The sequence below is a fragment of the Rattus rattus genome, chromosome 6 (genome assembly GCF_011064425.1).
Source record: "Rattus rattus isolate New Zealand chromosome 6, Rrattus_CSIRO_v1, whole genome shotgun sequence".
In the NCBI taxonomy this organism is placed as follows: Eukaryota; Metazoa; Chordata; class Mammalia; order Rodentia; family Muridae; genus Rattus; species Rattus rattus.
Window position 1 is genome coordinate 154,473 of NC_046159.1, and position 119,101 is coordinate 273,573.

The 119,101-nt window shown below is 44.5% G+C and overlaps 3 protein-coding genes across 3 annotated transcripts; 1 reads left to right on the top strand and 2 right to left on the bottom strand.

The window, feature by feature from the left end:
* The first annotated feature begins 8,897 nt into the window (after window positions 1–8,897).
* Spx (spexin hormone) lies at window positions 8,898–14,898 on the top strand. Its single transcript, XM_032905366.1, has 6 exons — window positions 8,898–8,907; window positions 9,258–9,338; window positions 9,456–9,513; window positions 10,181–10,243; window positions 11,504–11,587; window positions 13,646–14,898. Exons 1-6 carry the CDS (start codon window positions 8,902–8,904, stop codon window positions 13,702–13,704), a joined length of 351 nt encoding a protein of 116 aa, XP_032761257.1. The 5' UTR covers window positions 8,898–8,901; the 3' UTR covers window positions 13,705–14,898.
* A 2,979-nt stretch (window positions 14,899–17,877) lies between these two features.
* On the bottom strand, window positions 17,878–60,514 carry Gys2 (glycogen synthase 2). The gene is made up of 17 exons (XM_032907295.1): window positions 60,225–60,514; window positions 51,179–51,360; window positions 49,005–49,196; window positions 46,830–47,012; window positions 43,704–43,848; window positions 42,697–42,814; window positions 42,042–42,162; window positions 39,949–40,055; window positions 38,899–38,958; window positions 38,264–38,342; window positions 36,979–37,092; window positions 35,651–35,777; window positions 25,918–26,013; window positions 24,494–24,657; window positions 22,607–22,687; window positions 18,623–18,858; window positions 17,878–18,097 (listed from the first exon to the last, which is right to left on the bottom strand). Exons 1-16 carry the CDS (start codon window positions 60,343–60,345, stop codon window positions 18,634–18,636), a joined length of 2,115 nt encoding a protein of 704 aa, XP_032763186.1. The 5' UTR covers window positions 60,346–60,514; the 3' UTR covers window positions 17,878–18,097; window positions 18,623–18,633.
* An 18,921-nt stretch (window positions 60,515–79,435) lies between these two features.
* Ldhb (lactate dehydrogenase B) lies at window positions 79,436–97,566 on the bottom strand. The gene is made up of 8 exons (XM_032905367.1): window positions 97,443–97,566; window positions 95,122–95,256; window positions 90,540–90,657; window positions 88,027–88,200; window positions 85,280–85,453; window positions 83,399–83,516; window positions 81,740–81,863; window positions 79,436–79,791 (listed from the first exon to the last, which is right to left on the bottom strand). Exons 2-8 carry the CDS (start codon window positions 95,248–95,250, stop codon window positions 79,624–79,626), a joined length of 1,005 nt encoding a protein of 334 aa, XP_032761258.1. The 5' UTR covers window positions 95,251–95,256; window positions 97,443–97,566; the 3' UTR covers window positions 79,436–79,623.
* Window positions 97,567–119,101: the final 21,535 nt, after the last annotated feature.

Sequence of the window (119,101 nt, forward strand, 5' to 3'; positions counted from 1 at the left end):
CCTCTGGCACCAGGCATATATGCAGTGCGCACACACATGTAGGCAAAACACTCATAAATGTTAACGAATATTCCTTGCCTTGAGCTATATGCTGTTTTTAAAAATAATCAAACTCCTTCTGGCATGTTGGTGCATACAGGACCTTTGAGTTCTGGACAGCAGGGCCAAGTAAGTGCTTTGAAAAGCAAACAAGCGAACGGGTTGGACTCAAAGGTCCGCTGAGCATTGGGTTATTCAGCAGACTTGAGCACTTAAAGCCCATGACACAGGCCAGCCATATCATAAGCCCTATCCATAAGGAATTCTTTTTTTTTTTTTTTGGTTCTTTTTTTTTCCGGAGCTGGGGACCGAACCCAGGGCCTTGCGCTTCCTAGGCAAGCGCTTTACCACTGAGCTAAATCCCCAACCCCCATAAGGAATTCTTAACTAACACCTCCAAACATACTGAGTTGCCCCAAAACAGGTGCTGGCAAAAGAATGTGCAGACATCTGAGACTTTGAAGCCTTTTATTTTCTTCCACTCAAGCCTTCAGGAGTGTTGAGCCTCCTTTCCGATATGTGTCATACATTCAGGTTCTGTAGACCCTAGGACCCACAGAATGAGCCAAGGCCTTGAAAGCGACTTAGCTTGTAGGGAACAGCCTAACCATCCCTGTCTGTACTGGGAAGAATCCTGGAGCTCCTCTGTCCATCAGTCTAGATGCCTGAGATCCAGTCTGGTGGGGGAGGCTTGGATTCCTGGAGAGCTGCAGTCCATGTTGAAAAACCAGAGAAGCTGAGATCGAGAGCAGCGAAGGGCTGCAGCACGGATAGACGATACACTCGTCTACGGTCCGTCGGGGTCACTGCTGGATGGTTCAGCCCACTCTCAAAGGGTGTTCCACAGTTCAGTCAAAAGCAGTCCAGGAAATTACCCTCCGCCTGCCCACAGCTGTCTCCTTTGCTGGTCCCAGTGTTCCCTCTCTCTTTGGAGGGCAAAAAAGTTGTCGGCATTTATTCAGGAGTTTTTTGTTTTGTTTTTTTTCTTTTGCTATAATAAGGTGTTTATTGTAGTGTGTGTGTTTTCTGGTTTTTGTTTCATGTAAACCTCAAGGTTCAGAACTGTCACTGCTCCTTATGTAACAAGCTCACTTGATTTTTTTTTTTTTTTTAAATCACTACAGGTAGTCAGGGCTTTTCAGGGAAAGCTGTTCTCATGCTGCCATTAATTACAGAATGTAAAAGATGGGCACTGAATTTTTAAAAGGAGTGGAGATTAACTTCTGAGTTCAAAGGACTTAAAATATTTGCTTGGGTTCTTTTGAAAATGTGGCCTGGAAGAAGCGAGTTGTCAGCTATAGTGTTTCCACCATGAGATCTGTGACAAGCACACACACACACACACACACACACACACACACAAAACCCACAAACAAAAACACAGCCACAGCCTGTGCATCACTAACCTGGATACACTGTGTCCTGTGTTAAAACTTGACTCCAGTCAGTTCTCAGTAGGAACTGTTAAGTATCCATCTCATCTCTCGGGAGGCTGAAGCAGGAGGATTGCCAAGAGCTCAGGACCAACTTGAGTTAAAGAATGAAATGTTACCTTGTCGGATGATTCATTGGTGATAGATGATAGATACATGATGGATGGGTGGGTGGGTGGGTGTACGGGTGGACAGACAGACAGACTTTTGATCTAGTGCCTCTCCCAAACCTTGTCCAGGGACCAGATGCTCCTGAGGTAGGATGTGGAAAGTCACTGGCTGGTTGCAGTTCTTTGCTGTGACAGTTCTCAGTTGTGAGGTCCTCAGTGCCACCAGCACATTTCCTGTTACCTCCTTACCCGCTTAGCCAAGACAGCTGGATCTTCTGGGTCCTTGCCACCGAACTTTCTACTTTTTTTACACTGATTCAGTAGCAAATGATTCTTAAGGCTCCTGTTTCTTAAGATGTATATCCACCGCTGCATTTCATAGCTGCAAATAAATATTAAACCAATGTAAGTGGAGTTATCCAGCTCTTCTCTTGCTGTCCCCTCACCCGCTAGTGTGTTGAAGTCAGTTTTGTGGGAGCAGAGGTCTCTGTCAGCCACAATATGAATGAGGTAAACAGTGAACCCTGCAGAAATCTACTTCACACCCTACTTTTACACAAGGCTGCTTGTTACTGGAGAGGAGGAATGACCAAGGGCAGCCTTTCCTCTCGAGGAAAGTCAGATGCCACCTAGGACAATAAAGGTCTCTCTTCACATCTACAAGATGGTGTGAATCATTGATTCTCAGGTCACCCTCTTTTCCATTGTGAAATAAAGGGACCAGTGCCTTATCTGGCCCCTTTCAGTGATATATGTAATTACAATAATTATATAGTAATTAGAGTTGATAATATAAAGATTCTTCTAAAGGGAAAGTAATCAAGGATTACAATTTGCTCCCTAAATGAATATATCTGAAAATATCAGTGTGTTTCAATCTCTGGCATGTGAAACTGCTTATAATGAGAGCAGTCAAAGCCTCGAGCCTTCTGTTGTGATCCTGTGACTAGATTCTTAATGCAAAAGCCCAGCTGTGGCAACCCCAGCAAACTCGACTGACAACACCCAACTGAAAAGATAATTGTAAAAAGCAGAGGAAGACGTTCTCCATGTGCACTGGAAAGGGTACTACAGGGCCCAGTGATCCCCAGCTAATCTCTGGGTAGGATGACAGGAGTTGTACGTTTCAACAGAGGTAGTGCAGGAAATATGCAGCCCTGAGTACAGCGTGGCCTGGTAATGCTCTGCTCAGCCTTAGTTCTTATTCTTCCGGCTCCAGAGAGTCATTAGCTGGCATGCATCGGTAAATCCCAGAATTTAGGCAGTTTCCTGGAAACGCCTAAGTGCCCTTCTCACGTACATGACTGTGAAGCAGCCTCAAGTTCAGTGATATTGTAAGCACTGGTTCAGAAACAACCGCACCTTGACTGAGCATCCGACCAACTCAAATATATACAATTTAAGGGGATGTCACTTTACACAGTGGAACCTGGGCATCTTTGACGGTTTGTATATGCTTGGCCCAGGGAGTAGCACTATTAGGAGGTGTGGTCCCGTTGGAGTAGGTGTGTCACAGTGGGTGTGTGTTTTCAGACCTTCGTCCTAGCTGCCTGGAAACGAGTATTCTGCTAGCAACCTTCAGATGAAGATGTAGAACTCTCAGCTCCTCCTGCACCATGCCTGCCTGGATGCTGCCATGCTCCTGCCTTGATGATAATGGACTGAACCTCTGATCCTGTAAGCCAACTCCATATTAAATGTACTTTTAAGATTTGCCTTGGTCATGGTGTCTGCTCACAGCAGCACAACCCTAACTAAGACAGCATCCTAGAACCAAGTTTCAAAATCCTAGTTATCTTAGTGATGAAGGCTAAATGGTCACTAATGAACACACCTTAAAGAAAGGCATAGGCGCCTATCTGATTGACAACGTGTTTGTTCATACTGTCAGCAGAAGAAAATTCAATACGCTTTGACCTATCATATTTTCAACCAAACAGCTGGGCTCCCTCTCATGGTTCAGAATCGCACCTGTCGTTAATGCCTGGTGATTTAACAGAAGCCTCTTCCTGGGGGCGGTGCGCTCCTCCAGGCCTTTCAGAGCAGCGTCTGGCATGCTGCCTGGGGTGACAGAGATATTGATAAGATGTCATCGCCCTTCCCTTCATCTCTTCCGCAAAGTGGAAAATGGCAGTTTTGACGTAAAACACCCACTTATGGATTCACCAGATAACTAACAGGGCGTCATTCTTATTCCTCCCAAAGATCAAAAGTTTCTCTTGGTGATTCATTTTCCTGTTCCTCTTCCTAAAACTTCTATAGTTTTTTTTTTATCTTTTGTTATTTTGTCACGTGTGTGTGTGCGTGCATGTGTGTGTGCATGTATATGTGTGTGCATATGTGTATCCATGTATGTGTGTGTGCAGGTGTGTATGTGCATGTGTGCACATGTGTATGTGTGTGCATGTGTCTGAGAGTGTGCCTGTGAGAGCAGGTTCCACAACACACATGTGGAGGTCACTCTATGGGACCTGGGCCTCAAACTCCAGCCTGCAGGCTTGAAGCAGGGCTTTACCCATGAGGCCAGCTCTCAGCCCCATGTGCTTGGTTTTAATCAGTCTCCTGAAACAGTGGGAGCAAGCCATGGCATCAACAGCTCTGGCTGCTTTGCTGGCTATAGGGAAAAGTCTGCAAATCTCTAAAGATGAATTCCTATGAATCCTATGAATGATTCTCTATTGTCATTCACTAGCTGTGATGGATGATCAACTGTCAACTTGAGGAATCTAGAGGATCCTTTGGGCACACCTGTGTGGGAGGTTACCTTTCTGTTATTCCTGTATTAAAAAAAAAAAAAAAAACCCATGGCCATTTTCAACTGAAATAGAATTATGTCCCTTCCCCCACTCCTTCCTTTCCAACCCTTCCAAGTTGCCTCTCATGTCTTCAACTCTCAAATTGTTAGCCTTTTTATATTATATTTTTATATACATATGTGTGTATATTTACACACACACACACACACACACACACACACACACACCACTGAATCTATTTTTCTTGTTTCATGTAAATGGTTTCCAGGCTGACCACTCAGAATTAGACAACCAATAAAGAGGCTCATCCCTGGGGTTGGGGATTTGGCTCAGTGGTAGAGCGCTTGCCTAGCAACCGCAAGGCCCTGGGTTCGGTCCCCAGCTCCCGAAAAAAAGAAAAAAAAAAAAAAAAAAGAGGCTTATCCCTGGGAGAGTCCACGTCTTCTCCCTGCAGTCACTGGTTACCTATGGTTCTGTCTAGAGGTGGGACCTTGTAAATCTTCCCCTTGTCCATGAACAGGTCCACTGGTGTTACTATTGTCCCATTACTGGAGAGACTTTCCCAGCAGACTCTTTGCTATTCTGGCTCTTACAGTCTTTCTTATCCCTCTTCACAAATGTTCCCGGCATAGACGCAGGAGCTGTGATGTAGATTTATCCATTGGGGCCAGGCTGGGGTAACTATCTTGACAAGGTTAATTGAGTAAGGAAGTCCTATCCCCTGTGGGTGGCACTATTCCTTGTGCTAAGATCCCCGGACTGTGTGTAAAGGAAAAAGTGAGCTAAGCAGAAACATTGCTCTCTGTTTCTCTGTGGATACAGTGTAACCCGCTGCTGCTTCCAGCTCTGTGGATACAGTGTAACCGCTGCTTTCAGCTCCTGCTACCCTGACATCCCCACAAGGATGGACTCAGGTTTGAAACTGTAAGTCAAAATAAACACTTTCTCTTTTTAATTGCTTTCTTGGGGTATCCCAGTGTGATGGTTTACATATGCAATGTGATGGTTTGCATATGCTTGGCCCAGGGAGTGGCACTATTAGAAGGTGTGGCCTTGTTGGAGGAAGCGTGTCACTATCGGGTGGGCTTGGAGATCTTCCTCCTAGCTGCCTGGGGATGATCAGTCTGTTCTTGGCTTCCTTCCCGTGAAGATGTAGATCTCAGCTACTCCTGCACCATGCCTGCCTGGATGCTGTGATGTTGCCATGTTCCCGCCTTGATGATAATCCTCTAAACCTGTAAGCCAGTCCCAATTAAATGTTGTCCTTTATAAAACTTGCATTGATCATGGTGTCTGTTTACAGCAATAAAACCCTAAGACACCCAGCAGCAGGAAAATTAACTATGACCCTCCCCAAACCTCAGTTGTCCTATCCTTAAACGATGATCAAACTGAACATCTAGCATCTGAATCTCAGTCTCATTTCCCAGAATTACCAAATAACATTTACCCTTTAAAAACCTCCAAATTCATATATGCAGGCAAAACACACATATACATATATACATACTGTATACATACAAACTATATACATACATTCATACATACATTCAATATACAGACAGAGATTTAGATATACAAAATGGGCTCATACTGGGCAAATTTCCTTAAGATCAAGATGAAGATGAACTTTCATGAACTAATGCTATTTAGATGAATTAACGACTTTATTGAATCCTTGATTTGATTCAAATATTTTTAGGAAGAAAATTTAAGAAGATGGTTTTAGTCGTTTTGCCAGAAATATGTAATAAACTTAGAATTGAGAATAAAATGTGCCCACTCCTCATATAAGAGTAGATAAAGACTGGATAGAAAGGAATACAATGAGCTTTCATAAATTACACTAAGAAGAGAAATAGGCTTGGGACAGATTTGTGATCAAGGAAAAGCATTCATTCTAGGTCAGGTACAAGGATAAAGCCATAGGTGTGCTCTATGATAAAGCAAGGCCATGTGAAACTGTTGCTTTGAACTTATAATGAGCTTATAGAATGAAGCACTGCTTTGAACTTACCATCAACATTCTTCTGTAACTCCCCTTTCATGTAACATTTTATCTATGAGGTAATTTATAAAGAACTTTTGTCTAAGGAGGTATAAAAAGGCTGAGAGAAAAAAAATAAAGTCTGACCTTTTGGGCTCTGCTCCATCCATGAAATGTATATATGTATATGTGTATATACATCTGCCTATATATACGTGTGTAGGGGTGTGTGTGTGTGTGTGTGTGTGTGTGTGTGTGTAGATATAGATATATGCATGTGCAATTGTGAAATGGATAAAACAGGTGGGTCAGGGCCAACCAGAGTGTGTATGTGTATGTGTATGTGTATGTGTATGTGTATGTGTATGTGTATGTGTATGTGTATGTGTATGTGTATGTGTATGTGTATGTGTATGTGTATGTGTATGTGTGTGGGCATGGGGGTGTGTGACTGACTTCCTTCCTTCCTTTTCTTTTTACTCTCTGCCTCTCAAAGACTTAAACTCTGAGCCTCTTGTCCGGTGAGGGAGGGGCCCTTGAGCTAGAGAGAAATGAGCCCAATTAACTAAGCTTTTTTTTTCTTAATCTCCTGCTGTCATCAGGAGTTAAATTACCAGAAGCCAGTGACTTTTGGCTCCAGAATAGCAAAGAGTTAAAGAAAGGGCGAAATTGCCAAAGTAAGCAGCTTTTGGCCCTGATTGCCTTTGCCAATGCCACATTCCCTTTTGCTGCCTCCTTCAGGGAACTTGATCGTTGGCTAACCTCCCCCAGTTATCACCAGACAATGGCAAACCTAACTGATCTCTCTCATATTTGATTTGAAATTTAACCCACTCAAATTTTGTCTCTGCCTTCAGACAGCAGCATAGCTGTTGCCTCACATCTTTCATGGGCACACAAGTATGCACGTGTACACGAGTGCAGCACCATGTATAAAGCCAGATGTACACACTCGTGTTGCACACATGCACGCACGCACACACATAACACCATGTGTGAAGTCGGAAGACAATTTTCAGGAGTCAGTTTTCCCCTTCCACCATGTGAGTCCCAGGTATGAAATTCACGTTATTAGATAGGTTCAGCAGCAAGCACCTTTTACCTGCTGGGCCATGTCACCCGCCCCGTGGGCTCTCAGTGTCACTGACTTGTTTGTTTCTGATGGCTCTGCCCTCACCTCTCTGCCTGGACTTTTACCTGTGCTGCTTCTGAGTGCTGCCTAGTCCACAGATCTGCCCGGTCCTCCTGCGATATCGTCATTCATGTCCAATCTCTCTCCCACCTTTAAGCTCTTAGAATTCTTTCAGTTTGTACGGTGGATCACTCCGTTGTTTAGAAAGGGAGAGGCTTATCGAATGGCCTCTTTGCTGGGCTCCTAAGTCAGGCATTTCCAGTCACCTGGCTTATGTTTCTATTTGCTTGTCTGATACACATTTTTATTTCTGCGTGTTCATAATTTGCTTTCTTAGGAAGTCTCCGTGGTTCTTCTAAGGTGTTTCCTTTACCCATGCTGGAGCCAAACTCTAAGCAACATCCTTAGCTTTCATGGCTGCTTTATCTGCTGGTCCTGTATAGTCCACATCCAAAGTCATTTCTATCTCTCCATTCCTTCCCACTCCCGTTCTAGCCTTCAGTCACAGCCCTTTGCTTGGGGCCATTTTCATATGTACTAATCAGGTCCAAGTACCCTTCCTTCTTATGCCCCCCACTGCACAGTGTGGCTGCCTTCCTCTGCTTCAAATAAACCAAGCTCTTTGCTCTCGCTCTCCTCTCTCTGTGTTTCTCTCTCTGTCTCTGTCTCTCTGTCTCTCTCTCGTTCTCTCTCTCTCTCTCTCTCTCTCTCTCTCTCTCTCTCTCTCTCTGTGTGTGTGTGTGTCTGTCTGTCTGTCTGTCTGTAATGGGTAACTGGAATACTAACTCCAAATTCCCTGGAATCTTCATTTCCTTGACTTTTACTCCCTCTAAGATAACCCAGCACTGCCCTGTCATGTCATCTTTGCTGCCTTTACTTTACTAAGCATGGTGCCAGCACTTTAGAGAGAGTTCCCCTAATGAGAAGAGTAGCCTGAGACCAAGGGGTAAGAGGTAGTCATTCAACACATATTTGTTAAATCACTGACTAAATGGACACTTGAATGCATGCATGAATGAATGAATGAATGAATGAATGAATGAATGAATGCTGTCAAGTTCCTCTGAGGCACCCTAACCTTTTCGTGTTCACAGGGGTGATTCATCTTCACCCATGGTTTGTTTCATTCATGATGGTAAAATGCGCTGGGCAGCTAACAGGAAAAGCGAAGGCGTTGATACGGTCAGAAATGTCTCCTGGCCGCTGTGGTCAGTTCCTGAACAAATGATATCCGCTCATCAATCATTGTCCTATTTCTGTCAATTAGACCTCCCCGGAGGAGTCATCAGATCAGCTCAATCCTAAAGATTGACAAGCTAACCCGTGGTCTTCTTCCCCATGTGCAGACTCAAACACAAGGCGTTTTTAAAGCCCGGGGTTGTAACAGGATCAGAAGACTGGAAGGTAGGGCGACATATTACGCGGCTCTGGACGGGGTGGGAACATGAAGGTAAGCAGCAGACGTGTGCCTGACATCTTTCCAGCTGTTCTACAAATCGCCCATTTTTCTATCTGGGTTATATGTACTGAACATTGTAGTGACTGGACATTTGAAGAATGGTGCAGTCGTCTGATTTTCCTGAATAGAAGAACTCATTCCCCAATTCTTTATTTGGGTGAAGTTATGAAAGTCATATCTTTCTAGTTTTTAAAGTCATTATTTGTGGATTAACTAGAAGGTGGGATCATATAGTGAAAGTAAGGGGCCTGCTGTCCTGTCTGAAAAGAAAGCAAAAAATAAAAATTAAAAAAAAAATGCAGCAACACTTGGATGAACCTGTATTTGGTTGTGTCTTCTAGGGGCCGAACATCCTGGCCGTGGCAGCCTTGGCCCTTCTCCTGGTGCTGTCTGTTCTGGAAAACTCCAGCGGTGCTCCGCAGGTAATCTGCATGTAGAGAATACAAACCCGGGGTTCAGCCTCTGCTTTTGTTTTTGTTTTTTTTTTTTCCCACCGGCTGCCCTGTGATAACTACTCTTCTCTCCTCCCTGCCCTACAGAGACTGTCTGAGAAGAGGAACTGGACTCCCCAAGCCATGCTCTATCTGAAGGGCGCACGTGAGTTCCAAACTCTTTATTGCCTTCACCGAGGTTGATGGGACACTTCCGGGGACTCCGAAGCCCCAGAGCCAAGAGCCTGGGGAGACAGTGTCACAGCTAGCTGCAGTAAAAAGTTAGAATCTCAGACAATCCAGAGATGGTAGGCGAGGACAGGTGGAACAAAGATAGGTTCTGATGGCCGGGAAACCTCCATTGGAGAGGTGTTTGGGGTAACCTGGCACCCTCGAAGCTGAGCCAAGAGAACTGCTGTGAGTGGAAGGCTAGTTTGGTCTACATAGTAGGTTCCAGGTCAAACTAAGATCCTGTCTAGGAAAGAGGGTAGAAGGAGGGAAGAAGAAAGAGTGGGAGAAGGATTCAAGAAAGGAGAAAGGAAAGGGGGGGTAGTGGGGAATAAGAAGGAAGGAAGAGGAAAAAGAGAGGGAGAGATTGAAGGGGAAAGCTGGTTGGTTGAATTTAGGGAACTACTGTTTTTGTGTGCTAACAAGGTGTCTGGGGCTGGAGAAGCCTCTAATGATCTTGACAAAAGTTAGGAAGGGAGGGAGGAAGGGCGGGGGCGGGGAAGGAAAGGGAGAGGCCTGGCTGGCGGGAACCTGTGGTCTCCCCGCTCCTGGGGTCTAGCTGTCCTGGGGTCTAGCTATCCGCTCAGTCCGCGTCTCCCCCGCAGAGGGCCACCGCTTCATCTCAGACCAGAGTCGCAGGAAGGAGCTTGCAGACCGGCCGCCTCCAGGTCAGTGAGCGCTGCGCCTGCGTTGGGGTTCCACCTGCCCTATCCCCTAGCAGGCAGTTGGTGAGCCTGGGTCCCCAGACTGGCAGGGTCTGCTGTGCAGACGTAGGGCAGAGAGACTATGTTGGTTCAGGAAGCCTGGGTATTTCTGGAAAAAGTCTTACTCCTAAATACCAATTACTATTAAAGAACAAAGACGTTTCAAGTGTATCTCCCTCCTAACTTACTAGAAACAGCTACCAAAGGTTTTAAAACAAATTCAATAAAGCAAAAGCTATTAAAAATAGGGCCAGGGATGCATGACTGGGGAGAGGATCGCTTTTCTTCAGGGGACAACTTCTGGAAAAGCTATCCGGCTCATCAGCTCTATAGGAGGGAGGGGAGGGAGGGAGGGAAGAGGAGAGGAGAGAGGACGGGAGAAAGGAGACGGGAGAAGGGGAGGGGAGAGAGGAGAGGGGGAGAGGGAGAGGAGAGGGAGAGAGGGAGGAAGAGAGGGAGGGAGGGAGGGAGGGAGGGAGGGAGGGAGGGGGAGAGAGAGAGAGAGAGAGAGAGAGAGAGAGAGAGAGAGAGAGAGAGAGAGAGAGATGAATTACAGAGGATGCTCAAGAAGAGTTGGGGGACAGAGAGGGCGGAAACCATGCAAACAGTACTCATCAAGTATGAAATTCTCAAAAACAAAATTAAATTAAGAAATAGGCCGAGGAACATTTTTTTTTCCTTGATGAATTTCATGTCATTGCTGTTTAAAAAGAAGAAAAAGTGTTCTTGGTAGAATTTTGTATACAGATTCCAAGAATAAAAGCTATACTTACTTGGAGAGATATTCACCACAGCTCAGCATCCCCATAGCAGATCCTTCGCGAGCTTCCGGTTCCGTTTCTGGGTTTGCAGAGTGGATGGTCTTATTTTTTAGGGTAGAATATGTTTCTTCTCTTCCTGCTACTTCCGATTAAAACTCATGGTCTGTGCTAGATCAGGGCCGTGTCATCTGTCAACTTAAATTTGAAATAGAGTGCACGTGAATGCACTAAATAAAATGCAAGGTAAATGTTTAATTAACTTTTTTTTTATATCAGTGCACAGTGTACTCTGTTTCACAGAGTTTTTCTAGTCTCCCACAGCAGAGTAAGATTCATGTACAGGAATACTTACCTGACACAAATACTTAAATGCTAATTTATTTACAGAGCTAATTGGCAGGAATATATAAATACTTCTTTGTTTATATGAATATTAAGGGTGAGCACGTTTCTGTTTCTCCAGAAAGACGAAACCCAAATCTTCAACTGCTGACTCTCCCAGAGGCTGCAGCCCTGTTCCTGGCTTCGTTGGAAAAACCACAAAAAGGTGCGGGCGTGGTGGCTTCTCTGTCTCCTGGACTTAGGACCTTTGCATACTGATGCCTCTCTCTCCAAACCCACAGAAATGCTTGTTCAGTAAAGGCCAGTGTACTTCCTAAGTACAATGAGTCCCGAGAATACAAAACACTACCTTGATGAGAGTGTTGTATATGAATTTCATGAACCATAGCCCACCGTTAGTAACCTTTTTGTTTGTTTGTTTGTTTGTTTTGAATATAATGGCTATGTATTCCCTGGCTGGCTTTGAATTCCCTATGTAGCAAAGGCTGGCCCTGAACATGTTATCCTCCTGCCTCTACTAAATAGAACTTTTAAAACTAAAAGAGCTCCAGTCGGTTTCACTGTTTTATAATAAAGAGCACTGAAGCCAAAAAATATGGAATAATCGAAATCCAACTGCTCACCGTTCAGAATTAAGCCGAAAGAAAGTTCTGATGCCCGCCCCCTTCCCTGTGGCACAGAGCAGCAGGCACGGCTCACCCTAATAGACAGAGGCCGCTTTGTCTGCAATCCTGGGTTGTTTTCACCCTCTGTCCAGCCTCTTTAGGCCAGGAGTAGATATAATCCTCAAACAGCTTTCCATCCCTGCAGTCTAGGAGAACGGGTAGACTTGAGGCATCTTGGCATGGATCAGCTGGGTCTTTGGAACTTCTCGGACCTCAGTGTAAATCCATGCCACACTGAGTGAGGTTGTCTGGGGACAACTTTGGAGTCCGTTCTCTCCTTCCACCATGATGGTTCCAGGACCCGAAATCAGTTTGTCGTTGGGCTTGAGAGCAGGCGCCCTTCCCTGCTAGGCCATCTCATTGGCTCTAATGACTGACATGCTCTGAGTGCTTGCCTCTGGAGATGAGCTAAAGAAGCAACGTTTTATTAACCGAAATGAATGGAGGAGTTTTGGGTTCCCGCATCATGCGTCAATCATTATCTCCAATATTTTTTCACTGCAGAATCTCTAGGTATCATCTAAATGTCTCTTCCCTCATAAACTTAGGTTCCAGTGGAGTTTGTACTGGGATGCTTTTCTGTTTCTCAGCTACCCGTGGTCGTGTATGCGCCTGTATATCCATCCATGTGCCCGCATTTTGTTTCCCTCCAGGAAAGAACCACATTATTTATTATTTTTCCAAAGATGTGAGCAATTGGGGTAGGCCAGGATTCAAATGATATTGTGAGTAGCTGAGGGAACGTTGCATTATCTAGAAGGCAATCTTTGGGAAATTAAAATCTAGGGCACGTGTGCTGCATTGGCCCCTCCTCTGTACCCCCACCTCAGGTTTCACCCCTTGTACTTTGTATATAGGGCCCTGAGACCTTGTTACTATCCAATCTTTATGAGACGCTCTAGGCCTGACATGTTTGCACCCGCGTCTGACCAACGAGTGTGTTTGCCTTCGTCTCAGTCCTTACCCAGAAGAAATCACGTGACGAGGGAATATCTTCAAGTGTGTTCCCATGTCATCTTTCTCATGCCTGAGATCTACCAGCAGGAAGCACAGGGCATGCCATTTTGATGCAAGTAAATGGGTATGATGTCGAGTATTTAGACTGGAGGCATGTTAATCAGAGTAAGACATACAGCCTCATTATACCAAAGAGGTATACTTTATACTCGCCATATCACACTCAATTTACCATAGAGATTTGGATATTGGGGGGCTGGAATGTACCTTAGTTGGTAGAGTGTTTGCCCAGCAAGCACAAGGCCTTGGGGCTCAATCCCTAGTGCGATATAAAGAAGCGTGGGATTGAATGTCTGTGATTTGGGACCTGGGGAGTGGAAGCAGGAGGATCAGAAGTTCAAATACACCCTCGGCTACCTACACGCTGGATAAAAAAATGTGAATAGCCAGCCGCGTGCCAGTGTGTGGGGGCAAATTTTAAGGCCAAACAAATCAAACCGGTATTTGTAAAACAGTCGTCGTTAGCATTGACCACGATTGGTTTAACTTGGGGAGTAAAAGTCTATTTCCTGAAGTTCTGTTCTTCTCTCTAAAGCCAAGACTGTGTGTTCACTTTAAATTGTTTTCTTTCTTTCTTACAGATGAAGGAGGGGATTTTGATAAAAGCAAACTCCTGGAAGACAGACCCTTTTACTGGTGAAAAGGCACTAGGCCGTCGTCAAGTGTGCTTCTAGTCATGATGATAACCGGAACCATGTGAAAGGGGCCCCTGCACCCTCCCTTCCCCCTTAGACAGCTGCTCCTTTAGGTTTAGTCACATGGACCTCTTGGCTGGAACACCACCATGTTCTGCTGCGTTGGCTTGGCATCACCCATGTCTTACGTAGGCTTGGATCTCATAGGGCCTTTCACGTGTCGAGGCTGAGAACTCAGAAATGTTCTCTCTTTTCCCACAGTCAGGCCCTGTCTTGATCTTGGCTGTTTGTTTTCTGATCCCATTTCTCTCTTGCCTTTGGTGCCACTCAGCAGTAAATCTCGTTCCTCCTTTTCCCCATCCCCCGGAAGAGAAAGGGTAGGTACGTCAGGAAGGGAGTGGATAGTATGTCTCTTTGTAACTCATCTTGGAGAGGTCAATTAAGGAGGGGAGCGAGGAGAAGATGCCCTGATAAAGCTCCCACAAAAACACATCTCTGTCACTGCTCAGATGGGGACCCTCAGTGATGCTCAAACCCTTAGAAGGTCTGTGAAGACCCAGGACCGGGAGTCTCTTTGTGTTCCTAAGAAATCTAACTGAATTCCACATAGAAACTTGGACCTTAAGATACCGGCATATAAGCAGATGGTGATGGAAGAGTTTGCTGGAGCATATGGCACCAAAAGGGACAAACCAGTTGTTCGGGTTCAGAGGTAGTTCGTTTTCTATAGCTGAAAGGTACTCCATCATGACTTTACATTAAGGTATTCCTATGACACATGTGCATGCCATATGTACTTTTCCATGCACACACGCATGCATGCATGCACACATACACACACACACACACACACACACACACACATTCACATGAACATGCACATAATGTAGGAATTTGGGAGTGAGATCCCTATAGCAAGGAGACTGACTTATTTGGACTTATTTTGGAATTATATCATGCTCACCATGGGTGGCTTTTTTTACCTACTCAGTTCAGAGTCGTTAACAATAAGTGCACAAGTGACAAGTAGTGATATTTACTGTCCTCAGCTTACAGCTATTACCTTGTAACTACACAGTATCTTTATGTAAATACCTCTGTAATCTGATGTTTTAACCCAACTGTGTGAAGTAATCAAAACCATGTGTATATGTTTTGTCTGCTTCTCAGTTCATAATTAAATAATAAAACTATACTCAAGTTAATGCACTGTTGGCTTCCTTCAAAAAATATCCAAGCTCTAAGTGTGAGTGGCATCATCACAGGCACCTGTCACTAGTCATGACTTCACACTGAAGTGGCTTAACTAGAGACTCCCATACCCAGCTTATGGAGTTACTGATGGGGGACAGACTGGCACACAGTGCTCATTTAAATAGTTTCTTTGTTCCAAAGCTGCTTTTAACATCTAGCTCACAAAGTAGCTTTTCTCATAGCTGCCCCATATGGTCTCCGATGTTTCAAGCTGTAATGTAGCTTTTAAAAGGCTATCTAAGTAACAGTAGCTATTCAAGTAACACCCTCCTCCTCCTCACATTCCTTAAATGCTCTGCAGTACAGATGTGATGGTTCATTCTAGGGCTCCCTTTCTCCGGTTTGATAAAACGTCTCAACCCTCCTAGCATGTGTCTTTGTTGGGTTTTCCTTGATATAAAAGATGATCCGAGATTTGGTAATTTGTCATGAAAAACAAAAGGTCTATTTTGACTCAGGGTTTGAAAGTCTGTGAGGTCCAAGAACATATTTCTGGCATCTCTCTAGTGTTTTGAAGAACCCAGTGCATAGCTGGGGAGAAAAGTGGAAGACAAGAGAATCCAGAGACAGAGGCAGGACAGGAGGAACTCATGTGTTTCCTAACAGCACATTCAGGTGTGATGGCCCAGGCCCCAAGACCTCAAAGAACTGCATTAATCACTTTTAAAGACCTAATAGGTTTTTGAATTTTTGTTTACCGTAGGAATTTAACCCAGGCGTTGTTCATGCTCACTGTACTTTCTGGGCTTCACACCCAGAGCTTTTAATAACATCTTAGAAGCCCCACCCTCTAACGATAGTAAGCAAACTCCAACACGAACAGAAGGAAAGACTACTTTCTGGCTAGAACAGCATGTGCTGCCAATTCTTTCTGTTTCTACAAAGAAATGAATGAAGTCGTGGATCGGAAATTGCTTATGTTTAAGACCTGTATTTTCACGTGGGAATTGCTGACATCGACACATGCACACGGACTGGCCTATCTCTGCAGGATGTCCAACCACTTTGTGCACAATGCAGGTGCCTTCCCTCTCATTGTGTCGCCCCTTACTTTAGCCTTGGCTCCTGATTGTCTGTCTCTCCAAACCCCAACACCATTGCAGTCCTGAAAGAGGAGACACGAGGTCTTTCCAGGGGCCTGGATTCTTCTAGGAAGAGCTCAATTCTGACTTTATTTAATTCTTAAAAACCACTGTGTGGAGATACAGCCAAGTCATCAAGTTACTCCATAGAGACTTGGGCCCCTCCCATGAGGCCTCTTGGGATTTCCTCCAGGAAAGTCCTCCTGGTGCTTTGAAAAGCCCTCAGTGTAACATTTGTAAGGCCTAAGATGCATAGCTGCGTGGGTAAAACCAGCTCTATTCACAGTGACTTTACCATAGATGGAGAGTGGTGGACTCAGGTAGCTGGGACTGCTAAAGCAAAATGCCTGCAGGTTAACAAAAACAGATTTGCCGCTTAGAGTTCTGGAAGTATAAGGTCACCATGGTGACAGAATGGATGTCTGCTATGGGCATCTTTTCCCATAGGTGGCTCTGCTGTGACTACACTTCTAAGTGATAGAAGCAAGGGGACTTCCTGGGGCCTCCTCCTCCTCCTCCTCCTCCTCCTCCTCCTCCTCCTCCTCCTCCTCCTCCTCCTCCTTCCTCCCTACTCCCCCCTCCCTCCCCCTCCCTTTTCTTCTCTTCCTTCTCCTTCCTCCTCTTCTTCTTCCTCTTCCTCCTCCTCCTCTCCTCCTCTTCTTCCTCCTCCTCTTCTTCCTCTTCTCCTCCTCCTCTTCTTCCTCTTCTCCTCCTCCTCCTCTTCCTCCTCCTCCTCTTCCTCCTCTTCCTCCTCTTCCTCCTCCTCCTCCTCCTCCTCCCCCCCCTCCCCCTCCTCCTCCTTCTCTTCCTCCCTCTCCTCCTCTCTCTCCTCCTCCTCCCCCTCTTTCCCCCCCTCCTCCTCTTCCTCCTCACATTCTTCTTCCTCCTCTTCTTCCTCCACCTCCTTCTCTTCCTTCTCTGCCTTCTCTTTCAATTTATTCCCCTCATCTTTTTCCTTCTCCTCTCCCTCTCCCTCCTTTCCTTCCTATCTGCCTCCCACCCTCCCTTGCTCTCTCCCTTCCTCCTTTCTTCTTTGTCCTTCTTCACTTCTTATTTTGGTACTGGAAATTCAACCTGGAGTCTCATGCGACTGAACAAGCACTCTATCTCTGAGCTGCAACCCCAGCTCGACATACACTTTTTTAAGGTCACTAACACCATTCCTAAAGATTATACCCTCATGACCTAAACACCTTACAAAGGCCATACTTCCAGTTTTATCATATTTGGAGATTTTTAGCAGGATTTAGCCTTATGTAATTCATGTCCCTTCTTCTGTGTTGGCTTGTTTGATTGTTTGTGTCCATGTTTCTACTTTATGAGGAAACAGGTGCTGGATGGCAGCCTGCCCTTGGTCTTCAACCATGTGACATCGTGCCTTTCCCACTGTTACCTTCAACATCTCAGTTCTAGGAAGGTCGACTCTTCCACAGATCATGTTCAGAGCAAGGTTAATGGATACAGCAATAGAATTGATCACTATGCAGTGCGGCCAACACACTGAAAGGCCACTCAGTTATGAAAGACAGAAATGGGTGAATCTGGGGTCTGTTGTTAGTGCTGTGTCAATTTAGATTGTACTAGATTTGACACACATTGGCCTATGGTCATAATCATTCAACCATCCCCTTACATGACCACAAGACATGTTGGAGAAGTAGGTCCTACATTTGAGCGGACTTCTTCATTTTCTACTTTTTTTGTTTTGTTTTGTTTTTAAGATCACTTTCAGTGATGCCAGGCACTATTCACAAGTACTCCTCCTCACCTGTTATTCTGATTTCTGAAACATTTCAAGCAGGACATTATCAAAGAAAATAAGATCTACAAACAGCGACTCGATTCATTTGGATTTGGTAATTTATTATCAATAACAGATTGAAATTTCCAATTAGACAACCTAATCACCATTACAGTATGATGACACATGTCGGTGGTTACAAGTTACTATCAATGATCTGGACACAGATTCTAGATTTCCGACGTCATGCTGTAAATATCTGTCGGTATGCATCAGGGATGGACTTGGGCTCAGCTCATTTTCTTGTGGATTTGGAATCATCTGCAGAGCAAAGTAGAAATTCATGGTTTCAGTGCACATGACAAGAGAATACCAAAGCCTTGGTTGTCTAAAATATGTGAGTCATGTAATCATAGTCATGATTCTATCTCTGTTGGGAGAGACTTGTTTGGCGTAGAGAAGCCTCATAAACATTAATCAAAGGATTATGACAATGATGCTGTAAAAATCAGTAGCTAAATTTTTCTGATCATTTACATTAACTATTATTTTTTTTAATGTAGGGTCCTTCTCTATAGCCCAGTCTGGTCTTCCAACTATGGCAATCCTCTTGTCCTAGCCTTCTGAGTGCTAGGATTACAGGTGTGAGTTACCATGTCCAGATAAATTAGCCATCTTTAAAACGCCTCCAGTCCTGCCCCTTTAAAAATCCTCCTCACTTCTAAATTTACAGGGAAAACAGGACTAGAAGACCAAATTACAAAATGGTCATTCACTAAGAATGGGCACAGAAGAGATTCCATTGTGATTCTTAGAGGAATTTCATGCTCAGAGAAACATCCTTACTTCATTTGAGTTCAGTTCTTATATTCTCCATGAAGCTTTTTCTTCCCCTTTGGGATGTGGTTCAGGGAAAATGGTGACTTGATGTTTAGCCGGTCCCTCTCAGCCTCCTCTTCCTCATCATATCTCTCATCCTCATCCCCTTCATTTTCCACATCGCTGCTCTGAGGACTTGAGGTCTGGGATCCTGATGGGGAAGGTGGTACTGAGGAGGGCCTGGGATACTTAAAGCCATCCGTCTGCCAAAGACAAATGAGGTGCAAATGTTACAAAAGACTTCTTGGTTTTCTCTTGTTTGCATGTTTGTTTGTTTGTTTGTTTGTTGTTATTGTTGTTGAAGCAGGGCCTCTCTCTATAGCCCTGGCTGTCCTGGAACGCACAATACTCACAGAGCTCCACTTGCCTTTGCCTACACCCCTGGCTGGTTTTATCTTTCTTAATGTAATGGTCTTTAATTTTTTTTCTTTTTTCTTTTTTTTCGGAGCTGGGGACCGAACCCAGGGTCTTGTGCTTGCTAAGCAAATGCTCTACCACTGAGCTAAATCCCCAACCCCGGTCTTTAATTTTTTAAATTACATTGTGTAACACACACACACACACACACACACACACAAAGAGAGAGAGACAGAGAGACAGAGACAGAGACAGAGAGGGACAGAGAGAGACAGACAGAGAGAGACAGAGACAGAGAGAGACAGAGACAGAGAGACAGAGACAGAGAGACAGAGACAGAGACAGAGAGACAGAGACAGAGAGACAGAGAGACAGAGACAGAGACAGAGAGAGACAGAGAGAGACAGAGAGAGACAGAGACAGAGAGAGAGAGAGAGAGACAGAGAGAGAGACAGAGAGAGAGAGACAGAGACAGAGAAAGAATAGGTGATTACAGATACTGGATGAGAGTCCCCAGGGCAGAAGTAACAGGGATTACCCCTCTTGAGGAATGCTGGCAACTGAACTCAGGTTCTCTGAAAGAGCAGCAAGCACTGTTAACTGATGCACCACCTCTGACCTCTTGGTTTTCAATGATGCAGACAGTACCAATGCTGGTTTATTTGTCTCTAGGTAGTTAGTTGTGATCCTTCAGGTGCCTTGTGAACTTTGATGCTGGTACTGTCACCACTAAGACTGATTCTTTAAACATGCAGGTATCTTTGATGAAGCAGTAAAGTGGACCGAGTGCTATATTGTCTACAGTAATTGTATATAATTGTAAACTGTATAATCTAATATTTTAGCAATATTCTTGCAAATTTGTCCTTCCTGTTTCCCCTCTGAGACAGAGAGACAGATGGAGAGACAGACAGAGAGACAGATGGAGAGACAGATGGAGAGACAGACAGAGAGACAGATGGAGAGACAGACAGAGAGACAGAGAGACAGACTGACAGAGAAAAAACAAATGACTTGCTGGAGGCCACAGCATGTACGTGGTACACAGAAATCAGTTCCAGATCTGTGATAACCCCAGGGTCTTTCTTTAGTTTCACTTGTATTGCTCTGTCATCTTTCAAATATTTTGAGAAAGTTTCAGGACATAGGCCACCACCAGAGAGAATCTGGGTGGCTGGGTGTCCTAATGGATTCCTGAGATTGTACCAGCTGCATCATTTTATTCCATGACAAAACACCACACGGTCGCGTGACACTGCCCAGCTAGCTCAGAGTCACTGAGAAAGCTCACTTGACACAGCCATGATGGACATCAACTGTGTGTCATGAATCTGGTCAACTTCTGTCTCAGTCATTCGTGTACATTATTATTATGTCACACACACACACACACACACACACACACACACACACACACACACACACAGTCTTCACACTCCCAGTACTTTGCCTGAAAGCAGAAAAAGAAGTAGAGCATGAATAACCCACCAAAAGCCAAAGGAGACTGTCACTCCCTCAGTGACCGGAATCAGCTCATGACAGTTTCCTCAGAGAGGGGTGGGCTGAATGACTCCCATCCTTCTATGGTAAAATACTAATTAATTCCCTATGCCCCTGTGTATACAAGTGGCGCCAATTGGTCTCCCTGGGTCAGAGGAAGGGGAAGGGAGGAAAAGGACAAAGAGGAAGAGGAGGGGAAACGGTGAAGTTGGTGTGTGTGGGGAAGGCAGGGGCGATGATCTAATCCATTGTAGTCATGTGAAAGCATAGAGGAATCTTTAAAAAAGAGCTGAACCTGCACTTAGGAGTAAGAGCTAAATACTAATTGAATAAAATATAAACGGGTGGACAGAGACAGGTACGGAAGTGGAGGTGCATCTTTAGATGAATGAGGCACCCAACCCTCCCAGTGTTCACATGGTAACCGCAGAGGTTGGAATGTGCAGAGGAAGAAGAGGGATTCTCTTGCCTCCTCTGGGACTAGTCCTTCTCTATCTCTTCCAGAAATCAAAGCTAGGTGGGCTAGGTGTTGGGTTATTCAGTAAAATTGTTGTAGAACAAATGACTCTTGCCTGAGAGCCCTGATCAGAGCGCAGCTGGACTCGAGCTGAGCCTGTGATGTGGATGGATGGTTTCGGGGAGGTGGTGATGAAACTGATGACCCTTGACTCTGAGCATAGTAGGTGTGAAATTATTAAAAACCCATTTGTGGATATATGCTCAGAAGAGGCTCCTTCAGGACATAGAGGCCCTGAACAAAGTGGGTCTTTTCTGTTTGTTTGTTTGTCGGTTGGTTGTTGGTGTGTTTGTATGTTGGCATGTTTGTATGTTGGCATGTTTGTATGTTGGCATGTTTGTATGTTTGCATGTTGGTATGTTGGTATGTTGGTATGTTTGTATGCTGGTATGTTTATATGTTGGCCTGTTTGTATGATGGCATGTTTGTATGTTTGTATGTTGGCATGTTTGTATGTTTGTATGTTGGCATGTTTGTATGTTGGCATGTTTATATGTTTGTATATTGATATGTTTGTATGTTGGTGTGTTTGTATGTTGGCATGTTTGTATGTTTGTATGTTGATAAGTTTGTATGTTGGCATGTTTGTACCCTTGTTTCTTTAAGGCAGACTTATTCCTTGCTGCTCATATTTGCCTTAAACTAACAAATCTAAATAACCCTCATGACCTAGCCGTCTGAATAACTGAGACTATATGTGTGTGTGCCTACGGCGATCTTATATACAATAGACCCAGGTGTTCAACCTGCCATCCATGCTCCACCTGTGGCTATGAAGCCAAGCATGGCTGTGCATGTGGCTCAATACAACACTGCAAACTTCTCTTTAACATAAGATCTCCTTTTTGATTCTTTTTTAAATGTCAATTTGATTGCACAGTTCGCAAGTGTACATGAGAATGCAGTATTGCAATATCAAAAGGGTGCACACCCTTAGGATATCTCATCTTCTCACTCTGAAGTGTCCCCCAATGGGTGCAAGGCTGAAAGGCACAGTCCTCGGGCCAGTGTGTGGATACCAGCAGAGACTAATCATGCTCAAGAGAAAAGCCTGGACACGGCTTCAGGGCGTGTGCCATCTCCTGTCTTCAGAAGAGCTCGTGTGTGGGCTAGGCTAGTGTCACTGATAGAGATGTCTAACTGGACATTAGAAGATGACTCCTGTGCGCTGTGCTGAACGGGACATAAACACTCAGAGGCTCCAATTCCTCCTCTGAGCTTCAATTTTCTCTATTTTCCTCTTGCCAAGTGGCCATTCTAAATTAAAACACTTCCCTAGATAGAGAGCTACCTCCTGTTAGATCAACCCGCTTTGTTGTCGAATAGCTCTCAGGAGAATGGGAGAGTAACACAGCCTCCAAACACCAAGGCAGAGAAAGGTGTAATAAAGACATACTTCTCTTATAGTATGAGTTAACCATCTACATATATGTACCTCAGTTCTTTGCTTTGACTCAACACTTAAAAAGGCATACTATTGGCCTATTTTGCTACTTTCCAGATTCAAACTTATTGTTAGAACTGCCAAATAAGAATTGTCATTTTTGTAAAAGGCAAACAACACAGTCAGTATTTACCGTTGGTGGGGATGTGGGTTCCAGGTGGAATTTGTCTGGAAAAGCCCTGCTCAGTGTCAGGTGTCTGGCATGCTGGTAATACTGTCGAGAGAAAGCCACTTTGCACATCAAAATCACATTAGTTCTGTCAATAACCAAGTTATGATTAAAAGTTCTATGTTTCTAAGTCTGAAATGCCTATCTCAATATCAACCGATATGTAAAACTTATTGTGGGTTATCGTGTAATATTTTACCCTATCACACATTGCATTGACCAGTAGCTAGCTATATATATGAAGTTGGGGCATCTATGGGTACCAATTTGAGAACAAATGAAGAAATGACCATCTATAATATTATTAGCTGTCGATATACATGCCCAGAAATACTGTAAAACATTGAGGGAGATCCGCTGTGCTGGCCAAGCTGAGCTGTGGATTGAGTACAAACGTGACTGAAAATGGCTTTCATTTTTAAGTATCTAGATACTGTACACTAACCCTGCCCAGACCTAGGTAAGGAACAGAACCTCTGAGGCCCTGACCCTCCTGATCTCTGTTCAAACGAGGTGGTGACATTAACTACTTAGGTCACAGCGAGCAGCATCTTTCTTGGGTGTAGACACTCAGCAGGTGGCTGCATCCATTTCTTGGCCAGGAGAAACCAATACTATGTGAAAAGCACACTAGAAGAAAGCTAAGGTACTTTGCTTGGTATCAAATCACTCAGTTTTAAGATAGGTGGACACCTGGGGGTTGGCACACCCACTGCACAGGTGTAAAGGGTCATTGTCTCTACTTGGATTCACAAATAGTGTCCTTTCCACCCTGCATTGTTGAAATCATAATTGCATTATCTGGGAAAACCAAGCAAAGTATTTTCTCTTGACCTTTCTTTTTAACTCCATAAGGCATTTCTTTTTATTATTATTATTATTATTATTATTATTATTATTATTATTATTATTATTGGATATTTTCTTTATTTACTTTTCAAATTTATCCCTCTTCCTGGTTTGCCCTCCAGAAACCCCCTATCCCATCCCCACCCCTTACCTCCATGAGGGTGTTCCCCCACCCACCCCACCCACTCCCTCCTGCCTCCCACCTCCCCGCCCTGGCATTCCCCTACGTAGGGGCATCAGCCTTTACAGGGCCAAGGGGCTCTCCTCCCATTGATGATCATCCTCTGCTACATATGCAGCTGGAGCCATGTGTACTGCTGGGTTGGTGGTTTAGTCCCTGGGAACTCTGGGTTATCTGGTTGATTGGTATCATTGCTCTTCCTAGGAGGCTGTGAACCCCCTCAGCTACCTTAGCTGACTCCTCCACTGGGGACCCAGTTCTCAGCTCAGTGATTGACTGTGAGCATCTGCCTCTGTGTTTGTGAGGCTCTGGCAGAGCCTCTCAGGAGACAGCTATATCAGGCTCCTGTCAGCATGCAACTCTTGGAATCCCCAATAGTGACTGGGTTTGGGGACTGCATGTGGGATGGATCCCCATGTGTGACAGTTTCTGGATGGCCTTTCCTTTAGTCAGTCTCTCTCTCACTCTCTCTCTCTCTCTCTCTCTCTCTCTCTCTCTTTCCACACTTTGTCTCTGTATTTCCTCCTGTGAGTATTTTATTCCCCCTTCTAAGAAGCAATACCTGTTATGAATCAAGCTAAGCACTGGCCAGGTTTGTGCTACATCCTGATGGATTTGATACCACGGATATCTAAACCCACGAGGACTTGGGCTTATAAGTTTGAGAAATCACATTCAGTTAAAAAAAAGTACAGGAACAGAGCCCTGCAATTTCAGTTTATGGTACCGAGCTGATTTTATATATTGTGACTAGAGGCAAGATTTCCATCCTGCAGGATGACCTCGGTATGCTCCTCCACACTGCTGAGGAACTTGCTTACTCTGCCCAGGTATCTCCAGTCCAGAAGATCTGAGAGCCTTTCAGTGCGGTTCCTCTGGATGATTCTTTGGCGGCGGGACTGTTTACAGAACCCGTAGAGAAACTGAGTCAGCTGGTTGCAAGAATCATCTGGAGAGCGGTAGCGTCTGTCAACGATATAAATACCTGAAGAACACACACACCACACACACATCAGAACACAACTTCCAACCTGGAGCCAAGGAACACTGCTCCTCTCTTCTTTCTCTCCTCAGGTTCCATCAAAGACCATGACCAGCCCGCCATCAATCAATCCCCTGCCTTAGCTACAAACGACCTTCACTCTATCTTTTCCTCTCCTAATGTTATGTTTTCTATAATCTTTATTAAATTATTATTTATTTTTCTTCCATGTGTATTGGTGCTTTGCCAGTCTTTATATCTGTATAAAGGTGTTGCTTCAATCACAGACAGTTGTGAGCCGCCTTGAGGGTGCTGGAAACTGAAATCAGGTCCTCTGGAAGAACAGCCAGTGCTCTTAACCATTGAGCCATCTCTCCAGTCTGTTTTCTATGATCTTCTAATCATTAAAACCCACCAGCAACCCTCTGCCAGCACAGCAGACCCAAAGATCTTGAAGGCAAGATCTGCTGTGTTGGCAAAATATCAAGCTCTTTGGGTCAGTAATTCTCTAATTAATTGATACTAACAAGAACCACCAGATGGAATCTAACACAAGGTCCCCTCTCCCCAACTCTGTGTTCCCACTTACAACCTCTAAACCTAACAGCGAGAGCTGCCTTCTTCAGACATGACAGCCAAGGCACAGACAGAGCAAATCCTGGTCTAGTTTTCTTGTTGCTAGGCAACATGAACAAAAACAAGAATTCTCCTACAGTCTTAAATAAGTGATTTTTTTTCTATCTCAATACACGGATCTTTAAGAGAATAAAAGTGTTTTATATACAGTGGTTCCCAACCCTTCTAATGCTGTAACCCTTTGATACAGTTCTTCATGCTGTGGTGATCTCCAAACATAAAATTATTCTGTAATCTTGCTACAGTTATGAATCATAATATGTATGAAACATAATCCGGATATCCAATATGAGACCCCTGTGGAAGGGTTCTTGGATACACAGGTTGAGACCTGCTGCTACCGATGAACCAATATGTATACTCCAATACTGTGTTACTGCTCCTAGGACTTAAAAGACCCTATCACCACCATCAAGAAATAAGTTAAAGGTAAAGTTTGCTCAGGTTCTGCCCTTTGGCAATTCTTCTTAGGGGAAGTATATTCAATATTAAGAGCATTCTTTTCTGTGGATTTCTATTTAAATCCATTTTTAATTAGACAAGAATATACTCTTGTTTCATTTCAGGACAGCTTTAGAGGTATGCACTGTGAAGACCCAGAAGTCACAATGGGAAGGAAAATCTCACCGTACGCGGTAGGATCAGCCACATGCTCCTGCATGAAACACCCGAAACCAGAGAGGTTCGTAGTCACACTGGGGATGCCCATCACTGTGCATTCGGCTGCCGGAGAATGGACAAAGAGTGAGCTTCAGACCCGCTCCCAATCCTCACATGTACGTGGAGGAGAAAGGTCCTGCATGCCTGGCTGTAGCGATCTTTACTCTCATCTACACCCATGGCACAAAAAAATCTTCGAAACACCCTGTGGAGTGTGGCTGACGTCATCCCACACCGACAGGTGAGAATTTAAAGCATGGGGAGTGGTTGTGGCTTGGCCCCTTCCCAGAACCGGGGCACTTGGCAAAGCTGGGACTAGAAGCAGGACATCCAGTCCTAGAGCTCTTGCTGGTACCCGCTGCTCTCTGTTGTCTGAGCCCAGCCAGCTAGTTCCAGTTTGGTTTTGCTCTGTTCCGCGCTTGGGACTCTGCTTTGCGACATTAGTGGGTAGAGTTTGTGTTCGGATACAGCCAGGTTCTCTGCTCCTGTAATCTCAACATACACACCTGCTACTCTCTTGAGCTTGCAGGGAATTCATGGTCTAAGTCTTCCCTTCCCTTTTGAACAAAACCTGTTTTCTGCACAGCTACGTCTAAAAGTATCCTTCTTTTAAAGATAGCCACATTTTCTTTGTTCATTTGGGTGTGAATGTGCACATTCCCGTAGTGCCTGATAACAAGGAAATTTCCTTGAGTGTTTTTCAACCTCATCCATTTATGCACGGTCCCTCCATCAAAGCCAGAGCTTGCTGGTATGGCTAACGTAGCTGGCCAGCTTGCTCTTAGGATCGTCCTATAAATAAAGGCTTATGGCCACTCTCTTGGGGCCTTTGGAGGGTGCTGGGGATCTGAATGCTGGTCCTCAGGCATGCATGGCAAACGTTTTGACTCCTGAGTCATCTCCCTATCCAACATCTGCATTTTAAACAAATAATCTATATCTCTTTGATTACAGAAATGGTTTTGGTTCTTGAGAGGAGATGGGTGTAAAAGTTGAGCCTGTTACACGTGGTGTGGTGCAGTATGATGCACCTTAGATCACAGCTTTTTCTCCTCTGTTTGAAGTTTTTCCTCCTGGCCCAGCTCTGCAGTTACACAGCGATGTTTTTAACCTTTGGGGGGTGGTGGAAGGAGAGTGCATGGGGATTAACAGCTTCTTTGAAATCTACTGAAAAATTTGGAACTCTTCCTGGGAATAATTCATAGATCTATACATTCATCTTTGCCTAAAATGCCACAAGAGTTTAAAAAAAAACCTATTTTTTCTCATTAAATAATTTACTAATACTAATACATTTTGTAGTAACAACCAGGGAACCATGAAAGCTCAATGTATGTCCCTTGAATGAATTTAATAAAGTGTTTCTCAAGCTTTCTCAAAGCACAGTGCTGGTGTCTTAGCTTGCATATATATATATATATATATATATATATATATATATATATATATATATATATGGCTGTACTAAGCACCATGACCACAAGCAACTTGGAGAGGAAAGGATATATATCATCTTATATCTCACAGTCCATCCTGAAGGGAATAAGGGTAGACACTCAGTAGGCACCTGAAGGCAGGAACTGAAACAGAGGCCATGGAGGAATACTGCTTACTGGTTAGTACCCATGGCTGCTTTCATATACAACCCAGGCTCAGCTGCTTAGGCCTGGCACCGCCCACAATGGGCTGGATCCTCCCATATCAATCATTAATCAAGAAAATTTCCCACAGACTTGGCTTACAGTCCAATCTGATAGAGGTATTCTCTCAAGGAAGGTTCCCTTTCCCCAAATAACTAGCTTGTGTCAAGTTGCTAAAAAACAAAAACAAAAACAAAAACAAAAAAAACAAAAAAAAACTTAGCCAGCACAGTTGACTTTAATGAATGCTTTTTACAGTTAGAGCATCACTATTTAATACTATTATAAAAATAAATAGAGAGATGATGTAATATGAGGAGGCTAAATTATACACAGGAAAGATTTTCTTTCTTCAATTATCAGTTTAGAAGTTAGAAGATGACTAACCCTCTCTGTTGTTTCTATCAGAACCAGTATTCCCACCCCATCCCCAATCATTGCTATGCCCTGGGCCCCAATTCCAGCAGATACCCCCTGCCCAAACAAAGGTCATGCCAGAAGACCAGGGCCCAACTTCAGCAGAGACTCCCTGCTGGAGTAGAGCCCACACTAGCCATGGCAACTCCAGCTTGTAATTAAGGTGGAGACTTCCTACTGAATCAAAGGCCATGCAGGTCTCTACAACCCTAGTCCTCAACTCAGCCAGACACTCCTTGCTTGACAAGAGACCACAGTGGCTACCAGAAGTCCAGCCCCCAACTTGGGTGGAGACCCCTGCTCAACCACAGGCCTGACAGGCCAGAAGAAAAGAGAGGAAACAGAGATAAAGGAACAAAATACCCCTGCCACCAAGACAAACCCAGAAATTGACAGCTAGACCTATAATCCTCCTAAATTCAGATGTACACAATCAAAAATAGTGCAATATGTTACCAACAGAGCGTGGCTGTACTACTACAGAAAACCCTGACTATTCCAACACAGATGAAACAAAGAGAAAAAATCTTTAAAACCAACATTATGAAGATTCTAGAAGAGGTCCTAAAAGAAGAAATGAATAAAGCCCTTAAAGAAATCAAGGAAAAGACAAATGAAAAATTGAAGAAAATGAATAAATTCCTTCCTTATAGAACGCCAAGAAAAAACACAGTTGAAGAAAATGAATACACTATTTAAGACAAGAAAACAGAAGTTGAAGCAATAAAGAAAACAAAACTGGGGTGACTCTGGAAATGAAAAACTCTAAGGACGTGAACAGGAACTGCAAATGTCATCACTGCCAACACAGTAGAAGAGATGGAAGAGAAAATCTCAGATGTTGAAGCTACAAGAAATAGATACATCATTCAAAAAAAAATGTTACATCTAAAAATGTCCTGACATAAAACAGCCAGGAAATCCTGGATACTACAAAAAGACCAAACATACAAATAACAGGAAAAGAAAAAGGATTCCCAGCTAAAAGCCCAGAAAATGTTTTCAACAAAATAATAGCAGAAAATTTTCTTAACCTAAAGAAGGAGTTGCCTATGAAAGTATTAGAAGCTTACAGAACACCAAATAGATTGAACCAGAGAAGAAAGTCATTTAGACACATAATAATCAAAACATAAAACATATAGAACAAAGGAAGACTATTAAAAGATGCAAAGGAAATGGGCCAAGTAACATAGACCTATTTGAAGTACATATGACTTCTCAATGAAGATTCTAAAAGCCAAAAGGGCTTGGGCAGATGTGCTACAGACTCTAAGACTATAGTTATGAGCCCAGACTATTATACCCAGCAAAAAGTTCAATAACTATAGATGGAGAAAACAATATATTCCACGATATAGTCAAATGTAAACAGCGTCTATCTACAAATCCAGCTCTACAGAAGACACTACAGAGAAAAAACTCCAACCCAAGAAGGTTAAATGCACCCATAAAAAAATCAAGAAATAATCTCACATTGACAAAAACAAAAGGAGGGAAACACACACACACACACACACACACACACACACACACACACACGGAGAGAGAGAGAGAAAGAGAGAGAGAGAGAGAGAGAGAGAGAGAGAGAGAGAGACTCACACACACATACATACATACCACCACCACCAAAATAACAGGAATTAACAACCATTCGTCACTGATATCTCTTAATATCAGTGGATACAATTCTCCAATAAAAAAGAAGCAGACTTACAAAATGGATGTGAAGGTAGGATCCATCCTTCTGTTACATAATAGAAACACACCTCAACAGCAAAGATAGACCTCAGAGTAAAGGGTTGGAAAGAGAACTTCCAAGCAAATGGACCTAAGAAGAAGCTGGTGTAGCGATTCTAATATCAAACAAAATAGACTTCAAGCCAAAATTAATCAAAAGAGATGTAAAACAACAGACACTCCATACTCACCAAAGGGAAGATCCACAAAGATGACATTTCAATTCTTAACATCTATGCCCTGAATGCAAGGCCACCTATGTTTGTAAAAGAAACGTTTCTACAACATAAAACACACAATGACCCTCACATATTGATAGTGGGAGACTTCAATATCCAACTCGAACCAATGTACAGTTCATCCATGCAAAAAATAAACGGAGAAATACTTGTGCTAAAGATATAAGCCAAATGGATATAATAGATGTCTACAGAACATTTCACCCAAACACAAAAGAATATACCTTCTCAACACCTCACAGAACTTTTTCAAAAATCGACTATGTACTTGGTCACAAAGCAAGTCTCAACAGATAAAAGAAAATTGTGTAATAGCCCCGTGAATCCTATTAGACCAGCACGGATTAAACAATAACAGAAAGCCCGCAGACTCGTGGAGATTGAGCAACTCTCTACTGAACAACTTCTAGGTCAGGACGAAAGTAAGAAAGACATTAAGACTCCCTATACTTCAATGAAAATGGATGAACAACATGCCCAAACTTAGAGGACACAATAAAAATGGTGTTAAGGGAAAGTTCATAGCACAGACATGAAAACATTGGAGAGATCTCTTACTAACTCTTACTAACAACTTAAGAGCACACCTGAACACTCTAGAACAAGAAGAAACAAGAGAAGTAGATGGTGAGAAATAATCAAACAGTGGCTAAAATCAATTAAGTAGAAACAAAGAGAACTTAATACCACGAACTATCAAAACAAAGAGTTGATTCTTTGAGAAAATCAACAGGATAGACAAACGGTCATCCAAACTGACTAAAAGATGGAGAGAGAATATCCAAATTAACAAAACCAAGGATGAAATCAATGGAATCGAATTGAAGTTCCAGATGTAAATCCAATCATCTATGGACACCTGAGTTTTGATAAAGAAGCCTGAAATACACAATGATAAAAAAAAAAAAAAACTTTAACAAATGGTGCTGGTCTAACTGGATATCTGGATGTAGAAGAACTCAAATGGACTGATACTTACTACTCTTCGTAAAACTCAATCCCAAGTGGGTCAAAGACTTCAACATAAAACCAGACACAGTGAACCTGATAGGAAAGAAACTGTGAATAGACTCAAACATCTGACAGATGGTTAATATCCATAAAATACAAAGGACTTAAGAAAGTACACATCAACAAACCAAATAACCCAATTAAAATGGGGTACAGATTTAAAGGGAAAATCCTCAACAGAGGAATCTCAAATGCCTGAGAAACACTTGAAGAAACGTTCAACATCCTTAGTCATCGGGAAAGTGCAAGTCAAAACTGCTTTGAGATGCCACCTTACATCTGTCAGAATAGCCAAGATCAAAATCACAAGTGACACCCCCTGCTGGCAAGGATGGGGAGCCAGAAGGACACTCCTCTGTTTCAGATAGGAGTGAAAACTTGTACAGCCACTATAGAAACCATTATGGCTGTTCCTCAGAAACATGGGACCCAGCTATACCACCCTCATGCATATACCCAAAAGATGCTTTATCCTACCACAAGGACACTTGCTCAATATAGCAGCCTTATTCATAATAGCCAGAGATTGAAAATAACCTAGATGCCCCTCAACCAAAGAATGGATGAAGAGAATGTAGGACGTTCACACAATGGACTACTCTTATATTTTTGGTTGTGAGCCTAGCCTTTAACGGCTGAGCCATCTCTCCAGCCCACACACAATGGACTACTATTCAGCTCTTTTGGGGGAAAAATGACATCATAAAATTTGCAGGCAAATAGATGGAACTAGAAAAAAATCATCTTAGGTGAGGCAACCCATACCCAGAAAGACAGACAAATGTCCTCACTTATAAGTGGATATTAGCTGTTAACTAAAGGATAACCGTGCCGAAATCCTCAGACTCAGAGAGGCTAAGTAATGTGGAGGCTCTGGCAGACAGGCATGGATCTTTTTGGGCAGAGGAAATGTAAAAGATTATGTGGGTGGACTGGGGACATCTGGGGATAGGAACATGAAGAATCAGGCTGGGGAAGGAAATGAAGGAGTAAAGGGAGAGATGATTGGGATTCAGGGGCATTTGGGAACAATGTGGAAACTTCCTGGAACCTATGAGGGTGACTCTAGAGAGGACTTTTAGTAATGGGGGATGTGGGGCCTGAACTGGCCATCTTCTGTGAGCGGGTAGGCATACAGTGGAGGGGCTAGGACAACAACACAGGCATGAAACTTTCAACCCCCAACCTGTCTTGCCTGTAAGAGGTCCTGGGGCCATGGTGACTTAGAGTTTGTGGGAGTGGACAGTCAGTAACAGATCCACTCCATGAGAGGAAACTCAGGCCTGACACTGCCTAGATGGCTAGAATCAGGAAGCTGGATGGCCCAGAGACTTAGGGAGAAACCAAACACAACTGTCCAAAAATAAATAAATAAAATAAAATCACAGTCAATTAAATGATTCCTAATGATATTCTACTACACATAGTATAGATACCTAGCCTAACTGTCATCAGAAACACTTCCTCTAACAGCTGATTGAAAAAGGTGCAGAGGCCCGCAGACAAACATTAGGCAGAGTTCAGGGAACCCCAAAAGAGAGGGGGAGGAAGGGAGAGGTTGAGGATCCAAGGAGAACACAGCCCACAGAATCAACTAAGCAGGGCTCATAGCAGCTCACAGAGACTGAAGCAGCAATCATGGAGCCTGTGTAAGTCTAACCTAGGTCCTCTACATATGTGTTGTGGTTGTTTATCTTGGAGTTTTTGTGTGACTTTTAACAGTGGCAGTGGGGGCTGTCTCTGACTCTTTTGCCTGCCCTTGGGACTCTTTTCCTCCTACTGATCTGACATGTCTAGCCTTTTGTGAGGGTTTGCGTCTAGTCTTGTTGTATCTTGATATGCCATGCTTGGTTGATATCCTTAGGAGGCCATTTTTTAAGTGAAATGTCGGAGCAGTGGATTTGGGGAAAGCAGAAATGGGGAGGCCTGGAATTAGTGGGGGGAGGGGGTAGGGAGTCTTTCGGCCAGGACGTATTGTATGAGAGAAGAAAAAACCAAAATGTATAAGTAACACCAAATTTTAGAACTACAGGGGAGAAAGATAAAGAAAAGTAACTAGGTAAATGCGTCTTTATGTCAACTTCCAAGAAGTAGTCATATTTACTTTGTTAAAGTTTTGATAATTTCCTACTGCTGACAGATTGCCCAGGTGGCCGGCAGAAACTCTGGGTGCAAAATCACCTAAAAGGGAAAATTCTAATAAAGAAAAGGAAAAATTAAAAAGCAAATCCTCTCTAGTTTGCTTATCCCAGTACGACAGGGTCCTCGTGTTGTCATCTGATGGCAGTGAAACAAGAAAGAAGGACAGTACCAGCAGCAGAACCTCTCTCATGCTCTGAGGGTTACTGTATTCTCTCCTTAGAGAATTCCAGAATAAAAGTATAGGCCCGGGGGCTGGAGCAATGCTTCTGCGGTTAAGAGCACACGTTGCTCTTTCAGAGGACCTGGGTGTAGTTCCCACCATGCACACAGAGGCTCACAGCCATCTCTAACCCCAGTTCTAGAACGTCTGACATTCTTTTTTGATACTTGATGGCATATCATGCATGTGCTACAAGCATACATGCATGCAGACAAAACAACTATGCACAGGAAAAAATATAAATGGATAGGCATTGTGAAAGTTCTTCTCTTAATTATAGTTTCCCCTTTACCTGGCCTCTGCTGTCCCTTGAGCTATAGTTAATAATTTTTTTTTAGCATTTTGCTTTAAAATAAGTGAAATTGGGGTTGGGGATTTAGCTCAGTGGTAGAGCACTTGCCTAGCAAGCGCAAGGCCCTGGGTTCGGTCCCCAGCTCCGAAAAAAAAGAAAAGTAAAAAAAAAAAAAAAAATAAGTGAAATTGTACCTAAATCAGGAAAAGTATTTCTTATTACCAGTATGTATGACACAAGAAAGCAATTACCTTGTTCTTTCCTTCTGGAATACAGGCAAAATGTCTATTTTTTAATTTATTGTTTATTTTGTGGTGCTGGGGATTGCAGAGAGGGTTTTGCATATCATCAGTACGTGTTCTACCTCCGAGCTGTGCCTCTAACCCATGTTTCTCTTTTAATAAGATGCTTCAGTACAAATGTAAGTTCATCACTCTTGTTGCTAATAGTAACCACACCACTTAGGGACCAGAAGAGAAAATGACAGAGTAGATTTGAGATTTCACTATCAATCAGAAAGAAGGTGGAGGAGGAGGAGGAGGAGGAGGAGGAGAAGGAAGAAGAGGAGGAGGAGAAAGAAGGAGAAGAAGAAGAAGAAGCAGCAGCAGAAGCAGCAGCAGAAGCAGCAGCAGAAGCAGCAGCAGCAGCAGCAGCAGCAGCAGCAGAAGAAGAAGAAGAAGAAGAAGAAGAAGAAGAAGAAGAAGAAGAAGAAGAAGAAGAAGAAGAAGAAGAAGAAGAAGAAGAAGAAGAAGCAGCAGCAGCAGCAGCAGCAGCAGCAGCAGCAGCAGCAGCACAGCAGCTAAAAACCTAGAGGTGGTGTGTGGCCCATACATATACAGCCACCCAATTAGACAAGATGGATGAAGCAAAAGAAGTGCAGGCCGACAGGAGCGGATGTAGATCTCCTGAGAGACACAGCCAGAATACAGCAAATACAGAAGGAATGCCAGCAGCAAACCACTGAACTGGAGAATAGGACCCCCGTTGAAGGAATCAGAGAAAGAACTGGGAAGAGCTTTGAAGGGCCTCGAGACCCCATATGAACAACAATGCAAGCAACCAGAGCTTCCAGGGACTAAGCCACTACCTAAAGACTATACATGGACTGACCCTGGACTCTGACCTCATAGGTAGCAATGAATATCCTAGTAAGAGCACCAGTGGAAGGGAAGCCCTGGGTCCTGCTAAGACTGAACCCCCAGTGAATGTGATTGTTGGGGGGAGGGCTGTAACGGGAGGAGGATGTGGAGGGAACACCCATAAAGAAGGGGAGGGGGGGAGGGGAGGAGGGGATGTTGCCGAAACCAGGAAAGGAATAACATTCAAATGTAAATAAGAAATACTCAAGTTAATTAAAAAAAAAAAAAACAAAAACCTAGAGGTGGCAGAGTTTCTGATATAGGATGGCACTGGCTACCATACCTTACCCAACACCAGACACATGCTCTCTTAAACTACCTATCTTTTGAAAGACAACAATGCAGAGGGTTTTTCAAGGCTGACTTTTGTTTCACAAAATTGATTTAAGTGTTTAAAATGTGTCCTTCTGAAATAGCTTGTAGGAAATCACATGGTGAAACCTCCAATTTTTATACTTGCTCTATACATCTGGTTCCTACTTCACATTAATGAGATCTGTAGCGATTACCAAATGGTATGCAATCCTCACAAAACACCGTGTTCCTCTTTGGACCACAGTGAGGCACCAGGCTGTGGGTATCACTTAGGAGGCAGCAAACCCCTCTGTGGTGGACAAACATAGGTGGTGTCCCTATTCTTAGGTTGGAATCTGCAGAGCATTAAATTGACCCCCGAAATGATCCAATCCAAATCGTTTTTAAACAAACGGACAATGAAGCCACCATAGAAATTTCTGATCAATCTTAACACTACACACACACACACACACACACACACACACACACACACACACACACACACGAAACAGCATGCAACCAAATCAGAATTCGCCCACATTCTCCACATACATATCACATACCTGGCGTGTAACCCCAGGGCTCATAGTATGATGGAAATACCCCAAGATGACAGCCTCGGACAAACTCTTCATAATCCATTGGTAGTAGGGGGCTGGTGGAGGACAGGAATTCTGGGTGTAAAATCACCTAAAAAGAGAGTTCTTTTGAAGAAAGTTCTGATGAAGAAAATAAAGCCCAAAAAAAATTCATCTACACTCTGCTTATTTCAATACCAGAGAGTCCTGTGTTGTAATTCAGGGATAGAGGGAAAGATAAACCATGAAGAACATGGATTCTGCTTTCCTCCTTCCTCCTGTCTGTAGCTCAAACTCTGCTCTGTGCATGTAACATTGGTCTCAGCTCCGCATCATGGAACACAGGTTGGAGAGGTCACTCACCTGTTTCTGCTTTCACATTATACTAGACACCTCCCGCCCCAAGGCTTCTCCAGCCTTATTCCCCAATGAGTTATATTTGGTTCCCCATCTGCTGACCTCTGTCTTATTTTGTCAGTTTGTTCCCAACTTGACCAGGAACGAGGGGATGGGTCACTCATCACCCACACATGAGTTAGCTGAGGGAAACGAGGCTCTGGGGAGGGAGATCTTGGAACACTCATGTCCAGATTAAACTTGCCATCCTCTCTCACCCAGAGGCGGTTGCCTCCTACCATACTTCGCTTTTATTCCTCAAGGCCTTCTAGTCTGCACAGCAACTGGAGTGCCCTGTAACTATACAATAGCCTGGAAAAGGCCGAGTTATCTGGAGTTAGCAGCTACTCTGCGTCGGAGCATGCGCAGAGCGCAAGGCATGCTTAGAAAAGCTACTCTAAATGATCGCTACACATCATTGTCCAGTTGTCCTTGCCCATCTAGACATACAAAGCCCTGTACACATCCATCCCTTAAGAATATTCATAACAACCTGTAAATGTGCAGAAAGGAATCTTAACATCCACCTCCATGTTCTCCCAGAAGCTTCTCTTCTCCTTGCTCCAGTCTCCTCCTCTCTCTAAAACTTTTCTCCCGCCCATCCTTCCTTCTCGTCCAATGACAGGCCTCGTTCTATCTTGTACCTGCCTTCACCTGTATGACATCATCCTACACTCTTCATGTAACTTTTTGAGGTAGGGTGCCTCTTTACCCCAGAGCTCATTTAACCCGGGCGCTTGCTAGTAAGCTCCGGGAGATCCCCCTGGATTCCCCTGAGCACTGGACTACAAGTGCACGCTGCTAGGCATGACCTCCAGCTCTCACGTTTGCACAGCAAGCACTTCACCAACTGAGCCCTTGTTTCGGCTTATTCTGCACGACTTCGGAGCAGTGCCTACCAAACCAATTAGTTCTACCTTGACTCTGTCTGTGCGATTGTTGAAAAGTCCAATTCGTCGAATGGTGCTGAGGATGGGATCCGTGGAATCGTCGATCATATTGTGAGTGGTCACAGGAGGCAAAGACTGTCTCTGAGGGAACAGGGAGAAGAAAGCATGCGAGGCGAAAAGCATGGGAAAGTGTGACTCATTTCTGCAAAAGGCCGTTGACATTTCGTGCACCCTGACTGTACTCAGCCTCTGAGGTGATGCTGGTTAACATGACTAAGCTTTGTGTGTTTCAGAGGAAGAGAAAGAGTTCCAGAACTTTCTTCCCAGACCATGAACAGAAATCTGTTCCTTCCTTGCAGCGACTATGAAAGGCTCAGGCATCAAGATTCCTTCTGGATTTACCTAGACTCTTTGGAATCTTCATGCTAGATGAATGTGATTCACTGGAACTGTCTAGCAAACCACACTATTAACAGAGGACGCCCATGCATGTCTATATGCTGCATTACACTTTAAAATAACAATTCCATGGGCTGGAGAGAGGGCTCAGAGGTTAAGAGCACTGACTGCTCTTCCAGAGGTCCTGAGTTCAATTCTCAGCACCCACATGGTGGCTCACAACCATCTGTAAATGGGAGCTGATGCCCTCTTCTGGTGTGTCTGAAAATAGTTAATATATATATTAACTATTAATTTAGCACATTTCTTTATAGGAAAGAAGGCCATATTGCTTAGGTCGATTCTAACGATCATGGGCAATGCTGGGTTTAAAATAAATAACAATTCCATTCCGCAGAGAAGCACTGGCGTTTTCTCAACTGTGGTGTAGATTCTGAGCTTTTGGAGATTGTCAGAAGGTTCTCTGTTATAATGGACACAGTTTCTCAACTGAGTATATTGCTTCAAAGAAATTCTGTAAATGGGTTCAAAGACAGATTTTACTAGATTTTTTAAAAGAATCCTTTGGAAACAACTCATAAAAGCACATACAAACTCATTTAAGTGGATTTTTTTCTGGGGGGTAAAATGGCTCAGTGGTTAAAGGTTCCTGCTGCCCAACAGATGATTTAAGTCCCATCTCTGGGACCCACACAGTGAAAGAGAGAATATAAGTCCCTCAAGTTCTTCTCTGGTTCCCACACGCCCTGTTCCACAACCACGAATCTAAACAGGATGAAAAGAGAATATCTTTTTCAACTCTCAGATTTGAAATTTCCTAATTTAGCACATTTCTTTATAGGAAAGAAGGCCATATTGCTTAGGTCGATTCTAACGATCATGGGCGATGTTGGGTACTTTAAATGTTTCTTACCTGAGTTGAAAAAATGGCTCTTTTCATAATTGTTAAGTCATCTCGATCCAAAATACTATTCATGTCAGGTATTTCTCCTCTGTGGTGAAAACAGTATGAAAAACAAAAATGGATGGATCTAGTCAATTTATCAAATTAAGTCAATATATATTCGAACTCAAAAGCTCCCTCAGTTTCAAATGGACGTATTAATGAGCTCGCCACTGAATAAGGATCTGTGTGCACATGCACCCGTGGTCTCTCTCCTATGTACAGACTGTTTACTGACATTGACAAATGAAAAGTACAGTGCTAATAATATTCATATGACATCTTCAACGTCTGCAAATCCCATTATGTTTGGAACAAGTGCATGAAAGTGTCCAAATTGTGGCCTGTGAATGGTGAAGCCCTAAATGTAGATGTGTACTCTGTTCTACCAGCAATGGTTCTCAACCTTCCTAATGCTGTGACCCTTTAACACAGTTACTCATGTTATGGTGACTCCAACCATAGAATTATTTCCTTGCTACTTCATAATTGCAATTTTACTAATGTTATGAATAATAATGTAAATATATGACAGGATATCTGATATGCAACCCCTGTGAGAGGGTCTGAGCCCCACAGGTTAAGAATGGCTGTTAAGCGCTTACCTTAATAACCCATCGTAGAGTTTCTTTCCAAACTTTTCCTTCATACAATGCACAGTGTCCCTGTTTGACACAGAAAGGTTTCTAATTCAGATGGAATCATAACTTTACATACTCATCTGTGGGTGTTCGAGTAAGAATGGCCCAGCTAAGATCATACGTTTGAATGTTTGGTGTCCAGTTGGTGGAACTGTTTGGAAGGAGCAGGAGGTGAGTCGCCAGGGGTGGGCTCTGAGGTGTCAAAATGCCCATGCAATGCCTAGTTAGCTCTCTCTGCCTCATGCTTGTGGATCAAGCTAAGCTTGTGATAGTAAGCTATCTGCTAATGCTCCAGCACCCTGCCTGACTGCTTCCATGCTCCCTTACAGGGACGGGCATGGACTCTAACCCTCTGCTACTGTGAATGTTTAATTAAACTTTTCCTTATAGTTGCTTTGATCATGATGTTTTGTCTCAGCCACAGAAAGGTAACTAAGAGATCATCTGCTATGAAGGTGCTTTGGTCTCATTCATGTTCCTTGAAGTTACAAGTCTTTTAAAAATGTAGTCTCTCCTAGTATTTCCCTACTGCCCAATTTACCTTGCTTGGATAAACCACTTGATAGTCCAGAGAGCTGGAATTCTTTTCTGTTTGAGGTGACTGGGGATGGTTGAGAATAGGGAAGGTCAGTGAATGGAGGTGTAGACAGAACAAGTTAGTGAAATGTTTGCTGTGTGATCTGGGCTGAGTGTAGAGGGAGTCATTACACTCATCTCCTCGCTTTAATATACACTTTAATTTTTGTCTGTGAAGTATATCCAGCCCATCCTCAAAACCCACCTATAGATATCTGTCCATTCTGTGGTTGTTTGTAAGAAGTTTCCCTAGTACCATCCACCACGTTACAAGCATTGCACAGGCTAACACAGCAGCTAGCACCAGGAGGACAACACTATCTTTATGCTGTAGTCATCAAGGAAGAAAGGACATTTGAGGACACAGCTCAGAGGTCACACACTTAGGCGCAACTCCCTTCACGTGTGGCCTGAGGAGGTTGACAAATGTGAGATTACCACAGCTGTTTCCGCACCGCCTGGCCCTTCAGGGTTTCCACGTTGAAATTGTTTGTCTTGGCAGGCATGATGAAAAACACTACCACGGTGACGTTACTCTTATGCATCTGAGGAGGGTTAGAAAACACAGCAGTGTCACCTACCAAAGATCAAAAAACATTGGCATGTGGACGTTACACCTGGAAAACTGTTTTCACGTGTCAGGGGGAGAGAGAGTGCACTGGCCTGGGAGCCATGGAGTGAGGACAGATGGCTTCTCTAGACTTCTCAGTTTTAATTGGAACTGACTTCCAATCAGGATTTGTCAGGAGTGAGTATTTCCACACGTTGGCCATTTAAGATAGACAATGATGACTACTCATCATTGTATTTCTCTGTGGTTTTAACACACACACACACACACACACACACACACACACACACACACACACACACACACACACACACAAAAGACCTGATTTTTAAATTACCTTTAAAATTAAATACCTTTAAAAGTTAAGATTCAAAATTTAACAAGGATTTATTTCTGATTCATCTTTTCCTAACTCTTTAAAATGTACTCATTTTGATTTGTGCAAATGTTTCTTTTAACATATTTTTAACGATTTTGCTACATGTCTAGATGATCCATGCAATGCCTTTTGGCTTTTAAGCTTCAAGTTAAGGGGCAATCACATGCTTCGTGCTTTACTGTGCTGGGGGCACTTTAAATACATAGCTGACCTCGGTCCTTACAATCACTACACACAATAGATGTGGTTTGTCTCATTCTATTGGTGCTAAGGAAGTAGGGTATGTGTAATGTTTTATCTGAGTGCCCATAACCTGTTAGGATCAAAAACGATATTTAAGCTGGTATAGTTTTAAACATCTAAAACCTATGCTTTCTTGTTCTTTCCTACAGATGCCCAAGCCTAGCATTTCTTCCAGTGCAGCCACAAAGATCAAACAGCTTTGGAGTGAGAGCATACGCTCAGTTAACACTGTGAGCACATGAATGTCCTCATCATGTCAAAGGATAAGACTACGTCCCAAGTTTGGAACATCTTCCTGTCAGTCATGTGGTCCACTCAGGAAATCTATAAAAGTCATAGGACGTGACATTTACCGCAGGTGGCAGCCACCCACTATCAAAGAAATTACACATTGGATATTTTAATTTCTCCAAGTATTACATCTTCTCTCTCTAACTTCATAAAAACGGGTTTTGTTTACTTCATGCCTACAAGCAAAGTGGGCATTTAATAACTGTACGGATGAATTTATTAATAATGGCCCCAAACATGAAACATGTCTGATACGGCTATGAGCCTACTTACAAAGCGTGCTCTATGGATGCATTCCAGGAAACATGGGAAAGACTATACAAGAATAATTCTTTTCACTGTAATCTTTTGGCAGGTGGGATTATTACTAATCACTTTCTTACACTGCAGTTTTAGGAAATCTTTCAGAATAATTGGTGTAACATCTTTGCTAAACAAGGGGAAAAAATCTATTTATCCAAAGCTTTAAGGAGATAATAATAGAATTCGGGAAAGCCTAGATTGTCTCATTATCTTTTTAACGATAATGACGATTAAAATGGCTTTCTAACATACAGCATGCAGAGTATGAAATTGTGATTCCGATAAGTCCTCTAAAGTATTGACACGTGAGTGGCATGTGACTCCGTATGTAAACCCAGTGGGCAGAGTCACTCCCAGAATGCTGTTGTCATTTTAAATGTTTTGCTACATCTGAGCTGTGCTCCAAGGGCAGCTTCTGAGCGCCCACTTTCTCTTTCCCTCGTGTGCGTTCTTGGCATGGAAATCAGACTTGGCAGCAAACACCTTTACTGGCTGATCCATTCTGGGAAGGCTCCATGCCCCCGTGTGGGTGGGTGGGTGGAGCATCAAAGCAGGGGGAAACCCGGAAAGGGAATAACATTTGAAATGTAAATAAACAAACTATCCAATAAAAAAAGAAAGAAACTAGCATGCAGAAAAAGAAAAGATTTCAAAATCAAATGTCCTCTTGAAAGCTAGTTCCTCACACCCGACAGCTGAAAGACCTTTCCCTCCAACCTTTGCAGCAGCCCAGAGCTTTCTTACCCTTAGGAGGAAATTGAGCCTGGATAAGGATTCTAGGAAGATGTCCGCTCCCTTGTTGGAGAACTCATACCTCCCAGCAATGAAAAGAAATAACGTCTTTTCAAGATCGAAGTCCAGGTGGCTGAAACAGAACAAAGCAACTTCTGATAAAACACAACAACAACAACACAACATCCACAGGGACAAGTCCGTTCATGCAGAAGGGAGCTGGGGAAAGAGGAGCATTTGCGATAATGCTTAGAAACATCATGAAGTTTGTGGTTTGTGTGTGTGTGTGTGTGTGTGTGTGTGTGTGTGTGTGTGTGTGTGTGTGTGTGTGTGTGTGGTGTGTGTGTGTGTGGTGTGTGTGTGTGTGTGTGGTGTGTGTGTGTGGTGTGTGGTGTGTGTTTGTATGTGTGTGTGTGTGTGGTGTGTGTGTGGTGTGTGTGTGGTGTGTGTGTGTGGTGTGTGTGTGGTGTGTGTGGTGTGTGTGTGTCTGTGTGGTGTGTGTGTGTGTGTGTGTCTACCCCTCTCCCCAGGCTAGACTTACAAGTGGTTATGAGCACCCCATGTGGGTGCTTGGCACCCAACTCTAGTCCTCCGCAAGGGGAGCATGTGTTTGTCACACCTGAGCCATCTCTGTAGCCCCAAAGTTTTGTTTTTGAATAAAGCATACCCATAGAAATGACCTCGAACAAAATCCTGTATCCTGGCCTTGTACGTGGCATGGAGATTTTGAAATTCGTGCACCGCAGAAAACTTCTTAACATTCAAGCCATTTGGAGTCACCACATCTGGAAAAGCAAAGTAAAATCCCAGTGGCAGCTCTTTCCTGAGTGGGAATGCACTCTCTGTCACCTTTAATACCAGGAGTTGTAATAAAGTAATAAGTAAATAAATAAACCCCTGAATTTCATAGTTTCTTTTAAAGGCAATTGGGTAAATGAAGTAGCAGCTGTGGTTTACTTTTTCAAGGCAGAGGAGTTGGGAGAGAGGGAGGCAGGGAGGGGAAGAGAGAGGCCCAAGCACATGCATAATCTCAAAGAAGGGCACTACGGACAAAGACCAACAGAGAAATGAGGTCATTGTTAGCCAATGAACATGAGCATAGTTGAATTCTGTCCGTTTACTAGAAGATCTGGGAAGGGACAATCACAGTTAAGAGGATCCTTCTATTGAGATGGGTCTATAGACAGCTCTGAGGTGCATTTTCTTGATCAGTGATTGACATGGAAAGGTCCAGCCCACTGTGGGCGGGGCCAGCTCTGGGCCTTCCTGGGTGGTATAAGAAAGCAGACTGAGCAAGCCAGGAGGAGAAAGCCGGTAAGCAGCATTTCTCCACGGCTTCTGCTTCAGTTCCTGCCTTGAGTTCCTGCCCTGGCTTCCGCGAATGATGGACTGTGAGTGATCAGAACATGTATGCTGAAGCAAACCCTTTCCTCCCCAAATCCAAGGGGAAAACTGGGAAAGAACGCAGCCCAGCCCATCATGCTGCCCCTGTTCTGTCCTCGGGCTTGTTTTCACTTGTTTTTGTTTTGTTTGACAACGCTTGCTTCTTTCTTGAAGAGCCCGCTCTAGACAACCCAAGTGGTATGTGACAACTAGGAAACCGCGGGTGAGATCACAGCCATTAAGCAAGCGTGCTGCAGGTGCTAGGGTGGCAAACCCAGCCTCCGTCATTACCAGGCTTCCTCTTCAGCATGTGCTCCGCCTCGATGGCTGTGATTTCTGACACTGTGGTAAACACGTGCGCACAGTGCACGGAAGCTCGCTCCATGCAGTAGCGGTGATAAATCTGCCTCTCCCCGGCCTCTTTGTCTATGTTGAACTGTTGAAGACAAACACACGTTCCTTACACGAGCCTCTCCACAAGCCAAGGTTTCCCTCAAAGCTGATTAAAATTATAAAGACCCTATTAAAGAATAGTGCATATTAAGCCACTTCCTAGAGTAGAAAATTGGTATTTTTAGAAGCACTGTTCCCTTCGTGTCTTATAAACAGCTATTTCATCGCCTACAAAATTTTGATATTTGTCACATGTGTGCTTATCTCAGAGTTTGTAAGTGTAAGGATAATTCTAGCCTCCAAGGATTCTTACATTTTCCCATAAAGAGTGAGGCATAAAATAAAATAAAAATGTTACTAAAGCAAAAGTGGGGCTGGATAAGTGTTCCGCGGTAAGGAGCGGCACTAGCTGGTCTCACAGAGCGCATACATTCCTAGCACACACCGCAGCGCACAACCATCTGCAACTCCATTTCCAGAAGACACACACATGGTACACAGACACACATGCAGGCCAAACGCCTGTATACATAAAATAAAACTAAACGTTAAGAAACGAAACAAAGATGACAGTAAACTTGACAATGGAAGTCTTGATAATTAATGTTCTAATTAATTTTCTGAGAGAGAAAAAGCTGAGTGACTTCCTGTTCTTTCTTGGTTCCGTACTCCTTCCAAGTTAATTTCAATAAAGCTCATTTTAAGTGGAAAATATGTCAGATTGTGGGCTCATCTGTCCTTTCGTTTTGCTTTGGTTTTGGCTTTGGTTGGCTTGTTTGTCTGTTTTCCAAGACAGGGTTTCTCTGTAGCCCTGGCTGTCTTGGAACTTGCTCTGTAGACCAGGCTGGCCTCGAACTCAGAGAGAATAGAATGCCTCTGTCTCCCCAGTGCTGGGTTTAAAGGCATGTGCCACCACCGCCTGGCTTGGTATCATGTTTTACCATATTTTTTTTTTTATGAGATTTCACGGTGCATTCTGGATATTTTTAGCTAACAAGCAAACAAAACCCAGAAACCAAGTCCTTAATGAGCCTGTCATTTTACTCAACCAGTGTCACATCTCACAAAGCTTCCTGTGACACCCGCAGTGTCTAAGAGGAAAACAGATCAATGTGGATGCAGAGCCACTGGACGTCTTCAGCAGTGTTCAGCGCTGCTGTTCACCGCTGTGTTTAATCTTCCTAAAACTCACTCAGGCACTCTGTCTTCATTTTACAGGAGGGGAAATGGAACCTTTCCGACGTCAGGAAACGTGCCCAGGGTCACATATTAAATGCCTTACTTGAGGTGCATAATTTGATATATTTAAATATTGCCTAAATCTGTCTTGATTTGTAAAAAATGCTTATGAATTTACCTCAAAGCTTTTTTTGACCATGTGTTATCCACAGTGGCTAGCAGAACAGTTCACGAGAATGATGTCGTATATCTGAACATACTTGAGATATGTAACCGTCATTAAAGGCATCATGACGTAACTATTACCTCCAATCAAAGGGCTCGTTGTAATCTATCTGTGTACTATGATGTGTCGGTCCCTAAATGAAACTACTCTTATCATATTGATTGTTACTCTATAAGACCACGCAGCAGTCCAGAATGAAGGATTCCACTGTGCTAAGATCCAAGCCTGACTTTCTCAGGACACCTGCGCTGCGAGGCTTTGCCCTCATTGGCTGATGCGTGGTGCTCCGCACCGGTGGCTGCTTTGCCCTCATTGGCTGACTGTTACCATGCATAGTTTGAAGGTCTTCTTGGTCTCCCTGCTTTCTGAATCCCTTGTTGACTTTCCTTAAAGCTGGATCTTAGCACGCAGGGGCTGACCTTTTGGTACACGGCAGATCTCATTAACGCTGCTGTCTGCACAGTGAGAGGCTTTCCGGAGCTTCCTCTAGCATCCCAAATGAGTATGAGACAGCAGCATGAACGTCCCAAGCTGCCGATTACTATTCATGAATGTGCATCTACGGACGCAAACATTCTGATTCACAGCATCCCAGAACTTTTAATGCTATGAAAGCTTTTTTTTAAAAAACTCTAATTTTCAGCTTCCAGCTTTCCCTAATGATGAAACCAAACCTTTAAGCCCTAAACTGGGTTGATAAGTAGAATAAGTAAAGTGGATATTTAATATTCATCTTTTTAAATTTATGGCAGTCGAAGTGTGCTTTTAATAAACTTGCTGACAAGTGTCACAGTGTAAAAGATGCTCTGGGGCTGGAGAGATGGCTCAGTGGTTAAAGACACGTGCTGCTCTTGCAGAAGACCCGAGTTCAATTCCCAGGACTCACGTGAACAGTTCACAGCAACTTGTGATTCCAGCTCCCGACTCGATGGCCTCCTTTGGCCTCCAAGGGCACTTGCACGCATATAATACACACCCACACAGACACGTAAGTGAAATCAAAAGATAAAAGAAACTTGACTGTGCTAACCTAACTAATGGAAAATTGAAGAAAGATTTAAAATGGAATGATTTGGGGGTCACAGAAGTGCAATCTGTAAAATGAGCAGATGTACATCATCAGATGTCTCCCTCCACTTCCAGGGCCAGACAGCTGCTCACGTGGCCCTGGAAGCACGTCGTCACCTATGCGCTGCAGAACTACAGAAAGAAGCTGATGCACCTGCCCACAGTGCTCGCCCATAAATAGCTCACACTGAGAATAGAGGAGACTAAGCTAACAGAGCCCAGGTCTCTGTCAATTATCAGACCTCCGATTCAGAAAGGAACAGGAGCCTATGCCCGCTCACACACGGCATCTCTGTTCTGCCCATCTGGAGCTATTTCCCCAGAGATGGAGCAGAATGCGGTCCTCTCGGCCTCTACACTTCACTGCACTCAGCAAAGTTAAGCCCCCTCCACCTCTATCACCCAGGGGAAGCTGCTCCATGAATTCTGATTAGTTGAAAGGGCACAGCTGCCATGTGGTTGTTAGCTCAAACGCAGAGATCGATACCTTTCATCTTTGGGCTTCAGTGAGCTGAAAGGAAGGGGCTGAGGGGGGCTGGTGGGTGTTTTACCTTATCAAGCTGGTTGTAGAAGTCAATATTTGCGGCACAGAGATACCGCCCCAGCAGTGTGGCATGGGTTGTAAATATTGTGGCGATGGGGAGTTTCCTGGCACGAGAAAGGATCAGTCCAGTTCCAGCCTGCCATTCATGGAATTGGGCAATGACGTGTTTACCATCTGCATGGTCCGTCACCTGTATCAGGAGAAAAAGGCTTTAGAAAAGTTATTGTTGATGCTCCATCTTGACCATCGCCCACAGCAGGATGGATGTGAGGCCTGTCAGTCTGACCTCTCTCAAAGGGGCATACACTTGGAGCATGTAAACTTAGCAAGAGAGAGTAAGATTCAACGATGACATGGCCAAGTCCATCTGTTTTGTGTCTTAATCCTTCCTTGTAGTGATGGGTCATATTTATTTTTGACCCATGTATCCATAATACATATAAGTATTATTAAGAGTAATATTTGCTATACTATCAATAATTTGATAATTAATATTCAATTCAATATTAATATTAATATCAATATTAATATTGATAATTAAGCATTCAATTGATAGTAATGTTCATTGTGTAAATGACTGAATAGCAGAAGCAATACTTTTGAAGAAATCAAGAGAATCTACTGAGTCCACCCAAGTGAGATTCTTTTAAACTCTCTTTCACACACACACACACATACACATACACACACACTCACACAAACATACACACACATATACACATGCACACTCACACAAACATGCACACATACACTCACACACACATGCACACACTCACACATACACACATGCACACTCATACACACATGCACACACACATACACACATGCACACTCATACACACATGCACACACACACTCACACACACATACACACACACACACACACATGCACACACTCACACACACATGCACATACACACATACACATGCACACATACACTCATACATACACACACACACATCACACACTCACACACACATGCACACATACACACATGCACACTCATACACATGCACACTCACGCACACTCATACACACTCACACACACATATGCACACACACACACACACTCTCATACCAAACATATACACACCGCTTTGTTTTCAGTCTCTAACTTGGGGCCACGGCTCAGGCAGGAAGACTACAGAGAATTGGTGTGCTCACTTGTTTCAAAGGACTGCTTATCTGTCACCAGGACAGACTTTCCCCAAAGTGCTAACCTGTCTTTCCCTCTACTACTACCAAGAAGCTGATGGCCACCTTCTCCAGCCAGCCCTTGGTAGGTATTGTATCAGGGCAGATCTGTTGCTCTATCCTTAGCTGCCCTCCTCACTGGGGTCTCATTCCCTCACATCTGGCTTCCAGCTTAGGTGTCACCATCTGGAAGTGATGGGGATGTTCGAGAAAACCCTACTATTGTGCTTTGAGGGGCTGAGAGAATAGAGTCTGGGCTCGTTTAGCACTGGCCTCCTCCAGTGCTCTTTCTCTAAACTCCATTGGGCTACTCAACTGCAAAGGACCTCTCCTGAGTGGTTACTGAGGCCACTTCAGCCTTTAGTGTATAATGGGAATAACAAGAAGCCACCGTAAGTGCACCTGCCTCCATACATACACAAAACAGAATGCTTCAAGTCTTTCCTGCTGTCTAGAACTTATATGCACTTTGCATGACTTATATCTCTTTTATACAAATATTTTGGATTTTATCTACATGAGCAGGCAATACAGCCAGGTGGTTTTGTTTGTTTTTAATTTAATTTTTTCTTACTCACTTTACATCCTACTCACTGTTCCCCTCCCACAATCCTTCCCCCATCTCCCCTCCCCTTCTCCTCTGAGCAAGCGGAAGCCCCCTAGGGTACCCCCTAACCCTGGCACTGCAAGTCTCTGTGAAGCTAAATGCTTCATCTCCCACTGAGGTCAGAAAAGGCAGCCCTCACTGGGTGTTTTATATACAGGATTCCATTTAAATGTTACACAAGATATATAGGAATAAGTATTGCTACTCTGTTGCAAGATTGCTCTGTTGCATAGTTTAGGAATGGCAAGTATTTCCTTGAAATTCTTTTAAAATGCATTATGACAATCAGTAAAAGCATCGTCTCCAAAGTCTTGGGTTTTTGCCAGATCCTTAGTGCAGTGGGCTGCCCCTCTGTTCAGTCATCATACTGCAAACTGTACCTCCTTTAAGAACCAGGCAGTTAAAGACCCAAATATGAGCATGTCATTGGCTTCTCGGTCGTTGTGAGGGATGCCAACGCCACATGCTTCCCAGAAGTCTCCCTTCCACCTGTCCAGGTTCCACGCTGAGGAGCTGATGTCAAAAAGCACCACGTACGGACTCCCTTCTATGAGCCATCTTCCAAAATGCACCTGACGTAGAAAGAAAGCATAGCCACCGTCGTATTACATACATTGTAAGAGAAGAGCATATATTTAGGCTTAAAGGCATAGCCATTATTTGAGGGGGGATATGATTTGCATGTGAAATGTCCTCTACAGAATTATTTGTTCAGACACTTGGCCCCAGCTCATGGTGCTGTTTGGGAAAGCAATGGAGGCTTTAGAAGGCAGAGTCTCGCTTTAGGAAGGCCTTGATTTTTTATAGCTTCACTTCCTCTGTACTCTCTGCTTCCTGGGTGCAGGTGCAATGTGATCAGCCAGCCTCCTGCTCCTGCCACCATGACTGTCCTGCCTGCCGTCCTGTCTTGCCTGCCCTGACAAAACATGTCCCTCTTTAATTGCAAGTCAAGTAAGACCTTTCTCCCTTGCCTTTGTCAGAACGTTTTATCACAGCCCCAAGAAAGAAACTAAGAAAATAACAGCAGACCAAGTGTCCGTGTGTCTTTAAGGATTTTTTTTTTTTTTTCCGGAGCTGGGGACCGAACCCAGGGCCTTGCGCTTCCTAGGTAAGCGCTCTACCACTGAGCTAAATCCCCAGCCCCTGTGTCCGTGTGTCAATGTGAAATCTTTCCCCCCAAACAAAAGCTCAAATGTTGAAAGCCTTTGGAAGTTGGTATTATCTCCTAAGTTTCCTGTATGGAAGATCAGACCATCTTAAACAGTGATAGCTTGGCTTTATTCTTTTTAATTTGGATACCTGTTGTTTCTTTCTCTTGTAAGTCTGGCTAGGATTTCTAGCACTGTGTTACATAAAATAAAATAAAATTTGCTTACATTCTTTGTTTTCCTTCTTAGAAAACATCTTTTGCGCCATAAAACTCACAACTAAAAACTATTAGAATGGGGGACATTCGAAGTTTATTTTATTATTCCCAGCCCCTCCTGGTTGCTTCTTGCTTGTGTCTATGAGCTTAGCAACCTCTGAACCATATCTCTGTCACTACGATATTCCGTCCTCACCACACCCCCAAAGCAATGACAACAGCTAAGCACAGACTAAACCTGTGATGCCAAAGAGATAATTCCTCTTGTGAATTGTTTCTCGGGGACTTGTTGCCATCGATTGGCCAGTAGAGCTTCACACAGCTGTGATAGCAGCTGATGTTTGCACTTGAAGCCAAAGGGAGTGCCCATCCACCTGGGTGCCTTCTCCAGTTGCTGCTCCTCATTAAGTGAGGTTATTTGAAAGGCAAGCGTCTGGATCGTGTGATTTCTGCTTTTCCGTCCCTTGTTATCTTCCTGTGATTCTGTGCTCACAGATACTGTCTTTAACTTCATAGCATGAGAAGCACCTTGCTGTGTAACCCAGTCTGGCTCTTTGCTACCACATGGCTAGTCTGAGTGTTTTGCCTGAATATTTGTCTGTGTACTGTATATAGGTATGGTTCCCAAGGAGGAAAAAAAAAAAGGCTGTTTGATCCCCTCCTCCTGGCATTACAAACTCTTCTTCATTAGCTCCCTTTTGGTCAGGGCATTTTATCATAGCAACAGAATATATTATTTGACTTCGTACAAGAGTATGGCTCTATCTAACGTAAGGCCCAGGCCCTCATGCATACTATCCAAGCACGCTACCATCGAACTACATCCCCAGCCCCAGTCACAGCAACAGAAAAGGAATTAATATGAAAGGAGTGTGGATGAAAGCTTGCTCTGTCATCCGCCATTGAATAACACCATCAACTCCCACGACTCTGGCCTCAACTTATGCACAGCTCTTTCAAGACTGCATCAACCCTGCATCTTCCTGGGGCTCCCATCTCCTTGTCCTGTCAGAGAATCTTAGCTTTCATGAGGTGCTTCAACTGCACACTCCGTGTGAGAAAAAGCAATCTCTCCCCCAGCTAGGTGGAGAGTCTTCTCTCCTGAGCTGATGGAAGATGTGTGTGGCCTGCTGTCTGGTAACAGTCCATTTAGAGTCACGGAGGAACGGGACAGATGGAATCGTTTACCTGGCAGCCATGTTTGTTCATGGCATCCACGGCTTTTCTGACGGCATCGTTGGCGGGCTCGCACGGCTCTACTTGAGTCTTCACATTATGCTCAAAATACGGACCTATCAGGAAGTAATTCTCTCCCCATTCATTGGCTGTGGTTTTGGCTTTGCTCTGGATCACAGTACAGATGCCCCCAACTGTGGAGGAGAGAACTTTCTGTTCTTATTCCAGTTGGCAAACCAAGAGAAGGATCCTATCCGTTACCGTGCTAGTTCAAGTGACGTTTTACTTAACGTTCTTTAAAGGACGGGATTTGGTGTGCTTTGAGGAGTGCAGTCTGAGCCTATTCTAAAGCCACTCAAGGTGCTTGCAATCATGGCAGTGTGGCCAAGCAGACGTTCCAAGAACTGTGTAGAGAGGACTGGAGGGAAGGACTGTGAACTGCCATTCACAGTTCAGTGCCAAACAGAGTCCATACAGGCACGGCCATGCTGTAGGTCCTCAGCGGGCATTCCCCTTCCACTGTGCTACTGTAGTGGGTCTCTAAGGGGCTCTAGTTGATCTAAGTAACACTCTCTGCAGATTCCTAATGCTAAGGAACCAGTCCATTTCTACAGCACAAACACGGCACCTTTGACCAGGGAAAGAGGTGGGAGATTTTGATGGAGGGTGATTGACCCAATTCTGGTGTCAAGCCGCAGATGCAAATGCCAATTCTCAGGTGCATGTGATGGCTCTCCCTGCCCACTGGATCCCTAGAATTATTGTTTGCTTCCCCCTCCCCTCTGACATTGCTGCCACCACGATTGAAACATAAGGCTAGAGAGAATGTACGCTCTTGACCGTAGCATGTCAACATCTAAAAAGCTGTCCCAGGGAAGCAGGAAGAAGATACATATATGGAGATAGTGCAGAATCGTTTGCAAAGCTGGAGAAATGGGAAAAACTTAGACTGAACCAAGTAAGCCACTTAACTGGTCTAAGGTTCAGTTTGAACCTGCTAGATGAGAAGAAAATGCTGTTCATCTCAGAACGACAGATTGGAAGAGAAGTATTGAAAGTTGGGGCTAATGAGTCTGGGAAGGTGGCTTAGCTCAGTGGAAGAGAGCTTACCTGGAATATGCAAGACCCTGTGTTTGATTTGCAGCAACACACACACACACACACACACACACACACACACACACACACAAACACACAGGGATGCGGCTTAACGGGAAAGGGGATATTTGAGCAAGAATAATATCACTTAAAGGGATGACTAGAAGCCAGGCATGGTGGCACACACCTTTAATCCCAGCACTCAGGATGCAGAGGTAGCTCTCTGAGTTTGAGGCCAGCCTCTGCAAAGTTAGTTCCAGGACAGCCAGGACTACACAGAGAAACCCTCTCTCAAAACCAACCAACCAACCCAACAAACAAACAAACAAACAAACGGTTGGCTAAAAACGATGAAAAATTAGGAGGCAGGTGGGTTTCAGAGCGAGGAAGGTTTCAGGCGGCGCTGCGGTTAAAGCAGAGCTGAAGTGTGGGCGGAGTGCAGGTGGGGACGATAGCAGTCACGGAACTGATGTGAGACTGGGCAACAGACTTGAGGGAAAGGGGCGGGCAAAAGCGGGTCTCCAGGCAACTGGGCAGGGGACTTCCTGCACTGGCCGTCAGTAATTGGCCACCGGGATGAAACAACCAGGACAGCTTCTTCGATAATTCGTCCTTGCACAGAACAACTTAGGAAGTTCTCTCGGGGGGCTGGAGAGATGGCTCAGCAGTTAAGAGCACAGACTGTTCTTCCAGAGGTCCTGAGTTCAATTCCCAGCAACCACATGGTGGCTCACAACCATCTGTAAAGAGATCTGATCCCCTCTTCTGGTGTGTCTGAAGACAGATACAGTGTACTTATAATATAATAAATGAATAAATCTTTAAAAAAAAAAAAAAAGTCCTTGCCAACAGGAGCCAGGGAGACCTGTCCCCAGCCCTCGGTTGGAAAGAGCTACCTTGTCACTTCTGTACTGAAGAGTTTATTTCTCACTGCCGTTTCTCGGGTGTTTCAGTTGACCCGATACAGGTTTCGAAAACCGTTTTTACCTTTAGTTTCTTAATTTCAGTCAAGTTTATGTCAGTAAATCTTATTAATAGTCACCGATGGTGGCTGCGATTGCCATCTGTGAATTTTTTCTTTAGACCTGGATGAACTCTCTGCTGCCGGGGAAAATGTCTTTTGAGTGCGAAGAAGTCAAAAGACAAACCCTGGTGCTCGCCCATGGTGCTAGCAAGATAAGATCCCTTGCTGTATTCAGGAAAAGAGCTGCTGTGGCTCTAGAATGTAAATAAACACGCTTGAAGAGTTTTCACAAGATAACCGTCTGTGAAGCTCACAATTGAGGAAAGACTTTTTTTTTCTGTGACAGGATCTCATTATGTAGCTCTGGCTGTCCTGGAACTCACTGTATAGAACAGGCTGGCCTCAAAACTCACGAAGATATGACTGTCTCTGCCTCCTGAGGGCTAGGATTAAAGGTGTGCACTTCCACACCTAGTTTAAAGGTCACATCCTAACATAATATAATTTAATATATTTCCTTTGGGGGAGAATAAAAGCCCTGCCCATAAGAATAGAAGGATTTCGGACTGTTTCTCCCCTTCTGTGGATCCAGCTCCTTCATCTTCATTGCTCAGGGAAAAAATGCTATTAAGCCCTAAATTCTCATTCACACACACACACACACACACACACACACACACACACACACACACACACAGAGTTATCTGTATTGTATTTGTATGAGTTTCGCTTTCATGCATGTGTCATTTGTGTGCACCGCCTTCAGGGGCCAGAAGAGGGCACTAGATACCCTGGTCCTGGAGTTACAGTCCGTGTGACTGGCCTGGTGGGTGCTGGGAAAGGACATTGGTCCTAAGCAGAGCAATGGATAGTCTGAACTCTGACCATCTCTCCAGCCCTCGCAGCCATAGCCTGCCCATAGCCGTTAGAATGTCCATGTGTATTAGACCATGGGCTTCAAATTAATATTCATTTTGACTGTCTTCAGGGCAGCTTCCTACAGCCACAGTTCATCTGCTCCGTCTCCTGCCTGCGCTATGCCTCCTGGCTTACAGAAATGTAGTAGTCAACACCCAGCATGGAGTAGAATAGCAAGCCTAGAAACAGCCACCAGCAGCAGCCAACTGAGGTTGTAAAGCCCACACCATGGGGAAGGATGTGATTCTGGGGGGGGAAGTGGGTGGAAAAGTGGACACATGGCGATAGAGCTAGACGGAATGCTCTCCACAGAACTCAGTCCAGACAAACTCGGTGCTTGAACTGGAGAGCAGAAACTGCTGGAAGGAAACGCAGAGGCCACTCTTCAGAGCCGTGGAGTAGGCGAGCAGGTTCTGGGGATGAGACCCTCAAAGCACAGGAAACAACTAAACTCATACCAACCAGCCAAAGAAATGGTGGACAGAGTAAGCAGAGGCTTGTCCAAGACAATGGCCAATTATTAGTCTCATAAGGAGTTAATATCAGGAGTATGTAAGAAACTTGGTTCAACGGAGAATCACCAGTCCCTTACAGTAAGCAGCAAACCTAAATAGACATGTCTCAAATATACAGTTGTTCCTACGTCAATCCCAGTGCTATCTGGAAATCTGATGAAAAGAAAAATTACCAGGTCCTCTTCTCAGAAAAAGTCTTACGTTAGGCTGAGGAAAAGGTCCAGCTAGTAAAGTGTTTGCCATGCAAGCATGAGGACTTCTGGCATAGACTTATGACTCCATCTCGGGAAAGGTGGGGACAGGCAGACACCGGGTCTCCCTGCCCTGGTAGTCTGGCTTCATCAAGCCAGTGAAAGCCCCATCTCAAAACACAAAGTACCAGAAAGCTAGCCTATGAGTCTCCAGTGATATTTCAACTCATGGCCACACAGACAGTCCTGGTTAAAACCAAAACAAAAAGAGGCACGCAGGTGGGAAAGGAACCCATAGGGATGGGGGGTGACGGCGGGGTAGGAGGGGGATGAAAGAGAGTGGGGGGAGAGTAAACAATGTACATGTATGGAATTGTCAAAGAACAAATTAAATTAATGGAAAACACACATTAGAAGTGAAGGACGGGATGATGTAACTTTCAGGATATCCAATACGACTGGAGATTATCATAAGTAAAACAAACAGGACTCAGCATACGAACACTGTGTTTTCTGTCATTTGTGGATATTAGGTTTATCTCCTTGGAGGTAATAATTCATCAGAAGTTTCACAATCTGATCCTGGCTTGTCTCCAATCTCTGCACAGATTCCTGTTTTCTCTCTCGTGTCTATAAACAGGGCACACTGTGCGCCTTGGTTTACACACCATGTGTCGTGGGCGTGCAGTTCTCTCACACACACACCACTCTCTCTACCTGGTTGCCTCCTTCACTGTCTTTGCCTAGTGATTCAGCCCATAGGTCTCAGCATTAATGTCTCCACCAGACAGCTTTCCCTTAACACCAGACTGGGCCGGGAATTCTGCCCTAACCATTAACACAGAGTAAGTCTACAACCTTGGTCTGCCCTCATGTTCATCACCCTGGATGATGAAACGCACAGCAGTGACCCATCTTCCTGTAAGTCTGTGCATTTCAGAGAACGGGAATCAATTCTGTACTGCTCAAGCCTGTCTGCCTACCCTCCAAGTACCTGACATCTAGTAAGCACTTGATGCTCTTTATTAAATAACAGCGAGATAGTTGTAGTAATAAATGGATGAATGAATAGAAAGCAACCACCTGAGGCTGGTGTGCACCTGAGACTGCTGTGCACCTGAGGCTGGTGTGCACCTGAGGCTGCTGTGCACCTGAGACTGGTGTGCACCTGAGGCTGCTGTGCACCTGAGACTGGTGTGCACCTCAGACTGGTGTGCATCTAAAGTTAGTGTGCGCCTGAGGCTGGTGTGCACCTGAGGCTGCTGTGCACAGGTAGGACAGGTTGTTTTGAGAATAATATCTAATAACTCTAATCCCTTCCCTTGCTGTATTCTCCACATTTCTGTCATTCACTTGTAAATTCCTCACACTAGAGAATTTTTTGGCATCCCTCAGACATCTCTGTGGGACTGAAGAGATGGCTTAGGGGTTAGGACCACTCTTTCCTCTTGCAGATGACTCCTGTTTGTTTCTCAGAACCCATGTGCTCATAACTGCCTGCAACTCCATTCACAGGGGTCCAGATGCCCTTTTCTGGCCTTCGTGGAAACAGTACAATGATATACACACAGGAAAGTACTCGTACATATAAACTTTAATAATAAAAAGGAAGCCTTTTTAAAAACTATTTTGTTTTCTTGGACATGAATACACTTCTTTGTTTGCCACAGATCATCATAGCATGGCCAGAGCACTCTGTATTCTCTTTATTCATGAAATATGTGATAGTTAGATAGCCTAAGATTTTTGTTTTGTTTTGATTTTCCTTGAAGCTTCAAAAAAATCTCTGATATTTACCTTAAGTCAAAGTTTTTCATCTTTGAAACCCTTTCTTAGACAGTGAACATTTTAGTATTTAGTTGTTATTTAGTTGTTACATGTATGTAGTTGTTATTTACTTGTTACTGTATGTAGTTGTTATTTACTTGTTACATGTATTTAGTTGTTATTTAGTTGTTACATGTATGTAGTTGTTATTTACTTGTTACATGTATTTAGTTGTTATTTACTTGTTACATGTATGTAGTTGTTATTTAGTTGTTACATGTATTTAGTTGTTATTTACTTGTTACATGTATGTAGTTGTTATTTACTTGTTACATGTATGTAGTTGTTATTTAGTTGTTACATGTATTTAGTTGTTATTTACTTGTCACATGTATTTAGTTGTTATTTACTTGTTACATGTATTTAGTTGTTATTTACTTGTTACATGTATTTAGTTGTTATTTGGTTGTTACACATATTTAGGTATTTAGTTGTTATGTGTGTTCTCACCAGAGGAAATGTTCTTCCCCTCTTCGCCATGTGTGGGGTCACCAGATGTCCCCCATATGTCCTCTCAGCTATGAAGCAGGAGGCTGGTTTGTGATCCCTAAGGTGCTTAACGTCACACCCACAAACTGACAGGACTACAGGCTCAAGCTAGATTTTGAAAAGGTGCTACGGTAGTGAGGACTTGTGAGGGATGGCTAGATTCATTGTTTAAACAAAACTTAGGTTGAGAATATTAAACTTATGCTGGAGATGTCAACAAGAGTAGACAACACTTTTACAGCCAATAACAGGCGATGAGACACTGCTCACCAGGGAAGAACATTTGCTGCTGTACTCGGGTACAACTCCAGCTCTCACACGGCGGCTCACAACCCTCTGTAACTCCGGGTCCAAGAGGTCGGACACCCTCTTCTAGCCTTTTCTGCACAGGCGCACCTACACACATGCAGCCAGAACATCCGTACATATAAGCAAAAATAAAATGATTTTAAAAATAATTAAAAAAAAAACATGTCCTATATTCTAGGGACTTCTCCAGAGCCGAGGTCACCATGCATGTCACAGAAGATCCCCCAAGACTCCAATTTTCATGAACAATTCATGCTTACTCCCTATTTGTCTTTGTTCAATGGAGAGAAGAGAAGGAAGAAGGGTTATGCTGGGTCAAGGGCTGTGCATGGGTCTTCTGTACTGATTCCCAGTGCTAACCCCATCCCAGCCTTCCCCCTCCAAAAGCTCCATCTGGGAGTTCCTGTGTACTCCGCAGAGAAAACCTTTCCCTCTTGGGAGACTCTGGGCCTCATGTGTAGTAGTGGTGGCCCCATTCCCAAGAGTCCTGGCCTTATGCAGAAACTGTAGAGACAGAAATGGTGAGTGGAAAGGGGTATTTGAAAGAGCTGTGTACATAACACTCTCTTTCTGTGTGCTAAGCCTGGTCCTCTCTGCTCCTCTCTCCAATACAGAGGACGGAGAGAGTTCATCCTTTGAGCTGCATCTGTGGGCTCCTAAACAGAGGAGCCCACCGCTGACCTTTCTTGTACTTATTTTCTAAATGTGCACTGGGGAACATTGAACAGTCAGCATAAGGCAGAGACCAGGACAGAGTTCAAATACAATCCTGCATATGTATGCACACATGGTCCACGTGGTGCACGTGGTACCTGTTTGGGTACATGTCCCTGCGGGTGCACATGTGAGCGCATGTGCACATACACATCTAGGCCAGAGGTCACCAAAGTCCCGTTGACTTTGACTTGTTAAACAGGGTCTCTCACCTGCCTGAAGTTTACCCTTTCTGCTAGGCTGACTGGCCACTGAAACTCCCGGGGCCCACCCGTCTCCACCTCCTTGGCCCTGACAGGCATCTGCAGCCACACCCAACTTTTCCACTTGAGTTCTAGAGATGGAACCCAGGTCCTTATGCCTGACAGACGAGCATCTTACTGACTGAGTTATCTCCCCAGCCTCAGCAAATATAATTCCAACTCTGACGTTAGGCTGACCCTCAACAGGCGCAAGGAAGAAGCAGAATCCTCCTCATCCTCAGTTCCCACCTTCAGGTTGCAGAGGTGGTTTCTACCATTCACCCGCCCCGCTCATCTCTGCCTGGCTCTGTACCGTCCCGGAGAACTCGGCCTTCGAAACCTGTCCACCTGTTAATAGTCCCTTGGGAGTTTTAAGCCAGGCATAAAGGCACACACTTTTAATCCCAGCACTTGAACCTGTGAGTGCCAGGCCAAATAGAAATAAACTGTGAGCTCATGTGACATCTTTAAACTGGAAGATATGGAACTAGAAAATGTCATCTTGAGTGAGGTAGCCTGATCTCTCTCTCTCTCTCTCTCTCTCTCTCTCTCTCTCTCTCTCTCACACACACACACACACACACACACACACACACACACACACACACACACACACAAACCCCATACACATGGTATGCACTCACTGATAAGTGGATATTATCCCAAAAGGACGAATTACCCAAGATACAATTCACAGACCGCATGAAGCTCAAGAAGAAGGACGACCAAAGTGCGGATGCTTCAGTCCTTCTTAGAAGGGGGAATAAAAATAATCATAGGAGGGGATATGGAGACAAAGTTTGGAGCAGAGGCTGAAGGAATGGCCATTCAGAGACTGCCCCACCTGGGGATCCAGCCCATATATATACAGACATCAAACCCAGACAATATTGCTGATGCCAAGAAGTGCATGCTGACAGAATCCTGATATAGCTGTCTCCTGAGAGGCTGTGCCAGCGCATGACAAATACAGAGGCAAATGCTAGCAGCCAACCATTGAACTGAGAACAGAGTCTCCATTGGAGGAGTTAGAGAAAGGACTGAAGGAGCTGAAGAGCTTTGCAACCCCATAAGAACAATATCAATCAACCAGAGCTCCCAGGGACTAAACCACCATCCAAAGAGTACACATGGACAGACCCATGGCTCCATCTGCATGTAGCAGAGAATGGCCTTGTTGGGTATCAATGGGAGGAGAAGCCCTGGTCCTACCAAGGCTGGACCCCTCCCCTAAGTGTGGGAGAATGTCAGGGCGGGAAGTGGGGGTGGGTGGGAAGGGAGAACACCCTCATAAAAGAGGGGGAGAGGGGGCTTATGGATGGGAAACCGGGAAAGGGAATAACATTTGAAATGTAAATAAAAAATATTCAATAAAAAATAATTTATTTTCACATAACCTTATAAATACCTCTATTAGGAAAATCACATAGGTTGCCACATAGCAAGAGGTAACATTTCTGACTAGTCCTGAGGACATACAGCTTTTCCTCTAATAAAAGAATTTTCTTTTTATTCATAAGGGAAATGCTCAGACAAAACAATAACTGTGAAATTCCTACTTCGCCGTGACATTCCTTTACATTTCTAACATCAACATGTATATTCAGGCCCTCACTACACTTTCTCTCCCGCTTCACCCCACACGCAGGTTTATGTTTTCATTGGCTGTTGAAAAGAGTTTTACAACCTACAGACATCTTCAGAGCCTGTGCTGCCCCACGACCGTTCATGACCACTGAGGTCCCCTGTGGCTCCGGCCCGTACACGGCCAGCGCTAGAAGTAGTACAAACCTTTGTTGGTCACTTCCCAGGAAACTTCAAAAAGCAATAAGTCTTCCACGGGGAGTCTTTCAGCTTCCCATGCAGGGAGCCCACCAAGGGACGTCACAGACAAGGAGCGGCCCCTGAGCATTCTTCGTCCAGCTGTGTGTCTGGTGCGGTCGGGGACCGGTTGCAGACGACTGCAGTCAGCACTGGGCACGAGCTGAGAGGTGTCAGTCTTGGGATCTCCTCTCCAGGGTGAACCAGCAAGGTGAGGTCACATGAACTCACAGATAGATGAAGCTGTGCTCAGGGCAGGTCTGGAGAGGGCAAGGCCTCACAGTTATAATCCACACAGACACCCAAAAAATCGCAAGTGAAACCTGACTTTTCACAGCAGGGCAGGGAGCCAGAGGACAGAATGAGAGTGACAAGAGTCCAGCTCTTTGGCCTTTGACCTTTAGATTAGACCAAACCCCTACACTCTCTGCATGCTTGTTTTATCATTTTAACACAAGCAGGAGTTTCCCTCAGGCACAGCGGCATTCCACAGACTGCAAGGCGGTGCCTAGAGTCTACCCCAGCTTGCGCCATCTTCCTTCCACCTCTCCTTACCTACAACTCCGAGTTTTATTCCCACTTATTCTGTTCTAAACATACAAACTGAATTGTGGTAAGAGGCTAGGTCTCGATCCTCAAATACTGCACTTTTTCCTGTATATGAAAGCATAAACAACAGGATCTTCCTGTATAACACATAAAAGAATATATTTGTGGTTTATAAATTGGTTACCAATCTCGAAGACTGAAGAGAAATTAATTCTAGTCACATTTGTGGATTTTAAATGTCAAGTATTACGGGATTGGTAGCATTTCATAATTCAGTGGTCAGGAAAGTATTGAAATTTGGGGGAAAGTTGCAGAAGAAGCTGGGCTCTGAACTTTCACCAACATTACATCATCATTAAGTGCCTTACACTGCCTTTTCTGTATTTGTCAGTGCACAACTCTGTATGTGCTGGTGTGTTTGCTCATACATGCAATCGCACATACACATGAACAGACACACACTACTACCCCACACACTAATAGTCCCAAAAGACAGTTACAAAGCTTTTAACTCTGTCTGTTACAAGTTTAGCTTGCTATCAGCACACCTAAGCTATTATGCCTTTTTTCCTTCAGAAAATTGATACTTGCCCTATAGGTTGATGTCATTGTGCAGGTGAAGGCAGGTACAGGATAGAACGAGGCCTATCATTGGATGAGAAGGAAGGTGGGCAGGAGAAAGTTTTAGAGAGGCAGAGGAGACCGGAGAGAGAATGAAGGAGCTGAGAGAACATGGCAGTGGATGTTAAGATTCCTCTCTGCACATATTATACAGGTTGTTATGACTATTCTTAAGGGATAAATGTGTACAGGATTTTGTGCTGTCTAGATGGGCAAGTTCTATCTTATGGTTTGGATCAGAGGATATTGTGTGGTGTGTTCTTTCATGTGGCGACTTAATTAATTGAGTTCGAGAGAGTGCATGGTGGCAGGATTGGTGCCACAGACTTGGGCTGTGTATGCCTGGTGTGGTGGACACCAAGAGAGCTGTGAGTGAGGGTGGAGCAGATTGACAGGGTGCCCTGTTGGAATGGCTCGCAGACACCAGGTCAGAAAGTCGATGGGGACAGCGTGGAGCCGCTGAGATAAATTAGCACTAGTTCCAATGGCAGCTGGAGCCAGAACTAGCAAGAAAGCGCAACCGCCAGGGTACGTGAGGGAACCCATTCTGCCACCTTTTTGTTTTTACCCTAACATTGCCCTAAATATTCTTCTTCCTTGAATTTTAAGGATTCAGGCCAGTGAGATGGTTCAGCAGATAGAAGAGCTTGCTACCAAGCCTAACGACCGGACTTTGCTCCTGGGACCCACAGGATAGAAAGTAGATCGCCGGCTTCTGCAAGTTGTCACCCGACCTTCATATGTGTGTTGTGGCACAAGCTTGTCCACACAAGCCCATACCACCCACAAAGGAAACGCTATATTAAAAACTTTAAAAATAGAACTTTTAAAATTCTCACAAAAAACTACATTGTTAATACAGTATAGAAAATTTGATTATGATTTTGGCAACATTATTCAGATTGGCCTAACGTATTTAAGCCTGTCTTAATGACTCAAGGTGAGTAAAGTCATACTTTATTGTGTAGTATAAATAAACCTATGGGAATGGAGTAGAATATATGTTTATCTTCCAGGATCCAGTGACATTAAAAACAATTCTCATCCTTACCTATGAACATGTATGCAATTACATAACTGTATAATAATTACTTGTTTGAAGTTTGACAGAGAAGCCTGTACGGCTAACTTTAAAAATCAAGTCAAAGGGATGGTGAGTTGGTTTAATGGGTGAAGGATGTTGCAGCAAGGCTGAGGACCTGAGCTTGATCCATAGAATTTATGAAACGGGGTGGGGAGGAGAGAACTGAATGCACAAAGTGTCCTCTGACCTTCACATATATGCTGTGACCTGCACGACTATTTCTGTTACACACACATGCATACACACACTACTGCTGCTGCTGCTACTACTACTACTACTACTACTAAATAATAATAATAATAACAACAACAACAACAATAATAATAATAATAATAATAAACAGATAAAATAAATTTTGAGAAAATCGAGTACTATGATAGATAGTATAGTTCTGTGCCCGTGAGCCGAATGCTCGGCATGGCTGTCCCTTTGAAGAAATTGTTTGTGTATATTGATTTAACCCCTGAGGGTTCTGCAAATACAAATCCCAGTAAAACTGAACAGAAGGTCATGTTGACAAGGAGTGAGAAAGTGGTGTCAGGGAGGGGGCAGGCCTTAGGTTGGCTGTGCTCTCAGCAACTGGAGACTGGTTCTTCCAGCACTGAACAGGCTGCAGAGAGCTAACTCACAGGGCTACCCACTAAGATCAAGTGCTCAGTTGTGAATCAGTGTCTAGTGGGGTCCGGTCCTATCAGCCTTCTCTGTTGTATGAACTTCTGCCAGTGTCTTCTAAGTTACTAAACCTAACCAAATGATACAGAGTAATTCCTGTAGATGTCAGTGTGCTCAACAGAGGAATGAGGTTTCAAAAGAAGTTAGGGAATGGCTTGTAGCAGAGTCTTGGGAAATACTCAGCCTTGGTTACAAAGTGTCGATAAAGATCTAGTCAAACTTTCCCCAAGGGCAGTGGTTGCCATTGCAGTGTGATGGAGTGAGAGGAAACTCTCTTTTTAAAAATTATGTTGAGTATAATACTATGAGTCTTTAATTACCTAAAATACTTGAAGAGATGACCCGAGATGGACAAACATATTTGAAAGTACATAATATAACCAGGATATAAAGTACCGCAAACAGTGAAACTGACTGGCCTGTAACCATTCATAAGCACGCCTGTGAATAGAAGACAAACCAACAGGCTAGGAGGTTCTGTGACAAAGTTAATGATTATCTCTAAGTGGTCGTGGTTATGCCTAATACATATGGCCTTTTCGCTTGAACTCAGCAAATTATACATGCAAACACATGGTACATAAAGTAAACATAACAGCTTTCAAAAGTGTAATGGCAGCATCTCATGGTTGTTTTAATGTTTCCACTCATGCTGTTTTGAACTTTTAAAACATTTGCTTTGTTTTTATTTGTAGCTTGATGTGTGTGTACGTGTGTATGAGAGGGCCCACACAGTCCAAAAGGGCTTCAGATCCACTGGAACTGAAGTTACAGGTTGTGTGTAGGAGCCGGGAACCAAGGGAGCAGTCAGCATTCCTGACTGCTGAGCCATCCCCCCACCCTGGTTTGATTACCTTTTTAAAAAATTCCCACTTCCTCTTTTACTTTCTCATGTCAAGTTCTGACATGTTCAAGGACATGTCCTAATGCTGCCCTCTGAGCAACAGTTTTTACTGTTATTCTTGATGTGAGGAAAACGTTTTGCCGGACCTTTGCTTTGGCAGTGGTGAGTGCCATTTTCAAAGTTGTCACTTAGGTCAAGAGACATGGAACTGTGTAAAGCATTACTGCCAATTATATCCTCACTAATACATATATATCGTTGACATGAGGTCTCATCTTTTAGATGTATATATGCACAGAGTGGCAGTAATCTGGGCAGACAGAAGGAAGGAAGGAAGGAAGAAAGGAAGGAAGGAAGGAAGAAAGGAAGGAAGGAAGGAAGAAGAAGGGAAAGGAAGGAAGGAGGGAAGGAAGGAGGGAGGGAAGGAAGGGAAGGAAGGAAGAAAGAAAGAAAAAAGAAAGAAAGAAGAAAAAGAAGACAGAAGGAAGGAAAGAAGGAAGGAAGGAAAGAAAGAAATGAAAGAAAAGGAAAGGAAGACAAAGAAAAGAATAGTCATCAAGTAAAGTTCTCTCCTTCACAAACTATGAAGTTTATATGAAAAATACAAAACAAGGAGCTGGCAGATGAACGGGAACTGTCCTGACAAAGACAGAGGAAACAGGATGCTCAAAAGACACTGAGTCCCACTTTCACAGCTGTGTTAGCATTTTGCCAGTCTGGGAAAAGAGGATGAGTGGAGCGTAACAAAGGTTCTATTTGATTCTGTGTTAGCTAGACCAGCAGAGGTCACCAGATGCACTTAGGAAAGCACCATTGGCTGAGAGGTGGTGGAATCTTCTTGTCCATCTTTAGGACTTCCGAGACTTGATCAGATCTACCTGTATGTCCTGGGTGATTCAGGAAATTTTAATGAAGCATATATTGTGTGCACTATTCTTGTGGTCCAGGATATTTTCTAGTTCTGTTTGTTTGTTTGGTCCTTTGAAACGCGGTCTCTCTCTAAAGTCTTGGCTGTCCTTGAACTTACTGTGTAGACCAGACTAGCCTTAGACTTCAGAGATCCACCTCCCTGTGCCACCATGTCCAGTGGCCCAGGATGTTGTCACTCAAATGTAGTCTCTGCTCTCATGTGGACACAGAGACTTTAATCTTGTGAAGCATAGGTAAGTCACAGTGGGTCAGGTACCACTATGTTCCCTTCAAAGTCTATAAAACAGCAAGCAGTGACACCAGATAGAAAAGGGAGATCTGTGGAGGCCAGGAAATAATGTCAGAACAAGGATATAATGAGTACCTGAAGATCTGAGAGAGGTGGTCACAAAGGCTTCCACTCTCACAGTGACAGAAGGAAAACCAGCATGCCTGGAACTCAAATCCTAGTGAACGTCGAGCGGAGATGAGAGGAGACAGAGAACAGATGAACCAAAGGAAGAGAGATCAAAGGAACAGTCAAAGAAAGCCGGGAGTGTGGGCTTCATCCACGTCATAACAGGATGACATTAGAAGGCTTTCACGAAGAGTTTGCTCTGTAGGAAATGCAGTATTGATAAGGACATGACAGGATGCCTGGAGTCAGAGGATACAAAGCCTACATCTCAGTGACACATTCTAGAGTGTAAAATATTGTCTCTTCTGCATGTCTTAAAAACTGTGAAGAAAGCGAATTATTTAGCGATCGGATCTTAAAGAACAATTTCCATAAGTTCATGGTTCTATCAAGGATTTAACCCACTGACTAGGTCAGAGACCTCATGATCCAATCGCTTCTTCAAAGCACATCAACGGACAACCATACCCCACATGGGAGCCTGTGGAGGACATGTTCTTTTTTTTGTTTGTTTGTTGTTTTTTATCAAACCATAGCAGGTTTTGAGGCTATTGAGTGGAATCCAAGGCTCACAAGAATGTGAAACATGCTTAGAGTCAGAGATGACCTAGGAGTGGGTCAGGGTCTCAGGAATCGGCGATTACAAAAGCCTATTTATCTCCACAGCTGACATGCGCACGAGTGTATGAGTGACATGGCAGAAATAAATAATTATATTTTAATTACTTAAAATTATGGGAACTATTGAAAACAAGCACTTGCCCCTTGATAGAGGAGGGACAGCGGGTTTGTATGTAGAGTCATAGGAAGAGGACATTCTAACCTGCCTTAGATATCTGTCCTCATCCTTCTTCCAGCTCAAGCTTGCCTCAAACCTGTGATTCTCTTGCCTCTGTCTAGAGTTCTGGGGCCAGAGGTGTGTGCTGCTACCGTTTGGTCTCATTTACACACTTACCCTGTGAATTTTATTGCTTTTTTTTAAGTCTAGATTTTAAGAATAAAGATGTTTATTCTTATATTGTGTGAAATTCTCCAAGAATTAATAAAACTTTTATATTAAAATAGATAAAGTACTCACAATTACAGGTTTTCTGATGTAAATACTGTAAGGAAAAGAGTACCTTAGCCCTTATTTTTTAAGTCGTATTGACTATTTAAGTTGTATTGACTATTTAAACTGAAATTTAATCCATAACCTTTGCCCTTCCTCCCTCCAACCCTTCCCATAGCCCACACCCTCTCTCAAATTGGTAGCCTCTTTCCTTTTGTTTACTGTTATTGCACATATATGAATTAATATATAAAAACAAAAAAATTGAACAAAGTTTTTTTTTTAAATAAAAGCAATGCCCTGTATTTCTCTCTGTCTTTCCTTTTTCGTGTGATGGTTTTAAAGATCTCCTGTGCTAGTTCTTCAGCAGATACAAAGCTACCTGTCTTGGTCACTTCATGCTTTAGTTGATTTCCCTGTTGCTGTAATAAGAGACCCTGAGAAAAAGCAGTTGGAGGGCTAGTGAGATCCAAAGGCACTTTCAGCCAGACCTAACAGCCTATAGTTTACATCCCATCGCTTGCCTGATGGTGAAAGGAGAGATCCTTTCACCTACAAGTGTCCTCTGAGCTCTACTCACATATGTTAACACACACACACCACACACACACACACACACACACACACACAGAGTAAGAGAGAGACAGAGACAGAGACAGACAGACACACACACAGAGACAGACACATATACAGAGAGAGACAGATAGACACAGAAACAGAGAGACAAATACACACACACACATATAAAGAGAAACACAGACACACACAATAGACAGACAGACAAAGAAACAGACATACATCACAGATACACACACACACACATACACACACAGATACACATACAGAGAGACAGAGCGACAGAAACACAGAGAGACAGAGAGAAGCAGAAACAGACAGACATACAGACAGACACACACAGAGAGAGATATACCCACATACACATATACAGAGAAAGACAGACACAGACAGACACACACATACACATACACACAGAGATACACACACACACACATACACACACACACACCCTGAGAAAGACACAGAGAAACAGACACACACAGACACACACACACACACACACACACACACACACACACACACACCAAAGAGAAAGACAGATAGACAGTCAGACAAACATACACAGAAAGACAGAATCACACAAAGACAGAGACATACACACCAAACAGAGAAAGAGACAGACAGACAGACAGACACAGAGAGACAGACTCACACAAAGACAGAGACATACACACCAAACAGAGAAAGAGATAGACAGACAGGCACACACATATACAAGAGAGACAGAGCAAGAGAGAGACACACACAGACAAACACAGAGAAAGAAACAAATACACACACAGAGAGACAGAGAGACACAGATACACACACACACACACACACACACACACACAAGATGTAAAAAGAAAAATTTTAAGCAACTTAATAGAAAGGCTTTTCTGATTCACATTCCAGGCCACACTCCATCTTGGGGATGCCAGAGAATCAGGAACTTGAGGTATTTGACTATATCGCATTCACAGTCAAAAATTATAGCAACTAATGTATTTACCTCAAGTCGTTATATGAATAGTTTACACCATAGGTTTTCAAAGCTGTACGTCCAGGAGCATCCTTTAATGCTAGGTTTGTCTCTGTGGTGACTGGGTAGCTTCTTTGACTTTTCTCTATGGGTCTCTGCTGCCATGTGTCCAATTCTCCCTAGGGGTGGCCAGGCCCGTTGTACACCAGGCAGGACAGGAGGACGGGAAGCTTAGTCAGCTTCAGGTGAGTGCAGTATGGTGATGAGTGTCCAGGCAAAGAACACACTTGGGAACAGCTTCAGAGAACTGGTCCACTTCTGGGCAGTGCAGGAGGTTGAGAGGTATTTCTGACCCTGAGGACGTGGCCAGGATCTTTGTGCTTGGAAGATGCTTCATCTGCAAGCTCAGGAACTATAGGGTGTGTTGTGTGGAACCTGATAAGGTCAAGCAAGGAGTGAAGCCTGATAACTCTCACGGTAATACATTCTTACTAGGCTTGGTGGTAGGGGAGCTGGCTTTATGGTGCCAAGTTGGGAAAGCAGAGGTAGCCAACTTCTGACATTTGAGGCATCCAGGGTTGAAGCTTGCTTCCTTGGTAACTCCAGGCCATTATGCTCCCACAGGTTTTGAGTAGAATTTTGTGTCTTTTTCCCCCACCATATTTTATGGGAAGAATAATAAAAACATATTCTCCTATTAGGCAAGCCTGCAGTCACTTCTCATGGATTGTTACAATTTTGTTTAAAAGGACCCTATGCCTTTAGAATCTAAAGCTCCTAAACTCATTCATTTTTGAATGCAACTGTTACCACTTCAGAAATAGAAGGCTCTTCCTTTCCCTGCTACAATGTCCAGGATCAGTTAATACCACTAGACCTTTCTAGAGTATCAGATGTGCCCAGCAATATATTGGTCTTCTTTTGACTGTTAAATGTTTGGTCCTCACAGCAGTCCTGGGAGATTCGTTTGGCCATGGTAGTCCTACCTAGATGACAACCCCAAGGCAAAGGTCAATAAATGCTGCCCTAGTTTAATTTCTGTTGCCATGATAGAATAATCTGACAAAAAGCAACCAGGGGTAAGTTAGATACTTTGTATTGTTTTGTTTTGCTTCTGTTTTGTTTCATTCACAATTCCAGGTTTCAGTCCATCATTCCTGGAATCATCACAGTAGAGCTTGAAACAACTGGTTACTTCACATCCATATTCAAGAACAGAGAGAATTAATAGATATAGGCTCACTTCCATGCTTCTGTTCTTCCTTCTCTCACACAGCTCAGAACTTCCTGCATAGGGAATGGCACCACCCACAGTAGGCTGAATGCTCACATCAAATGATCTATAGAGAGACAGGCCAACTCCTTGTGCCAAGTTCATAGTTAGAGATAATCATCACAGAAAGGGTCAAGGCAGGATTAGAGCCTGCCTTACACCAGGAAATTCAACTGCAGAATCTGCTGTTCAGCTTTCTGTGACGTGACCATTGCTTGTGTCATTTAAACTGGCTTCTGCCCGTTTAGTTTAGGAGAATTCTCCAGAACTGCCTGCTCTTCTGACCTAATCTAAGACTCAGTCAGTAGTGTGTCCCTGGACCCTGGTGATGGTTTCCATGGTCTGTGGGGGTTGGAGGGGCTTCCCAGCATCCAGTTCCCTGAGGAAGGCAGATGAGGAGTATGGAGTCACCAATTGCATGGCCAAAACCTGCTTACTTTTGACAACTTCTACCTTCCTTAATGCTTTGCTATTCTGTGGCCAAAAGCTGATGGCTTCTGGCAATTTAACTCCTGCTGATAGCAGCAGGGGATTAAGAAAAAAAGGCTTAGTTACCAAGAAGTTTGGAATGAGCCAGAGAGAAAATAAAAGAAGAAAGTCAGGGATGCCTCTGTGTGTGTGTGTGTGTGTGTGTGTGTGTATACATACATACATATGCATGCATATATGTACATATATATTTGGAAGATGAAGCAGAACATTTTTTTCTCTCGGCTTTTTTATTCCTTCTTGGAGAAAAGTTCATTAGAAACTTACCTCATAGATAAAATGTTACACAAAAGGGGAGTTACAGAAGAATGTTGATGGCAAATTCAAAATAGTGTTTCATTCTATAAGCTCATAAGTTCAAAGCAACAGTTTCACATGGCCTTGCTTTATCACAGTGCACACCTGTGGCCTCATCCTTGGACCTGACCTAGAATGAATGTTTTTTTCTTGATCACAAATCTGTACCATGCCTATTTCTCTTCTTAGTGTAATTTATGAAACCTCATTGTATTTCTTACTATTTAGTGTTTATCACTTTTCAATGAGGAGGGGCCACATTCTATTCTTGATTCTAACTTTATTACTTCTTTCTGACAAAACAACTAAAACCATCTCCTTACACTTTCCTCCTAAAATTATCTCATTCAAATCAAGAATGCTATAATGTCATTAACTCATCTAGCATTAACTCAACAGAGTTCATCTTCATGTTGATCTGCAGGAAATTTGCACAGAAGGGTGGGCTGATGTTCGGGAATCATTAGGTTATGTGATCGTGACAGGAAAGGCATATCAGCAGTGAGAAGCAATCCTGGGACAAAGTCTTTGGGGCCATGCTTCTCCAGAGGGCAGCCACCACAGCCATGCAGAACAGTGGGCCATCTCTGGGAAACTCACTTGCTCATCTTTCCTATATGGCCTCTGTCACCATGGAACTGCTCAGCCACTACAGTGCTCTGTAAAAAATACAGATCCAACCAGGTCCCACTAATAGTCAAAATCCTAGTTGCCACAAACTCTTTTAGGTTTATGATCCTTGCCATTTTCTTACCTTATAAGCTTTTATGGTATACTTCTATGGCTGATTCCCTGGGTCTTCCCCCTAATTCTTTCCACAATGACTCCTTTCTGGAATACCTCTTGTTCTTCTTTAGCTCACAGTTCATGCATATAAGGTGCGTTTTGCCTCACATGATCTCCCTTTCTTTTACCCTTGAGTCCATTGCACTCTCAGAGGAGAGAGCCTTTTGTGGCTTCCTAAAACAGAACATTTGATCTTTTAAAGGCTTTTTAGCGACTTGAACGTTCTCCCCAAGATCTAACTGTCTCTCATCATTACCTCGCTGTGTGGTTTGTAATGGCCGCTGTAATTGCTTCACTGTGTAACTATCTCAGTAGAATTTCTTCCCCACTGGGCTTCCCTGGGCCTTCTACCCCCTCACCGGCACCCGACTCATGTCCTAGTGCACAGCAAGTCCTTCACATAGAGGTACTCCAAAACAAAGTTGTGCATCTTCTGGTCACCAGGCCTGAGTAAAATGTTAACGGTCATGAGTAAAAGACAGTGAGAATTTCTTACAGGGAAAACATGGAGGGTTTGAAAACATTCAAAGTGAAGGGGAAGAAGAGAAAATGCAGAGACCCGATGGTGTCATTTTGGAAGAAGACTGACAACACTTTTGCCAGGCAGGACCATTAGGCTCCTTCCAGGGAAGTCCATTCCTTTGGGTCTCGAGTGTTTCTGTTTTGAGTCAAGTGTTTTCATCCACTATCAAGCCAGAGCAGCTGCCCCTCCGATCATGAACAGAGAAAGATAATGTTTGTATTTTTATTTACAGCTTAAGCTTTGCTGTAGATGAAAATAATTTAGTTTTTATTTGTTTTTTTGAGAATCTTAGACACAAGCACTATATCTATGTCCCTTCCACCCTCCTCCCAAAATTCATGTTGTACTTTTAATCATTCATTTAAACATATGAGTGTTTTGTTTGCGTTTATTCCTGTGCACCGTGTTCATGGGGTGCCCATGGAGGGTCAGGAGACAGCATTGGATCCTCTGGAAGGAATTACAGACTTGTGAGCTGTCATGGGAGCGTTTGGAATTGAACCAGGGTCTTCAGCAAAAGCAATGAGTGCTGTTAACCACTGAGACATCTGTCCAGTGCCAAATATTTATGTTATGATGAAACACGTTAATATCGCTCTTTTGGAGTTTATTAGGAATATGTTTTTTATAAATCCAGTGAGCCCGAAGGTCGTAACATTCAAGTTCTCAAACATGGACAGCATCCCCTGCAGATTTGTGAAAGGCCTGTGTGTGACTGAAACACTCCAGTTTCGCCAAGTGACGACGAGGCTCTGTAGTCATAACCTCAGCACCTCCACCAGCCTCGTCGTCTAATAATCAGTCACCGGTTCAGTATTCCCAGGTTCATATCCCACATCAGACTAGGACCATTTTCTCTTCCTTCCCTGATATCCGCTCTGCCTAGAACAGTGGGTGTGTCACACATTCTGAGACTCAATGTCACCCAGAGACGCTGCTTTACTAAATTCTAGTCCCGGAGGTTATCCTTTCCGAATCTCCGTCCCGGAAGTTATCCTTACTGAATCTCCATTCCGGAAGTTACCTTTGCCGAATCTCCGTGCTCCTTCCTGGCATATCTACAACTGTCTTTGTTATATTATATTCCATAGCAATACTTGGCGCTGGCCTCAGTGCCAACCTCAGTAGAGAGTGTCGTTCCGTCCTAGGGAGTCCCGCATCCCCTGGCATGTAGTGTGGAGCAACACGCTCGACAGTCCATGGGCTGTTTGCTGCCATTGTCCTTTGCTCTCTCGCTTTCATTTAGATTTTGAAATAGCAATTTTCATCTCCCAAGTCGTGGTGCTTTGGGCCAGGAGCGGTATCGACTAATAGCCTAGCCGTTTCGGTGCTGAATTCTGGAATCAGAGAACCAATCATCCAAGGTAACTTTACAGAGGAGCGGGTATTTCTGATGGTAGTGAAGCTTGCAGCCACGTGACTGAGTGACAGAGGAGGGTCCATCGGCAGGCAGCAAGTGAGAGAGAGATGACTGGAGAAGAAACTGGAGGAGGCGTGGGCTCTAGCTGAGCGTTTGGAATGATTAGTGTGGTTTCTCGATATATTTATCCATTGCACTTGGATTTCAAGACAGTGTTTAAAGCAGTTCTCAACAATCCAAAGGAGGATGAGAAAGCCAAGTTAAAACATAACAACAGAGAGGTCTCTGTGGTGCAATGGATAGCACATTGGACTTCTAGTGATGAAATATAACGACAGTAATAAAACATTAGCGTTAAAACTGGGTGCTATCATAACTTAATGCTCATTGCAATACAACTCACCCTCGGGACTTGCTCCATGCTTGTTTATTTACTCACGCGTATTAACTAGCCCGAGTGAAGCTATGAGCACCAAACGCCTGCTTGGATGCGGGAGGGAGCAGCAAGTACTCTAGCACTGAAGTTGCAGATGGTACTGAGCTGCCAGGTAGGTGCTGGGCACCAAACCCAGGTCTTCCGAGAAAGCAGCAAGTGTCCTTAACCATTGAGCCATCTCTCTGGCTTCTGCTGTTGCTTCTTATTTGTCTGTGTGAAATTGGAAATATTGCGGTTCCATTCTCAGCGTTCATAAGTATAAAACCAACTCCTCGGTAGACCTGGTTCCTATCATTAAATGAGTTTGGGTGCCCAGATACATTTGTGTTTTTAACATATGAAGGACCTTACTAGTTATTACATCTGTGAGAGGTGAAGTGTTTGAAACGAGTCACGTCGTCTGTAGCAATTTACATTTACATTGTTGAACTTACAAAGCATGGGGCTCAGTGGTTAGGGGCACTAGCTGCTCTCCCTAAGGACCCAGGTTTGAGTCCTAGCACCCACATGCTACCTCAGAACCATCTAGAACTCCAGTTCCAGGGGTATCTGGAAGCCTCTTCTGGCCTAAGTGGGCACCAGGTGCACATGTGGGACACAGATATACATGCAGGTAAAAACACTCATAAAAAGAAAATAATTCTAAAACCGTTTAAATAGAAAAAAATACTACGATTAGTCATCATCTGTATGAATATTACATAACACCTAGGATTACCACTAGCTTTCCAAAATTAAATCTATTCTGACAACTTAATATGTGTGCGTAGTGGATTTTGGTCCTAGTCCCACCCAATCTTATCAGGCTTCCCCAACCTCATCCAACCCCTCCTCCCTGCAAGCGCCCCTCCCACGGACTTTTAATATCAAAATTCATTTTGTTAACACACAACTAAAATGTTTATCAAAGGCCTATTTATGATAAGCAGGGTGTCAGCATTCTCTCTCTTACCCCCGGCTGCAAATTAGTATTAAAGATAGCAGCTGTAATATAGAAGTAATTTTGATACATTTTGAATGTTAAGGAAGAATACCCCACGGTGCCCGTTGGCCCAGTGCAGAGCGAGGAGGTATGAGCTATTTTTAAGCATGGCTAAAAATACCCTGCACATTGTTCTTATAAATATTCAGCTGATTAGAATCACTCGTCACTCAGCAGGGAATTGAAAGCAACAGCTGTGGGCATGGGGTGGGAGACTCATTTCCAAGCAGACTTCACCTTCCTTAAGGTGGGGGCAAACTTGACAACTAGCAGGGTTTTGAGAGTAAGGCAGCTAAATATCTTGCAAACAAAGCAGAGAGAAGCAGGGACACTCACTGTCCTAACCTTTTGTCTGATTTTTACCCCTTGTTTGGGATAAAAATTCCCCTTTGTCATTTAACCCTTTGAACCATTCACGCTTCCTATATTTCCTAGAAAGATGCTTTTGCCCAAATCTAGATTCACTTTGGAATACTGTGCCATGTCTGTCTATTCACCTCCAATCCTCAGTAATGGAATCTTTCGGTTTCAAAATAAATTAAATTATGCCAGTCTCTTGGGGACGCGAGAATTTGTTCCTCTTCTGTCAACTAATAGTGCACCTTGTTTTTGACTTCGTAGAGTCTGACTTTGCTGTCAGCACAAATGAATTAACAGGGGGTAGGAAAAGGAAAAGATGCTTCATACATCGTTATGGAGTTCAACATGTAATTGAGAGCCTATGAGATGATTCAGCAGGTAAAGGCGTCTGCAGCCAAGCCTGAGGACCCAGGTTCAATCCCTGGGTCACACATAATGAAAGTGGACAACCAGTGCTGGCAAGTTGTTCTCTGACCTCCACGTGTGCAACCCCTATAAACAAATAATAAAAGAATAACCTTCTTTTATAAAAGGTTTTAAAAAGTAAACTGAAATTTTGGATTATTTTCTTCTATTTTCTAGGTAAAAAAATAGTCTATCACTATGGTTTTGATTCACTTATGAATAGTCTTACACATTTTTAATATTAACTTGAATAGATTTTTAAAAACCCACCTTAGTTACAATGCCTAGATTTTTTTTTCTATTTTGTTCAAATACTGATTTCTTACATAATTAGATGACTGGCTCTTTTTCTGCTATATTAGTCAGTATTCTGTGTTGGCTGTTGTCTCTAGCACATTGTTTCTCCAGGAAGAAACCTGATTTTTTTTTTGTTGGTTTTTTTTTTGTAAAAATGCATACTTTGAACCTTAGAGATGTCTTTCCAAACTTTAAGGCAATGAAAGGGTTTTCCAAATATATATACTTTTTTGTTAAAAATTTAAAGCTAGTTTATATATGTGGACGTTTTTGCATGCATATACATCTATATATATACATATATACATATATATATATATGTATGTATACACACACACACACACACACACACACACACACACACACATATATATATATATATATATATATGTCTGGTGCCAGCGAAAGCCAGAAAGAGCATTGGATCCCCTGGGACTAGAGTTAGACAGTTGTGAGTTGCCAAGTGGGGGCAGGGAATTGGCCCAGGTCCTCTGGAAGAGCAGCTGGTGTTTCTAACCTCTGAGCCGTCTCCGGTCTTCCCAGATGCATGTAAAGCCTTCATGCTCATAGATTTGGCCCCTGCCTGTGTAGGACAAGTCATATAGGCTTATAGGTTGATGTCATTATGCAGGAAGGCAGGCACAGGATAGAATGAGGCCTGTCATTGGACGAGAAGGAAGGGATGTGGGAACAGAAGTTTTAGAAGGGAGGAAGAAGAGGAGAGAGAGGGAAGGAGTGAGGAGGAGGAGCTGGGAGAACATGGCAGCAGATGTTAAGATTCTTCTCTGTGCATAGACACAGGTTGTTATGACTATTCTTAAGGGGTGGGTGTGTACAGGATTTTGTGCTGTCTAGATGGGCAAATTATACTTAATCAATTGGATCAGAGGATATCGTGTGGTGTGTTCTTTCATTGGGCGACTCAATTGAGCCCACCGTAAGTGAGCTGAGAGACAGGCGGTCTCTGTATGAAACTGGCGTGGTAGTGACTGCCTTGGGAACTAGATGGGTAGAGAGACTGCTGCAGGGCTAGGAGAGTAGCTGTCGGCAGTGTGAGATGGGATGGAGCTTATCGGGTGAGACGCTTTGCTGACTGAGATGAAAATGTCCCGCAGATGCCATGTGGCCCTACAGGGCCGACACTAGCATGGGATAAAAGAAACCATTATTTTAAATTTTTTACTGAAACATATGCTTTTCCCAGCCATGCTTTCAGGCTATTCATAATCCGTTCCACATACCTAAGTATGTATTTTGAACTACTTCCTCTCCTTCCACAACACCCGCTCTTCAGGACTGGCACAGCACTTTGGACTTGACCTCTGTGCTGTTCCTAGGGTAATGACACAGGACTGCAGGTTGACAAGTCATATCACTTCTAAATGTTACCCAGTCTATACACCATGGGCTACATCTTAGACAGTCTGATTCTTGGTTAGAGTACATACATAGCATGAGCAATGTCCTCAGTTTAACCCCTCCCCATGTCAACAAAGACTAAGAAAAATTAAGAGGGAAAACATCTGATACCATGATCACATGCATTTGAGAGTTACGAATCTTTCACTCTAACTTCTGGACTGGTATCCTCCTGATGTATTAAATATACAAGCAGGGTTGAGAGATGGCCCAAAAGAGCACTGCAAAGGACCTGTGTGTCATTCCCAGCACCCTCAGCCACTTTTAACTCCAATGCCAGAGGATCTGAAACCTTCTTCTGACTTTCACGAGTGTGCACATACCCACACACAATTAAAATAGCATATTTTTAAATGGTAGCATACATGTAGGATGCAGAGTTACACACTGTTTTCCTCAAGCCATGAATATCTTTTCTGTCCTGTATCTTCCACACCAGACGATTCTCGATGAACACTTACTTCCTGCTCTGTCCTTTTAAAGGTGTCGTAGCTCCCGGCTATAATTTACTTGGTTTGACACTGAACAGCATTCCAAACCTAGAGGAATAACCTCTGTTTCCCACTGAGCCCCCACACTCCACCCCTCTGCTAACTGCCGTGGTGGCCTTTCTCTGTGGGAGCTCCAACAATATCAAGAATCCCATTTAAACTCTAAACTAGTCCATAAAATTCAGTCTTGGAAACAACTTATAAATTCAGCACTCAAAGCTATGACAAAGAACCAGAGCCAAGACTTGACCTCTCTACTTACAGAAGTAGCCTTGATACGCACATATCATTTTGGAAATATGATTTGAAAGAAAAGTAAATGCAATTACCCATCTTGGCCTCACTGCCCATAACGAACGTCCTCAGAAACGTTGGAACAAGATGCAAAACTTCAACGTGTTATAACGAAGTAGTGCCCACTGCAGAACAGTGGTTGAGGGTGAGAGTTTGGAAGCTACAGGTCTGTTGGAATCTTAGCTGTGTTCAGGGGCTAGGCATCTCTCATTTCCTCATAGGAAAAGAGATGCAAATCCTCAGAGCAGTGGCTTTTAATTAGGGTGACTTTGCCCACTTCCCAGGGAACGTCTGGAGAAGACTGCGAGAATCTCTAGTGTGCTTTGAGGAGAGCCATCTATGGTCACCTGTCGGGTAACCAACAGGCCTGGTGTTTATGACTACGTTTTCTATAATCGAGCACCATCCAGGCATCACTAGTGCCAGGTGAAAAAAATACCACCTTATAACTCGGGAGATTGGGATCTCTGCAAAACATCTGTGATAGTAAGCGCTACTCGTGCTAGCCTCTACATGGCCAAGCCTTGTACTAAGAATTCTAAGTAATTTTCTCATTTTACTTATACTCGGGCTAGTGATACAGCACAGTAGCACAGCACTTGCCCAAGGCTCTGGATTTCAGCCTCAGCACAGAAACAGGTCAGAAGTACAGTAAGTCATTCATACTGAAGAGGAACCCTTGCCACCACTGTTCATGGATGAAGGAATTCATGCTTAGGTTTGGTTAGCCAGCAGGCAGCATGGCCAAACCACTGTCAACGACAGAGCTGATTGTCAAGCCCAGGGTTGCTATGGTAGCCTTTAGGACTGCTATCAATACGCAGGCAAGGGCGGGTAACATATAAGGTTAGAGCCTATGATTGGGCAATGAAGGAAGGTAGGACGGAGCTTCAGAGAAAGGACAGGGGACAGGCAGGTCAGAGATGAAAGATGGGAGGAAGAGGACAAACCCAATCCACGTGGCTTGTAATAGCCACAGGTGGCTATGGATCTCAAAGAACATAGAATAACACAGGGCAATTTGTCCAATCTAGGAGGGCAGCTTGCATTGATATCAACGGAGTTTTGAGTTCCTTGTGTGGGCGTTTTGTGGGTTGAGAATTTACTGACGTAAATCTGACTGGTAATTTATTAAGCCTCTGGAGTTTTGATTTTACTGGGTTATAGGGATTTGTGACAGCTATCCACAGGGGATGGATGACTGGGAATGTGAGCGGGTTCTGTGGCGTGGGAATTTGGGCAGACCCCAGCACTGGGATAGCCATGAGGGCAGGAGATCGCCACGGCTGGAGAGTAGCTGGCAATAGTGTGGGTTGATTTTTTTAAAACTATTACATGCAACACATCCCCAAACTTTGTCCTGGAGAGGCCACATAAATTAGGACCAGTTCAAAGGTCAACCTGCCTTCCACACCTGAGTTTCCTTATTGTGAAGTCTTCCGGACAACTGGGTCTGGGTGACTCAGCCCAAATGGTTCATTTTCTTTCACTAACAAAGACAACTCCAACATATTTTCTAGGTTCACACACTGGTTTCTTCCTTTCAGAGAATTAAAATGGACTACTTTATATGAAAGGTACACACACTAATTACTTCTCTGGTTATAATTAAAAATCGTACTCCTAGCTGGAGGGATGGTTCAGTGATTAAAAGCATGCACTGCTCTTGTAGTGAACCCTGGCTTGCCACATCAGTCACCAGTGACTCAGCTTCAAGGTATCTGCCCCAGCTGGTCTTATGTGCACACAGCTACACATAACCATAATCGAAAGCCTTCAAACAACTGTAACTGTATTCTTAAAACATGAAAATCATCAGGCACACTGTGATTACTATGGTGCTGCCTGGAAGGTGGGGTACCGGGGCACAGATGGTGGGATTCAAGGACACTGGAGGTGTAGGGAGAAATCACTTCAGAAACTCATCACAACTTTTCAGAAGCCATTAAAGAAAGCACAAGGCGAGCTTGTACTCTCAACACCAGGAAGGCTGCAGCCAGAAGATCTCAAGTTCAAGGATACCTACCTAGGGAGACGCCATCTTCAAGTTACCCACAGGAAAAAAGAGGCATGCAGAAATGTGCTGCAATTGCTAACTTTATTTGTTCAGGAGCTCCTAGTGCAAACATCAAACACGCCTGGCTTTGATCTGTGAGCTCATATCACATGTTAGGGAAGAAGCAAACTGTGACCTACGTACAAGGCCGAAGACTAAAGGTTCAGTTAGTCACATTGGAGGTTTGTATTTCTACAGCCTGGCGCCTGGCAGTCACAGGTCCTTGAGGTCTTTCTGGATATCCCACAGGGTGTCCGCACTCTTCCTGAGCTGAGCGACCTCATCGTCCTTCAGCTTCTGGTTGATGACGCTGGTCAGCCCCCGAGCATTAAGGATGCACGGGAGACTGAGGAAGACTTCGTTCTCGATGCCATACATTCCCTGTGAGAGCAAAGAAAGCGTTTAGACAAGGCCATGGTAAGAATGATCAGAAGAACGATGTTGGAGCCACACAACTGTCAGAAGTTTGATCAACACAAGTTAATTCTCTAGTTTTCATCTAATTGGTCCATATGTCCCATAAACTTGGGTTTTAGTTCAGTTTTGTTTTGTTTTTTTGTTTGTTTGTTTGTTTTATTTATAGACTGCAAACTTAATTCCATGATAAAACTAGTTACAAGAAAGTAGTCAGTACTTAGTTTTTAAGTCAAACACTGTTTTCTGCTTAAATGCAACTTGCTATATGACCCTTTAAATGGCTATTAACTCTTTTGCTCAATAGATAACTTGCCATCAACTCATTTAAGATTTTCTTTTATTTTTTGGTGCCTGGAGTAGGGGCACGTGCCTTTAATCTTAGCGCTCAGAAGGCAGGAGGTAGATCTCAAGCTTCTGGAGATCTGCAGAACAAGTTCCAGGACAGTCAGGGCTACACAGAGAAACTTGTCTTAAGAAACAACAACAACAAAAAAATCAAAAAATATTTTATTTTTATATGTATCTGTGAGTTTATGTGTACTACCTGAGGACAGGTGTCTCCAAAGGCCAAAAGAGGGCATCAGATCCCCTGGAAGTGGACTTAGGATATCCCAGAGGTGTTAAAGTAGTAGTGAACTACTACTAAATTACAATTAACTATGTCAAATGTTCTGCCACTTTAAATAAGGGAATTGATTACAGGGTCAATTTCCCTATATAACTAGTAGATTAATTTATTTAACAAGTTATCTTAATATTGAAAACTATTAACCTCAAAAACTTGTTCATACACCAAAGTAGAGAAAATTAAAAACATTCTCCTATATTCTCCCCAAAAGTCACAATTACCCACATTTTCCCATGCTCACTTTGTGAACCGTCCATAGCACTCTAACCCAAACATCTGGTACCACATTTTCTCAACTACCTTTCTGTATGTGTGGTATGCATGTGTGCACATATGTTTCTGTGTGTGTGTGTGATTTTGAGAGTGCAAGAGTGCATCTGTCTGTGTGAGTGTCTGTGTGTGCATACATGCAGAAATCAGAGGTTGTCATCAGGTGTCTTTCTTGATGCTCTCCCCATTATATAAGGCAGGATCTCTCCCATGAGCCCAGAGCTGCCAATTTACTTTGTCCAGCCAGCTGGCTTGCTCTTGGGGAATCCTACACTTACTATTTCCCATCATTCTTTTCACTCTTGACCCTGACAGGTGGAAAGGACTCACTTGCTATATATGCTGTTTTAAATATAACTTTACTTTTACTCAACGGATTTCATTCTGAGGAAGTAATGTAGCCCAGGTTCATCTCAAACTTTCTACGTAGCTGAGGATAACTTTGAACTTCTGATCCTTGTCTCTGTCTTCAGATTACAGACAGATCTGCACCTGATTTAAACAGTGCTGGGGAATCAAACCTGGAACCTCATGCACGCTAAGCAAGAACTCTCTCAACCGAGATATACCACAGCCCCCGCTCATGTCCTTTTGCCTCTCTTGTATGTTTGTTCCATAGTTTTTGATTTAAATTCAATTTGCTATGTTATCAAGTGCTACATGAAAGGCTGTCTACAGCTTACTACATAAGCTTATAATGAACCTACTATGTGTTATTTAATGGTATTACAGAAGGTTCTGAATAGGATTCATAGTTAATAGTTTTTATAGCACACAAGGGAGATTTCTTAGAAAACGCTCAGACATCTTAGCTCCCACAGAGTCAAGTGCGCTTATCCTAATCTTTGGTTTGAAAAGAGAAAAAAAAAAAAAAAAAGCTCATATAAACCCTAGATGCAAAAGTTGCCGTGGACTGGAAGCTTCCCTAATTTTTCTTTTTTTTTTTAAAAGATGAATCGCTTTATAGAGTGTAAGACTAGCCGTCCTGTTCTACTTCACAGCCGGGTGTCTCACCTTCACCATTGTAGACACAGGGTGAATCCGAGAGAGGTTTTTCAGCATGGATTCGATGAGGTCAGCAACGCTTAGGCCTATGGCCCAGTTGGTGTAGCCTTTTAGCTTGATGACTTCATAGGCACTAGAAAGCAGACCAAGGAGAGACCACTGAAACCTGACAGCGGGTGGTGCTTGCTCTGTCTGTCACCTTGGCCAGGTTCTTAACATTTTTGGCTGTAGTTCCTTTTTTTTTTTTTTAATTGGTTTATTTACATTTCAAATGTTATCCCCTTTCCCAGGATTCCCCTCCACAAGTCCCATATCCCAAACCTCCGCTCCCCCTGCTTCTATGAGAATACTCCCTCTTGTAAAGGAAAACAATGCATCTGTTTGTAAGCTTTTTGAGAATATCAAGTGAACTAATATATAAACAAAATAAACCTAAGGATAACATGACAGGAGACACATAGAGACGTGTCTACGAAGCCATGGTGGATAAGAATGTACTCTCTTCAGCTGGAGAAATGGCTCAGAGGTTAAAAGCACTGACTGCTTTTCCAAAGGTCTAATTCCTAGCAACCACATGGTGGCTCACAGTCATCTACAGAGGGATTCGATGCCCTCTTCTGGTGTCTGAAGACAGCTATAGTGTACTCATAGACCTAAAATATTTTTTTAAATATCTTTCTTTCAAGATTTTTAAAAAAATTATATGTATGCATTGTGTGTCTGTATGTCTGTGTGCATGTGGGTGCTTGTGCACATGAGTGCTAGTATCAAGACACCAGAGGCACCAGATGCCCATGGAGCTGGAGCAATCATCTTCTCACTTTAAAACTGAGGCTTGAACTGAAATGAAACTCTAAGGACCCTTTCAACTTTTAGATCCTTCTTGCTATATGCAGATCAAATTCTCCAGGAAAAGGCATCCGAAGTAAAACTTCCATATTTGAGGTAGCAGTGTTCCTACAGAACCTCTTTGTAAATAGTAACACTGATTGGATGTCGGTAAACGGTGTGAGGCCCTGAGTGTAATCCATGGCTGCGTCATGACAAGCCTACAGCTCTTACACTTTACACACACTAAAGGGTCCACAGAGAACCAGGCTATGGTCCATTATGACCCATACTTCGTGAATCTGGGAGAAGACAGATGATAGAGAACCCTGAAGGTTAAATGGCCTCCAGTCACTATAGTCAGCTTCACTGTCAGGATGTGTGTTCAAGCCTGAATTAGGGGCTGTATTTCAAAGTGATATATTATTTGGGGTAGGGAGACCATAACGGAGAACCGTTGATAATAAAAGAAACCGCTTCAGAAAATAAGATTAGGATGGGAGACATCTTTAACGGGTAGGCAGATAAGAACAGAGCTGATTAAATACTCCCAGTGAGCTGCTCAAGTGTGTTGACTAAAGGAGCCCAGGCTTCCCTCTGTGGGGGAACCAAGCCTTATTTGTGACAGGCAGCAGGGTGAAGGCTGTGTTTGTCTCTACAGCTGTCTGCTTTCTCTTGAGAACACACATTCTCTAGAGACTTGCCTAGCAAGTCTGACCGGCCTAATCTTTCCTATCTCTCATCAGGTGAGGAGTCACCTGAGTAGAAGTGTGGAAACAGCTCAGGATTCCATCTACCTGGACAGGACTCCAACTCTCCTGAGTGGGGCCGCCCACTCACCTGTCCACCACCATCTTATGCACCTCCTTCCAGTTCTCGCTGTCATTGTCCGTTCCCATCTCTGGGTTCAGTTCCTGGAGGGAGACTCCTGCCACATTCACCCCGCTCCACACTGCCACTGAGAAAAAAGCAAGACAAAACCTTTTATTTTCCTATCAGATCTCAACACAGATATGAATTATCCCAACACCAGTTGGTACTATTCCCAAGGCAATTGTCTCTGGTAGAGTTCCCATCCTTTTTGGAAAGATATTTGCTCCAATATTTGCCTTCGACTAGCAATAGATATCACACACACACACACACACACACACACACACACACACACACACACACACACACACACACACCACACACACACACACACACACACACACACACACACCGTGCACACACACACCACACACACACACACACACACCACACACACACACACACACCACAGACACACACCAGCACACACACACACCGCACACACACACCACACACACACCACCACACACACCCACACTGCACACACCACACACCGTGACACACACACACACACCGCATACACACACACACTGCACACACACACACCATACACAAACACACACTGCACAACACACACCACACATCGACACACAACAAGACACGCACGCACACTGCATACAACACGTTGCACACAACATGCACACACGCACAACGCACACACCACGCACGCGCACGCCCAACGCGCGACACACACACATGCACACACGTGCACTATGTATATATATGTTTGGGGGTACGCGTAGGTGCCCAAAGAGTTCAGAAGAGTGAGTCCAGACACCTGGGGCTGGAGCTGCAGGCAGCCGTGAGCCACCTGAGTGGGTTCTAGGAACCAAACTTGGGTCCTCTGCCACAGCAGCGGGCGTCCTTACCTGCCAAGCCACTTCTTCAGCCCCCACTTCTGACCTTTTAGCTTTAAAACAAATGTGGCCCAAAACAGTAATTGCATCATTTACAGAGAACACGAAATTCTTTTCCAAATCTCTAGGTTGGTAAAAATCACAAGGAATTATACACTTTGGGACCATCCTAAACACTCAAATTTTAGAAATGTAAATTTCTCTCCCTAGGAACCGTTTGGTAACAAAAGCCCCTCTCTTTTTAAGTAGAAAAAAACCTAGAATAATTAAACCCAAGTCAGTTATTATGGAAGTACACTAAGATGTAAATTAGGGTCTTAATTTAGGGGAGAATGTCTACAAACAAACATGGGAACTGGCTTTGAAATCCCAGTCTCACGATCCTTAGAAACTCTTGAGAACACTGGGTGCTCGGCTGGTCTGAACAAAGGACGGGGTATAGTCCAGTGCAATTACACAGCTGTGGCGCTAACCTACCAGTGGCCAAGTAAGACCCCCTTGGCCCACAGCATCTGCTGCGCCCAGCTCACTAGACACCCTTGTGGTCTTTAAGGAAAACCATGGCTCTGTCTAATCACACCAAGAATGCATGATTTCTCTCTCATGCTGCAGATATGACAGATTCATACTGAATGGATGAGGGGAAATACAGTGAGATGGGCAAAAAGGCTCAGCAGGTAGGGGTATGTGCTGCCAAGCCTGATGATCCGAGTTTATCTCTGTGGCGAGTTCAAAGCCAACCTGGTCTACAAGGCAAGTTCCAGGATAGCCAGGGCTAGATAGAGACACTGTCTCTAAAACAAACAAAAGATAGCTAGGTGGATCGATGGACAGATGATGGAAGGATAAAGCAAACTGGAAGAGAACCCAAAATGTTAAGTACACTTCTGAACCCTTTCTGAAATATAACACTGTATGACACTAAAGTCTGAAGTAGGGAAAAGGATGAAGAGCGTTCTGAGCAACCCAGAGGCACAAAGGAAACGCTTACCACTGGAGTCCCCATGCTCGCCCAGGATCCAGCCGTGGCAGCTGCTGGGATGAATACCAAGCTTTTCGGCCATGAGGTAACGGAACCGAGCAGAATCCAGATTGCATCCGCTTCCAATCACGCGGTGCTTAGGTAGCCCGCTCAGCTTCCAGGTGACATAGGTAAGAATATCCACTAAACATCACAGAAAAGAAATTCGAGAAAGTAAGTTGGAACTGCTCAGCCAGTTAGAAGGCGCTCTGGCTTCTGCTTCCCCACGTTGAGATGTGGCCAGAAAGATTCTCACAGTTGGGTCGGGCAGGTATCATTGAAGCATTTGTAAAGAAGCTGTAGACGTGGAAACGTGTGCAAACGTAGCATTGCCTGGCATAAGGATACTCAGGGGCATTGCAAGTCAATTTCACAATGAGAGAAAAAGGTGGGTGTGCCCCTCACTGCGATGGTTTGAAGAATGGCCGCCATTGGCTCATATTTGAATTCTTAGTCACAAGGGCACTATTTGAAAGGATTAGAAGGATTGGGAGGTGTGGCCTTGTTGGAGGAAGTGTGACACAGAGGGTGGGCTTAGACATTTCAGAAGCCTATGCAAGGCCCCAGGCTTCCTCCCTCTGCCTATGGATCAAGAGGTAGCTCCTCTCAGGTCTGTCTGTGTGATGCCGTGTTCTCGCCAGGATGATAATGGACTAAATCCTGAAACGAGGCAATTGCGTACTTTCTCTTACAGAGTTGTGGTGGGCATGGCAACACCTCATAGCAATAGATCAGTGACTAACACACTCACTCACATTGCCACTGATTGTAACAGTCCGGGACTGTGACAGCCGTCACCACAAACAATGCCATTCCTAAGTTAGTGAGCTGCGCCTGTGTACATTTTCTTGAGTGTGATATTTGCCCAGCAAACGATCGTGAAATCCATGTCGTCATTAGCTGGATGACTGCTCCATAACCTTCATCTATGTGACACAGTGGTAACATTTCTATGGGGTCACAGAAGTCACAAGCTGTGTTGGAAAGAGAAGGAAATGTGCACCCTTGTTGAAAGGAGCTGATGGGCCCCACCCTGTACTCCTCTGGGGAGCCTGGAGAAATTTTCTTTGGCAAACTCTCACTGAACAATGCCTTTCATTTGCCGACTTTAATTGCCCCACAAGAGCTTCCCTGGAGACTCACGCCTTGGAAGTGATGTCATCAGACCGCACTGCTTGTGAAGCAGGATGTGGACACACAGACTACGGCTAGCTGTCGGCCATCTTTGTTCCATACCTACCTGGCATTGTGTTTATATATATGCCCGAACCATTCAGGAAGCCCCAATCCAAGCTCATGAAGAAGGAGAAGTGAGAAATGATCTCTTATCAGGTCCCAAGCCCCAGGACTAAAGGAACTGCTGTGATTCCCCACCCAGGCAGGCTTAGCCAATCGCCCAGGTGACGGGTCAGACACGGGTCTGCCATCTTATCAATATCCCCACCATCATGCAGTAACTTTGATGGTAAATGACAGAGCAATGATGTGTGACAGAGCAGGTGACACACCTCAACGGCAGAATACTTATCTACCCCATAGCCCAGTGCCCAGTACATCCGGAGAGAAAGGGGGTTAATGATGGAAACTAAACTTTTAACCACTTGGTCTTGCACGGGATAAATATAATTTAGTTGCAAAACCTTAATTATCCTTAGAAAGTTTTCTTTTCCTCAGACAGAGAAGAAAGGCTAAGGAGAGAAAATATCACCCTCTCCCCCAAAAAGATAGGCCATTGCAGAGTTACTTTCTATGCAAGATAATAACCGAAAATCAAAACAAACAAAAAGGAAAAATAACTGATACCAGGTTACAGTAGATGATTCCATGTTTTAAAAAGTTGGCTTTTGTATTTTTATCCATCTATAGGTCTGCGTGCCACATGCAGAGCCCAGAAAAGGACATCCGGTTCCCCCAGCATGAGAGTCACAGATGGCTGTGAGGCACCCCATGGTGCTGGGAACTGAACCTGTGTCCTCTACAAGAGCAGCCAGTGCTCTTAACTACCAAGTCATTCTCTCCACCCGCTGACTAGCAAGAAAGCCCCCCCTTGGGAAACGTGGCTGTCGTACCTCTCGTTCTGACTAATCGATTCGAATGAATGGCTGGGAGGCAGCTCGATGATGTGGGCTCTGCTTTGTGAGTTCACGGATTTGTACCCTGGTGTGTTAGGGTCCAGCAACGGCTGCAAACAATGGCCTTATAGACTTTTTATTTACCAGGCTAAACAGGTAGGGTCAGGCACAGCAGTGAGTTGTACATGGTGTACACGCGTGGTGTATACACACGAGAGTACATACGCGCCTGTGGGTGTGAGGGTCAAAGGTCCATACGGAGTCCTCCTCAGTTGCTCCCCACCCTATTGTGAGATCAAGTTTCTTAACCCACAGTTCACCAATGTGGCTGACCTGACTGGCTCAGAGCACCTGGGATCCTCCTTCCTCAGGCTTCCATAGCCTGTGCTTTACGGAGCCACGTCCCAGCTCCACCTACATATCGTTTAAGAAAGTAAAACCTTACAACTCTACCACAAACATGGACGAAACCAGAAGACCAAGCCGGCGACACACATTCAGCCTGGGATGGCGCCATCTGTTTTGCAGAGACCGCCTCTCTTTGGCGGCAGCAGAAGGTGTGTGGACTGCGGACTGCCTCGGTCAGTGCACAAAGCCGAAAAAATGAGGTTCCCCCAAACATTAGGAAAGTCACCACGTTAGTACCTGGGTTGGAAACCACGATGATGGTGCAGTCGGGGCTGTACTTGACGATCTGAGGAATAATGAACTTGAATACATTGACATTTCTCTGCACCAGGTTGAGCCGACTCTCCCCCTCCTGCTGGCGGACTCCCGCGGTCACCACCACAATCTTAGAATTGGCCGTCACGGAGTAATCTTGAAGAAAGAGAGCAAGAGAGCGAACCTTAAATTCAACTCCTTGGCGGAACATGCTAGCTCTGGTATGTTCTAAAAGTTCCAGCTTCCAGAAGTTATGAGACTGTCCTGTATTAAGTGATTGAGTTCTTAAAATCTTTGTGTGTGTGCACGCATGTGTGTCTGTGTGTGTGCACGCGTGAGTGTGTGCACATGTGTGTGTCTGCGTATGTGTGTGCATGCGTGTGTGTCTATGTGTGTGCACATGTGAGTGTGTGCACATGTGTGTGTCTGCGTATGTGTGTGCACGCGTGTGAGTGTGTGCACGTGTGTGAGTGTGTGCGCGAGTGTGAGTGTGTGCGCGTGTGTGAGTGTGTGCACGCGTGTGAGTGTGTGCGCATGTGTGAGTGTGTGCACGCATGTGAGTGTGTGCGTGTGTGTGTCTGCGATGTGTGTCTGCGTGTGTGTGTGCAGCGTGTGCAGTGTCTGTGGCGTGTGAGGTGTGCGCACAGTCAGGACCAGATCAGGGCATCTGACCCTCTGAAGCTGGAGTTACAGGTGATGACGAGCTGCCAGATATGTGTGGTATGAACTGAGTTAGGTCCTCCGGAAGAGCGGCGCACTCTCACTCCCTGAAAGATCCCCAGCAACTACGAAGAGATTTTGAACTTCAAAAGTCTCTGCAGCTTCATTTTTCTTCCTTGAGTAACAGTGACTTCAAAACTGACAGATAAGGAACCAGGGAAATAATACCCCCAAATACGTTTGTGGCTAGAAGTCCCCTGAGTTCCCAGGAAAGGCTGAAGCATGTCGGCGAGCCCACAGCCCAACAGGCGGGCTCTCCACAATTGCCGTGAAACTGTGGTTTTACATATTCCTAAATTAGTAACCTACAACACAGATGAAACTCATTTTTAATTCCTTTTTAGCCATGTAATGCTACCAACATCTATAAAGGAAAAGAAAGGCCGTGTTTGGTTTTGATTGTAAATTAAATTTTGGTTTCTAATGTAAATTAAATTTTGGTTTCTAATACTTCATATATTAAGGGATGGGACACACCTTGAATCTCAGTACTCAGGAGGCTGCGGCATGAGTTCAAGGCCAGCATGGCCTACGTATAACTATAGTGTGTGTATTTTTAAGACAGTCACACTATGCAGCCCAGGCTGACCTAGGACTGCCTGCCTCTGCCTCCTGAGTGCGGGGATTAAAAGTGTGTGCCTCCATACTGGATATACTCTATTTCTGAAGGAAGACTATTTTATGCTCCAGCAGTGTTAATGCTTGGAGAAGTTTTCCTGCTAAGGAAGTTATGTCAACCTTTCAGTATTTCAAGACCTACAGGTTAAGATCATTAGCCTGGGCTGCACTATGGCTTCCGGAAGTTATTAACAGTCTTCCCCGTAAAATGCAGGGGCTGTCCCTACCCTCACAGCTCCCACCTGCAAAGATAAAATGACAAACCCAAACACCTACTACAGGACCCCACGCGTAGTTAGTCAGCAAGTAACAATGATTATCTAGTTCTTCAAGGCAACCCATCTCTGGCACAGAGACTACCACCATAGGGAGAGGAAGGGAGCTGAGGAACTAGATATTCCTGGGACAAGTGCAATGCGGCCTACTTGAAAATCAGGATGCTATATATGGGCCATACTAGGGTTGTTGGTATTCTTTTAAAGGTATATTTTTAAAAGGATTTTCCTTTCCTTTTTTGAAGATTTATTTATTTTATGTAAATGAATACACTGGCAAATGTCTTCAGACACACCAGAAGAGGGCATTGGATCCCATAACAGATGGTTGTAAGCTACCATGTGGTTGCTGGGAATTGAACTCAGGACCTCTGGAAGAGGAGTCAGTGCTGCTAACCTGCTGAGCCATCTCTAAGTAGATGGAAATTTTGTAGTCCTTTACTAAAATAGATCATGACCATTTGGTGTTAGGGATTACTGAGTCAACTGGCCCACAATCCCAGCTTTTCCTAGTAAAAAATAATTTCTCCTGGCAACATGGCTTTAACCACAGCACTTGGAAAGCAGAGATGACCAGGTCTACAGAGCAAGTCCCAGAATAACCATAGCTTATACAGAGAAACCCTGTCATGGGAAAAAAAGAACAAATGAATGGATGAGCGAAAGAAAGAAGTTTAGGACAGCGTGTAGTCCAGGGTACACTGCATACTAGCCTAGCATCCTGCAGGGCCCTAGGTTTAATCTTTAGCACCACGGACAGCAATAGCAACAGGTAAAAGTGAACGATCCGCTTGTCAAGCTGGAGGGAGCATCCCAAGTAGCCATTTGTAACAAAATGACTTTCAGGTTAGCCCCCTTAGAGGATATAAAGAAGCTACCTACCTTTATCCGCCACAATTTTCGGAGTCTGGAGAAATAAGCTCCCGTGCTGCAGATCCATCATTTCTCCTTTGAGCTTGTCTTCCAAGACATCCACGAGGGCGAGCTCATCAGCCAGAGACTGGAAGCAGAGAATCAAACGCTCATTCTTGTTGTGGTTTGAGTGTGAAATAGACCACGGACTCACGAGCTCTGAACACACGGTCCCCAGCTAGCGGGGCCGTCTGGAGAAACTGTCGAACCTTTAGGACATGAAGCCTCACTAGATACATGAGTCACTGGGAGAGACTTGGGGTTTGACAGCTGGCTTCACTTCCTGGTTCATCTTCAAAGCCTAACATACAAAGACATAAGCAAGCGCCCTTACAATCCTGCACCATGCTATCCCTGCCATGGCGGTCTGTGCGGGGAGATAAAGTGCCTTCTCACACGAGTTGCTCACCACGTGTTTGGTTGTCACCAACGCAACACCCCGAACTATGCAAGGACGGCTTAGCACCAATCCACCTCACAGAAGCCTTTTACAAGTGGCTAGGGCACCCAATGGCCAAAATCCTCAAGAACGACGGAGTATGGTATTCGATCACCTACAACCTAGGTTGCTTAGGCTGGTTCCGAGCAGCTCAGGGTCTTGGCGAGAAAGGCATCCAGATCATACGATGAGGAGTCTGTCTTCATGAACCAAATCCCAAGCCCAGGGAGGGATGAGAGTTCTGTATCAAATAAGGACACTCATTTTTATCTTTTTACTTAAAACATGTTTGGGGAGGAAAAAAAAGATAATTCTCCTCCTTTTACACGGAGCCTCTTAAGAGCCTCCCAAATTCTTACTTGCATTTTTAAGACCTAAAATAACGTTCTAAGACCATCTCACTCAACAGCCTAACATTCTGTGCCCGTGCCCAGCGCCAGCACTTCCAATCGCTTTTTAGCGATAGCGCACGTGGGCCACCATAGTCAACAGAGCAACGCAATTCAGAGGTTACGTAGGAAGCCATCTCACAGGATGTCAGGTCCCCGTGACAGTGGGTGTGGAGAATTAGCCTGGAGGTGTGTGCTTAGCTGACGGAAAGAGGCAAGCCAACACCTAAAATGTTAACCGAAATGCCAAATACAGTTGGGTCTGTCTGACGGGCCTCCTCGAAGAGCAGTTACACAGAGGCCTGGCAACACAGCTGCTGCTGAACGTCGCAGGTTTCTCTACCCACACATTCGTAGCTGATGCCCTCCCTGCGAATATGAATACATTATTAAGGAGCAAGGCTGGCTGAAAGCCAAGAGTGCTGCTGCAGCAAATCTTTGGATCTCAGGTCTCAAGTGGAACAGATACAGTTGTGGATTCTGCCTCTTAGTTAATGAATGACCACCATCGATGCGTTGGTATCTGAGGCCAGCTGTTTTATATTCCAGTGCTTGTTAAGCACGGGATTTTTGTGGGAGGAAAATGCATAACTTTTCAAATGATTAACCAAACGGGTGAGCGGCATTAGCTAATTTGCATTTTTGAGCTTTTCCTAAGCTAGGGATATGTAGTGGGGTATTCCGGGAAGCAGCAGTGAGCTGCAAGATCCAGGGCCACAGTTCCCTCCAGCGTCCCTTGCTGCTGAGGCACTGGGTGGGTTATGCACACAAAGTGAATCCATCGTTTGGTGGTGCTGAGGTATTGGATCCAAGGCCTTGTGCATGGTAGCCATGCTCTCTGATGGTGCGTAATTCATCTCTAGTGTCAGCTTTTGGGTTATGGTCAGACACGGAGGACACGGAGCAGCCTGAGCTGCTCCTCCTTCTGCAGCTGTGGGACACTGACAGGTGACATCACTTCTTTTGCCTCAGTCACTTTGTCTTAAAACAAGGATGAGAAACGTCCCTAGGAGGAGGATGAGGTGAGACAGGCCCAGAGTCTCAGCACCTGGAAGGTGGAGCTGATGCAGGAGGACGGCCAAGACAGTAAGGCCAGCCTAGGTTTTAGAAGACACTCTAGGACAAAAATAGTAACAACTACCCCACACACAAAAGAAAAAAGTTTTAAGACTGCTGATTATCTAGAATAAAGCACTTTGTGTGTGTGTGTGTATGTGTGTATATATACATATATACATACATATACATACATATACATATATATACATATATAAATAAAATCATGCTGACCTCAAACTTCTAATTTTCTCCTGAATATTGGGATTACCAGTATATGCCATTATGCCTGACCCCAAACTTTTTAAATATTTTCTTTAATTTTATGTGTATATAACATATACACACTATATACACATATTATATACATACATATTTTTTTTTTTTTGTTTTTTTTCGGAGCTGGGGACCGAACCCAGGGCCTTGTGCTTCCTAGGTAAGCGCTCTACCACTGAGCTAAATCCCCAGCCCCTGAGCTAAATCCCCAGCCCCCATATATTTTTAAAAGAAACATAAGCGCAATCGTTTTTGTTTTAACCAAAGTAAGAGCCAACACTAAATCAAGACCATTTAAAACCCCTACAATTCAGGAAACCATCACAATATCATACGTATCTAGTCAATTAAAAGTAGCTAGAAAAAAAGCAAAAGAATACACACCGAGGAGTCCTGTGGACATTGTTTCTCAGTTAAAAGATCCACAGTTTGATCCTTGAGAACTTAAGATTCGGGCACTAGAGAAGGGGCTGAGAGCACTGGCTGCTCTTACTGAGGAATCATTTTAGGTCTCCGGTACCCACATGGTGGCTCACAACATCTGTAACTCCAGTTCCAAAGGGAATGACATCCTCTTCTGGCCTTCTTGGGCACGAGTGCACAGACGCTATTCGGGCAAAACACCCAAGAATTTAAAGTTTAGGGTCAGGCATGGTGGCACGCACCAGTAAGGTAATCTCAGCATTCAGGAGGTGGCAGCACGGTGCCACCAGCGTCTCAAAAGCAATACAAATAAGGGTGGAGAGGGTTTTAGTTGTAGAATCCTTGCCTAGCATACAAAAGAGTCCCTGGGCTCAGTACCCAACAAAACACACTAAACTTCACAAACGAAGGAAAAGGCTTGGTGGGAGGAAGTCAAGCAGCCACCACACAAAAGGGTCAGTGTGCTCTCCTGGGGGCGGGGAGGTGCTGCCAGCTAACGCTTTCTCTCTTCCCACATTTAAGGAAGCTCTTAGAACAAGCAAGGCCTCAAGCCACTAAAACTAAGGGAAACAAACAAACAAACAAAAAAACTGTGGTGTGACCTTCAAGGGGTGTGTGTAAGGGGAGCCAGGAATCAAGACAGGCAGACAGCAAAAGGAAGGTCAAGTCTGGAAACACCAAAGCAGCATAAAACTGATACACACACACACACACACACACACACACACACACACACACAAGCGCACACACACACACACACACACACACGCACACGCCAGCACACACACACACACACACGCACACACACGCGCACACACACACACACACACACACACACACACACGCGCGCACACACACACACACACACACACACACACAGAGACAGAGACAGAGAGAGAGAGAGAGAGAGAGAGAGAGAGAGAGAGAGAGAGAGAGGAAGAGACAGAGAGAGAGAGAGACAGAGAGAGAGGGGACAAGACAGAGAGAGAGAGGACAAGACAGAGAGAGAGGACAAGACAGAGAGAGAGGACAAGACACACACAGAGAGAGAGAACGAGAGAGAGAACAAGAGAGAGAGAACAAGAGAGAGAGAACAAGAGAGAGAGAGAACAAGAGAGAGAGAGAACGAGAGAGAGAACGAGAGAGAGAGAACGAGAGAGAGAGAGAGAGAGAGAGAGAACGAACAAGAGAGAAAAGAAAAGGAGTAGAGAGAGTACGAGATGAAATGAAGCAAAATGCAGCAGGCTGATAAACCCAAAAGATGCATGCATGGAAGTGCTCATTATTAAAATAATTTTTACAAATGTATATTACATTTGAAATCACTTCAAAACAAAATCAATGGTTCAAAGTTTGAGGATAGGAAGACATTCTTCTAAGCTCAACAAGCACGTCTCTACAAACATGTCCTAAGAAGACAGAGTCCACTGCATCTAAATTTTCCAGTCACTCCAACCACAGACCTCAGTTTATCACTATAGAAACAAGGCAAGTCACTATGCTATACCTCTTGGTGTGGGAACCCACGCAACAGATACAACTAGATTAATCACAAGGAGACATCAGAAAAGCACACAGTGAAGGCGATACCCGAGACTGATCTGGACCATTAAAAGAAAAAAGTCAGAGGCTTGCAGGACAGAGAAAAAGATATAGTAAGGATACAAAATGCATGTCTTGGAATGAGGTTTAAAGGGTGCGATTTTGCCACCATGGAGAATTTTAAATAATATGACAGGAAGACAGCACAACTCTATATTGATGTTAAGAAAGCCTGGGAGTAGTTCCAGAGTGGCCACACAGAGTGACCAGAACCTTCCCGTACATGTGCAATTACCGAAAGGTAAGTGTGATTTCTCTAAGTTATTTCAGATGCCTGAGGGGGTCTAAAGACAACACAGACCTCGGCTCCTCAGACAGACCACGAACTCCTGCAGAAACTGTGACCTATGTCTCTGTTAAAACATACCTTCCCCAGAATGCTGATAGCACACGCCATTCCAACTTGTCCAACGCCTACTACAGTAATCTTGTTGTTCGGGACGGCAGTCTCGTCGTCTGCGACTGGCGCAATGAGCTTTTCCTTAAGGGTTGCCATCTTGTCCTGCAAGAAAAGGGGCGACCGATGTGCTTTACATGCATGGAGTCTGACTGAGAAGTAGCTTGAAGGGCCACAGCTTCGATTCTGAAGTAAAGTATAACTCAACAAAAGCCTGGAAGGAACACATCTCCCTGAATGGAGGACTTAATGCAAAATTCTCCGCAAGTTTAAACCAACAATGCTTCTCAGAGCACTCCACGCAAGCAATTAAGTCCCCACCATCATTCCTGAGACCTCTCTGTTCTAACTGCTTACTACTGGCTAAAGATAGAGCTGTTCGTACTTAAATAAGCTAGGGTTTTTTTTGTCCCTAAAAGGAATTTATGTGCAATTCCTGTTAACCAGCTAACTTATTTTTAAGCATGTTTAAATATCAATATTTATAGCCAGTATCCATTATCATTCTCATTACAAGTGATTATCTTTATTCACGAAGGACAAAGACCGGTTTTTGTGCTGTAAATCTCACAAAAGTTACTGCCCCACCCTCCTTACAGAGTGTCTTTACCATTTAGTATCAGCGTTAGTAATCTCTGCTGATTGTCTGCGTTTGTTGCTTTTTAGTGCTGTTTATCACAGCTGAGGCACCACTGTCGGTTTCATAGCCCAGCCAGCTCTTTCATAACCTTCATTTTCGCTTCTACTCTGTAAAGGGCTAAATAACAAAACTTGTCTTAGTTAACTGTCTTGTAAAGAACCCTTAATTGAGGGTTCGGGTCACAACTACTTTGCTCCGTGACATTTTAACACCCCCTCCCCTGTCCGTACTGCTTCCAGGCTATTTTGCCATAGAGAATCACATTTGTTGTTTTTGGGCCGATGCAAAGCTGAACTGCCTTGGGAGGGCTTGGACAAAGCAACGGCCTTAAAACGGATCCGCACAGGCCCTGTATCTTAAGCAGCTTCGACTGAGAAGCTGCAACTCTTCAGTAAGAAAAGCACAACCTCCCCAAAGCCCGCCCACACCAAGTTTATTTTTGTTAGTTGGCTTAAAATCTGTTAGGTAGGTTTCCAGAAAGCATAAGGAAGGCCTGGAATCCCGATGTTTGGGAGGTGGAGGTAGGAGGGTCAGGAGAAGCCAAGGTCACCCTCCAGCATCCTGGGAAAATGACTGGAAAGCAGAGTGGTGGGTATCTCCAGCCTGGCTGACCTGGAAACATTTTAGTTTGGGGAATTTCAAAGGCGACAGTGTTGAAGATCCAGCAAACACAGGCAGACTCCAATAACTAGACTGAAGTTCATATCCTCCTCCCCCCTCCTCCCTGCACCCGCACCCCCGCAGTGAAAGAAAATAGTTTGCATTGTAGCAGGCCTGTGTCAAATCAGGGAGTTGACTGCGGGGAGAGAGAAACAGGGAAAACACAGGTCTACTCCGCAGAATATCTCCTATGTTAACTGTTGAAGCCCGGGTTTTGCCTCCAATTTCTCCATGAAAAGGAGCCAGCTCCTCCACCCTACCCCCACCCCAGGTCCGGTCAGAGCTTGTTCAGTTGGAGGCACACAAGCCACCTCTCCTACTGTGCAAAGTAGGTCACAAGGGAGACACCAGCGCACACCTCGAATAAGGTCTCCAGGGGCAAGTCTAGGCTCCCACACTGAGCACACGAAGTAAACAAAAATCCTAGAGCCCAGCAAGCACACAGCTCCAGGGCGGGCAGCGTGAGAGGGGACGAAGCCTGGTTATCACCACTGCTACAATAGCTGGGACCTTTCTCCATCACCAGATGCAAGAACTTCCAACCTTCACAGGACCCACCTAGTCCCCGCTCCGCTCCCTGGCACCCAGGCGCGTGTCCCCAGCGGGCGTCCCAGCCCTGTTTCGCAGCGGATGGATGATGTGCCACTTGCCGACCAAAACTTAATGAGACCGGGTTGACTTGCATCACGTTACAAGTCTTTCCATTGATAGCACATAGGCCCGAGACCAGCCTGTGCTCACACTGCACCAAGGTGCTGACAGAGCCGGGAGCTCAGCTGCGCACCGCTGCTCGCTCGGCTTGCCACCCAAAACCGCATGGAAGAAACTGGTATGAGCGCGGATGCTCAGGGGCAAAGGCCTCAGAGGGTGGATGTGTCGTAGCTCCTTCCTCCTGTTCCTCCAAACAATTTCCCCTCTGCACTCCCTACCCCCACAACACACACCCTGTTGTTCCGTAAGTCAGGCTTTGGGATCTTGGGTTCAAACCTACCAGACAAGAGGAGGCTCTGCGGCGCGCTGAGGCAGGGGAACCACTGCAAAGTCAGCAGGCTGCTCTGCCGACAGCCGACTCTGGCTCTACAAGAAGAGGAGGAGGAGGCGGGGCTGCCGCCCTCCAGCCTCCCAGCTTTCGCTATTGTGATTGGAAACCGGAGCCGGGTCTACCCCTCCCCTCGGCTCGCTCAATCTCCTTCAAGGACAAGGCTGGAGTGTGCACGCGCTGCTCTCCCCCGCTCTCTAAAGTTGGAGGTCACCTTCTGGCAGTCATGGTATTCTCCAAGCTTTACGGCTGGCCCTCTCACTTATTCCGCAAACCTGCCTCTCTGGCCTTCTGTACGGTCTCCATCTTGTGCTAATAGAAATCTATGTCTGGGTTGCATTACGGCTCAACTTTGGAGCAGTCTCCTCGGTTAAGATGTCACTGCCTGGAAAGGCCTCAGAGTTTCTGAACACTTTCCGAACGAGGCCAGGACAGGGTCTTATACATGCCTGTTATCCCAGCACTGGAGAGGCTGAGTCCTGAGGGAAGTCAGGAGTTTGAGAACAGCCTGGGCCTCCCTGTTAAGACTGTTTCAAACAAAAACAAAGAAAGAAAAAACAGAAGAAAATAGCATTTTGATCGTCATTTTCAAGTTCCTTCGATAAGACAATAGCTCCCCCCCACACATTTAATTCAACTAATTGCTGTCTAACAAGATCGAAGGTGCCTGATTTCTGCCCTTCGCAGTTCCTCCAGGAAACTGAGAGGTCCCAAGAAAAGGTCTGACCCTGACTGAGAGGGAGAAAATAAGGTCCCTAAAAAAGACATAACTTCTCTAGGAGTCGCTGAGCTGGTACAGTGGGGGGGGGGGCAGGGGGTCAGTGCTTCGGATAGAATACAGTAGCTCACATTTTAGCAGAGAGTAGCAGCCCAAGCCTGTAATTCTGTCTTCCCACATTCTTCACTCTTTGTCTCATCCAGCCCAGTGCCTGGTTCCTTATTCCAGTGTGGGTTAAGCAATCAGAGGTGTTCTGAAGATTTAGAGCAGTTGTGTTTTCTTAAGATAATTTTTTTTTCCCATCTAGTGATCTCACTGACGCTGTTTTCTTTAAGTGTGTAGCTCTTGTAAATGACCACTAATTCTATAAATAGAACTCCCCTCTGCCAAGCATTGAAGGTGTAAGTGCCAATATAACTGTGCTCCTCGGTCCTGCCCCTGGTCCCAATTTTACTGAGTATTTGGGGGAGTCTGGGTGAAGCTATCACATTATCGGGCATAGAAGGAACGCTAGGAATTGAAGAAAGGGAGAAGCTTTAACATAGAAGTATTAGGCAGTTGTGGGTGGGATTTTGGGGTAGAATACAGGCTTGGTGTCTGCCTGGGTTTGAATCCCAGCAGTGAAAAGGAATATCAGTTCCTGGAGCTGAAGGGGGATGGATAGACATAGGAAACGTTAGGGAAAGAATACAGTTTTCCATCTCTAAGATAAATGCTTGCTGAACATCTAGGCAACAACAAGGGCTAAAAAAGTTGAAGTAAGTCATTCTCGGGGAGTGAGATGAGCTGTAAAACCGAATACAAACGCAAAAAGGAAATAGTCAAAAGAGAACCTGGGATTTCCCCTCTTTCAAAATTCGTACCCATAACGTTCCTATGCAGGAGTACTGCTTCAGACACAGGAGGCAAGGTGCCTGCTGGTGGGAATGTGCACACTAACAGAGGGTTGCAAACACAATCAAATGAGTAAACTGGGAGACACAGAATGTGTTCTGACCCGGCAAGGTGCCACGCGCGCTTAGTCGCCTCACTCAGGAGACAGAGACAGGCAACAGGCAGATCTCTGCGTTCAAGGCCAGATTGGTCTACAAATGGAGTTCTAGGACAGCCAGGCCTACACAGGCAAACCCTGGCTTTAACAGGGGAATAAAAAGAGAGAGAGAATGTGTGGATCAAGGCACAGCCACCCTGGGCACTGTGAGCAGGATTCAGGAAGTACAGGGTGGAGGGCTGAGGGGCTCACTCCCGGAGGAATGCCTGGTGGATTTTTGGTTTTCTTTTGTATCTTGAAAAGGTTATCTCCCATTGTCACAGTGTCATGTGTTTAGACCAGAGCAAGTGAATTGTAGAACAGAAAAAGAAACTTTGGAGACCATTTAATCTGATCACACGCCCATTCTGAGAGACTAGCTGCCACTCGCCCTTAACATGTGAACTGAAGGACAGAAACTGAAAGGGCTGTCAGGGATCCCAGAGCCCGAGCAGGGGGTGGAGGAGGGAAGGATGAGCTGAGGGCGTTATTATAAGATACAACTAACTGACTCCGAGTTAGGACTCCTTAAATTTCTCATTTTTGATCCAGGGTACCGCACACGATCACTGTGTTCAGAATCCTGAGCCACAATTGTCCCATCATTTCTTGTGAAGGTTTAATACGAACTGATCTTTTTGTGGGATCATTAGCTATACTTTCTACAGGGAGGTAGTTACAGTGTGAGTTTTATCAGCAGTTTTTAATTAACTCATGCTATTACCTAGCTGTTGGAGTCAAGAGCTGGGCTGCCTAGGCCCTAACATCTTAAGTATGGATTCCTGTCCTTTACCAACCAATTAGAGAATTACCAATCAATTAAACAGAGAATTTAAGCAGAGAAAAGGGACTTCCCAAAGGTGCCACACTGGGAAGGAGAACAAAGACAATTCCAATCCCTTGGGCAACCCCATTCTTTCAATGGTCTGACAGTCAAAGAGAAGGACACGAGTGTCTTTCCTGAGTTCATGATTGGTCCTTTGAGGACAAGAGGAGAGCCCACATCGGGCACCTAGCTGGATATAGACTGGTTTGTGCTATGCTCTAGAGCATAGGGTGTCAGCCTTCCTAATGCTGACACCCTTTAGTACAGTTCCTCATATCGTGGCGACCCCCAACCATAAAAGTATTCCTTTGCTGCTTCCCAACTGTAATTTTGCTTCTGTTAGGAACCGTAATGTAAATATCTATGTTTTCCTATGGTCACATCAACCCTCAAGGGGTTGCAACCCATAGGCTGAGAACTCCAAAGTGCTGTAGCAGCCACAGTTTAGAAGTGACACTGTTGGTAATACATTCCCTGACTGAAACCAACCAGTGTGCCTCTGGATTGGATCTCTCTCTCTAAGGGTCCAAAAGCAGTAGATGTATCTTTAGTGAAGATTGACCCTTTAGTGGGAAAATGTGTGTAGTAATTGCATCCTAAAGTTTGCTCTCAGGAAAAAAAAATGTGAACCTTTAGTTTTATTTTCTAATTTACAGGGCTAGGAATGGAACCAGGGCTTGCTTTCCAGGAACTAGATGTGGATCCCTGTTCTCTAAACAAAAGAACCATTTCCACTTTAGTCAGACTGACCTCCCTCCCCAACAAGGGAAGCCTTTTGACTTTCCACTCCAAAGGAGGAGGTGGGAGAGTTAAGAGACCCTCTGTGCCTACCCCTCCCCCTACCCCTCCCCCTCCTCCTCCCCTACCTCTCTCCCCCTCCCCCTTCCCTTCCCCTCTCTCCTCCCCCTCCCCCTCTCTCCCCCAGCTGTATTTAATTCCGTTCCATCTGTACTAGGTCTTAGGAAGGGTAAATGAAGGAGAGGCTGTGCAGCTGGACCAAGGTCAGGCCTTCCATGCTGGTGTGAGGCTTCTCGTTGATGCAACTGTTTAGGGGTAACTCCCAGTCTCACAAGTACCCCCTCGCTCAGGGGTTACAAGGTGGACTGGGGGGGCATTCCTTTAGTCGTTTATCGTTTATCGGGGCTTGATCTGGGGTGAACACGTGTTTGTTTCCTCTTCTACAGGGGAAGTGAATCAAGCATGGGGTTCATGCCCTCCTAGAGAGAGTCCTGAAGGAGAGAGTCCTGAAGGAGCAGGTCACCCACTAGGCATGAGGTCTTAGTTTTTCTAGAAGGTGAACTTCCAGACGGGTGCTCTCCCGCAGAGCTGACAGGGAGCAACTTTCCCATGCACGCACATGCGTACTCATGTCCAGGGTAGTTCCAGTGATCGGAAGTCGGGGGCACTCTTCCGTCCTCTATGATTAAGGTCTTCATGGCATAGAGGTCCTGACATCATCTATAGTGCACACCCCTAGACCATAAACTGACCAGCATGACAGCTGTTCTCCAGATGGAGGACAGGTTTTGTTGTTTTGTTGTTATTGTTGCTGCTGCCGCCGCCGCTGCTCTTCCTAGCCTCATCTAACTCCTGTTCCGTCACACTGTGACCCTATTCAGTATTAATGCTTCATTTTGGCCAATCTGCCAAAAAAATTCTTTTTGTTCCAAACATGAATAACCCCGATGATTCGCAGAGACATAGACTTTGCTATAGATAGACAGATACAGGTAGATACATGTATCAACAACAGAAAGTTTGTGTGTGCACGTGTGTACCTGTGTGTGTATATATATACATACACATACACATACGCACACGCGCGCGCGCGCGCACACACACACACACACACACACACACACACACATATATATATATATATATATATTTGTTGCTGGTCTTTCACAGTGGCCATGTTCTGTCTGTATTTTGTGCCACTCTGTTGAGAAGACTGGCATGGGTATCCTACAGGGCAGACCTACAGACTTTATATAGATTTCTCAGTTTTGTGTGTATGGGAGATTTATTGAAATGGTTTTCTTATATTGAACAATTTTGAAATGAGAGCAGACAACATAATTCCTAGGTAAAAATAAATATAAAACTGCTTAAAATATAAAACATATTTCCCTTCCCTTTTCCCTCCCCCACTTTCTGCTCTTCTCCCCTCCTCCTCCTCTTTCGCCCCCTCCTCCCTCTAAGAAGCCCCTCCTATTGAGCCCCAGGCATCTCTTCACTGGTACTTTTGAATAGACTTGGCAGAAGCCTCCAAACTCCTGTTGAGCTCAGGTGGGTGATTTGCATATCAGGGCAACCTGAGACAAGTGTCTCCACTATGGTGTTCCACCGGCTGGGAGGGGGAAAGGCCAAGTTTGCCAGTCGATCACACTTAAAAATGCACCAAGGTGAGGGGCAGTAAGGGGACAGAACACAGGCTGCATGACACATCCTGTGTGAGCCTAGGGCTGCATAAACAAGGCGTGGCAGTGTGCATATGTAACCCCAGCCTCCAGGGAAGGAGGCAAACGGATCAGGCATTCGAGGTGACCCTTAGGTAGCTACATAGCAGATCTGAGGCCACCGTGGACTATAAGGGGCCCTGCTGCTGATGTTGCTTTAAAACCTGTATCGGTTGCTTCTATATTCCCACATCCTCAGCGTGTGCATTTATAGATTTGGATGAATCCTTAGCTTGTCTCTCACTTTCTTAGTAACACTTTTTTTGTTCCCCTCTTTCCAGCATCCTGAGGGCTGCCTTGCCCTTGCTGGTGCATTCCTATATGAAAACAGCAGGGTACAGAATTAGGACTTACTTTGATGTTGAAATCGGTCACCATAAACTCCCCCCTTATCCTTCCTGGCTTGGGTGTGGGCTCTTCCAGCATCTGCCAGGATCCACTGTGCAGCCCACCCCCTCTATCCGTGCTGTGTGGGCTGCTGCCCATGACTTTGGCATCAACAACCAATTACCCTTGATTTCCACCTCCTGTCCAGACCCCTTTCCTAAGCCCCAGGTCTCTATTTCCAGCTGCCTCCTGGGCAAATCTTCCTGGAAACCTTATAGGTACCCAACACTCAGCGTGCCAGGGGCCACCCAGCAAACTTCCTTTTGGCAGTTGTCAAAGGCTAATAATACCTCAGCCACAGGCAAACAGTTTGTCTTGAATGCATATATATTTAGGTATTAAATTAAATGTGTGTGTTGGGGGGTAGGGTGTTACAGAGATGGCTCGGCAGTTAAGAGAATTTCCAACTCTTGCAGAGAACCTGGGTTCAGCTCCTAGCACATACTTGGCCCCTCACGATCATCTAGTTCCTGGGGTTTTGATGTCTCTTCTGACCTCCAAGAGCTGTGTGCATATGGCGCAGATGTATACACTCGGGCACAAATATACTCGTGCGTATAAGATTAAATAAAATGTAAACAATATTAAATATTAAAAGTTTAAGATGTCTCAGTTCCCCAGGAAAAAACTTGCAATTTGGACAATGGCTTGAAGGAGAACTGAGCAGGTAGGGGTGGGGGATGGGGTGCTATGGGGCAGGGATGGGGATGGCATTGGGGGTGGGGTTTGAGGTGGGAAATTGCTTCCCATTGTGTTGTCTCTCAGTGGTTTTTAAAAGTTTTACACACATGCCTGCTTAGAGAATAATAATTAAAAGTAATGAATTGTCGAGATGGCTGTGGATGAATGTATATGTATGTGCATGTATTTGTGTGTGGGGGCATGTGCATGTATGTATATGTGTGTATGTGTGTTGTATGTGTCTGAACATGTGTGTGTATGCAGAGGATACCTTTCAGGAGCTGGTCCTCTCCCTCCACCAAGGGAGTCCTGATGACAGAACTCAGGACTCAGGCATGACGGTAAGTGCCTTTGTCAGCCGAATCATCTCACTGGCCCAGAAAAATTCTTATCGTAAAATTTCATTCATGAAAACCACTTGAGTGCCCAACCATACTCCACCATATGGGAGGTGTCTCTCCATCCATCCATTTATTTATTTACTTGTTTATTTATTTATAGGCACTGGCTTCTTCTAAACAAGGCCACTGGATACTATGGGGTTGTTCCAAGTTCAAGGGTTTCCAGCCAAGCTTCTTGAATACACACCCTCCAAATGTACGTGTCTTATGTGTATGGGTGCGAGTATTCACACTCACACGGAATTCATTCCCCCCCTTTTTGGGTGCCAGACATTGTTTAGACACAAAGAGATGGACAGAGTTTCCGTGCTCCAGTTACTTGAGTCCACAGTCACTTGAATCCATATGCTAATGAGCTGGGGCTATCTCAGGGCATCGAGCTCATGAACAGAGAGAGCTTCAGCAGCCAGAGAAGCTTCTTACCCACCAGGTCGACTTGAACTAGAAAGGAGAGGAAAAGAGATGACCAGGAGCAAAGCAAATGGAATCCCTAATGGTGACATGAACCAGGCTACACGAGCAGAGCACAGGCAGGGAAGCCAAGGATGGCTCGAAGTGTAGATCTCAGACAGAGTGCATGTGCATGTGTGTGTACGTGCAAGCCTGTGTGTGTGTGTGTGTGTGTGTGTGTGTGCGCGCGCGCGCACGTGCTTGTTTAAACTGAGGAATATCTTCTTGTATTCCAATATTCCATATTTCCCGAACAATGGAGCTTCTCTTTACACCACCTAAAATCATCCCTGACGTGCAGTTCCTGACCTTCCTCAGCTCCCTGACTTCTATACATGTGTGCATTGCTGAATGAAGGGAATGCAGGCGTGCCATCCGTGCTCCCATACCCTCTCTCACACACAGGTGCACACACACTCAAGACACAGATAGTTCTGTGTAACTGATCATGCTACATGAGCTCTTAGACACACATTCCAGCCACTCCCAGACACTGGCCATTAGCGGACAGTGGGAGCCTCACTTCGCCCATCTGAATACACTTCTGGAGCCTCCTGATTGTTTAGGTCTCTCTGGGGGCAGATTATTCCCAGCAGAAACTGCATTAATCCATCTCAACCTTGGGCTTTGTGGTCACAGAGATACATGGTGCCAGGGAAACCCTCTGCCATTGTGTGGTTTCTTAGATGAGGTCTCATGCACCCTAGTCTGGTCTTGAACTTGCCCTATAGCCAAGGATGTGATTCAGTTTCTGATTCTCATGCATCCACATTCCACACACCACAATTACAGGTGTGGGCCACTACTCTGTGTCCTCCTTACTGGACCAGGAGTACCTCAGAAGTCCAAACATTTCCGGGACCTTTTTACAGGCAGTCAAGTGTAGCCTGTACAAACCCAGCCTGTTAGCGTCCTTTAAAAGTGCCCCAGTAACCCTGAGAAAGAAGACTGCGCTGGGCAGGATAGGTCAGCATTTCATTTCACTTGTTTCATTGCTGTTTTCCAGGTTAAGATTTGTTCTGAATGGGGGAGAGTTACTAAACCTTTCCTTGGAGGAGAACTGGGGTTACCTAACATGATGCACACACAGGAAAGGAGAAAGGGGAATGGCTTATTGGAGACAAATGACAAGAATGAGCAACTCATTCATTGATATTATTTATGCCTTAAGACTCTGGCTAATTTGAGTTCGCTCACTCTGCTTCCTGTTCAGATGTTGCCTTCAATGCCATGCCTGCTGCCTGCTGCCGTGTTCTGTCTCACTGTGACAGAGATGATACATCCTTCCTTTTATCAGTTGTCTTGGTCATGATGTTTCACCACACAATAGGAAAGTAACTAATAGTTACACTCTGCAAGATGACTTAACCCTTTTAAGAATACATGTGGACCACTGTTGTAAGAAGCCAGGATGGAGTTCTGATGAAGGTTGGTCACAACGAGCCGTCTGACAAGGCTCATTCTCTGGAGAAGAGTTTTATTTATAGAGGATGTTTGCTGTGTGAGGCTACCATATCCTACACCCGTGATCTGCATACTTGCAAGTGTTATCAGCATACTAAATATATCACACTATAGTTATTAGCTTTCAAGAAGAAGAGCAAAATTGGGGTGGAGATGTCACTCAGGTGGTAGCCCTCAACATGTTGGAAGCCCTGGGTTTGATTCATAAACTGATGGAGTGTTACACAGAGGCGATTTAAGAAACAGAGTCAGGAAGATCAGCAGTGCAAGATTGTTCATGGCTGCACAGTGAGGTCAAAGCCAGCTCAGGCACATGAAACCCTGTCTGGGGGGGACAAAGGTACGACAGATATAACTGTTATGCACATCTTTGGAAGGAGTTCTGTTTTAAAAGGCACAGGAATTCTAAAGTGACTGAACACAAGCGATGGATAATACTTTAAAGATACTCCGAGTTCCACAGACGACTCGGAGTCTATAGGATCTGAACGTAGGCTAAGAGTAGCACAGCGGTAGAGTTGAGGCTTAGTTTGCTGAGGTCCTGGGTTTAATTGTCAGGATTCCCGAAGCAGGGAACAAATAAAGACCAAAACATCTCTATAACCATTGAGGGAAAAAGGGCAGGATTTACATATACAGAATCTAATTCTGGAAACATTGTTTGCAGGAGTTCTGAGATGCACCTGGGAGACGGAAGATGAAGACAGCAGAGGACCGATCTCGGTGGCTACTTTGTAACGAGCATTTTGAAACAAGGTGAGCAAATGACTTGAAGAGGAAAGATTAACGGGGAGACCAAGGTTACAGTATGGAGGTGAGGATGGCAGTGGTGAGCTCAGAGGCCTTGCTGCTGTTCAGCTGAGGTAAGGATGCAGTTAAGTGATTCGTGTGAGACCTGATCGGTTAAGGAAGTGTGATGGGCCCTTATTTGTTGCTAGGAAACATCTATCGTGAGCATTGTGGTCACTTGTGTGCATGTCAATAGAGGCTAATCCTGTGTTTATGCGTGGCTGAAACACTGATGACCTAGTTAACCCAAGGCAAACAGCACTCTGAAACTGGCATATCGGGAAAGGAACAGCGTTTGAGGCTTGGAGTGCGTCATAGGTCAACTGGTAGAGCGTTCACCTCCAATGTACCAAATCTTAAATCAAGAATGGTGGGTGGATAAACCCACAACTCCCTCGGCCTACAGTGAGTTTGAGGCCAGCCTGGGCTACAGGGGACCCTGCACGGGGGGAAAGGAGGCAGACTGGAACTTGAAGCATAGTTCAAGGATCTCACATAAAATTTCTCAAATAAGGTTAATCAGATTCACCGTAGCGTACTAATGCCAGTATCCTAGGTCTGTGATTTGAAGGGCAGCCCCACATGGAAAAAATTATCAGCAAATGGTGACACAGCAAGTTCCAAAGATAACCGTACAATAGCCAGAAAGGCAGCTTTAGCTAAAGCTTGAAGTCTCTCGTTTGGTGGTAGTGAAGGGTGAGCTGAGTGGTGGCCCTGGGCTCAACCCTAGCGCCAAGCCTCCTTCTTGGACATCCTCGGTTTGGAAGTTAGCTGCGGGGAAGTGGTCGCATCGTAATATTCGTAAACACTGCCACCTGCTGGAACTTCTGTAGACCTGTACACACTGTTAAACCAGCGCTCCCTACCCAGCTCCTTTTCTCCCTCCTCCTTCCTGCTTTTACTGTGCTGTACAGGAGATCTAACCAAGGGCATGCTGGGTAGAGCGAGTGCTCTACCTCCGGGCCTACAACCCTGCTCTTCACCAACCTTCTATCATGGTTTGAAACCAACCATGTGGCGGGTGCATAATTGTGGGGTTGTTTTTGTTGTTGTTGTTGTTGTTGTTGTTATTATTATTATTATTATTGTTATTATTATTATTATTATATTTACTTACATTCCAAACGTTGCCCCCCTTCCTGGTCCCCCTCTCTGAGTTCTTCACCCATCCCCCTCCCCCCTCCACCTCTGAGAGGGTGCTACCCCACCCTGCCTACCCACCCTACCTCAACCCCCACCAGCATCCCTCTTCCCTGGGGCATCAAGTTTCCACGGGATTAAGTGCATCCTCTCCCACTGAGGTCATACAAGGCAGTCCTCTGCCACACATGTGCTGGGAACCATGAACCAGCCCTTGCATGCTCCTTGGCTTTTTACTTAGTCTCTGGGAGCTCTGAGGGGTCCAGGTAGTTGACACTGTTGTTCTCCCTGTGGGGTTCCTTCAGTCCTTCCTCTAACTCTTCCGTCCCCGACCTCAAGCCAATGGTTGGCTGTGAGTGTCTGCATTTGTCTCAGTCAGCTCAGAGGTAGAGCCTCTCAGGACAGTCAGGCTCCTGTCTGCATGTACAATATGGCCTCAGTGTCAGGATTTGGTATGTGTGCTAGGATGGATCTCAAGTTGGGCCAGGCACTGGGTGGCCTTTCTTTCAGTCTCTGCTCCATTTTTTGTCCCTGCATTTCCTTTAGAAAGGAACAGTTCTGGATTAAAAATTTTGAAGGTGAGCAGGTAGCCCCCTGCCTCAACAGGGGATCCTGTCTGTCTGTTGGAGTGGTCTTTTCTGGTTCTACCTCCCCACTGTTGGGCATTTCAGCCAATATCATCCACATTGAGTCCTGGAAACTTCTCACATCCCAGGTCTCTGGGACTTTCTAGAGGTTCCCCTCCCCCCTGTTTCAATTCATTCTCCTGGCTCTCTGGGCTTCCCCCCTATCCCTCCCCATACTTGATCTTGCCCTTCCTTTCCCCTCCTCTTCCCCTCTCCCATCCATGTTCCTTCCTCCCTCTGCCTCCCAGAATAATTTTCTTCCCCTTCTAAGTGTGTTTCAGGCATTCACACTTGGGCCTTCCTTCTTGTGTCCTACAGTCTGTGAGTTGCATCACGGGATACTATTCAGCCGTTTAAAAGGAGGGCATCATGAAATTTGCAGGGAAATGGTCGGAACTAGAAATACCATCCTGAGTAAGGTATCCCATACCCCAAAGGACATGCATGGCATGTATTCACTGATAGGTAGATAATTAGCTAGTCATGGGTTCTCTAATGTGAGGCCTGTTCAGTTCTGGAATAGCATGTCTTCATAGAAGAGTAGAGCTACGGTGATCTGTGAGTCAAGAAAATCAGAACCGGGAAGGGGAGATGGCTCAGGAGTTAGGAGGACGGGCTGCTCTTCCAGAGGACCCGGGTTCAATTCCCAGCACCCACATGACAGCTTCCAACCATCTGTAACCCCAGTTTTAGGGCATCTGACGCCCTTCTCGGGCCTCCACAGGTACCAGGCAAGACTTCATAAACACAGACAAGGCACCCCCACAAATACAATAGGAATAAATTTCAAAAAGAAAGATGGCGTTTAAGGTTCACTTTTTAAAATAAAATCATTCCTTCCGCTTTGACTCTCAGAGGAACAGAGTGAACAAAGCCATGTCGTGTTCTTCATACCAGACCAACTCCTTACGAGAAAATTATTTCTGTATTGTTTATTGAAGATTAGACTCAGACTATGCTAGAAGACAAATATTTTGCTAGGATAAAATTCAGTTTAGAATTGAGGCCTTTCATCGTCACAGCCCCGAGCAACAGTACTGTACTGAAGAATGAAACATGAACCTCATGGTAAAACCATGGGCCGTGTGCTTCAGTCTGTGATGTGGGCAAGGCCACTCCATTTGGCTGACTGTGTTTGCTGTGTTGTTGACCAAGTGGCTTCACTCACTGATCTCCCAGCCGTAGGCTCAGAATAACCCACTCTCTAATTAGCATAGAGTCAGAGAAATAGACAAAGGTACAGTGTTAGGACATTCGGAGGGATGCTGAGAACCTCTCTACACAGCCTGATTCTTAACCACGGATAATGCCCCCTTTTCAATGCTGTATAAAGTTCAGGCTATAATAAAATGGTACTTTTCCTACCCGAAAGATGTTCCAGGCAGCAGATTTCTCCCCCTAAGTTCTTCTGACCTGATTCTGGCAGAAGGATGGATTCTGGGTCATCACTTTTTTGGGAATGTTCCACGCTCACCGTGCCAGGTGCGGTCTGCTTCTCGGTCAGCTGGGAGTCACATGTGGAACTATTCTGGTGTCTAGGGACTATTGATTCTTGCCAAGGTGAGGAGAACGGGGACAAAGCCTTATAAACATCTGCATGACTCAGCGGAACATGTGCAGTGTGCACTTTGTCTTGTCCTGTTTAAGGCCACATTTCTCCAACGGGCCTGAAGCACAAAAGGGTGTGTGTGTGTGTGTATGTGTGTGTGTGTCTGTGCACATGTGTGTGTCTGTGTGTGTGTGTGTCTGTGCACATGTGTGTGTGTCTGTGTGAGTGTGTGCATGTGTGTGTGTGTGTGTGTGTGTGTGTGTGTGTGTGTGTGTGTATGTCCTTATATAGGAATACCTGGGGACACATAACACCCTGGTTTGCAGTTTTCTCTGTTCTTTCACCCACGCCTGCAAATTTCTCAGATGTTTCTCTCCATAAACCGTTGTTCTGTGTTTTGTCTAGCCACCGCATCTGTCTCCATTTATCTTGCAATGAAACCATTTGAGAACATAGTGCGTTTGGGGAGCCACTGAGAATCTGTATTGGCCTTCCCCTCTGTCATTCCTGCTGCAGCTCAAGTAGTAAGGGATGGCACTGCCTTGTGGGTGTGCCTCAGCCCCGAGGGCTCCACCTCCATTCCTGTTGGGCTCAAAGGCAGGCCTTGCTGGTGTCAGGTTGCTCGCACAGGGTGGCATCCTTCACAGTGTGACTGAGAAGGTTTCTCAGTTGAAGCATCCAACCCCAGGGCTCAGCTGTGGATTTAGATTGACTTTGGGACATCAGACGGCCATGGACCAAGGTGGATGTGCTGCCCAGAGTAGAAAACAGAATCCACAGGGAAAAGACACAGAAGATAACGGCTTCCTTTCATGCCTGGTGCTTCTATAAATTTTGGGAAACTTCCTGCTACTATCTCCCAGATATTTATTTTCTCTCCTTATCTCTGAACAAAGAACGTACTGTATTCATAGAAAAGAAATGTAGCCACAGTCTTAGCTGAGATCAGCAAAGTCCTGGGATGGATGAGACTTGAGAGGTGGGTAGACTGGTAAATATGAATCCCGCTTGGTTTATTGTCAAAATTCACATTTTCTTTACTGTTACGGAAAAGCCGAAGACATAAATATTCCCTAAAGACTCATGGACAGTTTAGAGAACCACAGACCCATGTTCAAATCATCCCACTTCACACTTAGCTTCAACACGTGAGATCATTTATGTTACAGTGTTAGATTTTTATTTTTTTTCTTTTTCTTTTGAAGATGACATTTCGTGGATATCTCATTACCTCTACAAGGAACTTCTATTAGTACAGCCACCACAGTTCCTTATGCCTCGTGCTGGTGCTATGATTACATGCAGATGTGTCATTCATGTGTCTGTTACATAAACTGTGTGTATATGTGTCAGTGTGTGTTAGTGTGTATGTGTGTATGTGTGTGTGTGTGTTTGTGTGTGTATGTGTTTGTGTATGTGTGTGTGTTTGTGTCTGTGTGTGTGAGTGTGTGTATGTATTTGTGTGTTTGTGTATGTATATGTGTTTGTGTGTGTTAGTGTGTGCTTGTATATGTGTTTGTATATGTGCTTGTGTATGTGTGTTTGTGTATGTGTGCTTGTGTGTGAGTGTGTGTGTGAGTATGTGTTTGTGTGTGTATATGTGTGTTTGTGTGTGTGTTAGTGTGTGTATGTATATGTGTTTGTATGTGTGCTTGTGTGTATATGTGTGTGTTTGTGTGCGTGTGTGCTTGTGTGTGTGAGTGTGTGTATGTGTGTGTGTGTATATGTGTCTGTGTGTCTGTATGTGTGTGTGTGAGTGTGTGTGTATGTGTCTGTGTGTTTGTGTGTGAGTGTGTGTGTTTGTGTGTGTGTGTATGATTGCTTGCACACATGCGCACCTTAAAGCAGGCTGACGTAACAGGGACAAAGAGTACGTTTAATTACAAAGAAAGGAGTCAGGGAGACTGAGTCTGCTTCTGAACTTGGTTCCTTCTCTCTCTGCCCCTACGTGGACATGGGTTAGTTGAGATTTGCCAACTATTAAATAAGGTGATGATCGCCCATCTCTCATTTTTCTGAAGATCAAAAAATAAGGTTACCCACACCGAATGCTAAGAGCAGAGGCCAATGGGTGGAAAATGGCGTCTATGTGTACATAAACTTCCACATTTGAATTTTAATTGGCTTTTGTTTGAGGATTTCATGCATGGGTCCTATATTTGTGTCCTCTCTACCCCTTGCTCTCATCCACATACAAACCTCTGAGTCTACTCGGTGGGGTGTGTGTGTGTGCGTGTGTGTGTGTGTGTGTGTGTGTGTGTGTGTGTGTGTGTGTCTGATCAAATAACCTATCAGGAGCTTGTCACTGTAGAAGACTGGTTCTCCTCTCAGCAGCCATCTAGAAGGATCTAGATGTAGGACCATCTAAGGCCTTGTGACCAGTCCTATGTCCGCATTGCCATGGCAACAGGTGTTGCTGTAATGCAGGTCCTGTTTAAGCGGCCATGTTGTTGGTGTTTCGTGGATATATTTTCCTGTCATAGGAAAGCTACTGTCTCACAGTGCATGTCCTGATCCTCTGGCCCTTGAAGCTTTCCTTCGTTTTAAATTTTGGAAAGGACCCAGGTGGTTGAGCAGAGAGTGTGAGTATGGGTGGGAAGACGAGAGACTGCTGTGCAGTTTAGTGGAGGAATGATGGGCTAGACGGAGCCTTCTCCTTCGGCTGGATCCTTAACAGTACCATAGAGAGGAGGGAGGAAGGGAGGAAAGAAATGAGGGAGGGAGGGAGGAGGGAGGGAGGGAGGGAGGGGGGAGGGGAGGAGGGAGAAGGGTTAGGTAAACCTCCAAACACATTACGTATCATTGAGAACCTTTGGTTTTCTCTGCAGAGGATTTACTGTGCACTGAGGCCTCAGGGTCTCGTAGAAGCTTGCAACGAGAGAAGCTTGCACATAAAGAAGGACTGTGGAGTCCCTCTGTGATGATGCGGACAGCTTTTTGGGAACATACCTGAAGAACATGCTGGCAGGTAAACAGGAGAGGAGGTGTTTCTGTGAACGGTGTGCCACCACAGTGTGTCTTTCAACGTTCAGCTCTGGAATGATCCTGGGAGACAGAGCATGGCCAGTAACCATTTTACCAACATTTATATAGTTCTTAGGCCTGAGCATTAGAAACTCCACTTCATTCCTGAATGCGTAGACAGGAACAACATGAACCAAAGCACCTCAAATCCCAGCTTAGAGACAAACTCTAACGACTCGGTCATCTCCCTCCTCCCCTCCCTCCCCCCTCCCTCCTTTCCTTTCTTCCTCCTATTCTTCCATATTTTTTTGTTTATTGAGACAGGGTTTCATGTAGCCTACAGTGACCTCAAATCCTCTGTGTAACTGAAGATGACCTCTGGCTCCCATTGGTGCTCCTGCATCCACCTGCCAAGTGCTAGGATACGGGCATGAGCCACCACACCCAGCCTTGATATCTACTTGACATCATTTGAAGTGATGAACTTTTAATTGATGGGCTCACCGTGCAGCCTAGGCTGGCCTCGATCTTACCATTTTTCTGCATCTACCTCAGACTGTTGGGATCCTGTACCTGTTTTCACCCGATGGTTTTGAGCTCTCAGAATGCGTTGTCTGTATGCCTGTGCCATTGCCACCAGGTGGCAGCACGAACCCGGTCATTCATTTCCTGCCTGCAATGTTGGAAATGACGTCTACTCCTCACAGTGTTTCTTATGACAAGAAGTCAGCTTCCTAGAGTCATAGTTCCTTGTGGGGGGAAAGACAATATACAGTTGAAGCATGCGTTGCAGCAGACATGAGAACTGTGGTTAATATTGTGTGTGTGTGTATGTGTGTGTGTGTATGTGTTTGTGTGTTTGTGTGTGTGTGTGTGTGTTTGTGTGTGTGTGATGTGTGATGTGTGTGTCTGTGCCTGTGTGTGAGGAGGGAAGGTGTGGTTTGTATGTGTCTGTGTGTGCATGTGTGTGTGTCTGTGTGTGTGTGTGTCTGTGTGTGTGATGTGTGTCTGTGTGTGTGTGTGATGTGTGTGTCTGTGTGTGTGTGTGTGTCTGTGTGTGATGTGTGTGTGTGTGTGTGTGTGATGTGTGTGTGTGTGTGTGTGTGTGTGTGTGTGTGTGTGTGTGTGTGTGTGTGTGTGTGTGTGTGCCAGGGTTTGGATCTGTGTAGCAGGTGGTATTGTGGCTGGAGAGGAGGCTCATGTTTTGCATGCTGCTCTTTAGGGGATCAAAGTTCCTCTCTTACACCCTTGTCAGGTGGCTCACAACCTCCTGGAACTCCTGCTCTAGAGGGTCCTAAGGCCTCTGGCTTCAGCAGGCACTGTGCTCACATCTGCAGCTTCCCCCCAATAGGGCCCGCACGTACACACATAACAAAAACTAAAATCTTTTAAAACTCCTGTCCAGCCATAAGCAGCTGCTGCCACACCCTAGGCACACTCCCACCAAGACTGAGGGGACGGTGTTGTCTAAGGGTGAAATGGGCTCCCACACAACACAGATTTAACCAAGGACACTAGGTTCTCTCCTGTTAGTCACTGGCTTCCTAGATCAGCTTCTCCAAGATGGGGGTGGTGGTGGTGGAAGGGGTGGGGAAGAAAAACAAAACAACAGACAAACAAACAAACAAAAAGTTCTCTACTGGACTAAGTTTGTCTCTCAGCAGAGTGATTCATTCAGCTTTTAAGATGTTTCTCCCATCTTACAAACAGCTGTGGCAATATTCTACAGACTGAAAACTGGACCCTATAATCACACTGCACACAAAAGCTGTCCAGGCTTCCCTGGGGCTTAAGAGGGCTCTTTAAACAAAACTTCCAAGTGAAACATCAGGAGACTGGGAAGATGGTTTGGAATAGTGGGTTTGAGGTTGTTGGAATTCGTCGCTTGCTTCTTTAGTGGGGTGTGCGTGGCCCATTTCCCGGCAGTGGGCTCATTGGTCTTCTTTCCACTGTAGCTGATACTCGTCAGGGCCCTCAACTCCTGAGAACGAAGCTGTAGACCAGAGAGCCTGGTTCTTTCCAGCGAGAAGGCCTGGAGAGTAGAAGCGTTGTCCTCACCGATAAGGCTGAGTGTCTGCATGTGGGTCGGTATTCTCATCTGTCAGACGGGAGTGATGACCTCTCTGTGAGAACTTAGGACCTGCATGTGGCCTGCATGCAACATTGACCTCTACCTGTTACTCACCACCTGTGGTAACTTATTACCACCTGTTTCCCTACTGCTCGCTTTGTCAAAGACAGAGGGATGGGGAAATCATAGGTTCTATGTGTACTTTGTTCGCTTAAGTTTTTAGAAAGATTTATTTATTTTATGTATATAAGCACACTGTCTCTATCTTCAGACACACCAGAAGAGGGCATCGGATCCCATTACAGGTGGAGCCATCTCTCCAGCCCCTGCTGTTTATTTAAATAAACAAAAAACTGTTTTCTGAGGCGGGGAGACAGCTCAGTGTGTAAATCACTTGCCAAGCAAGCATGACGGCCAGAGTTTGGTCCCCAACTCCCATGTAAAAACTATGTGAGTAGGACAGCCTGCCCGTAATCCCAGCACATCCCAAGGCAAGCGGGCTCACCCGATTAGCCAAGATGGTAAATTCTGGGTTCAGCAAGAATTCTATACCTCATTCTATAAGTTGGAGTGTGATCAAGTAAGATACTCAAGTGTCAAGGTCAGCCTTGCACAAACATGTGTGCACATACATTTGTAAACTCACACACCTATGCACACAAGAGCAATTCTGAGCCTCAGAATAATCGACCCACTTCAAAATTTCTTTCTGCCTCAGCAAAAGCTTCTCTGGAACGGTAGACCACGCTGCACAAATGCAGTCGTCATTGTGGTCAGGGCTGGGTCCCCTCTGGATCAGGAGGAATATTTTGAAATTCGCAGTAGCTAGATCGCAGAATTCTTTTATGTGTGTCTTATGAGATAGAGCGCCTGCATTTGACTCCCAGCTAGTTATGAAGCTTGGCCACTAGCTTAAAAAAATACAGTACTTTTTAAATTTAATGTCATCTCAATCTTAAAATTAGAATGAGACTCATTTTTTATGTCACGGAACTCCGGGGAAAATGTAACGTACTCATAAGTATAAAGTCAAAAGTATTGTTGGAAAAGTGCCTGGTCCGATGAATGTTGTCCATTATTATCAAGTAAATGAATTAGTGCATTAATTGCGTGTTTATAAAGGCACGTCTTCTAACCCTCATTTATATCACCGAATAGTTGATCCTGATTGTCATTTTGGCAGTATCTAGAATTACCCAGGAGACAAATTCTAGACATGCCACTAAGGGTATTTTTAGTTGGAATTAATTGAGAAGACCACCCAGAATGTGAATTCTCCTATTGCATGGGCTGGGGTCCCAGGTTCTTTCTCTCTCTCTCTCTCTCTCTCTCTCTCTCTCTCTCTCTCTCTCTCTCTCTCTCTCTCTGCCTCTCTGCTTCCAGATACGGGTACGGTTTGCTGAGGTCCCTCTCCGCTCCCAGTGCCCCAGATTTGTAAGTCAGGCAGATGCCTTCTTCCTTTACTTGCTTTGGTCAGGTATTTTATCACAGCAGTGAGAGAGAAAAGTTAAATTCATCAATGAGATAATTAGATTTAGAGATTAAAGGTCCTTTGGCAATTATCTATCCCAAGTCACAGTCAAATCTAAGAAGCCTAAATCCACAAAGGTCAGATTCCTCACTCCTGATAGTCCAGACCCTGGGAGCAGTCCTCAGCTGGTAACCTGTCTTTGTCTCTATCAGATTGAGGAGAATTGCGTGGTTTAATCATAATAGTGTTTCCAGTTGGCAGAAAATGCACACTTAGAGCAAGCAGTCAGACACATCATAGTTTATGTTCCACTTACAAGAACCTTCTACCTTGGTCCCCATTTCTTGCCTTTCATGTTACACAGAACACGCAATAGAAAGTTTTTTTTTTTCATTTTGGTGGCTGTGGGGGCTCTGGAACATCAAGTTTCTTCTTGAGTGATGATTTTTATTTTCCATGGAAGGCTGCCAATGTTGCATGTTTACCCACCGCCTCAGGGGAACACACACCACAGCCTAGAGAAAGGACTTTGTGTCCCTCAGGTGTTCTGAAACACCACCCGGGGAGACAGACCCCCTCCATGTCTCTTGCTCTCTTTCCTGAAACATGAAAGCTAAAACAGAGAACATAGCCAGCCAGGTCCTTGGAGCCCAGGGGGAGTGGAATCTTCATTTCATGTGATCACGTGGACTAGCTGGCTCTTTGGACCCTGAAGTGTCCTGTGCATCCTGTTCATGCCCTTTAAACCTGTTTGTACCAGAGTTTTAAATAGTGGTAACCTGGCTTCCATAGTGGCGTGGTGTGGGTGTCCTCAGGACACAGCGAGCTCGTGACCACACTCCAGAGTCGTGAACCAGGAACAGTGCTGGCCTGCTCCCTCACAGTGGCCCCTTACCACTGCTTCCTAAAACCGTCTTCTGTTTGAAATGCCACTCATTGTTGGCTGGCTTGCTTGTTGTTGGGTTTTTATTTTTGTTTATTTTATTTTATTGGTGACTGATGGGACAGGAAAAGATCATATCATTGCTTCCATACCAATATTTAGCATCAAAGGGAAGACAGACATCAGGAGGTTACATCTTCAATCATTCAAAACATTGCCGTGAAAATTTCAAGACACAATGTAAAAGTGTGCACATGTTGGCTAAATTGTTTACGGGTCGTATCTCACTGCCCCTTCTGTCTTCTGTACTGTGCTTCTGTTGTATTTTTATACTGTTAGGGAGAGCATCCCAGCTATCCACTTGGAGAAAGCTTAGCCACTCTTGGCCCCAGCCTAATGCCAGCCCCTTTGCTGTCAGGAGTAAAGCAAACTGTCTAAGCGCCTGGTGCCACAGAGGGTGGGCTTGTGTTCAACTCCAGCTCTGTCTGTGACTTAGCTGTCACTTCCCTAAGTAAATTGGGACCTCTATGCCTTGCATTCTCTACACCTGTAAAATATAGCAAGTGCCAGATCAGCTAGGGCTGTGTAGTGAACACTGGCAAAAATCAAGAATGAATAAGCAAACAAGAGAGTTAAAAAGTATATATGTATATAAACATATATATATAAAGATGATAGATGAATGGATAGATGAATGGATGGATGGGGTGGATGGATGGATGAATGGATGGATAGGTGGATGAATGGATGGATAGAGGGACAGGTGGATGGATGGATAGAGGGACAGGTGGATGGAGGATGGATGAATAGATAAATAGATGTTTCATTTACTTGAGATTGTTTAAAATAGAGCAAGGCATAGTGGCAAACATCTATAATCTCAGCACTCAGGAGGCTGAGACAGGAGAGTGATTTCTGGACCAGCCTGGGCTATGTTGCAAGTGCTAGACTAGCCTCTTAGACAAACATAGTGAGACCCTGACTCTCAACAGAACAAAACAATAATTGTTTACTTCACCCTTGATGTTATTATGCATTCATGCATCAAGCATTAAAATGACAATGCATCCAAAGGGGTTGTCCAGGTTTCTGGGTCTAATGTGTAACCGATGATCTTGGAGACTTTGCTCATGGTCTACAGGGTATGTGCACACACATGTGACTACGTTTGAGGCTGTCCATCTGTGATAGTGCAGACACCAGGAGGGTCAGGTGTCCTTCCAGATTACAGTCCACTGTTTCTTTGAGACCTGGTCTCTCCTGGAACCAGGGGTTGATGCTTCTGAGGCAAGGCTGGAAGCCAGCAAGCCCCAGTGGCCCTTCCTGTTTGTGCCTCCTTATGGCTGAGGTTGCTAGTGCGCACAAGATGGCCGCTTGTGACATAGAAGCTGGGACCCAAATGTTGGAACGCATGACTGTCCAAGTGCTCTTGACCACTTAGGCACCACTCCAAGAAAGGTCCCCAAAGGTCCCACTAGGGTCTCCCAAGAAGCAGTGTCCCAGCTTGCTTAGGACTTGCTGTGCTGTTCTCCAGTTACAGGGTATTCCACCTTCCGTACAGCAAAGTGAAAATGGAAATACCTTTGAGGGTAAGCATTGCTCTAGTTTGCTTTCTGTTGCCGTGATGAAACACTCTGGCCAAAAACAAATTCCTGAAGGAAAGTCTTTATGCTGCCTTACAGGTTAAGTCCACCAGCAAGGA

Coding starts and splice junctions, on each gene's coding strand:
- Spx (XM_032905366.1), top strand. Junction 9,339..9,455: donor ACTCCAGCGGTGCTCCGCAG/GTAATCTGCATG, acceptor CCTGCCCTACAG/AGACTGTCTGAGAAGAGGAA. Junction 11,588..13,645: donor GTTGGAAAAACCACAAAAAG/GTGCGGGCGTGG, acceptor TCTTTCTTACAG/ATGAAGGAGGGGATTTTGAT.
- Gys2 (XM_032907295.1), bottom strand. CDS start 60,345: ATGCTCAGGGGCCGCTCCTTGTCTGTGACGTCCCTTGGTGGGCTCCCT. Junction 42,163..42,696: donor GTTCGAGGTCATTTCTATGG/GTATGCTTTATT, acceptor GTTCTGTTTCAG/CCACCTGGACTTCGATCTTG. Junction 40,056..42,041: donor GGCTCAATTTCCTCCTAAGG/GTAAGAAAGCTC, acceptor AACCCTCCTCAG/ATGCATAAGAGTAACGTCAC.
- Ldhb (XM_032905367.1), bottom strand. CDS start 95,250: ATGGCAACCCTTAAGGAAAAGCTCATTGCGCCAGTCGCAGACGACGAG. Junction 85,454..88,026: donor CATCGTGGTTTCCAACCCAG/GTACTAACGTGG, acceptor TGTGATGTTTAG/TGGATATTCTTACCTATGTC. Junction 83,517..85,279: donor CGAGCATGGGGACTCCAGTG/GTAAGCGTTTCC, acceptor CTTTTTTCTCAG/TGGCAGTGTGGAGCGGGGTG.